Raw genomic sequence first — 124,953 nt, 5'->3', positions numbered from 1 at the left:
CCGCTCCGCGCCGCTCCGAGCCGAGCTGAGCCGAGCCGAGCCGAGCCGAGCCGGGCGGCACCGGCACCCGCAGCGGCCCCCGCCTCGCCGCCCCCTCGGAGCCGAACGGGCGCCCAATGGCGGCGGCTGCGGGGGCCGGGCGTGGGCGGCGCGGGGATGGGGAGTACCGGGGTGATGGGGATGGGGTGCAGCGGGGCTGGGCGCCCCCCCCGGAGTGATGTGGAGGGAGGGCTTTTAGGGGCTGCGGAGGACCAGGGTGATGGGGATGGGAGGTACCGGCGCTGGGCACCCCCGGGGCAATGGGGATGGGGGTGACACTGGGGCTGGGCAACCCCTGGAGAGATGGGGGTGGGGGTGACACCGGGGCTGGGCAACCCCCCGGGAGATGGGGATGTGGGATACCAGGGTGATGGTGGGAAGGTACTGGGGCTGGGCTCTCGGAGCGATAGTGTGGGGATATCAGGGTGATTGCACTGGGTTGGGAGTCCTAGGGCTGGGCAGCCCCCCGGGCAATGGGGCTGTGTGGGAAGTCCTGGGGCTGGGCATCCCAGGGTGTTGGGGCTGAGGCTGGGCCTGTGTAGGGGTCCCAATGCTGGCCCTGTGGGGTGGGTGGTTGAGCAGTGGATAGATGGAGGCAAGGGGTCAGGGACCTCTGCCAGGAGGCAGAGGCCATCTCTGAGAGCAGCTGGAGCTGTGCACAGTGGGAGACAGGAGGTGTGGGGAGAGCTTTGGGGCTGGGTCCCACCGGGAACCCTGTGTGAGAGCTGCAGGACACTGCAAGAGCCAGGCATGGGGCTGACGAGGTATCAGGTAGGAAAAGCAGGGGGCTGCCTTGTCTGCCAGCACCTCCAAGGTCCCCATTCCTGGCACTGAGTGTCCTGGGCAGTGCCATGACTGCACAAGGTTGAGCTGCATGCAGGGACCCCCACCAGGATAGGGCTGGACACTGGAATCAGCTACTGCCCTTGGACTCCTTCCCCTCACCATGTCCTTCTGATGGGGAAAAAAGCCCTTCCCAGGGTGGGGAAACCTGCCCAGCATACCCAGGCCTCCTGCACTCGCAGCCCTTCACCCCTGGGAGCCATGAGGGGTCGGGATGGCTCAGCCCAGCCACTGTGTCCTGGGACGGAGCATCCCTGACACACTGGATCTCGGCATCTGTGTAGCAACAGAAAGGACCAGAAAGTGCTGGGAGGTTGTTATGGAAACAGCCACAAATTGGATCAGTACTTGGCGCAAGGAGCGGTTTGTGTGACTGATGTGGGAGCAGGTGGGTGTGACAGCCGCAGCAGTGCGGGGGGCCCCGTGGTGGCACCCCAGTGCCCGTACCGTGCCCCCGTGCCAGGGCTGGGGTGCACGGCTCGGAGGGACCCGGGTGGTCATGGGGCTGTGGGCAGTGCAGGCTGGCTCCCACCCACCTCACCCAGCCTCCGCGCTCCCTGGGAAGGCGAAGGACCGGGGCGAGCCGGGGGTGGTTTGCAGAAATTCCATCAAGAAAATACTTTCTGCCGTTCCCCCAAGCTCCAGACGAGCCCAGACACATGATGCCCAGGCAGCAGCCCCTCTGCAAACAGCCCCACTTGCGGGTCATGGGGCCACGATTCAACAGTGGGACCTTTGTTCTGCACCCTGCCCTGGGGAGCTGGGCAAGTCCCCATCACTCTGAGACACTTGTCACCTCGTGTGGGGCAGCCCCAGACCTCAGGTCCTCCTTGAGCCCCGTGGGCACATGTGGCTGCCTGCACTGTCCTGGCCATGTGGTTCCTGGGAGCCCAGACAGCTCCAGGTGGCCCATCCAGGACACTGGGCTCACTGTGCTGGGGCTGAAGGGCAGGAGGGTGCAAGTAGCCGAGCGCACCCCGCATGCCCGGCCCCACTGCGGGCACTGAGCGGGGAAGTGCCAGTGCCATGGAACTGTCTGGCCTGAGCACAGGAGTGGCTTCACTCTCTGTTCCCAGAGCAGCCCCTCTCCTGGCAGAGAACCCAGCTATGAAGAAGCCATAAACAGTCACTAAGTGGCCGAGCTGGTTATTTTCTGTCCAAGAGACCATGTTAAAGCTCACAACCAGTGAGACAGATGAGCTCATTGGAGAAGAATGGCTCGGGGCTGGCCAGGCCAGGGCCAGGGAGCAGGGCCGAGGCTCTCAGCCCCACACTGTCACTCCCAGGGCTGTGTTTCATCCCAGCAGAACGAGTACAGTCACCAGAGGGGTCCCAGCTGAGCTGCGGAGCAGAGCTGGGACACCGAGCTCCACAACCCCTTGGCTTGCCCCTCTGAAGGTGACCCCCAAGCTGCCCCTCGAGACCTGGTGCTGGCAGGGGATCTGCGTGCAGGACTGAAAAACTGGGCTGGAGCTGCCGTGACACCTTTGTGCCACCTCGAGTCCCCTCCAGGCTCTGCATTCCTGGGATTCCTTCAGTGCACCAACATATTTCCTTGCTCTGTGTCCCCGGAGCTGCACTGGGGCCTGACTGTCCTGCCCATGCCCAGGATGGGCACTGCCAGTGGTGCCCTCCATGCTCCCAGTGTGCCCAGGGCTGGAGAATGCGGTCACTGGGCTCTGCTACATCCCCAGCGGTGTGAGGGCTCGGCATGAAGCCATTTGTGGGGTCAGGCCCAGGGGATACAGGGACCCTGCAGCTCTAATCACTCCTCAACCTGCCTCCACGCCCCCAGCCATGCAGAGCTTCCTCTGAACGCCCCCCAAAACAGCTGTGCCAGAGAACAGCAGGGAGCCAGGCTGCCACCCCCTGCCGTGGTGCCTTCGCTAGTTCCTGTCATTTATGAGCCACTCATGGGAGACCTGGGATCCCAGGGGTGACACTGGCATCTCCCCCCAAGATCACTGGATCCCTCAGCTCCTCTGCCCTCAGCAGTGCAGGGGCAGACCAGGCACTTTCCTCCCAGTGGGGTCCCTGGGGATATTCTCTGAGGATGATTCCTGCCCCAGCCTGTCGGGGCAGGGGGGGAAGAGGAGGGACACATCCAGTCCTTGGGCTGGGCACGGCACTGCCAGGGGGCAGAGGGCACTGCACTCCTACCCCCCCCTCCGGGACTCTGCCCGCTGCCACCATCAGTGTTTTCCACCTGTAAGCCCTCACACGAGGGGTGGTGGGCACCCAGCTGTCCCCATCCCACCATCCCCACAGCTTGCGGCAGGAGCCAGGAGCTGAGCAGGCAGCTCTGCCAGCCCTGGGGCTGCCTGCTGCCTGCACCCACCTCCAGCGGGTGCCCGTCGTATGTCATGCACCCTCCACTCCCTGCCAGGCCCTCCCGGAGCAGGGGAGCGAGTCCCACAGGCGGGAGAGGAAAAAAACTTCTACTTACCTAACTCTGCCTCCTCCTCTTCTTCTCCCCGCGGGGCCCGAGGCCATGGGGAATGGCAGCTGCCCTGCACCTCACCCGCTGCTCTGAGCCCCCATGGCTGCCCACGGGGCGGACCGGCGTCTGCCCCGGCCGGGAGCGGGGAACGGCCACAGCGCCAACTCCGGCAATCGCTCGCTTGCGCTAACTCGATCCAGGTTTCTGGAGAAAGGCTGGATGGAAACGCTTCTCCCACCCCAGCCCAGGCCCTTCTTAAAGATATAGCTACACGTCCCTGCTGCGGGTGCCGGAGCCATGGAGATGGAGCGGCGACGGAGTATCCTGCCAGCTGGCATCCTTCCAGCGGGTCCGGGAGCCGCGCAAGGGATGCGATCGGCGGGACCCCTGGGGAGGAGATGGCACCGCCACCTGTGCTGTGGGCTGTGCCAGCCCGTGTGGCTGCTGTGGGCAGTGTGAACTGCCCCTCCTGTAATTAACAGGGATCAGGCAGCCGGGTGAAGGGCTCCCGAGGCTGGCAGCACCCCATGGCCGCCAGGGAGGGCGGCTGTCCATCCCCCCCCGCCCTTGGCCGGGGTCCCAGCGCGGCAGGAAGGGAGCCGGTCCCACACAGGCAGCCCCTTGCAGGTGGCCTCGACAGCCCACACGCTGCCTGACAGCCGGGACCACCCGGGAGGCTGCCGGCTGCAGCTGCGGGGAGGAGAACACCCGGGGGCCAGCCGGAACCTCGTCGTGATCTGGAGAAGGGTGCACCCCCACGCTGGGTCTGCAAAGGGGGATCTGCTCCCCGTGCTTGTAGGACGGAGCCACGTGAAAACCCCCCAGATGGCAACGGTGGGATGGTGACGGACAAGCCCTGTCCAGTGGAGAGGTGCTGGCATCAGGCAGCCATGGCTGCAGCAGCCAGCTGAGAGGGATGGGAAAGCATTGGAGCAGAATCCTGCCACAGGGGCAGGTGGGTCTCAGGGCTGACCCCATAGCAGCAGAGACCCCCTGGTTCCACGGTGCCTGGAGAAGGCACAAGACAACCCAGGAGCATCCCTCCGGGAGCTCTGACAGCACAGACCCTGGCGGCACCCTCAGCATGCCCAGGAGTCCCCACCTCTGCAACAGGCACATGTATGCACACTCAGACACGTATGGATACACAAGCACAGGTGTGTGAGTGGGGTTTGCCCTGCACTGGGGATGTGGTGTGCCCCACTGTTCCCATCCTCCTGCCTGGCCATGGGGACACCGAGTCAGGACCCAAGCTCACAGCGGGGCCACGCTGCTCCATATGGATGCAGCCGGTGACTCGAGGTGCCAGGAAGGGAGGGAAATGGCTGCCCACAGCCACTGTCTGGGTAACGGGGGGAATTACCTTGTTCCTTGGCTGCTTTGATCTGCTGCCATTAATTAACTCAAGGAGTAACGACCCTCTCCCGCTCTCCATACTGCCCACCACGCTCGGTCTCCCCACACCATGCAGCTCCACGTTGGCTCCCGGAGCTGTGACCAGCTGCCAGACACTGCACCATGCCAGGCTGGCATCTGCATCGGGTCAGGCTCTGGTGGACAGGCAGGGGACGGTCACCCTGCGTGCTGGCAGGTACTCACCCAGAGCCACGCGTTCACCACTGCCCGAGGTGCCAGGCTGATCCCCTGCCAGAGGCATCCCGGTGCCCGAGGCGGGCGGCCGGCCTCGCTGCCAGGCACGAGTGCAGGAGGAGAGTGGCAGAGCCCGCTGGCACGGGTGAGGAGAAGAAGAGCCGATTCTCCTCGCCAGCATCCTCGGCCCGTTCGGCGCCATGCCAGCTCCTGCTCAATCCAGGCTTTGTGCTGGCAGCGGGCGGCTCCCGTGCACGCGCAGCGGTCAGCGTGCGGCCAGCCCTGTGCCAGCACCCACGGGGAAATGGGCATGGCCAGCGGGCATGGTGCTGGGCACCCGGCGAGAACAGACCATGCTGAGAGCCCGCTACCTGTCCCCAAGGGACTGGTGTTTTCCTCACCTGCTCTCCAACGCTCAGCCCCCCCAGTCACTGGTACCTCGCTGCACGGATGACTTGCGCAGGTGCCACGGGGAACCATCCTGCACTCCCACCTCTGCTTCTTCTGAGCACCACGGAGCTCCCCGCAGCTGGAGAACTGGCTGCCAAGGCACACTCCAGCTCTTGCTTCCACATGGAGGTGAACGCATCCCGCACGCTGCTATAGGATGACGCAAGCTCCAAGGAGACACATAGTTGAAGCCAATCCATGTTCCTGGTCTATAAGTGTTGCCATATTCCCAGCCAATGTGATGCTGTAAGTGCTTCCTAAGAGGAGCCAGGAACACTGGTACTTGTGGAGTTTCTTCTAAGCTCACTCTGCAGGGACTGGTCCAGGCAGGAGGAATCAGGAACACCAGGAGTCTGTGAGGGGACAGCAGTGGCCGTATTCCCTCGTGCTTCCATGCACTTCTTACTGGGTGACGGGGGTCCTGAGGACCTGCTGTCCCCAAGGGACCTGCTGCCCCTGAGGGCCACAGCCCAGCTCCTGAGCAAGGACACCAGCTCAGCTCTCACATGAATCCTTCCAAAACACCAGCTAAGGCTGAAAACGCTTTTTTTAAATCAAGATTTGGGTCCATTCAAGCAGGAATCCTGGCTCCAACAAAACCCCAGGAGGGAGGGAGAGAGGTTGCAGCAACGAACTGGAGATGCCATCCTCAATGTCAGCTCTCAGGATGTCCCGCGTGTCCCCCTGAGCACGGTCAGGCTCTGCAGGGACCCCACGCCCACGGGCGGGGGGGCTGCGGGAGAACTGCGACCACGGAGGGTGACAAAGCCCAGCCAGGGCTGCCCCTTTCTTGCAGGAACATCAGCAGCGAAGGGAGCTCCTGGCAGCAGGGTTGGGGTGTCCTGGCCCCCGCGCTGCCTGTAGCACACATTGCACACATTTTCGGGGACTGGCTGTCAGCCCGCTGCCGAGGACGGCTGTCGGCCAGAGCGGGGCCGGTGGGAGCCGTGCGTTATCCATCCATCCACCTCTCGCTGAGCCGCTCGGCAGACGGTTCCTGTTAAGGGGAGGGTGCGGTTCCGCTCCCCCTCCTCCGGCAGCCGAGCCAACCATCCAGCCTTGGTCAGCATCCCGCTTCCCGCCCACGCCAGCAGCCTGGGGAGCTGCGCTCGCCCCTCCGATGCTGAAATCACCGCTGGCTCGGAGAAATGCAGGCAGAGAAAACGTCTTGGAGGTCTGGGAGGGTTTTGGGAGCTGCTCTGCCCTGCAGAGGAGGCTGCAGCGGGTTGTGGCTGGGATGAGCAGGGCTGGGCTCCCGGGAGGGGGGTGGGGGGGAGACCTCCATAAACCACTTCGGCACCACTGAGGGGCTTCAGAACTGCTCTGGGGCGAGCAAGCCTCACCCAACACTGGCCACAGCCCCTCCTGGTGGCCAAGGAGGCTCCAAATGCCCCTTTCCTGGGATGGTCGTGGCCACAGTGAGTCAGGGCTGCAGGGGAGGAGGGCGTCAGGATGGACTGAGGCCACATCTCACTCCAAATTGACCCTTCTTGTCCCCTTGATTTGGGACATCTCCTTCCCGTGGCTCTGCAGTGAGAGCCCAGCACCACTCCTGGCACTTTGTTCTGACTTGAAGGGCACTGACCCCCTGGGCAGGTGCTGATGAGGGCAGCTGCAGAGTCAGAGGAGCAGGACTCAGCAGCCTGGCCCCCAAAACAGAGCAGTGAGGCTCGGGTAGGTTCACATGGGTAAGCCCTGGGACTGCAGTCACAGCTGCAACCCTTGTCCCCTGTGCTGGGGGACCAAAGGACAGAGCAACCACTCCAGCCCGGCAGGAAACTCCAGCAGGTCAGCAAGGGTTTTCTTCTTTCTTTCATTCCTTTTTTTTTTTTTAATCCAGTGGCAGGATCTGGGGCAAAACATCTGTGGCAGCCCAGCAATGGGAGAGCCGAGCAGAGGGCGCAGGGGGCAGCAGCCTTGGCTGGTTGATGGCTTTGTCTATCTCAATGGCTGATTTCAAGGAAGGCTGGGAGGTCAGAGGACGGGAACGCTGCACATTTCAGCAGGAGGAGTAAACAGCTGCTCCTGCCAGCACAGCCCGGGGTTCCTTCCAGAGAACCGTCCCGCAGCTCTTCAGGGACTGCTGCTTGAATAGCTCTCGGCGCCAGCCCCATCCTCTGCTTCGCTGAGATTTATTTCTGGAGCTGCAGGGTCCCGAGGGGGGAGGGCTGAGCCATGCCTGTGTGTGTCACCCTCTGGGACATGGCTGTGCCAAGGAGAGTGGGACAGGGAGCCTGGTCCCTGCTCTGTCCTGGCCGCGGTGGGACCTCACGCCTGGATGTGGGATCCTCGGGTCCCTGCACTAAGAGATGAGGGATTCTCCCAGCTCCCGGGGCTAGGCGTGCATCCTCCCCACTCCCACCACTGTTGGTGAATAAGAACAGAGGAATCCAACAGTCCTTGGCTGCTGTATCACACTGGAAACAGCCACTCTGCCTTGTCGGACAAGCGTTTTCCCAGCCTTTCGCTGTGCGAGTCCTTCCTCTGGCAGCAACACTGCTCCACTGGATCTCCCCTTCCTGATGAGGAGGATGAGGCAACTCCCACCAGCTCACAGCCTCTGGCAAGACCAATGGACACCTCCTGCTGCACAGTGGTGACCTGAGCTCCCCAGCAAGGGTGAGGGGACCTGCAGCTTTTGGATGTGTTTAAACCTGTCTGCGAGGATCCAAAGCCAGGCAAAGACTCCTGACTCAGCTGAGGATGCCCAAACCTGGGAGCTGGAGCGGCACAAGGACCATCCTTTGGAAGGTTAAACCACCATGGGCCAATAGGAGCTGGAGCCAGCTCACCTGTGGGGGGTGGGCAGCCCCTCCTTGTGCCTTGCCTGCCCCATGGCTGGACTTTGGTAACACCTGGAGCGTTCCCACTTCCCAAGAAGTCTCTGGTCCCCATCATGTGGCATCAGAGGAGCAAAAGGATGGGACTAACCCAGCCCAGGCAAGTGCTGGGTCTGCAGCAAGGAGGTGCTGCAGCTGGTGCTGGGCTGGTGGTGTCTCTAGCCCTGCCCAGGAGGGATGGCACTTGCCGGCTCTCTGGCCTCATCCATCCCTGTCCTTGCAAGCTGGCCAGGCTGTGACAAGTCACCCAGACCCCTCTGGCTGTGCAGAGGCTGCACCAGGGCACAACTGGTCCCAGGTGATCTTCCTCTGCATCTCCCAAGTACAAGACACTGGGGTTCTGTTCTGGTTTAAGAGGAAAATGTGATTTTTGCCTCTCTTGGATCCTCTTCAGGAAACGAAAACAAGGAGAAAATAACCCCAAACCCAGTGTGGGGTGTTGTTAAGCACTTGCTCCTCACTCCCGAGACCCTGCTGTGCTGCAGCTCAGTGGGAAGTGCTCTCCCACAGCCCTGGGCAGTGTCAGCTGTCCTGTGGTGCCAGGGGCTCACATGGAATTCCCGTCTCCCTGAGATGTGATCCGTTCCCCATCACGGGCTGATGCTGGAGCATTTAGAAAAAGAAACAGCCACTGAAATACCTGTCGGAATTCTGTTCTTTCCTTAAGTAAAGAGTTCAGTCACACTGAAGGCTCCAACATCCCACCAGCTGTGGAACAATAGTGGTGGATGGATGCAGAGAAGGCAGGCGGGGGGGTGGGCTGTGCTCCTCTTAGGGTTTGGGGTAAAATGAACCCCCGAAGCCTCTGTGCCCCCAAGCAGGGATGAAGGGGAGGCGTTGTGGGCTCAGCTCTTCTCGCTTCACACTGCCCCAACTCTTCCCACCAGACAAAGCACAGCATTTTTATCACGTGACACACCTCTGACCCTGGTTCTGAGCCTGCCCAGCATATCTGCATACATGCATATTCATGGATCTAATGAGGAGCTGCAGCACGGGAGGACGCTTTGCTACTGCCTTATGCACACACCTGCAGCTACCTGTGGTGTTGCTCCACAAGAAACTCCAGGTGAACGGAATTAGCTGAACACAAAACGTGGGGCTACACACCCCACCTGCCCACAGCAACAGCTACAGCCGTCCCCCCACTGTCCCCCACACCATCCCCACCACTGTCTCCCTCACTGTCCCTCCGTTGTCTCCCTCACTGTCCCTCCATTGTCTCCCTCACTGTCCCTCACACCATCTCTCCCATGCCAGCCCCCTGCTGTCCCCACACACTGTGCCCCTGCCACCACGGTGGCACACACACAACGCTCCTGTGGCCACCTGGAGCATTCCCAACGTGCTGGCCAGACACAGGCAGTGAGGGACCATCTGGTCACCGGCATGGTCGGCTCATCCTCCGGCAGACACCGCTCCAGCACGTGCAGTGATGATGCTGCCCCGTTTGGCACAGCACTGGTGCTGAACACGGGTCAGCTTGGGTGAAACCTTGCTGTCCCCTCATTTGTCCCGGCTGATTCACAGGACAACGGGACCCTCTTCTCACCCTAATGACGGATCCACAGCATTTGCAGGAGCAGCGTGGCTCCCAGGCTGAGGCTGAGTGCTCTGCTCGCTCCCGGCATCCGGGACACATGCTGCGAGGGTCTGGCAGTCATTTCCCATGGCTCCAGGCAGACGGAGCAGCAAGGGAGCCCTTGCGACGGGGTTTGCCGAAAGAGGAGGCGCACGGTCTGCCAAGGGCCTGGGAAACACGCGGCGCTTCGGGGGAACGTGCTGGAGCACCACTGCCCTTCCCGCCCCGCAAAGCCTTTAAAGTAAACTTCTATAAACAAATTCAAAACGAACTTATTTTAAACTCTTCTGAAACGGGCTGCCTGCTCCTGACCCAGCACAGCAGCCTGTGCCAGACCAAAACGCTTGGAATGGGAAGTGGAAGCAGTCCAAGGGAACCCAAATCCTGCTGGCTGCCAGGAGAGGGGATGAGCTGACAGGATGCCTGGGCAACAACCCAGCATGTACCCCGGACACACAACACCATGAGCAAAAACTGTCCTGTGCTGGACAGGACAGGGCCCTTGGTCCTCTGCCCCAGAATGGGGTGAAGCACCTAAGGCAGGGACAGTGTAGGGTTGGCAAGAACCAGCTCTGGTAGCCCGGTGTCCCTGCTTTCCCAAAACAGCCCCTGATAATTGGGGACACAGCATGAGATGCGCTTGGACAGCAGCCTGGAAAATGCCCACTGTGAGCAGGGAAATAAAGGCTGGGCAGAGGGAAAGGGTGTGGGGTTGTCCTGGCCTCACCCTAATGCCCCAGCCCAGCACAGTGTCCTGGCCACTGGCACCACAGGCCTTGGTGGGGGGAATCTCCACCCCTACACCGCTCCCCCAGAACCTCCCTGTTGACGGAGCAGGGATGACGGGCCCGGACAGAAGGAGCCGGCGTGGATCACCCGCCCGGGGCGGGGACGCGGAGGGACCACGTCGGAGGAGCACCAGCGCAGCCCTCCGGCACTGGGGCGGGGAGCGGGACCCCTCGGAGCTGGAAGCGGCCCTAAGGGTGGCACCCCCCGGGCTGGGGCACGCAGGACCCGCCGTCCCACGGTGGGGGACCCCTTACCTGTGGCGGCGGCGCGGAGCGGGCGGCCCCGCAGCAGCGCCTGCAGGCGGGCGGCGCGGCGGTGCAGGTGGGCGGCGCGGCGGGCCAGCGCCCGCAGGTGGCCCTCGATGTCCCCCAGGAGGGCGACCGAGTGGCCGCAGAGCTCGGCCAGCTGCCGCAGCAGGGCGAGGGCCGCCAGGCTGCAGGTGTCCCGCAGCTCGGTCAGCGGCCCCGTCGGCCGGACCCGCACCGCCACGCACCGGCGGTAGAACGGCATGGGGCGGCTCGGCTCGGGGCAGCTCGGCTCTGTTTTCCCCGGTCCGGTCGCCCCCCGGCCCTGCTCGGTTCAGCCCAGCCCGGCCCGGTTCCCCCCGTCCAGCCCCGCGGCTGCGAGGGCTCTGGTGCGGGTCCGGCCGGCGGGGCTCGGGGCCGGTCGGTGGGAGGAGGAGGAGGAGGAGGAAGGGGAGGGAGGGGGCGGCCCCGCTCGGAGATGCTCGGGCCGGCGGCGGGGCACGGCGGCGCGTCCCGGCAGCCGGGAGGGAGAGACCGGGCGCGGCGGGAGGAGCTGCGGGGCCACTACGGGCTGGCGGCATCCCCGGCGCTGGCGCTGCTCGGGCACCCTTCGGTGCCGGCTCGTCCATTCTGGAGGGCACGGGCATCCCTCCCGGTGCCGGATCTTCTCTCCTGGTGCCGTTCCTGAGGGCGCGGGTACCCCCCGGTACCAGCTGTTCCCCGCCCCGTTCCCATTCCCGAAGGCATGGGCCCCTCCGACGCTCTCTCCAGCTGCAGCCGTCCCTCTTGTGCTGGGAACGGGGGGTTGCGGGGCCTCCCCTGAGACCTGCCTGGGCCTCCCCGGACTTCGGGGCTCCGGTGCCCCCCGAGGCGGGCAGCTCCCAGCAGCCGCAGCAGGACAGGCCGTTAATCCCGCATTTTTCCCGCATTCCCCGTGGATGTTCCTGCCCCGGCGGCTGCTCCCCCCACCCACGCCCCAGCGCACACTAAAGTCAATATTTGGGTGCCCCCGGGGCAGCGCCAGGGTACAGCGGGGATGTCCTGGCTGCCCGACCCAGCTGCGTGTGGGGAGTCCCGGCAGCAGTGGGGGCAGCAGCAAAAGTTGAGAGAAGAGTGGCTGTGATGGATGTAACCCCCCAGTCTAGCTGGCTCAGCACCCCATCCCCAGCAGCCCCCGTTGCCTGGGACAGAGCAGGACTGGAATTCCTATTGGGAGTTTCCTGTGATACCATTTCTCCCTGCATGGTGAACCTTGCTGGACTCCCGAGCTATTCCTGCACTGCTTGGGCTCATGTCAATGTTTGTGCAACCAAGCCCAGCTCCATGGGGCTGCTACCACTGAGAACTTCCTTCTCCCTCTCCCTTTTCCCTTTCCTATTTCAGCTTCATGAGGTGCCCTGAGCTCTTCTCTGTGCAGAGAGCTGAACAATGTCTCCTCCAGGACAGTCTTGGAGCTCTCCTGTGTTGTCATTCCCATGGCTCATGGGACTGTGGCAGTCGGCACCTCCCTGAATGAAACCCAGGCAGCAGCAGGAGCTGAGGACCATTGGTGTCTTGGCTCTGTTCCCAGCACAGATGGGGAAACTGAGGCACAGGGTCACACCCCACTGGGAGGTGAAGAGGGTGAAGTCAGCACAATTCTCGTAGCTTGGCCAGCCCTGATCATGAATCATCATCTGGGTAAGGAGAGCATCTGGAGCCCATCAGGGCTCTGTTTGCTCCCCATTCCCAGCCCACCCACCTTTCCCAGCACTGACCTCTCCTACTGCCAGCCAAGAAGGAACACAAGGACAACGTGCCTGTTTCTGTGGCTTTTCCAACACAGACCTGAGTGTTTCAAAACACAAGCAGCAGGTTTAAACCGTCCTCCCCATCAGCTGCAACGCCCACCTGGGCACTGTTCTGCTGGTCAGGGCGAGGGCAGGCAACCCTGCCAAAATGAGAATTTATCCAGTTTTTGTCTGGTTTCAAGGTGGTTTCCTCTTGTTCTGCCTCACGACACAGGTTTGTCATGGCAGCAGTGCCCAGGGCTCGAGGCTGGCTTAGCAAGCAGGAGTATTTTAAGCCAGGTAAGTGCCAAGGGCTTTTCCTTTTACTTTCTTTGTGCCTTTAGCCTCATTTACAAGGTTCTCCGCAGCTGGAGAGGTGTGAACACATTGCCATCGAGTGCAAGCAGAGATCCTCAGATCATAACCTGACTTTGGGACCAAAGGGATTCATAAAGCCATCACATAGTTCAACAACCTCAATAAATCACAAAATCTGGTCGCTTAGCAACTTAAACTGGCTTTTTCTTTCTTAAATGGAGTGTGTTTTCCTGAAGTCTTCTGCGAAATATTTAGCATGAGAAAACGACAAGGACCCTTTCCATGTGAAGTAAGCTGCACCATGAAGTCACCACACTATTCTGATGATCAGGAGTGGGGCTGGCCAGGGTGTGAGGGCTGGAAATGAGGAGCCATAGCCCTGTGATGGCTCTGGAACTGTGGACAGGCCCCAGGGAGAGATCCTGGGGCAGCCAGTGCCAGAGCAGTGTAGCTCCATGAGGGTTTTGCTTCTCTTCAGGACCACAGCCCTTGATGTAGGCAGAGCCAGGATCCAGGGGCTGCCCCGGGATGCTGTAACGGATGTGCAAAACCTTGGCACAGGGAGCAATGGGCTTGGGATCCCGTGGGAAACAGCTCCATTGGCCACTGTCCGGGCAGGAGTGCAGCCAGTTCTGCAAACACTGATTGCAACCAGATGCTTCAGGCACTGCTTTCCCGGCTTCGACTCCACTCCGCCCCTCAGAGAGCATCCCCTCTGAGGGAGGGGACACCTCGGGTGGGTTTTATGGGTGGTGGGGCTTTGGGTGAGCCTTGCTGGGTGGAGAGGGGCAGGGGATGGTGGTGCCAGGACCCTGGAGGGGGTCCTTACCTTCTCCCAAACTTATCCTGAGGACTCTCACTGCCTCTGTCTTGTGTCTTCTCACTGAACATCTGGTAATTGAGTGAGGATCATCAGCTCTCCACACAACTGCCTGTCCCACATTGCATCCCTGGACACCAGTAAATCCAGAGCAGCATCACTGGCTGAACCAATGCCTGAGGGGTTCAGCATCCAACAGCCAAACTCTGCTTTTGCAGAACCTCTCCAGGACCTCCAGCTCCAGAGCAACACTCGTCTGTAGCCCACGGCCACAGACACCAGCCAAGCCTGGCTCCTCAAAGGCAGCATCCAATGGGAGCTGCACTGCTCCTGCTGCCCCAGGACCCCTCACTGGGGCTCTCTCATGCTGCCCGGATGCTGGATCCCTCTTTGCCTTGTGGCTCCCATTGGCCTCCCAGTGCCCACTGGAGGGTGCTCTCTGCCAAGCTTTGCACCGCGGATGCTTCCGAGCAGCCCTTGGTGAGAAAAAATAAGGGAGAGGTTGGAGCGGTTTTGGTGGGATGTGCGAGCCAAATCCCCAGCGAGGAGGCAGCACTGGACCCCACTGGGCACCGTGCGGGCCCCACTGCAGCCACATGCCCCGGGACCAGCTCCTACCCCCTTTGCCCCCCCATCCAACCTCACCCCCTTGAGTTGCCCTCTCAGGCTTTGCCGTCGGGCAGCGATTCCATGGTGCAGCAGCCGAAGCTGCTCCACGTGCCCGAGCTGCGGGTAAACACTTCCAGCTGCTTGGCTGTGCCACTCCACGTGGCCTCAGGGCACACTGCCTTGGAGCCGGTGTGGCTGCGCCTCCCAGGCCACCCCTTGTGTCTCTCTGGAGCCCCTTTCCCACTTCTGCTCCAAAGCCCAACAATTCCTGCAGCTTCCCTGCTCTCCCTTCCAGTCATCCTGTGCAAAGGTGCCAAGCAGATCCCGGCAGACACACGCAGACTGCCAGTGCTGTGGGTCCACTTGGACACGGTCCCGTGGGCCAGGACACTGAGTCAGGACAGGGAACAACAGCACCTGGGGTCAGGCTTTTCTTCCACACAATCCCCTTTATTTCGTGAGCTACACACAAGCTGTGCAGAACTTCATCCAAGGAGCGTGAAATATCCACACCCAGGCCGATGGATCCAGCTCCCATCACCTTCCCAGTCCCTGCCCTCCTGCTAAAAATTAATTGGCGCAGCCAATACCCCAAAGGCATCTCCTACAACCAAGTCTGATCACTGATACCAGTCACTACCAAAATGGGCTACAACATCCCCTGCTCTTGGCTCACACATGGTCCTAATTGTTACAGCAGCTCCTTTTCCCTCCAAATTCACTCCCTCCCACTCCAGCAGTCCCCTCTGTGCGTTCTTCCAAGACTGGGCTTTGCACTCCCGAAACGTGGGTGCTGAAGAAAGTGTTTGTCAAAGTGGATGTTCAGCTGCAAACTGGAAGAGCTCTCTGGCTCAGGTTGCTTGGAGGTGCAATGGGTTTTCTGGGTTCAATTAACTTTCCTCTGTGTCATCTGTGAACCGGGCTCTGCTCTCCAGCTCTTCCTCCTTTCCAGATTGCTGCGGAAAACATTAACATGCGCAGTGACGAGATCCGTGGTGGAACTGTTCATGAAAAATTGAATATCAAGTCCCTTAGTTTTCTGTCCAAGTAATTTTTTCCATATTGGCATTGTTCTCCTGGCTCTTACCTGTGTGTAGTGTTGCACCTTGCTCAGCCCTCTGGCTACCCCAACCATCCATAACTCCCACTGGGAGCAGGAGCAGTACCAGTACCAGGGATGTTTTGGAAAGACTGACACGTCTTCCGTCACAGAATACGTGTCATCCCATCTGTGCTCCATTAGTCTATTTTTAATCACAGTTTAAAGCTATTTTCCAGGAACAAACACAAACTTGCTGGCCTGTAACTCCTTCAACCCCTGGTGATGTTTTGGGTCCAGGTATGTGACTTGCTGCCAGGTAGAGCAGAGGCTGCAGTAATGGGTTGCGTGTTCATAGAACCATGGAATGGTTTGGGTTGGAAGGGACCTTAAAGCTCAACTAATTCCACCCCCCTGCCATGGACAGGGACATCTTCCATGACATCAGGTTGCTCCAAGTCCCGTCCAGCCTGGCCCTGAACGCTTCCATGGATGGGGCAGCCACAGCTTCTCTGGGAAACCTGTGCCAGGGCCTCACCACCCTCACAGGGAAGAATTTTTTAGAGCAGATCAGCAATTAGCATCTCCCTTTTTTTCACACCTGCTGAGTCACCGTTTTGCACCGAATTGGTTTTCATTCCCTACAAGCCTCGACTCGTGCAGCCCACACACCAAACTTGCTGATGTCCCGGGCGAGTGCACGTGCAGACCCCTGGCACTGTGTCCCTCCTGGGGAAGGAATTTTAGGATGAAGGGCTGCACTGTTGTGGATTTCATAGGTTTCATGGATTTTTGAGTTTACTCCCTCTAGGTTTCCTCGCAGACCGGGACAGCACTTGCTGTCCTTGCTTTGCCGTGACCCCCTGGGCCACCCCCAAACCCGTCGCTGCAGGATGCCACAAACGGGGGTGCAAGGGGGTCAGTGCTTGGTCTCTCGGGGGGTTTCCTCCCAGGGAGGAGGCCACTGCCTCAGTGCCTCAGTGCTGGGGACAAGCTCGTGCAGTGCTGCCCATGGTTGGTCCCCATGGGACCCCGGGGACTGAGGGTGGGAGGGGACTCTGTGGCATCCATATCACCAGCCTCTATGCAAGGGGACAGCAGAGCACTGGGCAGTACCCAGGATACAAGGCAAAGCTGATGTTATAAATTCCTCTCCTTGCTGTGGCCTGTCTTTCCAGGGAAAGAAAGCAATTTCCCTCTTTCCAAGGCTGTTAACAGCCCAGGCCCTGAGCTGTGGGGCTTGGTACAGCCCAATGGCATCCACCTCATCCTGCTCCCAGCAGAATGGGATGCTCATGGGGTTTCTACAGGGATACAAGGAGCTTCTCTCACCTCCCTTAACCGGGAGGACTCAGGTTGCCCTTAAGAATGAAAATCATCTCCTGTATGACCTCAAGCTGTGCCTCGGAAAAGTCCCACTATCCAGGTGATCCCTCAGAGTATGCAAACGTTAATTAAGAACTTCACAAAGCTCCACTCTGTTTCTCCCTCTCACTCTGTTTTTCCTTCTTTGGGGCCTCAGAGCTCGTTACTGGACCTGCTGGCCATGGGGAGCAAGTGTTTAAATAATCTGCCGCAAAATAATGATTATTGGACAAAACCCATGGGCAAATTTCCATCTGCAGGGCAGAGGACACAGTTCTTCTAATTGACACAACGCAGGTGTTTGTATTGGGAAGGAAACACCACTTTGATGCTGTTTGAATACCTGGGATTGTTGAAAGATCCTAATGAAGAGTCACCCAAGCAGAGGCTCTGTGGATGGATCCTGCTGTGTACTCAGAAGCACTCACCCTGTTCTGAAGCAGAGGCTCCAGGCGCATGGCAGGTCACAGTGACATTTTCATTTATTCTTGATTTAATCCTTAGGGTAATTTATTCTTACACATGAAATGAGATTTTTTTCCTGTGCCAATAGATTTTTTTTTTCAAGATTTCCACCCGTTTAAAATCCATGGGCCATGGCAGGCAGGGGATTGGCAGTGTCGTGGGAGGACATGCACGCCAGGAGAACCAGAGCTGATCTGTACCTGTGACAGGGCAGAGCACACCAGTGTCAGGTGGCCCTGAGACTGGCACGAGGGTAGGCACAGCTCTGCTCTTGTCCCTGGCAGTGTCGGTGCTCTGCTGGTGCAGGGTTGGAGATGACGTGTGTGGACACTCCTGCTCCAAAGGCTCTGAGATTTTGCCAATCTGCAAATCACACATGGCTGCAGAGCACAAGGGACCATTTTTCATGGGGCTGTGCTCCCTGGGAAGGAAACCCTCATGCAGGAGGGCCCATCCTTGCAGGAGGACACCAGGACGTGTCCTCTCCACGGGATCACCATAGTCCTGGCTCACAGGAGCCGATTGTGCTGATGCCTTCAGGCCATGCCAGGCAGAATTGGGGTACACGTGTTATATCTCCCCATCCCACCTGGGATTGTAGGGCCCCAGCCCACAGCTCATTCTTCCCCGTCAGGATGTGGAGGGAGAGGAGTCTCACTCACTGATCTATCACTGTCACTTCCAATTATGATAATAAATGCCTCCTGCTGCCTAATTTGCTCTCTTGGTTCTGCCAGCGTGGCCGCGCTGCTTGCACAGATTAAATGCGTGATGAACACCATCACTGCTGTCATTCACACCGTCCTGTCATTCACCAAGGGACTCTCAGTGGGTTAAATAAATGCTGGTGAGAACTTCTCCCTGCCAGGATGCCCTCTGCGTGCTCAGGAATCATATTCTCCTCCTGCTTTGCTGCCAGCTCTGCTCTGGAGGAGAGGGAATGCAGCGTCATGGGGCTCTTGAGTCTCATCCAGTGGCCAAGTCCTGTGCTGGACCTTACTTGGATCAACACCCCAGACCTCAGAACCACGGCAGAGGCCAAAGCTCATCTTCCTGCTCTCTCCCAGCCCCCTTTGCTGTCCATCTGGCTCCAAAATCTTCCTTTGTCATCCTCCTGAGCAGCACAGCCCAGAAGCGCTCGGACAGGCGGTGCTACCACTGACATCAGTGTCAACGAGGTCACACAAGGCCACTGTGCATCAGGAAGGACACAGCGAGTCCTACAACTCTGGGTGCTGTTCTTGGATGGCCAGTTCAAGGTCATGATTCATGATTCCATGATTTGTGGCAGCTGGGGCATGGTGTAGTGGTGAACTTGGCAGCGCCAGGGGAACGGTTGGACTTAAGGGTCTTTTCCAACCTGAAAGATTCTGTGGTTCTACCATGGTGACAGCACCACTTCTCTAGGCTGGATGGGCTCTGGGCATGGCACCAGTGTCCCAGCACCTTTCACCAGTGCCCAGACAGGTAGAGGAAGGGTAGGGACCATACTGAGCAACTCCCTTGTCCTGGTTCTGTCAAGGACAGGGTTAATTTTTTGCAGTAGTCAGGAGGGGGCATGGCCAGGACATGGAGGTTATTCCACACCACACATCATTGCCTGCTGTGGGGGAAGGGGACTCTCTTCCAGGGAGAAGGGGTTTTTTCTGGTTGAGAAAATATGGCGGAGAGGAGTGTTTGGTATTGTCCATTACTGGGTTTTTTTTTCCTTGTGAATAATTTCTTTTCTTGTACCCTCTCATTAGTACTGTTGCTGTGATTGTTCATCTTCCTGTCTTGTTGCTCTTTCCAGTAAATTGTTCTTATCTCAACCTCAAAAAACAAATCTTTGTCTTTTGTGCCTCCAATTCTCCTCTCCATCCCACTGCAGTGGGGAGTGAGGGTAGGGGCACTAAACTGAGGAGTGTCATTCCTAAACCACAACATGCTCCAAGTGGGAAAACATCCCACCAAGCCCTGTGGATCAAAGGCCACGTGGAGCAGGAGGAGCCCAGACAGATAAGGGGACCTGTGGCTCATCCCAGACAGGCAGGACGTGTGTCTGTCTGCCCCAGCTGGACTCACAGCAGTGCAGGGAGCAGTGACCTCATGGAGTTGGGGGGGGCCCCAGAGCAAAACCTCTCTCTGCCAAAATGTGACTTTACATTTTGGACTTTACATTGAGTCCTTTCCTAATCCAAACTTTTAATGTATGACGTGGCTGTGAAGGGCTGAGCTGCAGCCGTGTGCAGTGCAGCAATATATCCAACTAAATATGGGCTGCTTTACATGCAGCATATATTTTAAAGACACATTAAATCACCAACATATTTTTCCCTGGCTTTAAATAAATATTTATAGGGCCCGGGGGGTGAGTACCTGGAAATAAATAATGTTACTTTTTGATATCACGATGCATATTTCTAGAACAGAAATTAGTTATTTAGTTGTCATGTGTGTGTGTCCAGCACCAACACAGACCATGCAAGGGAGCATTCGATACTGAGCTCACTCTTGATTTGTTCTGCAGAGCTCCTTTGTATGGATGTCCCTGTCATCCCTATCCTGGTGTCCTTGTCACCGTCACCTCAGTCCTGGCAGGGCAGCTGGGTGCAACGGGTGCAGCTTTCAGGGTCTCTCCTGTGGGTGTCACTGTGCAATCGCTGTAGAATTGCTGAGCATCACTGCCTGGGAGGGGATTTGGCCCAAAAGAGGGAAGGAAAATATTCCTCATGGCCTGACACGCCGCCAGCGCTGCTGATGGCCAACAGCTCTGGATTTGGGCACTGGTCCCCCTTGGCCTGTTCTTCTCCAGCTGCTCACCCCCTCCAGCTAAAACCCTGGACTCCACTCCCCTTCTCCCTTCCTGCCTCTGGCTCAGGCTCCCACTCCTCCTGGGCAGCTGGTGGGGCTCTGAAGGGCTGTAGTAACTCCTGAAAGTCCCGGAGCTGGTGGGAAGGAGACTCAGAGAAGAGGACCCACTGTGGGGGCAAGGCAGGGGCAGGTTTATTTATGATCCCCTTTCATCCCTGCTCTGACACACTCGGCTGTTCTGAGCCTGCCACACTTTCAAAAGCCACTTGTTCCAGTTTCTTTTCAGGTAAAACTTCACTTTTGGATTAAAAAGCTTGTTTTGGAGGAAGAACTCATCCAGCAAATTCACCTTAAACCTCTCACTGCTCAGGGCCCTTCTTCCTACCTCAGACACAACTGCCAGACCCCCAGACGCTGGGGGCACATGCAGCCTCTGCCCACCCACTGCCCACATAAAGCCTCTCCCACAGTGGGGTGAGAAGGGGCAGAAAATGCTCCCACTGAGCCCTGGGATGTCACAGCAGCTCCAGAGGGAATGGAGCAGCTGGGGCTGGAGAGGGAGGAAAGCAATGGCAGGGAACGGATGGAGCTGTGATTTCTTTTGTTGAGAAATTGATAAATCAGCGGGTCTGGCACTCCTTTGGCATCTCATCCCATTCAGACATCCAGGTGGAAGGTGAGGAGTTCAGGGGACTGGGGGCTCTGCAGCGAGACTGAAGCCGGAATCCAGAAAACACCTAAAAATAGCAACTGGATGATCCCTGACCCCATTAGTCATCTCCCTCCCCAGAAGTACAGATCAGACCGGACTGGAGTCCAGCTGAAGGCCTACCATTTCCCAGAGGGACCTTTAGTGAGGAGTCAGATGCATCCACAGCAGCCCACCAGTGTCATTTCATGGTGGGGTGGGACGTGGGGTGGGATGGAAACGTCTCTATTTCCTTTAACAAGCAGATCCACCCGAGACAAAAGCTGATGGTTTTGATTTCTCCTTTTACCTCGCAGCAGTTATGTCGTTTATGTCCCAGAGTTTTTGGCCATTTGAAACTCAACATTCCTGGTGAAAACAAACCAGAAAAGGCACTTGATGGTTTAACTTGTGACGGTTTAATTCCTGGTCCCCTGTTAGCATCAGCTGGTCTCGGTTTCAGAATTAGCAATGGTAATTGATACCTGAGCACAGGATAACTGCTCCTGGGCTGTGCTCCTGTCAGCCCCAGTGACAGCTCCGTCAGTCACCAGGTGATTTATGCAGGCTCAGGGCCTCACAAGCATTGTGTCGGTGCTCCTGCCTGCAAACTGCTTTTATTTTCTCCTCACTGCCTCTCATGCTCACTCACAAGCTGATGCTTGTCATGATCATTTATTTGTATGGGTGTAGGACGGGATGAGCAGCAGGTTCGTTATGGAGATGGACACAGACACCAGGGTGTGTGCACACATCTGGAGCTGAGAGCCGGTTCACATCCCACGGCTCCTGCACACAGGAGCAGGTTTATTATCCCTTAATCCATCCTCCTGCCCCTTGACGGATTAGGTAGATGCCCTGGGTGGGTGGGAGTTCCCAGAAGTGGTTGGATTTGCAGTTCTGCCAAGGGGCTGCCAAGGTGCAGTGGGGCTGATGGGTGGGCTGGCCAACGAGCCGTGTCCCAGCACAGCACGTGAGAGAGGGGCAGGGAGAGCTGCCAGGACCAGGATAGTGCTGAGAAGGAGGATGGTGGAATGCAGGGACTGCTGGGCAGCTGTAGGAGGAGCAGGGAACCACCATCAGGGGATGGTTCTCTGCTTCTCCTGGGCTCTCAGCTGGATGAAGAAGGACAGAGGCAATGCCATGGCTGGGGAGGACAGGCCACATCAGAACTGTGGGTGCCCTTTAGGAGCCACCTTGGCAAGTGAGGGTTAGGGCTGCAGATCTGCCACACTGTGAGAGCTCCTGCATCCCTGCCCATGGGTGGCCACTGCAGAGGAGTGCTTTTGCCACTCAGGAGTGAGATTTCCACAGCCACCTCTGCTCAGTGCCCCGAAGTAGCCACAGGGCACATGACATGTTATGAAGAGGATAAAGAACCCAACAGCAAAAAGTCATGGCAGTCCCCATACCACACACCCCTGGGGGCCTGGGACATGGTCTTCCCCCCAGTGATGGGAAATCACCCAGCTGAGGGAGGGTTGGTGTGATGAGAGCAGAGCAGGAGTGTGGTGTGAGTGACATCCTGGGTGTTCTTGAAGCCCATCTCGTTCTACCCCTCTGCCATGGGCAGGGACACCTTCCACTAGACCAGGTTGCCCCAAGCCATGTCCAGCCTGGCCTTGGACACTTTCAGGGATGGGGCAGCCACAGTTTCTCTGTTCCCATGGTGTAGCTGGCAAACTTTCCCCTCCAGCTGCAAGTGTGCCAGCTGCAGGGCTGGAGCCCTGGGGCACATCCGAGGCAGGTTGGCAGCCTCTTGGAGAGCCTCAGGGTCTGTGGGCTCTCCACCTGGATGGTATCCACCTGCAGGGCTGGGCAGAGAGTGGTCATTGTCCTGTGCAGGTGTCCTTGGTTAGATGACATGTGGTTAGATGGGAGGCTGGTGAGCACCTCAGCCCAGGGACTCTGCCCTGTCTGCCCTCAAGGACTGGAGCTGTGCTGTGGAGCTTGGCTGGCACGACTGCAGGACCCCTCAGCAGCCAGCCTGGCGTGTCTGGCAATGCCTGTGGTGTGCCTGATGCTGCCAGAATTGCTTCTTCACCATCTTCTTGTGGGCTGGAATGAGGTGCTGTCTCCTTTGGAGGGTGGGGAGCTGTAAACCTTTGCCTGGACGTGCGCAGTGCTGCCCTGAGGGATGGGGTGCAGGAGCAGCTGTTCCCCACGGGGAAGGCTCACATCCCAACCCCAGCCCTGAGCTGGAATCACCTCGCTGCCCAAGGCTGGGCACCTGCAGCCACAGTGTGTCCCAGCTCCAGCCGGGACTCGCAGAGGCAGACACTGCCCTGAGGAGCCCAGAGTGGCTCAGCCAGCAGCAGGGAGACACAGGAAAGCACTCACCATCGTTAGCCCACAGCCAAAACCCAAATAAAAGGCCTTTTGTCCTCCTCCTCATTAGCGTGTGTGTCTCTCCATGCAGGGGAAGTAATTATCCATTTCTTCATGCTGTTGTGGAGTCTCCTCTTCCCCGTCAGTTCGTGCCCAAACACCTTGTCTGCAGAGTCAATTGACTAGCACAATAGATGCTTCTCTCTCCCTGTTCCCTGAAAGGGCTCTGTGTTCCTCGTGTTTCATGTGTTTGGTCTTTTTCTGCCTTTGTTTTTCTTTTTTTTTTTCCGTGGTGCCCACTTAATTAACCAAATAGGGGCAATTTTGCCTTTAGGGAGGGATTAATCCCCCAAATGGGAGCAGTAGCTCTGGCTCTCCAGGCCATGCCTGTGCTCCTGTGCAGGGCTACTCATCAGTGTTGAGCAGGATGGACTTGTGGGAACTCACGACCCCCGGCTCCAGAAAAAGAAGATCCAAGGTTATGAAAGTGAAATCTCTGTTCTCTCCCACCAACAACTAACCAGGGGAGTCTGAATTCCTGTGGCCCAAAGAGAGGGAGGTGATTTCCTGGGGCAGCATCTCATGGTGGCTGAGGAAGGAACAGCTCTGGCTGTGCCAAGTTTTAGTTCATGAGGTAAATTGTGTGCTCAGCTCCTGGGCAGTGTGTGAACAGCCATGCAGCCCTGGCCCATGGCATGGGATATCCCTGAGTGGCATGGGATGTCCTGTGTAAATTGGGATGTCACTGAGTGGGACAGGATGCCCTGAGTGGTACAGGATGTCCCTGAGTGGGATGGGATGCTGTTTTGACAGCCCCATGTTGGTATCCCATTTTGGCCTCGAGCTCTTAAAACCCACCTCCTTCCTCCTGGCAATGACTAATTGGGAAGATGTTGCTGAATTAAGACTACTGATGTCCCCTCCTGAATGTTGGGCTGGTAATAAAATCACTTGATAGCGTTTCTGCTCTTACTAAAATTAATTACCTGCCATTTTTATGTCTGCTAATGATTTGTTTGTGGTGCTTGGCGTCGCTGTAATGGGGGATCAGTGAGTGATGGACCTCCCTTCTTTATGAGTGTAATTAAAAAGGCAGCAATTAAGGCATTTATGCAGAAATAACACCCAGGATCCAAACCTCGGGTGAAGTGTGTGATCCACACCATTCATTAAATGCCACAGTCACAGTTACAGGCTCCTGCCTGATTTACATCAGGTGGCTGGAGTGGGGTGTGATCTCCAGACACGTTGCTGGGGAAGCAACAAGTGGGAGCTGACACAGCAGACACACAATGATTCAGCCAAGGACGAGGAACACTGTGGGCAGCAAGCATTGTCTCTTCCCCCCAGTTCCCAGCATCTTGGTCAGTGAGGGTTCCTAAAGCTCCCAGAAGTGATGGTCTTTGTCCAGGTGCTGCACATGGGTGTGCCAGGTCCTTTGAGCATCCGCCATGGAGGCTCGGTGCTCTTCCTATGGGAGAGGGATTGGGACTAGGACTGGGATTTTGGGGTGGCACAGGTGGCTGTGGGCAGAGTGATGCTCTTGGGCCTGTGTGCTGAGGCCCAGGTTCTGACACTGGCAAGTCTGCTTCTGATACCCCAGGGTAACCCCCTTCTGACACCAGACATGGAGCTTGTTTGTCTTTCGGATGCCATCAGAATATCACAGAATCACAAAACCATTTATGTTGGAAAACACCTCCAGGATCTTCGATTCCAACCATTAACCCAGTACTGCCAGGTCCACCACTGAACTATCTCAGCACATTAAGAGTGGCCCTGTTAGAGGAGACAAGGTCCTCAACCCCCAGCTGGTTCCTGTGTGTGCTGATATACACATCCTTTTAGATCCCATGGCTTCAAGATGTCTTGACCTCTTAGGTTTAGAAACTGCAGCCTCAGAGCAAGAAAACCCTGAGCTGGGTTTCTGCTGATGTGCTACCCCCCAACAGCCCCTCAGCTCCTCGATGTCCACCAGCCCATGTGGGTGTTTGAGACGTTTCACAGCCCCCATGTCCGTGGGGGACATTTAAATTCAGTGGGTTTTCTGGGAGAACATCCCCAGCTCCAAGCGGGAAGGTCATTTCCAGCTGACTGCCTGTCCCCAACCGTTTGGGGCTGAGCCCAGAGAGGCTGTGGCAGGAGATGTGTCACTCAGGGCTCTCATTGCTCCAGATGCTGCTGGATGCTCTGACCACACAGTGTCTGACAGGCAGAGCATTGGTACAGCCAAGCCTCCCCCTTCTGGCTTCTCCTCCAGCCCCCCAGCCTGCTGCTCCGTGGAACTCTCAAATGACACTGTTGATTTTACACTCCTTTTTTGTGGGTGGTTCATTTTGTGTTGAGGTTGGTTCCCTGTGCCCCCGGGTGTGTAGGCAGCACCACTCAGCTCTCACCCAGCTGGTCCTGGCCCTCAGGCAGCACATCCCATGTTGCTCTTTGCCATCCCAGCAGTTTTGGGGCCACAGTTTCGTCCTGGCTGCTTGGGATGCCTGTGGAGGCAGGCAGTGCTATGGATCTGTAGGGCCTGTCTCCATCCCCCCTCACATTTTTGCTCCCCTTGCACAGAGCCCACATTACCTTTGATAAATCTATGGGGGTTTTCCTTGTAATCTCTTGATTTCTTCTGTCCAAAGGGACTGTTTTTAAACTGGTATTTGCACAGCCAAGATGTGGAAGTGAGGTTTATTTGGGGCATTACTTTGGGAGGAGCTCCGGCACCAAGACCAGCAAGGAACTGTGACTTATTTTGGGCACGAGCTTAGATTTGTGAGTTAGAACCCGCTGGAAAGTCTCATCTATCTCTAATTCCAATAGAAGATGTAACCTGTTCCCTCAGAACCCCTCTGTGTTGGGAAAACCTGGAGGCAGCAGCACCTGTCACACAGCCTTCGTGGTGCTGGTTTGCCACTCCTGTCAGTTCACCTCACATTTTTGCTATTTGCAACTGCAACTGTCCCAGATTTATAACAAGTGGTGCCTGGGCATTGCAGGCAGGGCCAGGGCAGCGAGGGAGCTGGGTGCCCTTCACCCTGCCAGGGACAACATGCCATCGGAGCAGACGGACAGAGAGCAGGGGACGCACCGTGGGGGCCATGTACTACCCCGCGTTTGATCCAACACTTATGCAGAGAGGGAACATGATTCCCCGTGTCTGATTAGTATTAAATATTTCCCAACCCACGAGGTCCTGGTGTGCATCAGCATATGGCAGAGCTGCCTCGGCGTTGGCCACCGCGAGGAGGGGATTCATTAGTAAGACATTTTTATGTATGAAAAGAAAAGCATTACAGTCCCGAGGCTGGCAGCAGGCTGCTGTTTTACAGTTCTGCAAGGAATGGAAGGATCTGCTCGCTGGCACACTGCCCTGAAATGTTTACCAGCAAACATTTGTCCTTGTTTTCTTAAATAAAAATATCGCATATCGCGTGTTGGAGTAACAGCCTGCTGGAAACGGGCCCTTTGGATGGGAATGGGCAGCAGAATCTCTGGCTGCAGAGACTCACTTCTCTACCTTTAAATGCAAATATACACATTGTTTGGGGGAGAGTCGAGCTTGGAAGAGGAGAAGGAGCAGCATTAGGAAAGGGATGGGGAAGCAAGCGGTGTTACATCTAATGCCAAGCTTGGGCTGAATTCAGAGACACTGCAAATTGTACCAAGACCACATGTGTGGTCAGATACACTGTTGATCAGAAGGAGCCCTCACTCCAATAATGGGAAGGTGGTACTAGGGAACAATTCATCATACACAGGCATTTCTCTTCCAGAGGGCAAAAGGTGCACGAAGACGCACAAAACTAAAGGACAAAACACAATGGGCAGTGATGCCACCTGGGCACTGAGAGTTAGCAAAGAGAATATCCCCGCAATAAATGTTGACTCCTGAAATACATAAGAGGCTGCTGCCCTGGGCTGCAGGGGCTGTGGGAACAGCAGCATACACTCCCCCAGAATGGAGACCCTGAGGTCACCTACCCCAAGACCCTACTGCAGTTCCCAGGCATTCCCAGGGGCCAACTCCTTTGGTGACCCCACTCCCCAAGTCCTCACACTGGTGGCTGTGGGGAGAAAACTGTGTCAAACTGGAGGCAGGCTCAGCTCAACTCAACCTCCTCATGGGCTTGGGGTGCAACACAGAAAACCTTCTTTTGAACCCTTCCCAAATCACATGATCTGCTTTAAGATGCTGATGTGTCGTCGTGGGTCAGGAAAGGTGGTGATTCCCATCAGGTGGGTCAGCATGGGACCACACACAGTAACCCGTAGGTGGATGGAGCAGGTGAGCCCTCCATGCTCCCCACAGATACCTACACAGGAGAGGGCCCAAGGAAGATGCACGTTAGCCATGGCCCTGGTGGAAGGCTCCAGCACTGCAGCCCAGCTTTGGAAGGGGCCAGGAATCCCAGAGGGACCAGCTTTTTGTTCCCAGCTCATTGCCACTGAGCATCCTCTGCCTGTCCCAACACCACTGCAGGCACATCCCTTCCCTCCGCACCCCGGGAACGTGGAGGCTCTCAAGGTCCATGTGCAAGGATTTCTCTTCCCTTGCTTCGCCTTTGTTGAATAAGCAGTGGCAAATTAGGTCATGTGGAGCTAAATTGAGCATTAACTGTTCTCCCTCCAGAACTGAGGCTGCAGCCTCTCCGGGGAAATCAAAACCATTTCAAAATATGACCGGGATCAGATCACTTCCCCTCCAGTGCTGCAGAACTCTGAGCTTTCCGGAGAGGACTCTGGGAGAAAGCTCCTGGTGAAGAGCAGGGTTTTGGGGAGGCATGAGGGTGAAAATGGGCTGGGAAGGGGGTGGAGTGTCCAACCTGGCCTGGTAGCTTGCACTCTGCTCCCCCTCTACCCAGCCCTGCTCCCGCAACTCACGGTGTTGCCGTGCCTGTTGTTGGCTCCCTGTAGGCTCCTCATGTGGAGTCAGCAGCTCGGGGTGGCATCCCTTCAGCATCTCTCACAACCCAACTCTCTCACTGCTGCTGCAGGGATCTGGGAAAGCTGCTGGAGTGAGAATTCCAGAGAGTCTCCCCACCCTGTGGAACTTTGTATGGATTTGACCTGTCCACTGAACTGCTCAGCTTCCTCACACAGGAATCCCTCCTGCGCTGCCAACAGCAGGAGCAACATGGGGCTCCCTGAGTCCAGGGACATCTGACCCTCCTGTTGGGCACTCCTGCCCCAAGGGAAGAGGGGTGACCAGAGCTGCTTTCCCTCACTGCCTTTGGATCAGTTATTTCCTCCAGATTATAAAGCTTCAAAGGCAGCTGGATGGTGCACCAGGGCACATGGAGTAGTGAGGGACATTCCTCCTCGCTCTGAAGGCATCTGGACCATGCCTGGTGCAGCTCCTGCCCCTCCTGGGGGTACCCAGACTACCTGGCCAAACCTAAGGACTATGGGATCAGGATTTCCTAGGCACCACTCAGTCAGTGATGGGAAAAAGGTGCAGGATCCTTCCTGGGATCCCGTGGCTGCTGTGGGACAAGAAGTCCTGAATGGTGCCTGCAGGAATGTAGGGGTAAAACCTGGGAAAAGCGGAATGCTGGGGATGACTCCAGCAGTGAGGTTGGGCTGAGTATGTTGGAGCCTCTGGCTACACATACCAGAGTCACTCTGTGGGCTCTTTCCTCCTTCCCACTCTTTTCCCAAGCTGCCCTCTCCACAGGGCTTGTCCTCACATGCTGGTTCCGTGGATATATTCCAGGTAAGTTAATGAGACCTGAGAGGTGCTCGTGGCTGCTCCAGCATCAGTGGAACCCTGCTCTCCAGTGTGTGAGAAGGTGATAAAATCACCAGGACCAGCTCAGCCTGATCCTCAGACCACCCAGATGCCCACCATGGGGTCCATCCATCAAGACCACATCGGGGACAACAAGAGCAAATCTCAAGGCATTTACAGGGCTGGGTGACTTCTCTGAGGGGGTTTGATCCTTTTCCAGGTAGGACCCAGTGTCCCAGCAAAAACCTTATTTCTTTCAAATGCTGTGTGTCCCCTTTCCCACTGCACAACAGACCAAGCTAACCTGGCCCATCACATTGCATCTTCCCAGGGCAGAACCATCCAAGGACTCCTAGAAATCATGGAATCATGTGGCTTAGGCTGGAAGGGACCATCCAGTTCCATCTCCCCTGCCATGGGCAGGGACACCTTCCATAGACCAGGCTGCTCCAAGTCCCATCCAACCTGGCCTTGAACAGTTCCAGGGATGGGGAAATCCTGCAGAACTGCCTCCACCCCAGGTATCCACCTGTGCTGGTACCCAGGCGATGGTGGATGTTGGCTCCGACCAGTGCTGGCTCCTTCCTGACAGGTGATTTACTGCCCTGGCGTTTATTGCCTGGGGAAATTATCCAGATTAATCACAGCCACTACAACAAAGTTGTGTAATAAAAACCTAAATGAAATAAAAGTCGGTCAAGTGATTCATTGATGGAAATCCCTCCCCTGCTCCCAATGAAAGCGTGTGCTGTAATCTCTGACATGTTGTTACCTTCAGTTTCCTGCCTTTAACCCAAAAAACACTGTTATTGTTCAGAGATATCTTGCAGGTTGGGAGAGCTAGGAAAGGGTAATGCCTGCCAGAGAAACGGAGGGCTGGAGCACCTCTGTTCTGGAGACAGGCTGGGAGAGCTGGGTTTGTTTAGCCTGGAGAAGAGAAGGCTCTGGGGAGACCTGAGAGTCCCTTCCAGTGCCTAAGGGTACTGCAAGAGAGCTGGAGAGGGACTGCAGACAAGGGCCTGGAGTCACAGGACAAAGGGGAATGGTTTCCCACTGACAGAGGGCAAGGTTAGATGCAATACTGGGAAGAAATTCTTCCCTGTGGGGGTGTGTCCCCTCCCTCAGCCCCCAGACCCACGGTGCTGAAAGCAGGATCCCATCCTGCAGCTGGACCCAGGGCTGGCACAGGAAGGGGAGATGGCAGCACAGTGGACCCAGAAGCTTTGATATGCTGGGTGAGAGCTGCACTTGTGTCCTTCCGAGGGTGGCAGAGCAGAAGGCTGGATCCATGGAATGCAGCCTCTGGAAGCATCTGCCTGATGGAGGCTTTACTTGCTTCCTGAGGTGCTCCTGCAGCTTGTTTGATGGGAATTAGGAAGTAGTTGTAAGTGGCCTGGTAAAGTTTGGAAGGGACTTCAAAGATCATCTAGTTCCAATCCCCCTGCCATGGGCAGGGATGCTGAGATGCCTACTGGATTTTTCTGGGATATCCAGTAGCCTGTCCGAAGTACCCTGGAGATATTGCTGAACACACGCAGCCTTGGGAAAAACACCCACATTCCCTAAAACAGAGTTTCCAAGCCAAAGCTGAAATGTTCTTTAATTAGCCTCAAGTTTGGATAAGGCTGCTCTGAGCAGATCCTTGTTTTTGCTGAGTTATACAGGGCTCTGAATGAACAAGATTCCAAGTTTCTGCCAGGAATAAGTGTATGTTTGCACAGATGGGAAGGTTACCTGGCTCCCTCCATCTGCATGGGTTATTTACCATCACCATGTTTGCACTGGAGCTGTGAAATGAAGGCATGTTTATTGAAAACCTTGGAGCAGCTGTTGTCTCGACATCTCCCAGGAAACTGTCACTGCTGGCTTTTCTTCCTGTGGAAGTGACAGTGCAGATCAGTCTGGGGAATGAGTGTTGTGCCAAGGAGGGATTTGTGTTGTGCTGCCAGGGGAATAGCAAATTCCTGTTTGATGCATTAAGCAACGTGTAAAAATTTAATCAAAACTGTATTTATTATACATGACGGTGGGGAAAAAAAACAAGTAAGGGCTTCTGCTCCTCATTAACTGCCTTAAAAATGGCTCAAGAGGAGAGGGAAAGTGCCTTGGCTTAGCAGAAAGTCTTTAAAATAAGAGTGTTGCCATTAGCTTTGCTGAGGTGACCCAAAAACTACTTGGTGTGGGAGCACTTGAACTCCCCCTGGATAAAGTGCAGTGCCTGAGCCAGCAGCCAGGAACAACCCAAGGGGTTCTGTTGTACTGGGATCTTCATCTCCTGGGGTCCCTCTTTCCTGTGAGCAGTCACCTGGCTGTGGGACCCCTGTGTGGCATCAGCTGGAGCTGGTGCTGGAGCGCTGGAGGTTCCTTCTGTCTCTGTGATTGGCTTCTTCCCTTGTGGATACAGTGGATGTGACTTTGCAGGTGGTTTCTGCTCTGGGAAAGGCAGAGAGTGTCTGCACGGTGCATCAGGTGTGGGCTGATCTCTTGCCTGTGTTCCAGGACAGTGGGATTCAGGACGATGCTCCTTGGCTGGTGGCACAGAGGGCAGCACATGTCTCTGGTGTGGGTGACACTCCAGCCCTGCCACCAGCTCCCGTGGGTCCTCTGATGGTACCCTTGCTGCTGCCAGGCCTGTGGCGTGCCCTGAGGGGGTCAGCAATAAAGCCTGTGCTGCAGTGCAGAGATTCCACATGATCCTCTCATGGACTGGTTTGGATATGGAGATTCCACATGATTCCCAGTTTGGTTTGGTCGTACAGGGCTGCGTTGGCCCTGGCTCAGCAGCAGGTCTGAGGGTGCCACAGGGTGGGGAGACTCCAGGACCCCTGCAGCTCCTGGCCAGGGGGGCACCCAGCTGGCACCCCCTGCCATGGTCTCTCCTCTGTGTCTGGTGGGCACCACTTGTCTCACTGCGGGTCGGGAAGCTTCCACAGCCTTCCACTTTTTATTTCCATTTCTCCTATTTTCCATTTTCCACAGCCTGTCTCAGCCATGGCTCACTGCTCTGGGCACTCCTGGTCCCTGCAGGAGAGGTGGGTGGTGGGGGGGTGTATCTGGCTGATGGGTGATCTCAGATGGATGACTGGGGTCTGCTACTGCAGCAGATAGAAGCTCCTGGCCCCCCTGGCTGGCAATGGATGGACTTGGCTGCTCCTCTGTTCCATTTAAGCAGAGGTTTGGTAAAGGGTCTCTGAAACTGTGGTCAGTAACTGTGAAAACAACATAAACCCAGGAAGGTAAACAACTGTTATTTCCAAGGTTACACCTGCATGGGGACACAACAGCATCCATTATTGACGGAAGGGAAACCCAACAATGAAGAGGCTCCTGGACTGACTCAGAGCAGGAAGAGTTGAAGTAGGATGAAGGGAAACAATGAAGATTGGAGCCTGGTGGAGGATTAAAAACTGTGTTAAACTGCAGGGTGAATGGAAATCTTGGTGATCAGGTGCTCTGGGTTGGGTGCAAGATCCCAGTGTCCTGGTGCTGGTGGGAGCATGGCCCAGCCCTGGGCATGTCCGTGGGAGCCACAGATCTCAGAGGAGCAGGTGTTGATGTTCCAAGGAGCGCTGTGAGAATTCCAGACTGGAGATGCAACTGAAGAGCTCATGCTGTGATTTATTATTTGTTCACTTGAAGCACGATGGTGCTGCCTAAAGAGCCTCTTGGAGCCGTAGGAGGGGGCAGGAGAACAAGGAATCTCTGGCAGAGGTGCTCACAGGCAAAGCCACCAGAGATGTCAGGAGTGGCTGTAAATCCCTTTTTTTCTACTCTGCTTCCAGAGTTTGTGGGAGGAGATGGGGCAGCTGCAATGCTCCTGTCCTGTATCCCAATAACCAGGGGTGACAGAGCCCTTTCATGGTGTGGGAAAGTGTCCCCTCACCTTAAATAACCCCCTTTGCATTCCCTCCTCTGCCTCCTCTGCAGCTGCAGCCCTGGGGCGGGGAGAGAAAGGTTGGAGTTGTCAGTGCTGAGAAATCAGATGTTGTTTGGGAAAAGGCAAGGAAGGTAAATAGAATTTTTATTTATTTTTATTTTCCCAGCAGTTAAAATTACATGGTAAAAAAAAAAAAGAAAAAAGAAATGAAAGGAGAAAAAAGCTGGTGGGAGGAAAATGGATCTGGAAATCAAGTCTCTCGTAGTAAGGGGGAAATTGTTTTCAGAGAGAAAATTATTGCAAAATACCGCATGAATAGGATCTTACCCTGTCAGACAGAAAATGCAGCTGAGGGAAAGGCTGGGCTGGTGACTGTGGTAATTGGTTCTGACTGTAATTTCAACAAGGCAAGAGCTGCTGGAGCAGGGCCTGGCAGAGACAGGATTCTCCTGCTTGTAAGAGGAGCTGGGTGGCATACAGCAGGAAAACAACTTATCCCTTGAAAAATGGATTTTGAGTGAAGTGATTCACAGATCCAAGGTAAACTGAAAAGTGTAGTTGTTTAGGGGGAAGTTGAAATGTTTAATTTGAAGATTTTTTTAAAAAGAAAAAAAGCTTGTTTCTCTTTCCAAATTAATGATGTGAAATGCAATGTGGGTTTGGGGTATTTTTTTACCTTAAAATGAAACAACCCCCCTCAAAATGAAATAGTTCAACAAGAAAATGGTAACATTTTCATTTTGGAGTAATCCAGAGCAGTTTTATTCATTTCCTTGTTTTAATGTTGGGCTGAACAACAAATACTTTGCCCCTGCCCTGGTGTGTGTATGTGGGGATGGCAGAGTCAGTTTGGGCTGCTGCAGAGTCCAGGAGCCCTTTTTGTACTGAGGGGAGAAAATGTTGTTGAAATGTTGAAAACACACGTGTCGAGAGCATGATGAGGTTATTTGTCTCTGGCTGTTGCAGGCACTGGCTGGATCATTGGGTTTTCATTGGAAAATCAATAATAATTGTGTCTCCTGCAGATCCGTGGGGATGAACTGGTCATTCAAGTCATCTTGATCTAAACCCTTGGAAGCTTTGGGGAAAAGGGAAAACTCATGTAAGGCCAACAAAAATGCTAAAATGTGGTTATTTCTGCCAAGTTTTCCCCCAGAGAGCTACACTGGGACCACCATGCTTGGTCTGGGTGTCCGGTCAGAATTCGTCACTCCTGACTCTTTTGAGCCAAATCAACTCATGGACAGGGGTGCACAGGGAGATCATCTGTCCAGGGTGGAAAAAGCACCAAAGTGTCCCTCTGGGGTCCTATTTTGCTCCTTGTGCACCCAACCACACCTCACAGACGTCTTGGATGTGGCACTTCAATCATTGCTGGAGCACGTGGGGGTGACCCACACTGGGCTTTGTGTGCCTATGTGACAATACCTTATTTAAAGATTGGCAAAACACGCAGCTTGAATCATTATGGGGCAGTCAGAGAATGCTCAGACCTTCACAGGAAATGTCACATGGCTCTTGGGCATGGGCCAACGTGTTGGAGTTTGCCCTGGCCGTGCAATGGTGCCTGCAATGGGCATGTTAGTGAGGGTCTTAGAGGACCTTTCCAGAACCCATCACTGGTCACAGACATCCAGGGTGAGAGCTGGGCATCAGGATGTACAGATTTGATGTTGTTTGACATGATCTGGAGTGTCTTTGTTGGCATTCACTGTCTTTCCAGAAGCATTTGGGTCTCCCATAGAGCCCATGGAAATGGAGAGGTTACCCTAAGGCTTCCACAGTGGCATGGGACACCTGCACCCAATGTTTTCTTGGAGGTGAGGTGGCCTCTAGGGCCCCACAGGATTTATTTCGGGGTGCTGGCTCATTTAAGACTTACCACACAACCTGGTACTGGTGTCGAGCAGACGTGTTTTGGGAGTGGATTCAACATCTGCTGTTGAATGATATTTTGCAGTCGCTCTGGTTTTCATCTTCCAGATGCCAGACATGTTCAGGGTCAGCTTAGGCTTTGCTCTGTGAGGCAGGTTTAATACCTGCACTTGCTCCGTATTTCATAAAGGGAAGCAGTTCAAGCATGAACATTCTGCCCTTCAGGGGATATCCACCACCACAGCTTTTCCACTTGGCAACAATCCCAGCACCAGTCCTGGCTTAACAGCATCACTTCCTTTGCCCTGTCAGGGTCTCCATCATGGCACAAGCTGCTGAACACAGTGAGTGTTTCGGGTGATTTGATAAGCTGCTGTCTCGCTGAGCAGCACTGATGTGGAGTGCTGTTGGTCACGGTGCAATCCTCCGAGATCCGGTGGACTGAAAAAGATCAAAGAAGCACAGAATAGTTTGGGTTGGAAGGGACCTTTAAAGGTCACCTCATCCAAGCCCCAAAGATACCGTGTTTGTGCTGGGAAATGTGTGATAAGACATTGCTGCTGGCCTTGAAGATGAAGGTAATGCTATAAACTGCTGATAAATCCAGGACAAGACCTGGTCTGAAGCCCAGGGCATTACTGTGCTGAGTGAGGAGCTGCTGGCGCATGAGTGGGAAGGGCTCATGGATTTTGGGAAAGTGATGATCCTGTCTGCAATGAACAGGCATCACTACAAGGGCACTGACCTTGCTGAATCACGCAGCTATGCCCAGGTGTTTCAAAAAATAACCAAAACCCAGCTAAAATTTACTAGTCTGGGAGGGAACCGTCCATTTGCACACCGGAGGCACCTGCATATCCATGAAATGATCCCAGACACAGGGCTGGGATGGAGTTATCAGGGAGCTGAAGCCTTCCCATTGGCAGTCATAGTGTTGTTTGTGCCTGACAGACTGGCTGCCCCTGAGAAATTACCTCATCAACCTCGGTGCCAGGTAGTGACACGTCCCTCCCACTGCATAACCCTTCACTCTGTTTCACGGTGGATTTTGGCAAAGGAGAAGAGGGGGAACACCCTCCCATGAGACGTGGTGGTGACAGCTGGTGCTGCCATGATGTGGGGACACTCCTGACACGGCTCCCAGCCGCTCCCAGGACCCAGACAGACTCCATGCCAGGAGCCAGCCCGTCCCACTGCAGTGTTCTGCCAAGGGTCCTGTTGGTGACAGCAGGGTGGGAACACAGCTCACCACCATCCCGTCCCACTCAGCACTGCCACCACGCATTTTAGAGCTGGACAGGAGGAGAGTGTTCCATAATACTTGGGGATTTCTCATAGCAAGTATCTTTTTTTAACTTGTGTCAGATGTATCAAGTCCTGATCTCTTTCCCAGGCAGTGCAGGGGCTTGTAGGCTCTGCTCCAGACCTTCCTGATCATTCCTTTGGAAGGAAACAACCAACCCTTTCAGATGCTCCACAACAGAATGTTTCTGAAATTTATCTTCATTGTTTTTCCTCAGAGCCCCTTTTCATTGGGAGGTGTCCCCTCTGGGTCACACACAGCATTTTTTTTGAGCCTGACTTCTTGGTCAGGAAAAGGCTTTTGCTTTCTCAAGGATTCTGTTGGGTCTGAAGGGGTGAATTCCCCCTCCATCCAAAGGGATTAAGTGAGAGGTGTGTCGGAGCCACAGACCAGGTGTACTGGAGACCCCAGGACTGGTTCACCGGGACTGGGAAGGATGCAGGAGAAGGGAAGCCCGTCACCTCACCGAAGCTCATCACCCCAGCCTGGCCCTTCCCAGTGCCATGGCCACATCTCAGCTCTGTCACTGGCAGCCCCTCAGGGAGCCCTGGATTAAGCTTTTCCCTTTTTTTTTAAATTAATTTAAAAATCCATCTGCCTGCAGATACATGTGCAGCCTCGGTGACTCCTCGGTCTGAAAAGCTGCTGAGTGGATAAGTGGTTTGAAATGGTTGATGCAGAAACTGGGTCTTGGCATTTCCAGAAGGAGGAGTTCCCACGTCTTTTCATTTTACAAAGTGCTTGGAAATGAGTTAAAAGATCAGCTGAAATGGAAGCGAAATTGTTTGAAGTTCTCTAAATATGTGTATATGGATACACACACAAGGGAAAAAAAGGAAGAAAGGGGGAATTCTGGTTTCAACTGTTTTCTTTTCGCCTTAGGTATATTCATTTTATTTCAGCTTTTCATCTGGTTTTGTAATAAAGCTCTTACTTTTTATTTTTAACTTTCTTGAGGATGTTTCTGGCATCAGGATACAGGATTCTCTGCTCATCAGCAGCCAGGGGAGCAGGGAAGGAGACCAGCACAAAACCTTGAAGTGCCCTAAAGTTGGCGATGACAGAAAGTACCAGTGCTAGGTATTAGGGAGGAGAGGAAAACCTTTGTGCAACCTGAGTGAATCCACACTGAAGGGTTACACAGCATCCAAACTACAGGGTTACACAGCATCCAAACTACAGGGTTACACAGCATCCAAACTGCAGGGTTACACAGCATCCAAACTGCAGGGTTACACGGCAGAGGTGTGTGTATGTGGCTCATGCAGTTTCCACTGGCAGAGAGGTGTTTTCCAGCACCGACGCGATTTCCTTCCTCCCTAATTCCTCAAGCCATTAATCTGAACAGACTGTTATCGTCCCCTTGCTGCCCTCCTGTGCATGCAGGATGATAAATGATCCATGGGTGACTCTGGGTTGTTGTGTTGTTATTTACTGCACAGTGTTAGCTCCTGGGCTGAGTTGAGCTCTCCGTGCTGCCTGCGACCACCAGGCCTGGGTTGGGCTGTTTCAGGGGTTGTTCCCTGTCTCAGGGCAGGGAACCACCACCCTGTGTTTGGGGACTGGAGAGGAACTTTATTATATGGGCAGATAGCAGTTTCTGCTAAATTTTCATGACTTTATTCTATATGAGCATCTTTGGAAGTACCATAACAGTGTCCTGCAGCACTGGCAGATCTGGAACTAAGATCCCACTAAGCTTGGGATGTTATGTAGGGAAAAAAGCCGCTGCTCCTGCTCATCCTTTCCATGGCTTCTCCATGTTCCCAACACTCTGGTTTCTTTCCCTGTGCTGTGGGGAATGTACCATGTGGCTCATGCCTCCCTGTGCTGGGGGATGCTGTGGGAATGCCCCAAGGATGTCGTGGGGATGCCTCCCCACCCTGTCAGCATCGCTTTCACGTCACACTGTTGCTTGCTTAGGTCGAGCACCTTTGGTGATGGAGGCGATTTAAGTCTTACATTTTATGGTGAGCTAAAGGTGGGAATGTGCCCTTTTGTTTCTTCCCCCAGAAAAAAACACTGTGGTGGTTTGTGTCTGTTTAAATCTCATTTCTTCCCCAGCAGCCAGCATGGCATGCTGCTGAAACCTCATATTGGGTTTGGAAATGGAAAGGATAAAAATGTAATGGGGACATTTCCCTGGCTCCTCCATTTGCAGTCCTGCTCTATTTACTAGCCCAATGCTGTGCTGAGCTATTATACCACTCTCTGTTTACTTCTGCAGAATTTCATTTGAATTCCCTGCCCCTGGGTGCTGTGGGTGTACTGGACATCCCTTCAACTCTCACTGCCTCTGAGAGCCCTCCTCTCCCTCACTCTGTGGGACAGGGCCAGCCTGTGCTCCTCCTCCCTGCTGCGAGGGAGACAATGGCTGATCACATATTCCAAGCGCCTCATTCCTCTTCAGGACTCATTTTCCAGCACGGGAATGCTCCCTCTCCGGAATGGATGCTGCATACCAAACGTGCTGCGGTGCTTCCGATGCGTTCAGTTCAAGGTCATTTCTCTCACAGCCTCGGGTTTACCTGCTCAAAATCATTCCAAAGATCCCGCTGATGACTTGGGAGGAACGAGGGGCGGCGTTATCGTGGATGTGAATCTTAATTGCAACCTGTGAGGTGGGTCTGAGCGAGGAGGAGGTGATGGGGCTCCTGAACACACCCCTCGGTGCCTGTCACCGTGCGCCATTAGTCCCGCGCGTACGCGGAGATTAAAAAGAGAACAGTCTAATTAAAACCAGTATAAATCTGGGCTTCCCAAAGTTGGACTGATTAATAATGTATCAGGCTGCAGCAACATGGAGCTGTGAATTAGCCTGGCTGTGCCTGGCCCCGGCGTGCCGCGTGCCACGGCCAGGGCTGCCAGAGCGCCGGGCTGTGAATCACGTCTGCTCGAGGTCGTCTCCAACAGACTAGAAAGGCTTAATTCCATGAGTTCAATAAATAATGTGTCTGTCTTAAACACAGCCAGTAATTCATGGCCTCTGTGTAACAGTAGCTCAAAGATCTTCATTGAAAGCTCTTCAGGAGGACGACGCTCTCATGTGCTGGGGACGGTTATGGAGTCTCTCATTTTCAAATTACTGGGTAGAACCGAGCCCCGTTTTAATCTGGCCATTAATTAGAGGGAGTAATTGTCACTCTGTGCCTCTCCAGTCGCTCTAATGTGAACAGGAGCAGTCATTTAGTGTGGCGCTGGTGGACAGACGCCCGCGGCACTCGCCTCTAATTGGGTCCCAGCCCTGGAGAGGACGGGACTGAGCGGAGCCGGAGCCTTCGGGCTCATCCCTCCGGTTGTGATGAATTGATGAATTCAACGTCTGACCCAGGGCCGGGGTGATGCAATTCACACTAATGAGAGCTGGGGTTTGCCTGGCGTCAATTAGCGCTGCTGGGAAGGAAGAGGAGTGGGTTGGGGGGTGATGTCCTGCCTCTGCCACCCTGGGAATTGGCCCTGGAGAGCCCCTTGTGCCTACAGTGAGGTGGGAAATGAGCACATTGATGCCAGGGAAGTGTCTGACATGTACCACATCTCTGCACTTCATCCTGTGCTTGGACCATGACAAGGGGCTGCTCGGCTCCATGCAGGAGCTGTGAGGGAAGGGAGATGTAAAGGGAGATGGAGCAGAGGGAGCACATAGCAACTCCCAGGCAAAGGGTGCCTGAGCCATGGGCATCAGGGAGAGGGCATGGGAGCAGGGAGAAGAAAAGGGAGCAGGGAGGGGGACAGGGAGCAGGAAGGAGAGAGAGGAATTTCAAGCAGGGAGTGGGTGAGGGTACAAGAAGCAATGGAGAAGAGTCCTCCCCATGAAGCAACAGGATCAAGATGCTCTGAACACCAGAGGCACCATTTTCCTTTTCTTGCCCTATGTCCTGCTGGTGATTTGTCAGAGCAAGGGCTCCCTGGGTCCAGAGCCTGGGGTCCAATCCCAGTTATCCTTCTCCAAAAGGAGACATTCAAGATGAGGCAGCCAAACCCACCCCATACATTCCCATCTCCATCCCTGCTGGTGTTTTTGTCCGTGATTCCCGTGCCTCTTTCCCCATGCTGCAGTGAGCTCTGTTGAGCTGGCAGGATTTACTTGGGATGGGGGGGAAAGGGGTATGGAGCTCTAACAGACAACCTCAAAAGGTAACTTCAGGTGTTTTTCTTCCTCAGCCAAGGTTTCAGAGCTGTGGATCTCTGCACCCACATCCTCCCTGCACGGGGAGGGGACAGTGGGAGGGGGAGGGGGGCTTTTGTTTTGGGAAATGGCTTTGGCAGCTGTGGTGGGGCAGATACTTATTGAATCCATTTTCACCAGTGGATATAAAAATGCCTTTCATCCTGATTAGGTTGCTGCCACTCATCCAGTGAGGCACCTGCTGCTTGGAGAAGCGTTTCCTTGGAGAACCCAAGTTTCCGTGGGTGCCTTTGGTAGAGACAAGTGGGGGCTGATGGGGGCAGTTTTCTGGGATTTGGGGCTGCAGCTGCTGAAGGGAACAGTTTGGGCAGGGACCAGCATCACTGTCAGCACCCCAGAAGGTGGCTGAGAGTGGAACAGGGTCATTTGCTAGTGGAGGGGAGAGGACACTGCCTGGGCATGGGTTCTGTGGATGTGGCACTTGGGGACATGGGTTAGTGTTGGGCTTGCCACTGTGGGGGGAATGGTTGTGCTCAATGGTCCCAGGGGGCTTTTCCAGCCTGAACGATTCCGTGTTTCTATGTGCTGCAGGCTGGCAGGGGGAGAAGCAGGCTCAGAATTCAGGATAATCTCCACGTGCTGAAGAAATAGCCCAAAATCAATGATAGAAAATTCAATAATAACAAGTGCAAAGCACTGCACTTCAGCAGGGGGAAAAAAAAAACCTGTGCAAGGAGATGAAAGGAGGAATAATTGGCTCTGCAGTGGATTCCCTATTTAATTATTTATTTATTTATTTATTTACTGACAGTTTTTTATTAAAGCAGCTTCTCAGGGAAGCAGGTAGCAGGGCCAGAGGCAGGTTTGGATACATGGGGAGCCCAGGGGGGAAGCAGAGGGGCTGAAACATCCCCTGGGTGGCCCCTCTTCCTTCTGCCAGAACCCCCTGACCCAGAACCTGAGAAATGAACAATTCCACAGCCTGACTGTGACTACAGGCAGCCCCTCACCCTGCAGCACCAGCTCGAATGTTTGGGATAAAACCATCTCCAGGCTGAGAGGGATCCTGGCATCATCTCAAATGGATCCCTGTCAAGGCAGAGCCAGCCTGGAGCTGCAGCACCTCATCATCCCTGAGCAGTGCAGTGACTGCAGGGCTGGGAGCTCTGGGCTGCAGGGACATGAGCACTGGAGTTAATGGATGGGGAGCGGGATTTGATGTGCTTTAGTGTCTGTTTGAAGAGTCAGGAAACACTTGCGGTTATTTAATTGAAAGTAACTGTGCAAAACTCAGAATTAATTCTTATTAAACATCCACAGTGACATTTTCTTAAGTGGAAATTAAACAGGCATCGAGGTGAAGCCTTCTAAGACTATTCCTGTTGTGACCAGGAATATTTTAAGGCACCAGAGCATGTTAAATTTGAAGAAATGAGCTGATCTGGATGCAATCCAGTTCTCTGTGTGGCTGCTCAGGCAAGAAGGGGGAGCTGGAAGTAGAACCACAGAATCATGGAATCGTTGAATGGTTTGGTTTGGAAGGGACCTTAAAAATCATCCTGTTCCAAGCCCCTGCCATGGGCAGGGACACCTTCCACTAGCCCAGGTTGCTCAGAGCCCCATCCAACCTGGCCTTGGACACTCCCAGGGATGGGGCAGCCACAGCTTCTCTGGGCAACCTGTTCCACTGGGAAACCCCATCTGAGCTATCGGTGTGTTTGAGGAAGGAGAAGGAAGGACTGGTGGAGGGAAGGCTGGAAAGAAGAGAGGACTGGCACGTAGGGATGGAATGTCAGGGAAAGGAGCTGAATGGGACACCTTGAAGCCCTCATCCCTGTTAGGGGATGAGCCCTGGTCACTGGAGGCAGCAAGGGCCACCTGGGAAGCAGCAGCAAGACAGAGGGAACTGTCAGGAGACTCACCTGCTAGAAGGTAAAAACTTGGCTGGACATTAGCAGTTGGTTCTTGCCCATCAGGGCAGGAGAGTTCCTGTGGCAGTAATGTGGACAGAAACCTGTGTTTTATGATTATCAGGTTCCTGACAGAGGCTGTGTGACACCAGGGCAGAGCTGTAAGGAGATCACTGCTGCCCACCAGCTCCATTCAGCACAGGACTCCCAGATTCCAGGTCTGGCCATCTCCTCATCCAGTGTGCTATTCAATTAATTAAATATTCTCTCCTCCAGATTGCTGGCTGTGGGTGACACTCGCTTAATGAACAGCTGCAGGTCCCTAATCACATTGGCAATTAGGAATGTAATTAGAGCACTTGCAAATGGTTTTCATGCTGATAAAACATGACAGAATGGAGCGTTTTCACTCACTGTCAGCTGCCAGACAATCTGCTACCCATCTAATGGCAATTTAATTACAAATTCCTCCACTACCCTTGTTTCTGGTTGCTCGGCCGTGGCTTGACGGGCAGCTCCTGTGTTCCACTGTGGAGCCACCCGGCAGCACTGGGCTGGAGCTGGGCATGGAGAAGATGGATTTCAGGAAAGGAGGTCCAGGAATTTGTTTCCTCCCACATGGCTGCTGCTGAGCCAGGTAAGAGCCTGCCCAGAGGGGCAGGAACTTGTCACACTGATGCTTCTCCAGGGGCTGAACTCAAAAAATCCCTCGGGAGCTGCCTTTGGAGGAGGTCACAGCTGGTGGGGGTGTGAGCAAAGTGAGGGCAGGGCTGGAGCACGGGGTGACCCCCTGACACCTGAGATGATGCAGGTGAAAACGTGATGCTGAGGAACATCCCACTGGGACCTTTCAGAGATACCATTTAGTGAACTTGCTTGTAGGCACATCACGAGATCTGGCTCAAAAACCTTCCTAGTGGTGAAGGCTCCTAATTTCTGCTTCATTTCAAAGAGTTTTCTGATGTCTTTGTGCCATATTGGGACTTGACCCTGAAGCTCTCATGCTGTGCCATGGCCCTGACTGAGAGCTGGCCAGAGCCCCCCTCCTCCCTTCCCCCAGCGACTCAATTTTTCCTGTGACCCCATTTTTAGATCCCAAACACCCTTTACTCTCCTGGGTTTTGCTCTGAAGCACCAACCTGCTTGCTGTGAGCTGGCACACCCACAGAACAGCCCTTCTCTTCCCAGACCAACCCTGGCTGAGCTGAGCTGGTGTTGGGAGGTCACAGAGCTCCCAGCCCAGCACATACACAGTTCCCAGAGCTCTCCATCCCATTGGATGTGACAACCCTGAGCTGTGCTCAGCCCTGGGACCACAGTGATAAACTGTCCCCAGCTGACCCAGACCCATTAGTACCTTGGCACCTTCTTCAGAAAAACCAGCACCTTTTTTCCCCTCAAAGCCTTTCTGGAAGCAGCAGCTCCTGTTTGACTGGCAGCCAGTGAAAGAGAACACCAGGCCAGTGAGGACAGGAGGGGCTCATTTTAAGGTCCCTCCTTCTGTATCTCCATCTGAGGGAATGGCTGGAGCTGTGTCAGGGGAGGTTTAGATTGAATATTAGGAAAAGGTTCTTCCCCCAGAGGGTTGTTGGGCACTGAACAGGGTGCCCAGGGCAGTGGTCAAACCTCAAACCTGACAGAGCTCAAGAAGTGTTTGGACAACGTTCTCAGGCCCATGGTGGGATTCTTGGGATGTCCTATGCAGGGCCAGGAGTTGGAGTGGATGATCCTTATGGGCTACTTCCAACTCAAGTTATTCATGATTCTATGATTCTAAGGGGATTAAGGCTAAACACAGCAGTGGGACAGTCACAGATATGTGGGGAGGGCTGTGCCGAGGGCATGGAGGGGGCAGATCCCAGAGCCCATGGAACCATATGTGGTAAGATTCATTTAGATTACCTTCACCAACCAGGGGGCAAATCCCACCTGGCTCAGGAGCCTTGAGGATGTGGGTGTCCCCTACAACGACGTAAGCAGCACCTGATGTGCCCCTGTTGTCAGGGATAAAGGTTCCCATCCCATTAACCAGCCTCAAATTGCTCCAACGCTGCCTTCCCCTGGGCAGATGAGGAATGCAGTGTCACAGAGCAGTGTCACAACTCGACCTGTCCACCTTCCCCCTCGTCCACCTTCCCAGGCTGTGCAGGGCCGTGGCCATCTCCACACTGGCCAACTTGGATCTTTGTGGTAATGGCTGGATTGGGAAGAGCTGTGGCTGTGAGGTGGGTCAGGGTGTGTGGGTGTGCAAGGGAAGGGCTCAGGCTCCATTACAGCATGAGGATGAAGGTGCTCAGAGGATGCTGCTATTTGTGCAGTCTGTGTAATAATATAACACTGTAATTTTGTCATCAACGGCACTTCCCTCTGTCTTCCAGGTGCTGTGTGAATGTTAAGAGCGTGTTTAATTCATTATCAGGTGGAGCAGGATTAAAAAGCCCATTTTATAAATGAAGGCACCACTCCAGAGAAGTTATTCACATCAGGGTGACACACTGGGAACAAAACAGAGGGATTTTAATGACAGATGAAAGCCAAAGGTCTGCCAAATGGCAGCCCCATTCTGGTACATGAAAGCTCAGAGCCCAGGTATCAATTAAAACATCAAATCAGCTGAAGGTGGTGACGGTTCCTCGTGACCATCAGTAACCACGGTGGCAGAATTCATGGCTCTGACTGGCCTTGGGGAAAATCTGCAGGTCATTTCCTCATTGTTCTCAAAACCTGCAGCTGCTGTTCAACTTCACAGAATCACAGAATCGTGGAATGGTTTCGCTTGGAAGGGCCCTTAAGGATGATCCAGTCCCAACCCCCAGTTCCACCCAGTTCCTCCCGCCGCGCTCTGCAGCCCCCTCAAACCACCTCACCCATCGCTGCTGCCCCCACAGCTCAGCACCGTTCCTGTCACTCAGGTAATTACTGAAGGGCTGCCATGGCAGAGGCACCTCTGTGTTGGCAGCAGGATAATGATGGAGCCTCCACCACGAGGCTTCTGAGCGCAGAGCAAAGGCAGTGGCTGCAAGCATCCAGCTGATCAAAGGCAGCGTGGCAAGCACAGCTCCTGCCAGCAGGGAGCTGTAATGAGGGTTTTCACGTGGATGGCCTCTGCACAGAGAATTCTGGTGACGGATGTCAGCCTGCTCACCTGTGTAAATAAACAGGGGTAAATTAGAGCCAGGGAGGCAGGAGAGCAAGAGCCGTGTGGGGGGAAGACTCTTGGCTCGGAGCAGTGGGAAATAGAGGGGAGGGCACATTTCTAGGCACACTTGCTGACTGGAGGCACTGAGGGCTGTGTGTGCCTTGGGGACCACGCAGGCCCTTGCCCTGTGCAGCCCTGGGGCTGCTGTCACACACAGAATTACCCACAGGAACCTTCTCGTGCCCCCTCTCCCTGCGCAGGGCTGGGACCCCACTGCGCCCTGTGGCAAGTGGTGATGGGAGCCCTCATGCAGCTCTGGGGGCTCCAGGGTCCCCTCAACAACCCCCCCCATCCTTTCTTTCTGGCTGGTGTTTACTTTTAAAACTCCTGGGAGTGCTCGGCTGCTCGCATCCTGCACTGACCCAGTTCTTGCTCGTTGCCATGGAGAACTGGACCCGATTCCATTAACAGTTCCTGTGTTGCTCCTGACCGGCTCTGGGGCAGGGAGGATGCTGTGGTGAGGCTGGATAGGTGTTCCCAGGAGAGGGGCCAGATGGGATTTACAAGTCCCAGTGAAGGGCTAGAGTTCCTCGCTGTCTGCTGCGGGTGTGTCAGGATGGTTCCTGCTCAGGAACCATTCCTGTCACTCAGGATGGGCTCCTGAAGCTCAGGCTGGGTTCCTACAGCTCAGGGAAGTTCCTGCAGCTCAGGATGGGTTCATGAGGTTCCCCCAGCAGCCATTTTCAGTCTGAGACACAAGCACTGATGTCCTCACTACCTTACTGCCTGCATGCCTTAAATCCACAAATTCTTCAATGAAGGCTTCTGGTCTCATTCCAGGTGTTGTCCATCACAGCCAGACCAAGAATATTCCTACAAGATATTTAACGATGCTTTGATGTGTCTAATGATCAGGAACAGTCAGTTTTAAGGGCTGGTGCTTCAGATGAGTATTTAAAACCTCAATTAAAGTTCTATTAAGGATTAATTTGGGCCAGCTCACTCTATAACTCGTTTGCCCTGTGCGGTCTGTGAGCAGCTCAGAGTGTAATTTTCTGTTCTGTCATTTTATTAAACTACTGGAGTTTTTTTAACCTGGAGTGAAATCACCAGTTAAAGGAATTTCCACTCCTGGATGGAGGGGCTGCAGTGCGTGTTCCCAGCAAGGATTATCCCATCCCAGTGCAAGCCATTGCTGCTGCAGACAGGGACAGATGAGGCATTTTTTGATGTCACTTGCTATATAAACCCAGTAATTTCTCCTGTCTCTTCACCTTGCAGCTCCCCAGAGCAGGGGCAAAGCCCCAGGGCTTCCAGGCAGTGGGTTTTAAAACTCTGACAGTTTCATTTCCTATTTCATGAACTCTTGAGGAAATGAAAAATAAAAAGCCAAAACCAAACCCTCAGCCCCACAAAACCTGCCATTAGCCCTCCCAAGCCATGCCACATGCTGTTTTCCCCCCCTCCTGGCTGACTTGAAGAATCCCTTTCTGGTTTGATTTGTGGCATTTGTGACACTGAAGCCTCTCATGTTTAAAGCACATTCCTGGAAAGCAGCGGCAAAGCTCATTCCATCATCTCAGTACAGCTTTCCCTTTCCATGAAGCAACCTGCCACATCAGTGATGATTTAAAATTGGCTTTCACAACCACAGATGCTGTTTCCTAGAAACCTGAGGTTGATAGTGAAAGGCACCAGATAAAGCAGTAAGAGAGAGGGAAAAGCACCAGCTGCTTCAGGAAAATAGGTGATGAGGGATTACATCCTTTTCACAGGGTGAAGCCTCCCCTGGTTTCCAGAGACTGTGACAGAGACCTGGGCCACTCCCAGCATTCGTGAGGGCTGGAGTAGCTGGTTGTGCCTGGCACTGGCTGGAGGGGAAAGTGGGAGAAGGGGGAGTCCGATGGTGGTGATGGCTCCCGGGGGTTTGGGCATGGCCAGAGGGCACGGAGGTGACACTGCCACGTTTCTGCCCCAGCACCAACCCACTATGGGCTGAGCCTTTGCCATCTGCTCCCCACTTGCCCAATATCCCCCGGTCAGCCCTGTACCCTCAGCTGGCACTGAGTGCTGTCCCAGTGCATCCCAATGGATGCCTTGGGCTGTGGTTTTTCTGGAGATGGGTTTCAGGGTCGGGATAATGAAGCACTGCTATGGAAAGACTCGAGGAAAACGCACCCCTCCCTCCCACGACTCATTTCCCCATTTAACACGGACAATGAAGCAATCTCCGGAGTGACAGCGTGGAGCTTCCCCTCATTCCACTGAGGTGGAGGGATGAGGGATGGGAGGATGTGATTCCCAGCACCCTGGGACCCTGCTTTCCCAGGGTGTGCCTTTTCCAGTAACTCCCAGCTCTGCCAGGTCTCCAGGCACTGGGCTAACATCCATCCTGGTGATTCACAGCAACACCCACTCGCAGCCTGAGCCACCGAGGCCGGAATCCTGCCAGCAGCATGACAGGAGCAGCATCAGAGGATCCATGCACAGAGGATCCCTGTCCTTCTGCCACCACAGGGTCCTGTTGTGAGAGCCAGAGTGAGCAAAAGGGGCTGGGGGATTTGGGAGCCCAAGGCTGGGGCTGAGAGAGGGCAATCCCTGTGTTCCTCCTTGCTGGCTGCCAGTCTCTGTGCATGGCAGGGGCTCTGCAGAGGGCAGGGATGTCATGGCTGGCGCTCAGCCCCACCACCAGCTCGGCCCCACACTGCTGGGAAGGACAGGTCAGGCTCCATTCCTGCCCTCCCACAGCTCTGGGGCACTGGGGGGGACCTGAGCTTGAGGGCAGCAGGGTCAGGCTCCATCCCTGCCCTCCCACAGCTCTGAGTCACTGGGGGGGCGAGTGGGACCTGGGGTCCAGAAGGACCTGACTGGCACTCGAAGATGTCCAGCATCCCTGGCACTCAAAGATGTCCAGGCCATCCAAGGCTGGGGAAAGGCAGGCTGAGGCACTGATAAACTGGACAATGTGACATTGTCCAAGGGCTGGCAGCAGGGTGAACAATATTTATGCACATGGATGTTTTCGGATGGAGCTTTAGCAGCCTGTGTGCCCAGCCACCCCGCAGGCTCTCCAGGCTGGGCTGAGCCCAGCACAAAGAAAGCTGCTGTTGGATGGTACCACATATCCCCTCTGCTCCTGTGGATGCACGGCTACATGTGTGTCTTGGCAAGTCTGGAGAACACCGTGATGGCCAAAGAGAAGATCCCAGGGCTGTCCCCATCTCGTGACCTCCCCACACACAGACATATCCAGTAACATATATATATTATATTATATTTTATATATATATATATATATATACACATTAACAAAGAAGTTGCCAAAAAAACCCAAAACAACCAACCCAACAAAAAGGGGAAAAAAAACAACAGAAAGAACAACCCTCCCCCCAGTTAAAACCGAAGCAGGAATGTTACATGTGGAAGGGGAGGCTGAGGGGAGCCAGGAGCTCACACATCCCAAATCTGTACAACTGTGCCACCAGGAGCAGAGGAGCTGGCAGCAGCACCCCGGACCACCCCCATGTCCTGCCCCTGAATCACATCCCGAGCAGGGCCCAGGGGTGGGGCTGCTGCTCCCCAACTCCTGGTGACACTCGGATAGGCTCTGCTTCCAGCACGGGAGAGGACAATGTGTGTGACTGGGAAAGGCCCCCAGCCCTGGAGCTGCCTGCTCAGGGTGCGGGGCTCCTCCAGCTCCCCCCGCCGCCCTCCCACCTGGCCGGGTCTGAGACGCCTGTGGGGGGTCCCTGTAATTAGTGCAATTTCATCAGGTGCAAACGTCACATTAAGGGCTCGTGGTCTCCAAGTCGAAGATGTGCTGAGTCCTCCACGAGCCCGTCCCAGTGGTGCCAGTAGGGAGCTCGACACCCAGATTGCCAATGCCAACATCCATCTCCAGGGCTTGGCATCCCTCTGGGAGTGACACAGTATGAGCAGCCCCAGATGGGACCTGAACATGGGGAAGGGACTTCCATGAGAGTTTCCCATGAAAAACATCCAACTGAAAAGGGTGACAACCTCCCAGAATGAACCAGGGTTGTGTGCCAGGCTGTGTGGACAGCAGATGCACCCCCGCTGCAACCCCACCTGTGCCCCGGAGCTGGGAGAAGCAAATGGAGCTGCTCCGTCTGCTCAGGAGGGAGGGATGTATCCCCTGTGCTGGCCCTGCCAGGCACCATTGGAAAGCAGCCTGGATCAGAGAGAAACCCCTCTTGGATCAGCAGGGCAGGCAGCAGATCCTTCCCTGAGGTGCTGCCTGCTTCCCTTTCCCAAAAACTGCAGCCTGGAGACACAGAGGGGTGCCACGCTGCTCTCCAGCCTCTCACTCCCCAGTTTATACACACAACCAGGGTTGCCCTGCCCCAGGTGCAGAATCCAGCACTTGCCCTTGTTAAACTTCACAGGGTTGGTGACTGCCCATCTCTCTGATTTGCTGAGGTCTCTCTGCCCTCGAGGGAGTCGACGGCTCCTCCCAGTTTAGTGTCATCAGCAAACTTACTTAGTATTCCTTTGAGTCCTGCATCCAAGTTGTTAATTAATATGTTGAAGAGAACAGGGCTGAGGATGGAGCCCTGCAGAGCCCCACCAGTGACTGATGGCAGCCTGATGATGTCACCTCAGTCACTGTCTTTGTGCCCTCTGTGCCTGACCCCTGAGCAGGTTGCTCACCCATTGTTTAACACGGTTATCCAGCTGTGGGCTGGGCAGTTTGTCCAGAAGGGTCCTAGGAGAGACAGTATCAAAAGATTTTCTTTTAGATTCCATCTACTGGCTTTCCTAGATCAACTAGGGGGCAGTCACCCTGTCATAGAAGGAAATCAGGTTTGGCAAGCAGGAGCAAACTTCCCTATCAGCAAGTTTCAAAGGAAGGGAACAGCTGTCAGACCTGGGAGGTCTCGGCTCAGTGGTCCCCAATCCCACTGAGGCACCACATCCAGAGGAGGAAAAGGGGTTTCAAATGCCATGGAGCAAAGCTCAAGCACCAGCCACCTTGGGCCACACCACAATGCCTGACCTCCTTGTCCCCCTCCAACGTTCTGGCCACTCTCCCACTCACTGGCCCCAAAGTGTGCCACAGACCCCTGCTGTGACACAGGGACTGTGTGCTGGCCCAGCTCCTCTTGGCCTCTTAAGTAAATCTAGAAAATGGAGCTTGGCCAGGGGACTTGATGTTTGGGGTTACTGGGTGCACTGGCAGCAACCAAAGAGCTCCCAGTAACCAGAGTCTGGAGCCCCCAGGACTCCAGTCCTTTGTCACAGGGTAAATAGGATGGCTTTGTACTCCCACTGCCACAGAATCATGGAATAGTTTGGGCTGAAAGGGATCTTTAAAATTCACCCAGTCCAATCCTCCAATCCCCTGGCATGGCGGAGAACAAACCAGGAGCCAAGATCTGGGGTCATAAATTGAGATTTGGGTCATAAAGCACAGAGATGATCTTCGGGCAGGAGTCTACAGTGGACTCAGAGCAGGAAGATGAGTTTTTTCTGCTGGGACACCAGACAGGGCACTAATGGAGCAGGGCACCATCGTCTGGACCCCGCGTTGGGAAGGAGCAGCTGCCAAACCTCCGTGCCAGGGGCTGAAGCTCCTCAAGGATGCAGGCCTCCCTGGCTACTGGGGAGCTCTCAAAGGAGGAGACGTGGTGGGGTGGGGATCTGTGGCTCTCCACTGTGGGACTGCAGATCCAGAAAATGCTTCAGGAACATGCCAGCTGCAGCACAGACAGGCAGTGGGACTGTCCTCAGTGCTGCCTCTGCTCTGAGATACCATTAGCCACATAACCACCATCCCCCACCACATAACCACCATCCATCCACCACACCAGCGCTCACCAAGCCCAAGGGCTCCATGCATTATTCACTGCACCAGGGAAGCTACTGAGCCTCAGCCACATGGAAAGATCTCCCTGAAAAGCGCTGCTCAGTGGCTCCAGTTCCCCAGACCAGCTGCCAGCAGGCTCCAGAACCCATCCCTCCTGTCCCAACCGGTGCCTCGCAGGACACACGAGCTGTCCCCTGACCACCACGTCACCTCAGGTCACCCCGAAACCCACCCCAACCTTTCCAGCCCCCGAAGGAAGACGGGTGACAATCCACTGGGGGAGGGATGGGAGCCACCATCAAGGTACTGCTCCAGCTGCCCTCACGCACGCTGGAGCTCACCACCAGCAGTTTATTTCCAGCTGCGGTTCGAGGTTCTTCCACTTTTCCCTTAAAACAAGGCGGAGCTGGTTGTGGATGGCGCTGGGTTGCTGGGGCGGCACGGCGGCTCTCCGGCACGGCTGCCAGCAGGATCCCAGCCGGCGGCTCCGACCACCGGCACCCACCGGCACAGCCAGTGCCGCCGCGGGGCACGGGCAGGCCTGGGCAGCCTAGTGACAGGCTTTCATTCCTGACACGTACGGGGACTCCTGGGGCCGGCAGTTACACTCCTGCTGCTCGGGGTAATCAATGAAATCTGGGGCGGGCAGCCCCGAGAGGATCATCAGGGATTTGTTCCAGATGGTGAAGGTGGGACACACCGGCAGGATGAAGGAGACTTCGAAGGTGTGGAGGTGGAGGGAGTTGGCCGGGTCGTAGAAGGAGAGCGCGTTGTTGTCATAGTCCAGGAGGACGCCGAGGCGCTTCATCTGTGGGTGCACCTCCACCAGCATCTCCTTGTTGTTGTGCCGCACCACAAAGTTGTTGTTGCAGCGGGAGAAAACCCAGGAAGAGGAGTTCTTCCCGATCCACTCATTTTTGGGGGCCGACTTGTAAGCCACGCCGATGGCGTACCTGCAGGAGAGGAGAAGCTTCGCTCAGCACCCTCCAGCCCCCAGCGCAGGACTGAGCCCAGCTCTGATGGCTGCAGCACCCCGTGCTTTCAGAGCCCATCTGTCTGTGGAAGCAGCACCCCGTGCTTTCAGAGCCCACCTGCCTGTGGAAGCAGCACTCTGTGCTTCCAGAGCCCACCCATCTGTGGAAGTGGCACAGCAACAGCTTCACATGCCCCAAAAACATCTGGCAGAGGCTGGACTGGGAAAGCACCCCCCCCACACACACAGGTGGTGCCTACCAGGTGGAGGATCCCACCACGACCTCCCAGTAGTGGCAGCCGCTGTCGATGAAGACGTTGCCAGCTGCCCCATAGCAGCCCGTCCCACTGAACCTCTCCGGCGTGTGGCTCTTCTTCAAGGAGCTCTCATCCTTCTCCATCTGCAGCCCATCGTTGGAGATCTTCAGCTTCTTGTGAGCCATCTTGGGGTCCAGCTTGAACGGCTGACCTGTGGGGAGGGGACACATGGATTAGGATTTGTGTTGTTAGCATCACTGTGCAGGGAGAACATGGCAGGAAAGGTCTGTTGTGGGCTCTTTGGCCATTCTCCGTGAGCCACAGGTTCCCCCACCAGCTGAGAACTCTGGATTACAGATATCCAGTAGGGACAAAAGCAGCACCTTCACTCACCTTCCCAGGTCAAACAGAGGGAAAGGAGGTGAAACTTGAAAATGCAAAGATATATGAGCTCCAGAGAGTGAGCTTTCTGCTCCTGGGGGAGGATGGGCAGCATTGTTGGGAAAGGCTGCATTGTCCTGTCACAGAGACCCCCAAATGAGGGCCTGGGGATGTTCAAGGTCTCCTTATTGGGCATTACCCCCTTCCAGCGTTTATTTGCCCTTCAAGCAGTTTCCTTCTGTCCTCTGCTAACGATGCAAAATGTGGCAGAAACAAGGGTGTCCCCTGGTAATGGGAATGGCACTGAAGATGCCATCAGGATGGATGCACTGCGAGCCAAACCTGGGCAGGGCGTGCAGCCTGAATTCCCGAATGGATCTGTACACTATTAGCAGTCATAAGAGTGACATAAGCACAGGAAAGGGACAGACAAGTAAGTGCTGCCAAACACAATCCCATGGCTCGGAGAGCACAGTCCAGGGTGTGGAAGGATGTCTAAGGCATTGGGTCCAGCCCGTGCCCAGCGGAGCCGGATGGGAGGTGAGAGCACCAGGCTGGCAATGAGAGCACGGCTCGGGCTTCCTCCACAATTAACAGAACGGAGGTTGATGGATTCTGCAGATCCCTGATGCTGGCTTGAAACCCAACTGCATCTCCTCCAGCACACAAAGCCAAACTGCTTGCCAAAGGACACGTGCTGGCTGTGCTGCCTGCATGGATAACCCCACACAGCCCCGGGAGCACCTGCCCTCCCTCATGCCAATAAGCGCCAGCGCTCTGGGCACCAGCTCCCCCACACATTCCTCCATCAGGGTTTCTCCACAGGCTCCAGGTTTTGGTGCCATGCAGCCTTGCCGGGGCACGGGTGGGGGTCAGGAAAACACCTGTGCACACAGAAATCCTCAGCATGGAGGGTCGGGGGGTTGGTGCATCGCTGCCCATGGGCAGCCCTGCCTGCACTGCCCAGCCCCTGGCACCCCCCCTTCCCTGTCAGAGCAGCTCTGCTCAGCCAGGCTGAGTTTTTTTTCAGGGGAACTTCACAATCCCTTTTGCTTCAATGTTTTTTTTTTTTCCCTCTCCTTTCATAACTTAGGGTCATTTTATGACCAGATGTGGAAAGGAGAAGCCAGAAGGTTGCGTTTTGAGAAGCCCAAACCAAAGCCCTCCATTCTGGGGTGGTGAGGGGAGGGTTACCTGGGGAGCCTCACTGCTCCCTACTCCAGCATTCTCCCATCTCTCCCTTTGTTCTTGGATCAGGACAGACTTTGGCTTCCCTGTACAGCACCATGATTTTGGCGTGGCTAAAGGAGTGTGCCCAGCCCTGAGGATCTTCTGGTCCACCCCTGCATGGCTGCAGGCAGAGCTTGTGCCTCAGTTTACCCCTTTGTAAAACACAGGAGCACCTTTGGGTGCTGAGGGCTGCTGGCTGACCCTTCCTGGCTGCTGCTGTAAAAGAAAAGCTACTCTGGGAAACAGCTGCTCCATGCATGGCACACACCCCCAGGGAGCACTGGCTGGAGCCCACAGACCCACAGGGCTGGGCGGGAACGGGGCTGAGTGTGGGGTCCCACAAGAGATGTGGGATTGCCTCAGCAGGGCTGGAAATACCCCACACTAGCCTTTCTGTGGCAGTCTGTGTTAGTGACACTGGTGACAATGTGTGGCTGTGGGTGGCTGTGGTAGGAGCCACCGTGCCCAGGGGGGACAGTGGGGAGAGGTTGCCACCGCAGCCCCTTGCTGCTGGCACCTTCAGGGAGCTGGGGGGTGACCCAGGCTGCTGCAAAGTGCAGGAGCAGCAGGCACGACATTAAATTCCACATGAGACCCAATTCCGGTGCTTTTAACATCCCGTGCTCTCGGCTTTACACATTCAATGGTGGTTTGCTGGGGTTTTTTCCCCAAAGCCAGACCAAATCTGTGTGATGTCCCAGCGCTCTTGCTTCCAGAGCTTCATGCAACCACCTCGTTTTTCAACGATTTCCCTCTGGAAGCCCTCAGACTATCCCCGGATTTGCAAACAAAACCCCAAGACGTTGCAAAGAAGCAAATTGAGTTCTGGTGAGTTTTTCTGCTGTGTTTTCACGTGAGATGCAGTAAAGAGTACACAGGCAGCAGGGACCATTTCCATAGGGATTCACCTTCCTCAGGACAGAGCAAATGGCAGTTGCAAAAAACACCCCAAATCCTGCAAACACCTTCACCCTCACGTTTTGGTATCTGAGGGGTCCCTGACCTGGCTCTGGGAATGAAGAGCTGTTTCCTCCTGCATGCTCCCATTTTTGGCAATGGACATCGAGTTCCAGTGAGGAGAAACACCCACACCACTCATGACAGGGGTCCTGAGCCCGGTCTGGGAACCCCTGCAAACAGCTGGGCAAGGCTGGGGACCCCCAGAACAGCCAGGAACCCCTGCAAACAGCTGCAGTATCAATAACACGAGGCTGGAGAGCTCTCAAGTGCAACTGCAGAACGAAGCTCCTCCGTGCCATGCTCCGATACCTGATGGTAGCTCGTGTTGGTTTTCCTCGGAGCCCAATTTGCTGGATAATTGAGTTGAGAGGCCTGAAAGTAAAGCTGCAAATTGGGATTGACCTGCCCCCTCCTTCCTCTGGCTGCTCTGATCTTTCTGCCGTATCTTTTCCTGGCAGTAATGCAAAGAGACAAGCTCTGAGGAAGTGAGGTATAAAAATACTTGGCTCTGTCAGCAGAGAGACACTCACAGCCCTGTTTCTGAAGGCGACCCCTCGTTAAGGTCAGTGTGAAGAACTGGAGCCCAGCCCTTGCCACTGGTTTGTGCTGGCATGTCCTGGACCGGGCGCTCGAGCCGCATCCGCAGGCAGTGTCTGCGATGGGTGGGGTGGGAGGCAGCAGCACGTGGGCTGGGATAGGTCAGAGGGTGTTTCAGAGGACACAGCCAGGCGCCTGCTCCCATCAGCCCCCTTCCCAAAATATCTCCCTGGCACTGGGAAACCACAGGCTTCACAGAGTTGTGATGATCCCAACCTCAAATCCCCAGCATGGGAGCTGCCAAAGGGAGGGGAACTCCCACTACACGAGAGGGCAGAGCAGCCCTCACTACCTGCTCCCTGCCCAAAGCCACCCTCGCCGTCCCCTGTGCCCCCAGGGCACTGCACCCCTCCAGCCCCCCAACCCTGCCTGGCAGAGAGCTGGGGGCTGCAAAGATTGCTCTCGTCATTACCGTGTATGTCCTGGGCTGGTCACTCAGAGAACCTTTATCCCATAAATTCAGCTTGCTGGGATATTCCTGATAGCCTTATGCTGGTCATCCCTGCATGGGGCTTGGGAGCTGTGGGGAAACAGCCAGCTTCAGGGCTGGACACAGCTGGCTGCACCCCTGGGGCATTTATCAGCTGGATTATCCCTCCCTTCCCTGCAGTCGGAGCGTGGCAGTGTCCAAGTGGAGCAGAGGAAATCCTGTCTGGCACCAGGCATGTGGGAGCAAAGAGGGGGCAACCAGGAACACGGTCAAGGTCACCAGTGGTGTGTGGGGATGGAGCCAGGCAGAGGGAGGTGTGTGCTGGCCCTGCACTCCCTGACCCTGCAGGACCCTCAACACCCACCCACTGCCCTGGACCCCGCAGGGCTCCCACAGCCATCACTGTGAGCAGGGGCTCACTGGCTCAGGATGCTCCTGTCACCCACCTACAGGGACAGCCAGGACAGGCTGCCTGCTGCTTTATGTAACAGCTGCAGAAATAACTGGAATGAGATCCCCAGGAGCAGGACACAACCTCCCACACCCAGCCAAAGCCAGGGAACAGGAGCCCACCCTGTTGGGGGGTCAGTCAGGGGTGACACCAGTGCCACACCAGCCCGTGCCCCACAGAACAGCAGTTCCTGTGCACCCCACTCCTCCAGCTGTGAGGGGACAGGGATGGGGCAGAGCGGGGAGGGTGGACAGCTAGTGACTGCATTTGGTTGAGGACATGTGTAGGCAGAAGGGAGGGATGGATATGCATTTCACTCCCAAGGAACCATCCCTGTCCTGGCTGCAGGTGTCCACCACATTCTGCCCAGGATGCAAACCAAGCTGCAGGAACACAGGGACACACATCCTGCTCCTTAAAAACATCTGCACTAGCACAATCCAGTCTCTAACATGGACTTCAGAGCCTGCTGCTCAGGCATCAGACCCACACCTGACATCTTGGATGGGATGTGGTTGGAGCATCCTGTACCACACTGAGGTTTTGCCAAGAGATGCAGAAATCATGAAGAGAAAGAATTGCAAGGGAGAGTAAGATCAGGCTGCACCGGTCAAGGCAAAGACTGTAAAACCCACCTTCCCTGCACTTTATTTATTGCCAGAGCTGGGCCTGTCCCTGCATTCTGACACTTTTATCCACTTTTGGACACTTGCTTCTAAATATGTCCTGCTCAGGTCCAGCCTCAGCAGAGGAAGGTCCCCCTGCCATTAAACCAAACCTGTTCTCCCAAGCTCTTCTGCTCGGGAACACAGATTTAGTGCCAGCACTGACAGCGCCGACGCTGCGGAAATCAATGTGTCCTGACACTGACCTTCTGGCAATGGAGGGATCTCTCCAGACATTGCTTTTGGAACAGAACAGGCTGTGAAATATGCTAATGGGCCGTCTCCGTGTTGAGCTGCTGACATTTGCACCAAGGTTACAGCAGTGGGAAAGCGTGGGTGTGATGTCGTCTGGATGTTGTACACAGGAACAGGAGAAACCCTGGTCCCAAATACAGGCAGGGTGAACGGCCAGTGGGGGCACGCTGGGGATGCAGCACGGGGTGGTGGCACCATCGGACACCCCAAAGGAGCCCTTGTCCCCCAAAGCTGGCCACAGGAGAAAGTATATCAATTTATATTATATCCATATATGTGGCTAAATCAAACCTTCAGGAATTCAGAAGTTTCCACAAACACAGATGGCAAAGGAATGCCAAACCAGCAGCGAGGAGGGATGTGTGCCCATCAGTGCCACACGCCTCTCCTGCCCAGAGTGGGAAGAGAAGGATCAGTCCTTGTGGAAGGGGCTTTGGCACACGCAAAAACACACTCACACATAACCTGTGCAGCGCCTCAGGTGAGGCTGCTCGAGGTTTCGAACACGCAGGAAGCTGCTACAGACACATCCCTGCAGCAAGGGGAGCTCAAAACTAGATGAGGCTCTTATCAAACTGAGTTTGTCTCTGAGCAGAAGCCCTCAATGCCGTGCTGGCAGCTCTGGTGACTGACACTCAGCTAAAATCCCAGAGAGCAACCCCTGTCCACTGGGATCTGCTGCCATGGCCAACCGCCCTCTCTCCTGGCTTCCCAAGCCGCCTATTCCTCATTCCCAGAAGGAGTGCTTTTCAAAGCTGGGCAAGCGCTGAAAAACAGCAGCCACAAGAGGGATAAATTTTTAATAAACAGGTGGATTGGACCGGAGTTTATTCCCCAGCAGCTCCCTCAGCCCCACCGCCTCAATGTCATTTTATTCAGTTTAACGTCGCACAAAGAAAAGGAGGAGGTGTAGGTGACAAATCATCACAAAAGCCTCATCCAGGTAGAAGCCATTGTTGGGAAAAGGGACAGATGGGAAAAGGGACCAGGGCTGCACAGAGACATGGGAGCACCGCAGAGATGTGGGCACAGATCAGACAGTGAGCAGGAGCCTGGAGATCCAACTTATTCCCTCCTCCAACACCATACATTGTCCCTCCTGCGGCATCCCCCCAGGCTATGGGTCAGTGGGAAAAGGTTTTCCACCGCAAACCCAGGAGCTCTGTCTGTGCCAGAACCACTGGCCTCCGAGTTCGGCTTTCCCTAAACACATTTAACCCTCCCTGGCATCCCTGGGGCATTGGAAAGCACAACTTCTGCTTTGTGTGTGGCTGCAAAGTCCCATCCACCACCATGGAGACACTTTTCAACATCCTTATGGCTCCCTAAAATCACAACCCTCTGCGAGCAAAGGCACACACAAGAACACAGTTGCTCTGGGACTCTGTGCGTTAGCCCCAAAAAGCCCAGGGATGTAAAGCCACCAGAATGATGGACCTTTATGCCCTTCTAAGACCCCAGGGACAGGTGCTGACAGGAGCACAGGGCACCACACGGCGTAGCAGGAGACCAACCCAAGGCAGGGAAGGAGCAGAGGCACCGAGAGGGGCACTTCAATAATTTAAACACCCCGCGGTCTCCATCCGTGCCAGCCGCTGCGGGCTCACCGGGAGCGCTCAGCCACACCCCTGGAGCCCCAACACCCAAGAAACTCTCCCCCTCCACCTGCCACGGCCAGGTGAGTGCCCGGGCACCTACTGTTGGTCTTGAGGCGGGCGGGTTCGCTGTTCCGGCTGCCCGCCTGGTTGATGGCCTTCACCAGGAAGATGTAGCGGGTGCCGCTCTGGAGCCCGTGCACCGTGTAGTGGTTCTGCTTGATGTTCGGGACGATCATCCAGCTGTCCATGGAGTTGTAGAGACCTGCAGTGCGGGAGAGGCGGGGAGAGATTTATTGCCAGGGAAGGACAGAATACAAAGCCCCCACCGCTGCTCAGGCAGAGCTCACGACCGCGTGCCCGGGAGTTCAGAGTGCCCGCAGGGAAATTTCCAGAGATGATGAATCCCAGCAACTCAGAATCTCTTTCATTATCCCATAAAGGCAATGTTGGTGAGGCAGAGCCAGGGCTGGTGTGCTGGTGTCTTGGGATGCTGCCGTGGGAAGTGATGGGGAGAAAGTGCAGAGAAAGGAGAATTTAACCAGTGGCACCTTCCAGCCAGGGCAGATGGCAGAGGTCACTGCTGGTGCCAAGGAGGGGGTGATGCTCACCATGATCTCACCATCATCCTATCCTCACCCCACTATCATCCTCTCTCATGTCTCTGCTCCCACAGGACAGCCTCTCTCCTGCTCCTGGTCCACAATAAGCAATTCCAGAAGCAGAAAGGGACGTGTTTGCAATCAAATCAACATGTTTGCACCTGAATCCTGCTCCTGCCTGGTGCTCAGTGCTCCAGGATGGGAAGTAATAAGGCCAAGGGATGCTGATGCTTCAGCTCCCTGGGCAGACTAGTCTGCAGAGCAGTTCAAAGAAAATGAGCTCTCAGTGAAGGGATCCAGATGCCTGGAAATCATTCAGGAGCCTGAACTCTTTCTGGAAATGGGAGGGAATGAAAAATCCAAGACTCCGGAGGTGCCAAGCCTGACTACTGCAGTGGTTTGCAGTGTTGGAGCTGCGGGGCCTGGCATGTATGGAAATGTAATGTTGTACCTTAGATGGGGTGACACGGCGCTCCAGGAAAGGGGAAAAGCCCTACATGGTGCCACTGAGGCTGTTCCTGCCACCAGCACAGCTGGCATAAGGATCCCCTGCAGCCAGCATGAGCACCTGAGCAGCCAGTGCTGGGGGACAGGGATCCTGCAGGGAATGGGGGGAAATGGGGGGCTGAGGCAGTGAGAGCCCAGGACCCACCATGGCAGCAGTGCTTGAGCTTCATGAACACAGCTCTGGGGCAGCTCCTGCAGCACAGGGCCAGGGCTTTGAGCCAAAAGAGGAATAAGGAGGAGGCTTGGAAGCAGTAGCTGAAGGCTTACTGGAACTGGTGAGAGGTGAGGAGTGGGTTGTGAATTCAGGGTGACTGGAGGGGGGTTTTCAGCACGTGCAGGGCTGGGGGCAGGAGCTGGGAACACTCCACACCTCCTCTGCAATGACTTCCATGGGGTGCTCATTTATCTCCAGTGGCTGGCTCAGCCGGAGGACAAGGGCAGGTTGCAGTCCCTGTCAGCCTGGATTTGGTTTAGAACACACATGGGAATGGCCCAGGGGTGCAGAGCAATGTGATGTGAAGTAGAAAATAAAACAGATGTGATCCTGATTGCAGCCTACACAGAGAGCTGCTCTCGTCATAGTACACAGCTTCCAGCCTGGCACTGGTGGCTGTCACCTCCCTGCAGGAAGGAGCAGCTGGGGATCCTCCATGAGGAAGAACAAAGTGGCTGAGAGACGACAGCAGGAAGGATTCGGCCTCCCAAGCAGGCTTATTTCCCAAAACAACCACAAAGAGCTTGGCCTTGAAGACTGAGGGCTCCTACCCTCGCCAGAGCATAAAAAAGTCCTTTTTATTGCAGCATTCGTCATCCATAAAAACGTCCGGCTCTTGCTGAGCTCTTGGCTTTGATGGGAGCGTGAAGGGGATGGGTTCCACAGGCCAACTGTGTGCTCCTTGGAAAGGTATTTCCTCTCCTCGTCAGCCTCCCTGACTCCTGCTCAGTGTTCCAGTGTCTCTTCAAGCATGAGTTCAGCCAGGGCTCACCCGGACCCGGCTCTGCTATTCCAAGGGACAATACGTTATTCATTTTCTCCTCGGAGATTTAACTCATGTTTTCTTCACTTTTCCTAGCAAGAGCAACCCAAGTCAGCTAAGAAGGACACTCCTGACATGTGCCCTCAGGGCTCTCCTCCAGCCCTGCCCTTGCTGCTCCTCATCCCCGCAGTCGCCACAGCTCCCCCTTCCCACGCCTGCACCAGACCCCCAGAGGTGGGCAGGTGACCCATTCCCAAGTCCCTCAATGGATAGGAGTCCAAGCCACGTGTCCAAAGTAGTGTTTGGGGAGAGGTGGGAGCCAGATCCTCCCCCAGCATGGCCCCAGGGCAAGGGCACAAGCTGCAGTGTGGGAAGTCCTGGTTGGAAAAGGGCAAAATCCTTCTAGCTGGGGGTGGGGAAGCACTGGGTGTTCCATCCCTAGACAGCCCTTACTCCTCAAGGAGCAAGCCCTGAGCACCCTGTCAGCCCAGCTTGTGCAGAGCTGACTCAGGGACCTTCAGATGTCCCTCCCCACTGAAATCATTCAATGACATCAGCACTGTCCCTGTCTTGCCCTCGGCTGGAAGTGCAGTGGACATGGGGCTGGTGGTCATCCAAAAGCAGAGCCAGAGAGATGGCTGAGCTCTCCAAGCTTCCAGAGAAGGACAAAGTGCTGGAGATAACGCTGTAGCTGGGAAGGAGAGGAGAGCCAAGCAGCACCGATACTGTACAGCCTCTGACTGAAAGGAAACACATCATCTTGTTTCCCAAAACAAGGGCAAAGGCTGGGCGGGGGCTGGGGAGGTGACATCCAGCTTGGAAAGCCACAAGGAACTTTCTCTGGCAGCTTCCTGCACATTCCAGAGTGCACTGAGCAGCCTTCCGGAGCCGTGACACCGTGCTCCCAGCACCAGCGTCCTCCCAGCCAGTGGGACAGACAGACTGACGGTGGCCCAAAACGCCTGTTCTGAGGCACCGTGTCAGCACTTCCCCCAGCAGCAAGTGCTGCTAGGGAAAACCAGGAATAACACTTTCTCACAAGCCACGGAACATCAGCGAGATCCCTCCTTGGTCCTCAAATCCCATTCCTGTCAGGCAAATTTGTGGCAGTGTGGAAAAACAATTAGGTACGGCAGCGATTTGCACGAAAAATGACCTGGAGACGTGACTCAGTGTTGTCACAGAGGGTTTATAAACCATGTTAATTATCAGCCAGCGCTGCCTTGCCCATACGATCCCAGATGTACGGGAGCTGTGAGATGGATGCGACCCTCCAATGCTCCCTGTGCTTCAACAAGCCAGGGCTGATGGCACCAAATGCAAGGCAGAGCAGCTCAGGGATGGACCCCCAGCATGGGGAGATCTCCATAACTCTGATCGCAGCCCTTGGTGGATTCTTTGCTGCTGTTTCCTCCATGAATTCCCTGTCTTTAAACCACTGAGAACCTTTCCCTTACAGAATCACAGAATGGTTTGGGCTGGGAGAGACCTTAAAGATCATCTCGTTCCAACCCCCTGCCATGGGCAGGGACACCTTCCACCAGCCCAGGTTGCTCCAATCCCCATCCAACCTGGCCTTGGACACTTGCAGGGATGGGGCAGCCACAGCTTCTCTGGGCAACCTGGGACTCCTTCCCGAAGGGAACCGCAGCCCCCGCAGCACGTGGTGACTTACTGATGAAGTTGGCCTGGCCGGTGAAGATGGTGTACTGGAGCTCGTAGGAGCTGACGCTGAACTCGTCCTCGGAGATCCAGTGCACGGTGATGGTGTCGTGCGAGGCCGTGCAGAGCTCCTCGCGGATCGACGGCGGGTTCGGCGCTGCGGGAAGGCACAGACCACAGACCTCAGTCAGTTTGGGCTTTCCTTCCTTAAAAACCCAGGGCTTTTCTGCTCCCATGAGGACAGAGGTGGGCTCGCGGTGGGAGCAGAGTCTCTGGACACCAAGAAATCCCTCATTTTATCTGTCACTGTGTTTCAAACTAAATTAAATTTTTCAGTTTACGAAGCATCCAGGGGTCAGAGCACAGGGGTTTTGCTGCTGCTCCATCAGGTCTGACACCCCCACTTTGAAACAGGCTGAGAACCCGCTTCCAAATCCACCTATTTCCCAGCACTGGCTGTGGAATAAGTATTTTATCCCATAACTGATCCAGACACATGTTTGTGTTAGTCTTTCAGTGAAAGCTGATCTGCTTTGTGATAATAAAATCGGATTTGGGTGAGTGAGGATGTCCTTGCCTCCCTGGAGCTTTCATCCCCTCAGTGCTCCAGCACAGTCCAGTCCAGCAGCTGTTGGTGCTCTCAGACCCCTGAGGAAAGTGTTCAGTCTGTGCTGCAGCACCGTGGGGCCCAGAAAGGTCCTGCCCAACAGGGTTCATAATTTAGGACCAAGAGACCCTCAAAAAGGGTAGGAAAAGGGAAATGTTAAAGCGCAGAGTGCATTAGAAGCATAATAATTGGTTAATTCACTGTTCCCTCCCTGTAATCCTTATGGATCCTTATGTAATCCTTATCCCTCTCGCATCCTTATGGGCATCAGACTCCTCCCCAGGTCAGGGGGAGCATAATTTTTGAGCTTTCTGGACTTTTCTATGGATCCTGCAGGAGCAGCAGAGTGAAATGGGAAGATGGGGACACATCACTGCCTTGGGGACAGCACGGCCCCTGCTCTGCCACAGCTGACCTGGCACTTGTTACAGGTTAAGTCTTAAAAGTCCGCCAGCCCCTGGTGGGGCATAGGGGAAAGCACTAAAAGGGGAAGATGTGGGGCACAGGGGCAGGGGCTGAGGGGAAGACATGGGGTTGTGGGGAGGACACGGGGTGCAGCGGAGGGGAATGTGCCCGTGCACTCACCCGTTAGATAATCCAGCCCCTCCAGCAGCTTCTTCTCTCTGGAAAAATCTAAAGCAAAGTTTTCAAAGGCATCATTAAAATTGATATCTGGTATCAGAACTTGCGAGGATGCAGTTGCCATGGCGACCCTGGAAGGAAAGAAGGGACCATCAGTGAGCGCCAGGGTGCACGTGTTTCCCAAAGCCTGGCTGTGGCGGGGGGGGCAGAGGGGTGCAGGCAGCCTCGCTGTGATGTTCCTGCTGTCAGGAATCCAGCTTGCACCTACAAACCACTGCCCAGGGGAGCAGCCTAGCCTGGGGACACATCCCCTGAGAGTAGGGGGGCTTCATCCTTGGGGGTCCCAGCTTTGACTGGCCCCCGGGCGTCCTGTGGATTGGCATTCCCACCACTTTCCACCCCCGTATTCCACAGTGTTGTTAGGACCAGCCAGGCAACACCTGTCCTGTGAGGGATGGGAACCTGACCTCGGGATTTATTTGAGGGCAGTGTGGTGGGAGGCTGCAGGGGGGACTGGGAATCTCCAGGGAAGGAACCTGGGGGGACAAAGTCACCTCTGGGCAGGAACCTGCGACCAGGGGACAACTGCAGCATCAGTGTCCTGAGCCCAGCCCACCTCTCAGCCACGTTCCTGGCGGTCTGCAGGAACCGTGCGTGGTCGTTCTCCTTCAGGATGTGCTCGGCCTGGTTGATGAGGACCGTGGAGCGCTCAAGGCACTGCCGGCAGTTGGCAACCTGCTGAGCCAGCTTCCGCAGCTTCATCACCTGCCAGAGGAGCAGAGGGAGCTCAGCAGCTTGAAAAGCACAGAGGGAGCCCCATCCTGAGCCAGGGCCTGCTCACGGGGAGCAAGAAGCGTTGAAATGGCACGGGAATGTCCCAGTGGCTCTGGGGAGCTGTCTTTCAAGCTTTTTAAACTCTCCTGTGTTTTCGGCTGGGACTCCTGGAAAAGCTGCGTCTCCTTCCGACCTGGAAATTGCTGATCAGGTGTTGGAAGCAAGGGGGGACCCTGCCCAGCCCCGCCACAGACAGCACAGGGAGGGTATAGAGGTATCTGCAATGCTGCACACCTGCACCTTTCCATCCCTGGCCTCTCTTCACTGGCACAGATGCTTATTCCAGTTCCCAGGTAACTTTGGAAGCCAAACCCAGTATGGCCTGTACCAGTGTCCCCACACCCATCTCCCACTGGTGCAGTGCTGAGTTGGCAGCTTCTGTGGAGGGTTTGGGCACTAATTTGTGCCACTCACCTCTGCCCAGGTGCCAATTGTAGGAAAACAACAGTTTGGAGCTTCCAGCTCCTCCCAAGCACGGCTTGAACTGGACAGCACAGCCTGGAGCCATCAGGGAAGAGAGTGGGAAGTGCAAGCAGACAGACAGATGGACCGGCAGACGGCACCGTTACATAAAATATGTTCCCTGGAGTGATTGGGGTAGGAGCAGGATTTCAAAGCTCCCACTGATGCCAGGGTGTCCCAGAGTCGTGCCGGTGGCTCTCCTGTGCATGCCCGCAGCACAACCTGCTCCCAATCTACACCTGGGAAACATCTGTATTTGGGGCTGGGCTGTGGGCACTGCAGTGGGGCCCCAACGCACACCCAAACTCAGTGAGAACAACAAAGGGCTCATGGAGGCTCCCATGGGCACCACCCAGAGCTACAGCCCAGCCCTCCAGCCTCTCCCTGTCTCCATGTGTGGAGCCCAAGGGTTGCTGTGGCTGGAGAAGGGGCCCTACAGAGGTAGGGCAGCACTTTTCTGGGACAAATATCTTTGTTCTGGCTCTTAGAGATAAGCACAACACAGCAGAGCAGGAGTGAGGTGGAGAAGTAGGCATGGCCTGTAGGGGAGATCAAGACCACCAAAGACCCCGGAAGCCTCTGACTTGTTTCCAGAAAGGTCTGGAAAAATGGACTGCACATGGGAAGTGACTTGCACAGAAAGGGAGAAACTTCTCCCCAGGGCGGGGAAAACTCATCTATAAAAAGGCCCCTGCACGAAGCCCAGGCAGTGCCCCCTGACCCTGGACACCCTGTTGCTGGAACCAGGGCTGGTGATCTCTCTTTCTTCCTCTCTCTCCGTCTTTAATCCATCTCCCTCTCTCTCTTCCTGTTCACCCTACCCCTTTATCCAAAACCCAGCACTATGTCCTTATACTGGGAGTTGATGGACTAATCTATATAAATTTCCATGCCAAGTAAATTACTTGTAATTTACTAACAAAACTCTGTAAGCTTTTGCTGACCCTCTGACTTCTGCCAGTCCTTTCGACCACGAGCATCTAAGAATCTTGAGTGCTGCCTTCCCCTTTGGGGTGGGACATCACACAAAGAAACCACTGCAAAACACCTGGAACCGCTGGATGAAGGCTCTGAACACCCCTACAAAGAAAAGGGTGAGGAGCAGCTCCCCCCTCAGCTGTGCTGCAATGCAGACAGTGCAGCCTCTGCTCTCTTTGCAGCGCTGGGCTCCGGTCCTTCAGTATTAATTCCACATTATTCTATTTGGACCACGGTAGTTAAAAGCCCCGAGGAAGCTGTCTAGAGTGATCCAAGCCTCTGCACCAACTTGTCACGCTAACCCACACACCGTTCCTCCTCCAGCCACATCCAGCACACGCCTCGTCCTTGGTGGAGGAGCCCTGGGGCAGCAGCAGTGAGGGACACGCAGATTTTGGACAGCAAGGAGATGAACGTGTGTGCACTGATGGCTGCCCAAAGGAAATCCTTCATGGCCGTGGTTGGGACATCCCAGCATTGCTGCCTGCTGCAGTGCTGTGCCCAGAGAAGAAGGGCAGACCCCACAGGGCAGGTGGGGACCTCTGGACCAGGGACACATGAGCCAGCCCCCCTCACCTTTGTCTCCTTGATCTTGACAGCGATGACCTGCTTGCGCTGGCGGATGATCTCCATCAGCTCATCACACTCCTCCATCAGCTTGGCCTCGTGCATGGCTGTGTTCACCTGGCCAGGAACAGCAACATACAGGTGTTAGGAGGAACACACAACATACAGGTGTTAGGAGGGACACAAAACATACAGGTGTTGGGGGGGACATACAACATACAGATGTTGGGGGACACACACAACATACAGTTGTTAGGGGGAGGACACACAACATACAGGTGTTGGGGGGACACATAATACACTCTCATGGCTGTGTGCACTCTCATGGTGCACACACACAGTGTGTGGGGGTGCAGGCAAAGCTTCCAGTCCTCTGCCTCCAGGGAATACCAGTATCCCTGGGGTGGTGGACAGGACAAGACAGGGGGGATGCACTTTATGGAAGGGGGAATTGAGCCCTATCAATTAAAGCACACTAGAGGATGGAAATCAGTTTTCCTCATTTCTTACTCCCAAATCCCTGCGAAACACAGAGCAGTCCAAAGGCAGCCCTGAGTGCACCACATTTTTGCTACAGGATCTTTTTTTAAACCTGGCCAGCAGATTATGCAACACTGGAGTGGGAGACAGCTGATGGTCTGCAAAGAGAGCTCCATGGAGGAAAAACAGCGTAAAATCTTTCCAATCTGCTGCACGTAGCAGGACGGGGGGGGAATCAGCTCCAGGGTTTGGAGCCTGCAGTGAGCTGCTGTGGCAGTGCTGCTGTGCAGCCTGGCTGTGGAGAGCTGGCAGCACCCAGGTCCCTCGAGGCCATGTGCCCACGGGGATGGCTGTCACCCCAACTTCCCAGGAGCACAGACTCTTGACTCCCACTCTCATTCAGCTTCTGGTTCACATGAAGGTACGGGAAGATGAAGCAAGGCCTGTGCACGGCAAAAGGAGGGAAGGAGATGTTGAGCCAAAGGATAGGAGGGGAGGTTGGAGCACCTCAGGTCAGCCCTAGGTGCATCCCCCTAACCAGCTGCTGACCAACGGTGGTCCCAGGGCTCAGGCCTGGAGCACTTCCCTTCCAGGACAGCTACAGGACAACATAAATCTGTACCCATCCATAGCAAAAATGTGAAAACCTGCCCAGGGCAAGAAATCTGCCCTCAGCCATGCTCATGCTCTGGGAGGCTGAAGGCAGGTGAAATCACAGAGGCCACATAGTCCCTTTCCCAGTTGCCTTCTGCCCAAAAAGGAGCATTTTTAAGGCTGGAGTCCTCCCAAAGGGCCAGCAGAGCATGGTGAGGGTACTGCAGACCAGCACTGCTCTGCTGGCAAATCCCTGGCTCAAGCACATCTGGACACTGGTCAAACCACTCTGTAGGGATGAATCAGTTCCCAGGTAAATGCTGGACTTGGGATGAAGACTTGGCAAGTGCTATGGGTATAGGAGCACTGGGCATGGGGGTGATTTTTAGGTGTAAGAAAGGAGAGAAAAAATACTTCATTCTTCTCAGTCCTGAGGGGGAATGTGCTAGGGACAACACAGCCCTAGAATAAACTCAGCCCTGGGAAGAGCTCATCCTGCAGCTCATGGGGATGAGGAATAGCATCTCAGCCCACAGTATGATTCAGGCACAGGCAAACCTCCTCCTTCGTGCCTTGGCAGCTCAGGGATGGAGCAGAGAACCCCATCCCACCTCCAAAACCCTCGAGAGTTTTTTGGCCGTGTAGCAGCCGTGCTCTGGAGACACCACGAGCTCACACTGAGGTCAGCCCTGCAGCTGCCGTGGCACAGAGGCCGCTGCCCCATGGTGCATGTGCAGCATCTCCTGCTGCCCCCCACAGTGGGGACATCACAGTGGTACCATCTCTATTTCACAAACTCAGCTTCTCCACGGGATTGTTACCTGCTCTCCTTGGTCCACGTTTCCATCACTGCCAAGGGACTTGGCCCTTTCACCCTCTCTCAGTGCAGCCCCCCAGGCACCAGAGTCACTTCGACGGGCAGCACGGGCTCAGTGGCCTGGGGACACTTGCAGTGCCCTCGTGAACCCCTGTCCATCGGGGTGTTGGTGGCACCATTCCCTGGCCGTACCACGGGACTTGCACTGAACGTGGCTGATGGGCAGAGTATGTCGGGATTGCGTGTGCCACGTCTGCAAATAGCTCGAAAGCAAAATTCCCTGGAATCAGACTGACAGGGAAAACAGGGAGGCAGAGATATTTTCTGCTTCACACTTTACTGTGCTCTCTGTGAAGGTGCCTCCAAGGGCCCGGCTGTGCATTCAGCACGGCTGAGAAATGTTGTTTGAACTGTTATTTTAAGCAGAGCGTCTGACAAAGCTGAAAACTCCCAAACTCTGCCGAAAATGACAGCTTAGAGGTCTGAGACTCCCTGGATCAGACAGAAACACCAAATGGATTTCAATTCATCCTAAGTCAGGTCATTAAGATATTGGAGTTGGATTCAAAGGAGGAGGTTTGGAACGACATCCAGCCACATCCCTGCTCCATCCCTAGTGGGTTCTCAGAGCTAAAGTGTGGCCCATTAGAGCAGCAAGGGCTGGTGACTGTCACCAGAGCTCTGCAAGGACGTCCTGGCTCCTTCTCTCCCTGCCAGCCAGCCATTTGCTGTCTGTTTTCCCAGACTCACTCCAAGCCCTCTGAGCCCTGGGGAAGAGGGAGCCCAGGAGAGACAGCTCCGACAAAGCCATTCCTACTGCAGAGTGATGCATGGGCAGAGAGAAACAGGACAAAGTGAGTGACACGGAGCATCAGTGTGGAAGGCCAGCAGTGCTGCAGAGCCAAGTGGGATTTTTCTGCTCCTTATTTTGGCTGGAAGTTCAGAGTATCTCAGCCCCCTCCTCCTCCTCCTCCTCCTCGCACACTGTGACAGTGGCTGCCAGCTGCTGGCGGCACACTCAGCCTTGCTGGCACTCACAGAAAGGGCTTCTACTCTCATTTCCTCTTGCCAGATCATCAGGACATTATTGAGGGAGCAAAGAACAAAGTGCTGACGCTGCCTGTAGGAACCACGGGGGTTTGGAAGCACCTTCCTGGCCCCAGAGCTCCAGCTGCTCCGAGATGCAGGTGGTGAAGGACAAGCTGCAGCTCCATGGACAAATCCATTCCAGGTGCTTTGCTGTGGGCAAGCAGTTCCAGCCAGCACATGCAGCATCCCTCATCCTGCTGCATCATGCCCACATCCATCCGCATCCTTGCATCCTGCCGCAGCATCCCCACATCCCACCAAAGCATCCTTGCATCCTGTCACAGCATCCCACTGCAGCATCCCTGCATACTGCCACAGCATCCCTGCACATCACTGCAGCATCCCTGCATCCTGCTGCAGCATCCCTGCATCCCACCACAGCATTCCAACATGCTGCTGCAGCATCCCCACATCCTGCCAGAGCATCCCGCTGGCTGCTGGGCTCACGAGGTGGCTAAGGGAAGGTGTGGGGAAGGCTGGGGTGCCCAAGGGTGAAGCAAACAGCTGTTGTGTTCACTCAGGCACTGGTAAATTCCCCCTGAATCCACAGCAGCAATCCCAGCAGCAGCCTAGGATTTTATCCTATGGGAAGGTGGTGGTTCAAGGAATAGCTGCATGCTCGGTGCCACCCAGTTGATGAACCCTGTTGGCAGGATTAGTGTCACCCAGGCTGTTGATGAGCCCTGTTTCTGTGCTCAGTGTCACCCAGTTCATGAGCCCTGTTACAGGCTCGGTGTCACCCAGCTGAGCCCAGTTTGCAGGCCCAGTGTCACCTGGATGAGCCTTGTTTCCATGCTCGGTTTCACCCAGGCTTCCACCAAAAACACCTGCTGCCCCCACTACAAAGAAGCTGGAGCCAGCCCAGCAGCCCATATCTCTTCCCAGTGGCTTCCAGTCATGCCATACTCCTTCAGACCCTACAGACCCTGGGAACGATCCTTGCATCTTCAATTGCTTGGGACTAAACTCCCCCAAGCAATTCAGCTCCCCTGACACCTCAGCAATGCTTTCCCCCACACTCATCTCTGTTCCCAGGGTAGTCCCTAGGAATGGACTCTGGGGTGATCCATGCATCCCATCCCTAGAGCAGGGAGGTGCCCCGGGCACTCCCCTGAGCCCCCTGTTGTCCCTCACCCACCTCCACTTGCTGGCAGATCTGTATCAGCTTGGCCATCTGGTTTTCCAGTTCGCTGTTGCGTTTAACCAGGTTGGTGAGATTCGTCTCCAGGGTTTGCTGCAGGTCCAGAAATGGGAGAAAGAGGAAAAACAAGAGATTAGCAAAGTGTGTTCCCGGTCCCCTGCCAGCAACCAAGACCCTCCACCACCCAGCACTGCCTGAGGGAGCAACACTGGAATAACTTTGGGAAAAGGCTCTGGGGTTCCTCAGCAGCTCCTGCCCTCTCTGGTGAGTTGAGCCATGGGGGAGCCACCGAACTCAGCTCTGTGGTGTCACCAGCTTGTGGGGACAGTGTGGGGTGTCTGCTCTTTGGAGAGAAAATTTTGGCTGTTTTCATCATCAGTTTTGTCATGCACAGGGTGAGGGAGACGAACCAGAGCCTGATGAGCCACAGGAGAGGGACACCTCATCTGCCAACCACCTCAGCCAGAGCAGTGTGCGCACAGGCCAGGAGAGTCGAGCTGCCCTGCACTGTCCTCCAGTCCCCAGCCATGCTGCCCTTTGCTTGCTGGAGCAGATCTCAGCCAGCAGATCTCAGCCAGTGGACCACAGTAAGCAGATCTTGGGCCAGTAGATCTTGATCAGCTGATCCTCACCAGTGGATCTCATCCAGTGGATCTGGGCCAGCAGGTTATGGGCAGTGGATCACGGCCAGCAGATCTCTGCCAGCAGATCACAACCCCAGCAGCACAGGGATCCCCGGGGCCTGCTCTGGGGCCCGCAGGCTGCAATACTCCGGGAGCAGAAGGGGATCCAGTGGAGCGTGGAGAAAGAGTCCATTTGAGGGGACATTGATATCCATGGCCATGTGGGGGATGCACGGTTTGTGGGTGCCAATTCCAGGGACACGGCATTGCCGGTTCCACGTGCTCCGCTAACAGGAATGTTTTATAACAGAGCACTTGCTACCTGTTGCAGTGCTTGTTGGGAAATGATATCCTATTAATATTTTAAACTCCGGGGCTGGAAGAAGATCCCTGAGGTGGTTCATTCATCCTCGGGTAGGAACTACAGTCCAAGGCTTTGATCCAACTCCAGCAGACCCATAAACACGGCCCCCCTCCGCACACATGGGTAATTGGGGGCTACTGAGCCAGGAGAACTTGAATCACAGGCACAGAGCACAGGCAGAGCACTCATTCCTGAAAAACCACTGGCTCCTAAAATACTCCAAGCTCGTTTGCAACCCTGCAAATTGCCAGCCAAGGGCGGGTGAGGCAGAACACAGGAACAGGCTGGAGAAACGGAATAAAACCCAGGGAGCCTTCGTTATGCAGGAAGGATTCGCAGAGCAGGGCTGTATGGATAATGGAAAAACCAGCTGTTCCCACCCTCCCCTCCTCACAGCCCAATATCATAACATCATTTCACTACAGCACTGAACATTTCACTTGCTAATTACTTCCCTTGTCACCACCTTGGCTGCGCTGAGGTCCCAGCTTTGAACTCGCACCAACCTGCTTTTATGTTCCAGGGTGTGATGGAAGGAGGGGGGGGCTGGGAGTACAGCTTTGAAGCACACAAGCCCAAACCCCATTTGCAGTTTCCCGAGTTTTCTAGGGGATGGCATCACTCCTCCCATCCATAAACACACACAAATCCTGCGCCTAAGCACCGATCCCTTCATCACACGTCCGCTGTGGTGATGCTGAGGCAGTCAGTGGGGCTTTACTGGTGGTCAGCAATGGTTGCACAGCCCCTTGCTGCTCCTCCAGCTCCTCACTGCTCCCCCAGCCCTCCCTTGCTGCTCCCCCAGCCCCTCACTGCTCCCCCACAGCCCCTCGCTGCTCCCCAGCCCTTCTGCGCACCCACAGACCCTCACTGCCAACCCCTCTCTATTCTAGGAAAACACAGATGGAATGTTTCCATCTGTTCGATGTGCCGAAACAAATAAAATGGGCTTGAAGCCTGGATCACACCAGCTGGTTATTTTGTAGGTGTATATAAATTACAGCAATTACAGGGGTTGGGCTTTAATTGCTTTATAAAACACTCGTCATTTCCCCAAACCTCCACCTTCTGGCCTGAAATAGGTGATTTCTCTACGACTGGGGAAAGAAGTGAGAAAAACTGACAAAAAGGGGAGCACCACCATGCCCTTGAGCAGGAGTCACTGGTGTTCCATGGGGCCAAGGGGTCAAGTCACCCAGGGACGATGGGACGAGAAAGGGGATTGCCCGGACGCAGGAACCGTGGGACAGTGGCTGAACCTCCCCCATCCTGAGTGTCAAGGATCTGCAGGATCAAACCCTCCTGGAGCTCCAGCAGAGCAGCTCAGCAGCTGCACTCCTTTACCTGCCGGTGACCAGATGCACAGTAAATCCATTCACATCCAGCCAGAGGATTGGAATCACACAGCACGGACCTGCGAGTACCGACGCTCGTATTTGTTCAGCAATGGGCATGATGGGCAACAACTTCGTTTTCCTTTTTCTCCAAATACCCAACAAGCAGTGTGCTAAACATGGATTTCTCTGTTTGAAGAAGGCATTAAGGTTGGGAGCTCAAGACAGCTTCAGGAACTATAAACACATAGTGTTCTCCTGGTCTCTGTGCTTCGTCAAACATGATCTTGCCTGCACCTGGCCAGAGCTGCATTCCATGGCTGGTCACCAGCCCATCCACCAGTCTGGAAGCCCATCCACCAGCACGGGGAAACACTATCAGCCTTGTGGCTTTAACCATCTGGGAGACAGAGCAGAGCAGGCTGTGAGCCCCAGGCAGGGGGGCAGGGGACAGGGTCCCTACATGTCACACAGACCCATTGTATGAGGGTGGCTGAGTGCCCAGGGGTTCAGGCCATGTGAGTCTCAGGTCTCCTCCACCAGCAGGAATCCCTGGGTGCAGGACAGGGGGACCTGGAGCTCCCTGGAGCTAGGGAAGCCCTAGGGATGGGAGTGGAGGGGCTGTGGGTGGCTGATGGTCAGTGCTGCTGTCCCTCAGCACTGCTCTGAGGGGTGAGGGGCTCAGCCTGACATGGCAGCATGGAGGGTTTCCTTTGGCTCCACCTCATCACAGACAGATTTCTACATGTATCTTCACAGAAAGACAGCCAAAACTGGAGAGTGTTACTTCCAAGGCTTTTCTCATTGCCCCTGTTCATCTATAATCACTTCCAATAATGGAGACAGATCCTTGCCCTGATTCCCCTGCACACCATAAACGCAAATCACGTGTGCATCCACAAACCCACGTGCAGGCACCAAGTCAAACCCCCTCCAGAATGCCCTCCACGTGCCAAAGTGGCAGGAAAACTGGTCCCCAGATGCCACCACCATTCACCAGCCTCACCAGGATGGGGCAGGGGACGGGCACCTGCAGCGGCTGGCTGGGATTGCTGCCAGGCTGAGGGCGCACAGTTAAGCCCTTCAGGCTGAGGATGTGCTGCCAGGTCCTGGCACAGGGCAGGATTACTGCTGGGTGTCCTCTGACCCATTTGGAGCAGCACAAGGAAGCCAAATGTCACCAGGACATTGCCCAGGGCATCTGGAGTCTGCCACAGAGCTCCTAAGGGAGCTGCTTATATTTCAAAACCACAAAGTTGTTGGTTGCATCCTGTAGCTGCAATGACACTGGAGCCCTGGGAACCTCCACCCATGTCACAGTTCCTGGCCAAAACGCTGCTTTGCACTAAACTCCTGCCCCAGGCACTTGCTGGTTCTGTGGGGATGAGGGCACCAATGTGGTTCCTTTCAGGAATGTTGGGGTGGCTTTCCTGGGAAGCAGCAGCTGGACAGGGTGAGATGCAGGTAGCTCCCACCAGGGTCAGTCCAGCCCCATCTGCTCCGAAGGGATTTTGGAGCAGGACAGTGATGGTGGGGTTGGTACAGCATCATCCCCCTCCACTGACAGCCGCCTCCATGCTAACAAATCACAGAATCCTAGAATGGTTTGGGTTTGGAGGGACCTTAAAGCTCATCTCATCCAACCCCTGCCATGGGCAGGGACACCTTCCACTAGACCACGTTGCTCCAAGCCCCATCCAACCTGGCCTGGAACACTTCCAGGGAAATCCTGGGCGCTGGTGGCAATGCACAGCCCCAACCAGGCTCCTTTCCATGGTGGCACCGCACAGATGAGGCTCCTTTCAGAGGCCCCAGCAGGACCAGAGCCTGGCAATACTCCTGTGCCAGCAGATGCTCCCACATCCTCTTCCCACAGGCTGGACAGAGGGCTGAACGTGGCACTACCCACCACCAACCCTGGCAGCGGCACATCCCTCTAAAGTGATTCAAACTGAAAGGGGGGAAATTTAGGTTAGATATATGGAAGAAATTCTGGGCTGTGAGGGTGGGGAGGCCCTGGCACAGGTTGCCCAGAGAAGTTGTGGCTGCCCCATCCCTGAAAGCGTTCAAGGTCAGGCTGGACGGGGCTTGGAGCAACCTGGGATAGTGGAAGGTGTCCCTGCCCATGGCAGGGGGTTGGAACAACATGAGCTTTAAGGTCCCTTCCAACACAAACCATTCTGTGATTCCACAATTCTATGTTTAGAATCAATTCCCAGCACCAAGAGAAAAAAATCTTCGGGGAAAAATAAGCAAAGCCAGTCAGCTGCCGGGCTTTGCTAAGGAAAATGTCCCCAGACAATGGGACAAGTGACAGAGAGACAGGACTGAGCTGCCATGTGTGACAGTAATGCATTTTAAGTCGCTTTGGAGCCAAACAGGCTGAGTAAGAGCTGAAATCTCTGCCAGTGTTCGGGGCTGCTATCGCCCCACCGGCAGAGCTGACCTAGAAACCGAGCAGCTCACAGTGGCACGGGACTGGTGGTGACTCTGATGGTGCTGAAGAGTCCAGAGCCAGAGCCTGAGCCAGGCAAAGGGGTGCTGCAGTGGCCCCTCGGCATGGAGGGGATGGGCAGCGAGGGGATGCACTCGATCGACACACAAGGATGTACCTGAGGGTGCAGTGACATCCCCCCGTGTCTCCCACTCAGTCAGAGCAATTGAGAGCTGCTCCAAATCCGTTCATTAGGTTTAATCCCTGATGATGTGTCAGGTTTAAATCCCGACCAGCTCGCTCTATGCTCACCTTTGCTTGGGAAACAGGTCGGGAGGGAAGTTCCCCAGGGGGAGTGGGGCTGGGGATGCAGGTGACATGGGGGCGGGTGTGCCACAGCCAGCATGAGCCCTGTGCTGGGAGTCACCTGTGCTACCCTGGCACACGGTGCCATAGCAATGTCCCCAGTGCTCAGCCTGGGGTCCTGGGCATCCCCAGCCTGTCCCCTTCACCCCACACAGCAAGCACAGGGTTATCTCAGCCTGCCAAGACCTGGGGCTGGATCCTGCCCTCAGTGCGGCAAATCCACTGTTTCAGCGGCCATGCTTCAATTTGTAACGAGACTAAAGAAAAGAAGGAAGCATCAGGAACCCGGAGGAGCAGCTGTGCTGGGCTGAGCAGGGACTGGGGGCAGAGGCAGGTGGGTGGGATCCGTGCTCCTCCACGCAGCATTCCAGTGCGGGCTGCATCAGCACTTGCTGTGTCTAGTGTCTCCTTGGGAATTTAAATTGAGGAGAGAAAAATAAAATCAGAAAACCCCGAGTAAACAGAGCGAGCTGACTGTGTGATTTGCAGCCCTTGCATGTGCCGCTGCCTAATCAGCACATCCTGGATTTGTGTCCTGTCGGCTCTTCTGGAGCATCTTCTCTTGGGCTGAGCTGACCAGCATTGCCTGAACCCTCCCGGTTTTGGGGAGCAAACCCCTTGTCTATCCCACCACATGGGCTAAGAGCACACCCCGGGTCTGTCATGCAGCCCCCTTGTGCCAGCTGGGTGTCACTCATACCCCCACCCCCGTGGGACACCACGTTCCCAGCAGCTCCAGCACTTAATTACTGGATGATCCCAAAACCAGCCTAATGAGCAGAGGAAACTGGGCAGAAATCTGCTGAGCCTGTACCAGAGCAGGTGTGTCCCTGTGGTGGGCACGGGGCTGCAGGGACCTGGGGATAGTGACCCCAACGTGTCACTGCTGCAGACGCTGCTCCTGCTCCCCAGCCTGCTGCCCCCATCCCCTGCCCTGCAGTGGAGGGGGAGTCAGGGGCAGACCCCAGTGTGGTCCACATGTCCCAGGTCCCACCTCATACCTTCACCATGAGCCATCACACGCTCTGGGTGCCTCATTGACACAAGCCATTGACTGGATGTGACGTGAGGGGACCCCAGTGCATGTACACACAGTCACCCAAGCCACGGGGCAACTGCAGAGCACCAGCAGCAAATTGCTTTGTTAGGGCAGCAGATCTGATGCCAAAGAGTCACAGAGTTAATGACCAAGATGTGATGGCAGGAGCCAGTCCTTCCCTTGGATACACCAAGGGACCAGAGGAAGCAAGAGAAGTGGCCAGGGCCTCTTCCTGAGCTCTGCCCAGGTGTTCTGCTGCCCTGCCCCTAGTCCTTGGCACTAACAGCACCTCAGTGGTGAGGGACTGCTGGGTCAGGGAGAGGGAAAGCTACCCTCACAGCAACGAGAATGGTTTGTTTATCCTCCTCAGGAAATTCCTCTCCTCCCACCGCTTGGACAGGCTCTGGATTTTGGCAGGATGGGAGGGAGTATGGGAACAGTACTGGCACTGCTCGTAAGGAGAGTTACACAGAGGTGGTTCATCACCACTGAGGCACCACCATGCAGCAGCTCTGCCAGGGTCCTGCTCCTCCCCTTGCTGGTGACAGTTCTTGTCCACCAAGGAGGACAGCACGAGGGTCCCACTGCACAGACACGTCTGTTTGAAGCTCAGCACATTCCTGGAGCTCAGCCCTCTGGACAGGGCACACGGCCAGAGCTCTGCACTGTCACACTGCTGCCAGGTCCAGGACCATCCCCAGCATCACTCATCCCTCTGGAAAGGGCACATGGCCAGAGCTGCTACCAAGTCTGGGATCATCCCCAGCACCCCCCCATCCCTGTGGCACAACCTCACACACCACAGAGACACAACCAAAGCACATCCTCAACCACAGGGGAGACCTCAGCTTCTCCTGACACAAACACACTCCCTCAGGTACATCTCAACTAAAGAAAGGACAGGGACAGAAATGGTTGCAGGTAAAACTCTCTGCCTGTCAACAGGAGCAACCCAGGGTCCCACTCACCTCCTCCTGATGCCTCACTTTTCAGCCTCCGGTCCGCAGGAATGTCACCAAATACTCCTGCTCCTACAGACAACCTGAGGATTGGGGTGGGGAGCGCTGCTAATTCTCCTGTAAATCAAAGCTGTCCTGCACAGTTCCAAGGGGGAAAAGAATCACATGAACTAGTTTAATGCTGTCATTTCTCCAAAGCTGCTGATTAGTTGCAGACCCAGTCTGAGCATTGCTTTGGCAAGGTTTGTGTCTGGCTGCCTGATCCAGCTCCAGGGTGCACGTTCCCTGTTTGCTCCTGTCCCTGCACTACTTAACAGCAACAAGGGCTTTGCTTCCGAAAACATCCCCTCAGGCAAAACCCTGTAAGAGCCCAAACACCTGCACATCCTTGGCATGGGCCGTCCTCCTGACCGCAGGGAGAAGAGGAATGGCTGCCAGTGGTGGAGAAACTCTGCTGCTGGAGCTCGGCCCCGCAAGTGTGTCTCCCACGGAACGAGCTGTTCCCTGGCAAGCCACGCTGGGCTGTTTTCCTGGATAAGATGAGAAAAAGGACAGGAACAAGGGAGTTGACACCCTCCCTGTTACAGGGTGACCAGACCTTCTCCTACATCACCAGAAGAGTGCGGGTCTGTCAGTAAGTCAGCACGAGGGAGAAGCCCGTCAAAGTACAGAACATTCCTGCAGCTCCTGGGCTTGTCCTGGGAGCTGGAGGGGAAAACCAGGAGCTGCCCAAGGGCAAGCTCAGCTTCCACACTTCCACCAAATACACATCCAGCAGAGGCTGGTTCCCTTCATTCCTGTGAAAGGGCACACCACAGCTGCATTTGGATGGTCTCTCTCCTGCATCCTTCATTGCCAACCAAGGTATCTTGGCATAGATCCTGACACCCACCTCCAGGCCATGGAGGGACACGACACGTGGCAGCTCACCCTCTGGACCCCAACTCCTCTGGCTGTCAGAAGGCACCCGTGAGGCACATGGCTGTGGGAGTACCACAGCATCCCTTCCCAGCCCCACGGGTGGGATAACTCCTGCGAGCCAGCCACGTGGCAGTGGGTCTCACAGGACATCCAACAGCCTGAGGAAAGACATTTTTATGCCACCTGCTTCCACAGCCAGCTCTGCACCACCTGCTGCCTCAGTGGGTACAATGGGCAGAGGGTGCCAGCAGCATTCACCCACCCAAGGCAGCTGTCTGCATCTGGGTTGGTCCCTCCGTTCCCCCAACACTCACCAGAATCAGCGAATCCCAGAATGGTTTGGGTTGGGAGGGACCTTAAAGCTCATCCAGCTCCACCCCTTGCCATGGGAGGGTTCACTATCCCAGGTTGCTCCAAGCCCCACCCACCCAGGCCTCGAACACTTCCCGGGATGGGGCAGCCACAGCATCTCTGGGCATCGAAGTGGTTCACCCTGGCAGAAATGTGTATGGCTGATTTAGGCCATTCAGTCATTACATCCTTTAATCTTTCCAAAGCAATTCTTCCCCTCTTGGATATTATCCTGGTTTTCTGTAACATCACAGCAGTGTTGAAAATTGTTTAAATATTTTATTAAATTCGTCCTGACTGTGACAAGCCAGTTTTCATTCCTGAAGTCATCTAAGCATGATCCGCTTGTCTGAGCTGTCCTAGTTAAACACTCTGAGATTTTACTCCCCAGTTCAGGCCATGTGTTTTTCAGCTTAAAAGAATGTGATTTTCAGACATCTTATTAAATGTGCTACATTTGGTATTAAAATTTCCCAAACTACGGTGAGCCCTGAGGTTATTTGCGGATTTTCTACTATTTTTATTTATTCCTTTAGAAAGACAGAGCGGAAGGAAAAGATTTCCACTGCTCCAAGCAATGCCTTTTCCAGGAATTTTCCTCTGGTGAGTAATTCCCAGTTCCTTCCAAACCAGGAGGTCTAGAGGGGTAATTTCCTGATGGGGTGGAAGGGTTGGGGAAAAACCTCCCCACCTTCCCACCTCTGAGCCCTCCATGGGATGGGTGATGGTGAGTGAAAGGAGTCGGTGCTGGAAGCAGCCCCAGAGCCTCCTGGCCACCCTGGTCCCCCCATGCTGGCCCCAAAAATCCCCAGGGCTCATCTTGAGAGAAACCCTGGAAGCAGCTCTGTTGTCCTCACGGGAGCCGAGCATCGCTGGCATCCCTGCTTCCCTGAGAAACCCCTTCTGTTGGAAAAGTAAGCGATCATAATGATCCTGTTTTATTCTGCCACAGCAATGAAACCATAAAAATTGAGGACAGAGAACAAAAAAAAGAAAGAAGACACTGCAGATGTCCACCTGCTTCTTCAGTCTCAGCCTTCCAGCCTTCTGTCCTCTCGGGTTTCCATCTCTCCTGTACTGCAAAAGGGACTCGGTTATCGCCCTTTTGGGTCATTGTGGCCTCTCTGATGATGCCCAAAGCCCTCCCTGCACGGGAGGATTGCTCTGTGGAGGCTGCAAGGGAACAAGCTCCTTCCACCTCTTGGGAATCCTGCTGCAGGTCCTGTATCAGAGCTGGAGGATCTGAGTGCTGGCAGCAGTGCAGATTCTCCCCGAAATCCTCAGTGTCCTAAAGACACCAGGTGAACGAATCCCCACAGCAAACCCTGCCAGATCTGGGGTCTGCAAGACCCTTGTGGGCAGATGGCTCACACGGTCCCACGCCCAGAGAGCTCCCCCAGCAACCCCGAGGGGAAAGAGGCCCAGCTGAGCCCTGGGGCAGGAATCACCCACAGCCCTGGGAAGGCAGAGATCCCAAAGGATGAGCACAACCCACAGCCTCAAATGCGGAGCAACGCTCTCGGACAGGGGGAAGGATCAGAAACAGAACACACTAAGCACCTGGAGGAGCTGTGGGAAGGCAGAGGGATAACCAGAGGACGAAACAACAACAACACAGCTCGAGGAGAGATCAGACCATGAGGAAACATCCTGAGAGCCCCCCTGTTTCACAGCTGAGGATGGACCATCAGGCACGAGGCAGCACCACGGCTTTGAAGCCTAAGTGAACAAAATCCTTTCAAAGTATAAAAGATAGATAATGCTTCATTCCATAAATATGTATACCCTTGTGAAAGAGCTGACTAGTGGAAGGAAGATGCATCTTTTGAAGGAGTCCTATGAATACACAGTAGGCAAAGAACACCATAAAAGTTATCCTCCAAAGAGGGAAAGGGAAAAGGAAGGGGAAGGGAAGGAGATGACACCTACTCCAGTAAGCACAAGTCTCCACGGGCTCACTAATGACACTGCAATCATGTTAACTGCTCTTGCTGCAGGTGACTGTCTGGCTGTGAAGAGCCCTTTGGAATACTCCTATAGGTGTGTGAGAATCTCAGGTAGAGATGGGATTTCTAGGGAAAAAAGCCTGACACGTACTGATCTGAGGCAAATGGGTATGTCAGAATAGCAGAAGAATCAGTGTCACCAACAATTCCTAAAGGCAGAAGAGGACAAACTGAAAGAGCATCAACAAACACTTCTTCCATTAGAGTTTCCCAGCCCTTTGCTCCTCACCCTCTCAGGCTGTCCGTGTGATTCAAAACCAGGAAAGCTTCATTAGCCAAAACCTCGTGATGTGTGACACGTCCCCAGGAGCCACAGGATCACCCTGTGAGCACCAGGGACACCTGGCTCAGGGCATGGCTTGGGTTCCACAGGCTCCAACAGCCTTTCCAAGCAGCAATACCATCTCAGGAGCACAAATACCCATCTGAGGCTGCTAAAGGAAATCTAGGATGTGTCACGTCATTTACGCAAATTCCTGTTTGCACTTATTAAACAACCAAGTGCCTGTGGCAGAAATGAAGAGATGGAATTCAAAGGGAACACACTGAGCAAGGAGTTTAATGCTAGAGAGAAACTCATGGAAGATTCATACATTCCCAAGGAACATCTGGTTCCATTCAACATCGAAAAAGCCGCTTTGTGATTTTCACCAGATAACAGGTTTATCAAAGATTCACTAATCACTTCATTCAATTCCTATCTCACCTCCCAAACCAAATTAGCAAAATTCAAGCAAAAAGTAAGGAAGAATCCCTGGAAGGTACCTGTTCCCCCCCTCCTTGCTGCCTGGGCTGTACGTCAAGATTGAGATCCGGTTGCTCCCAAACTGAATGGGAAACACAAAAAGTGGCTGCAAAGCAGAATTCACACCTGAACACCAGGGAGAAATGGTTTGAATTACAAACACAAAATTAGCTAGAGAGTAAAGCTAAAGCTCCTGCATTTCAAATTATGGCAGGAAATGCATGGAATTCTGTAGAGATCAGTCAGACCTGGCACCGGAGGTCGGGAACAAGTGATGGGGTGATACCAAGCCAAGGGGAGCCTGACTCATGCTGTGAGCAGGACACAACATTCAGTTTTACTGAGCCAAAACACTGCAGATATATATAATATATAATATATATAACATATATAATATCTAAAATATAAATGCCATAAATGCATAAATTGTATCTGCAAATGGCTCGGCCTCCAGCCCACTTGTTTGTCCCAGCCCAGGGGTTTATTTGGTGTCTCATCCTCCTCAGTGCTTCTACTGCCTCTATCACTACCTCACTGCTACCTGCCACAGCACTGGCACCCACCACCTGTCTCCATGGATTATTTCTGCCACTTTCTCCATCTGGGAGCTGCAAACAGGCAGAGCTTGAAATCAGACAATCTGTGCTGGAAGGGCTCAGAGCTGGAGGGAGACGAGGAGTGAGGACTGAGGAGGAGGAGGAAGAGATTGCACTGGGTGACAATGACCAAGGATGGGGAGAGATTGGCCTATGGGAAGAGCTCAGTGAAAAACCCAAAGGGAAGGAAACCTCCCTGCCTGCACAAATCTCCAGGACTGTGACACCCATCTTGGGCTGTGACTCCCATGTCCAGGGCTTTGACACCCATCTCTGGGGCTGCAACACCCATCTCCAGGTCTGTGATACCCATCCCACCTCTGTGGTGCACCAGAACCACCTGCCCAAGGGAGCCCCCTCTGAGCTCCCTCCCGGCAGGGCACAGGGCAGGTGAGTCATTGCCAACACTCCTGAAATATTCACTCCCACTGCCCCCCCTTTTTCATACCCTTCCACCCTCACACCCCCCATCAGGGGCTCGTGCTGCAGAGGGGGCACCAAGCTGCCTGCCAACGACTGATAAGGGAATACAGAGCCTGCACTCCGGTGCCTTCCCTCTCCCGGCGTACCCTGAAAACTCAGCTTCCAGCTCCGAGGATCAAACAAGCAGATCAAACACTCCAGCAGCTGGGTTTTAATTCCCTGTTGATCCAACTCCTGTGCACGCTCAGGAGCCTTTTTTATTCCTTCCCCCATCTCTGCAGAAGCAGCTGGAGGAGCTGGAGCCGCGGGACAGTGCACTGAGGCAGGAACAGCAGGTGGGAGAATGGCAGGATTCACACTCATCTCTTTACCTGTTCCATATTGAAGGATTTCTCTCAGTTTAAAACTTTTTCCAGGAGGTGGATGGGAGGGCAGCATGGATGGGCTTGCCCCAGGGTACACAGTACATGGGAGTAAGCAAGGACCCTCACCAGAATCAGTCACTTGTATCCATCTTCCCTGTCCCCCCAAGGACACAGCGGGCAGCAGGAGGTGGGTGGATGGTCTTTTCCCACAGCCTGGCTGTCACAGCCATCAGCTCCTGGGCCAGCTGCTCACGGGAGAGCAGGAAAACCTTGTTAGTGGGCAATGCTGCAGGATAAAAGATGGAAAAGCTCCCTTAAAGCCAACTTCCCTACACTTCAGCCACTTTTTTCCTCAAATTTTAAGTATTTAAGCTCTTGGCAGAGGAAGAAGAAGAGGCAGAAGACCAGAGAAGCTTCTCCAGATGCCAGAGCAAAGATCTACTTGCCTTATTTTTGGGGGGCACGATCTTCCAAGGGTTCCCTTCCTTCCGAGGGAGAGCCTGACAGACAGGAGGCTCCCAAAATGGGGAAGATTTCCCCGAGAAACATCCCTAGGAAAGCTGCACCACTTGGTGGCATCACTCTCAAAAGCCTGGGCACGTGGGGACATCTTGCTAATGAGGATCACAGCGATTAGGAACATCAAATTATCTTCCGAAGCACACAACAAACAATGCTAATGGTGGGATAATGTCAGGCCGAATCACACTGGATTGGAACAGCACTGATAGCACATGTTAAGCAGACATGTAATTAGCACTGTGTCATCTCAATAATATTAATAAAAGGCTGCTAATTAGGCTGATATAAATAGCGAGATTAATTGTCACAAAACGTCAGGGTCTGAAAGGCAGCCCCAAACCTCCCACTTTTTGTCAGCACTTGGGCACCAGGGGCATAAGAGACAGCACCCAGCATCGATGGCACCCAGCAGCTCCTGGTGGCACCCAGCAGCACCCGACCCTGATGCAGGGAGCTGTTGTGGGGCAGGCAGCAGTGGTAGGAAGGTACAGCCCAGCACTGAGTGATACGAAGTCCTCCCGATCCAGAAGATGCCTGAACACCCCAAGGACAGCTGGGATGATCCCGGAGCGTGTCCCTATACAGCCCTGGCAGCCTTGTTTGCTCTGGATTGACAACAGAACAGCCTGTCTGCAGGAAATAACAGCTACTTTCCCTTAATGTCCAGAAGACAGATGAGAGCAGCGTTGGAAACCATTGAGGAAAACGTTCTTCCATTGGGGCTTTGCTATGTTCCTGCTCATGGGAGCAAGAAGTGCCTCCAAGGCTGGTTTAGAAACAAACATCCCAGTGCTGGCAAAGGCAAGACAGGGATGAATGGGGACAATTAAGCCCAATGTGCCCCCTGGGAGACCTCCTCTCTCCTGCCACAGGGCTGCTGCACTTGGCAAGGGGCTGGCAGGGAGCAGCACCAGGGACGGGCTGGAGGGTGACACCACAACCAGGGCCTCCCCTCCTCACCTCTCCTGGCAGAAGAACAAATTCGGATGGAAAAACTAGGAGGAGCTGGGCAGAAGGGGTGGCTCCTTTCCAACTTGGATATTCTGTGATCCTATGAAGTGTAAAGCCCACGGAGGCTGCTGCTGCCTGAATAACCTCCTCCCAAACTCCTACTTCCTGCGGGATGTGCCTGCGCTGAACCAACTTTTCCACCTTCCCGGCAGCAGCGTGTGAGAGCCGCCGGGGGCACGTTCACCTCCGCACCCAGCCGGGCCATCCCACACTTCTCGGGGAACTTGCCCTGAGTTTCTCTCCCTGGTCTGGCTCCGAGCCACACCGAGGCGAGAGGGAGATGCTTGGCTGGGCGAGCTCTGAGGGTGCTCCGGGCTCCCCGCTCCAGCACCTGGCTGCGGGGGCAGCAGGCAGGATCCTGGGAACGCCGAAAGCCAAGCGCAGGGCGCGCTCCCCGCTCCCGCCCAGCCATGCCCGTGCTGGCAGGTCACGGCGCGAGGGAGGACGCAAACCCTCGGGTTTCTCTTGGAAGCACAATCAATGCGCCAACAACTGCCTGGGATGGGGCTTATTTTGGCTGATTTGTTGCTTATGTAAAGCCACGGTGAGACTGTTCAAACCAGCGCTGGAGATGTTGAGATAGACGCACACACGGTACAAACTCAGCCTCAGGGTGAATGCGCTGACGCTGGAGAAGGCTTTAACTCCTTGTGCAGACACAAGCAGAGTCCCAATCCTTCTGCCTTTTTTTCCCCTTTGCTGTTTTGCTGCTAGAAAAGCAAACAAAATGCCTAAACAGTCCAAAAAGTCACCAAAATCATCACCGAGCAACGGCACAAACGGCATTTTTGGGGTTTCTACCGCAGCCAGAGCCTTGCCTCTGCAACACGTGGGGTGCTACAGGGGACTTTCCAGAGATGTGGAAGGGACAATGCACTTCCAAAGCCTTTGTATCCCAGAGTCCCACCAACTGGCGCTGTGGCTGCTGCAGAAATCCTGGGCAAGCAAAGCCCACACACTTCCCTTGGCACAGCCAGGGCACCACTGGTGACTCCGACGGGTCAAGCCCCACAGCAGCACAGGGGTCTGAGCCCACAGCCTCCTCCAGCACATCCCAGCATGCTCCCAGGCTGCCCCAGCACAGCGCCAACTTATCCAGCAGATCTCAGGCACCGGCCCCATGGATTACACAAGCTCCAGCGTCTTACGGGAACAGGCACGAGAGAAAATGCCTGAACAGGTTTTCCCTCCTGGAGCAAACATCCCTGCCCGCTGCGGCTGCCCCGGGGCCGGAGACACAGTGTGGAGCTGGCAGGTGCCCCAAAAGTGCCTGAAGGCAGCGGGTTTGGGCAGTGAAGAGGGAGCCCATGTGCCCAGCCAGGCCTCCAGCCAGCCCTGCTGCCCTCCTCATCCCCTCAAACCCACGACCCTGTGCCAGCTGGAGTTGTGGAGCATCCCGGGAGCTCCCTACCCCGTGCTGTGCCGCTGGACGGGCACTGCCCAAGCCTCCCTGCAGACCACCTTGAGGAGCAAGGCCAGGAATCAACCCAAGGTAGACTTTTCCAAAAGTTACAACATCTGGGAAGCGCAGAGGGGAGGAGGGACTGTTGGAGCCTTCACGCCGAGCGCAGGGTAAGTGCTCATGCCAAAACCTGCTCCAGCTGCTTCAAACTTGGCTAAAGCTGCACCCAGTGAAGTGCAAAGCTCCCATCAGCCCTTTTTCGCTCCTCAAGAAAAAACCCATCCATTCCTGGTATAAGGAAAAATTCTCTCCACTGCACTAGGAAGGAAAGCCTTAAATTTCTAGTTATTTCCCCAGAAAACTCAGAGGCTTGTTGGGCTCAGTCAGGGTTGAAGTTTGGGGGAAGGGTGAGCTGTTCTGGAAAAAACCCAAATGTACCAAAGTGACAAGCTGCTGCGAGGCCTTGGAGCATTCCCAGGGACTTCTTGCGAGCTGCCCCAGAGCCCTCACCCCAAATACAGCAGCCCCACCCTGTGCCACTCCAGTACTACCCCAGTGCCACCGCTGTCCTCCCCAGCCACTCTCAGCTTGCCCTCTTCTCCTTTCCAAAAAAACCCCAAACAACCCCAGGAATCCAAAAGCCCACATAGAGTCACACAGAAGTGTTCAGGTTGGAAAAGCCCTCTAAGACCATCGAGCCCAGCCATTCCCCCAAGCACTGCCAAGGCCACTAAGCCATGTCCCCAAGTGCCACATCCACACATCTGTTCAATCCCCACAGGGATGGGTACTCCACCCTGGGCAAAGCCCTTTTACACTGGAAAATGTCACCCTGAAGAGCTGGGATTTGGTGATGTTACTGGCGACACCATGGACTAAAGGGACGTGGCACAACTGGCCTGACAGCGCTCACTGCTGCAGCCCCGGGGCAAGTGGAGAGGGCAAATGCCTCTGTACTGGTGGCAAATGCCTCCTGCCCAACGTGCAGCCAGAGCAGAGCTGCAGGGCTACAATCCAGAGCTTTCCATAACGCTGCCGAAGCTCCACGACACAGAGAAGTGTTAACTGAGGGGCAGGAGAGAGTCCAGAATAACCACAGAGCAAATCCTGGCCTTGGACCCGCGGCTGGGCTGACAGAACCTGGTAATGCAACAAACAGACCTTAAACTCCTCAGTAAAAGCACATGGAAGCATCCCATGGCTATGTGCAGCTTTGGGAAGCACAACCCCTGTCGGGTTCAGCCCCCTCTCTGCCTGCCAGCCCCTCACAGCCTGTGTCTGAGGGCCGAAATTGGATTAAGCCTCGTGCTCTCTCACCCATCCCACCCCGTACCCCAGCCCCTGCACTCGATCACCCGCAGCCCAATGTCCCCTGGACCACGAGGTTTACAGAAAACCACGAGATTTACAGAAAACCAGTGTTGGTGTTCTCTGCTTCTGGCCTTCTGAGTCACTAAAGGGCACAAAGCTGGTATTTAAGACCAAACTGAGCTCCTACAGTCCCAGGATTCCTGTGCCTGCTGAATTAAGGATAACAGATGCCCTGAAATGCGGGGAGCAGAGCGTGATCCAGCTGGTGGTGAGCCCCCACCAACTGCAGATTACGCCCAGTGCTGGTTTGGGTACCACAGGTACATTTCATGATGCCTGGCACCCCCGTTCTAGCACTATGGGCACAGTGCCCACCAAAAACACCCAGCTGAGCCTGGGCACTGCCGAGACCTGATCTGCTCCATGCTGAAAACCCTGCACTGATCACAACCAGAGCAGCGTTTCAGGTACAGTTTCCCCCCTGAGCACCTGGGGAGCCCCAAGGGCACACGATGGGTCACACTCTGAATCTGCTGGGGCCAGCTGCCAGCAGCCACAGTAACGGGGAGAGTCCCTGCAGGGAGCAGATCTCTGCCTTGTCACCAGTGGGAAAGGCCCCGGGATAAGGCAGTGTGGCCAACAGCTCTGCTCTTCCACTCACCTCCATCCCTGATCCAACACCAGTCACCCCACACCACACACCTTCCCTGCCTTATCTCCCAGCCAGGTATGATGCTCTCCAGCACCTGCTCCAGAGGGTTTCCCTTCAGTCCAGGCTCACCTTGACAAAGTATGATTTTAAAAGTGGCCTCTGAGTGCTCAGCAAAGCTCTGCCATCAGCACAGCCCTCACCTGCACACCTGCCAAAGCCCCTTGCAGGCAGCAGGCTCTTCGCTGCCTGTCGCAGTCTGCAGGGCTGGGCTGGGTGAGCTCATTGCTTCCTTTGGAGCTCACCCCCCAAACCCAGCTGGTTACCTCCAAGGCACAGGGAAGCAGAAAGGAAACGGATTTGCTCTATGGCCCAACTGGTAAAGGGGAGCCTGAAGCATCGTGGGCCACCCACAGACCCTCGGGGTGGCTGTCGAGGAGCAGTGTGGTACCACTGCCCCCTTACACATGCAGACCTTCTCCCCACGCACGAGGCTTCCCAGTGTGGACCGAGAGCATCCAGCTGCTTCCCTGAACGGCACCAGGGCCAAGCTGGAGTGGGCATTGCTGGGGTGCAGCAGCAAGATGAGGGCTCTTGAGGGACGAGCAGCAGCCCCCAGGCAGACCCTGCCCCACAGCCCCCTGCCCGGTATCTCGCCTGCCCAGTGCAGGCATCAGTTCTGTCCTGGTGAGTCAGAGCCTGAGGGAGTCATGAGGCTGGCTGGAAAATCCCAAGAGTTCCAGAAAATAAACAAACACCTCGTGGGTTCGCTTTGTTTGCCTCCTGCTTTTTTTTTTCCATGCCTTTGGAGTGGATTTGAGTCAGCGTTTGAGCTTCTCTCCAAAGTCTCAGCATAACACACATACCAGCTCCGGGATGTTTGATTTGATGTGACAGCTGAGGGTCTCACATCCCCTCTCCTCCCAAAGCAGGGGCTTCCCAACCCTCCCTGGTAACTGGGATGGCACTTAAACCAGCGGCACCCTTCACCCCAACTGCAGTCCCACTGGGACTGGCTTGGTGGGCAGCTGACTGACATCACCAGCACAGGGTGCATGCTCATGCTTCCATGGAGCATCCCGGATCCTGGGGTTCTGGGATGACTCCCAAAGCCAATGGGCAGGGAGAGACCATCTGGAAGCCTGAAGGCTCCTGCAGCACCTCCCAGAGAAGTTCAGCAACACCTCAGGAGGACTATGCACATGGAAGGTACAATAGGAGTTCCCATATCCAGGAAAATCACAGCCATGCCTCTTCACACCCTTTGCCACTGCAGCAGGAGCTTGGCTGCATCAGCCAAGGCACCCAGGAGGCTTTCTGCAGCAGATCCTGAGTTCTTATAATGTAAGGCTGGCACAGGAGTCCTGCTCCCTGCCCCTTCCTCTGCCCGCTCCTGATCACTCCCAGCCCTTTCCCTGCCTATTCCCTCTGCCCACTCTCAGCCCCTTCCCTCTGCTTGCTCCTGGCCCCTTTCTTGCCTGCTTCCTGCCCTCTCCCAGCCCAATCCCCCTATACACTTCTGGCCCCTTCCCTGCCCACTCCCCCTGCCCGCTTCCAGCCCCATCCCACTCCAGCAGCTCCTTTCCTGCACATCCACCCATGGGTCAAAAGACTCTTTCAACACTGAGCAGTGTCAAGGCACAAGAATTACCTTCCCACACTGATCCTCCTGGCAGACCCCCACCCCGAGGGTCACTCACTGAACCTTGATCTAATTTGCTTTTCTTCCCTTTATTCCCCCCCTCAGTCCCCTCATCTTTCTTTACAGCCAATCTTTGCCAACAGGAACTTTTTGTTCCCTCTGACGCCATGGATTTATGTGCTGGCAGGGCTGCTGTGAGCACACAGCTTCCGTGAGAGGCCTCAGCCCGGGCTCTGGAACAGCCCCATTAGCATTTCATTTCTACTTTTCGATCACAGTGTTTTACAACAGTTAAAAGGCAGATTTTGAGCACCAAATAACTTGCCGCCAATATTACCAGAGGTGTAAGGGATGCCTTCACTTACCCAAGGTTACATAAAGCTCAGCCGTGGGCAACTTGAAAGATAAACTCCCTGGCTGGGCATGACTCGGATTTAAATTATTCCAAAGCCGTCACGTTTATTACTCTCTATTCTCCTTAATTTTCCCCGCTCTCCCTGTGCCTCAACCCAGCAGTGAATGGAGCTCGGTGCCGAGGCCGCCTCTCTGGAAGGACCCCCCAGGCACCCACAGTGCTCACAGTGTTCCACTCTGCTTGCACCAATTTTTGATGAAAGGGTGTGAAACCCCCCAGCCCGGCCTCTGCCACCCAACCTGGGGGCAGGTGAGGCTGGAGAATGCCCCCTCCTACCTTCCTGATGCCATGGAATGGGGGGAAAACAAGGGGAAGGGTTTGGTTCCCACATCAGCTTCCTAACTCTCTTTCCCAAGGCTCTGGTCTTGTATAAAAGGGGCTTTGACTGTGCTGCTGTATGAGCATCATGGAATGGTTTGGGTTGGAGGGGACCTTAAAGGCCATCCAGTTCCAACCCTCTCCCATGGGCAGGGACATCTTCCACTAGACCAGGTTGCTCCAAGGCACATCCAACCTGGCCTTGGACACTTCCAGGGAACCGTTCAGTTCCTTTGTGAGCGTGGCCACAGTAGCAGAGCTGGTTCCAATGATAATGTACAAGTCAATTTTTTCCAACAATGTGCTTGAGGGCAGCACCTCACCAGGGCTGCCACTGCCCACAGGCTGGGGGAGCTCCAGGACTCATTCCAGGGATGAAACATGGAAAGCAGCAAGAGAGAGGAGGAAGGCGGCAGGAGCAGGCTCCAACGTGCCAAGGTGGGACATTTCATAGAATCATGGAATTGTTAAGGTTGGAAAAGACCTTTAAGATAATCAAGTCCAACCATCAGTCCAGTACCACCACCATGTTCACCACCAAACCGTGTCTCCAAGTGCCATGTCCACACGTTTTTGGAACACCTCCAGTGATGGTGACTACACCATTGCCCTGGGCAGCCTGTGCCAGTGCCTAATATTATTCCCTAATATCAAACCTAAACCTCCCCGGTGCAACTTGAGGCCATTTCCTCTCATCCTGTTACTTGTTAACTGGGAGAAGAGGTCCCATCTGAGCCTCCTTTTCTGAACAACCCCAGTTACTTGTGCCTCTTGCTAAGAAGGGTTTCAGTTGGAGCATCTCTGTCATCCCAGGAGGGATTTGGTGGAGGACATGAACGTTTGGCATCAGTGGGTCCTCGCATGGAATGTGAACCTTCCCCTGATGTCAGTGTGAGCCAGTGATGGTGCTGGGTTGACAGCTGGACTTGGTTATCTTAAAGGTCTCCTCCAATCTTAACAAGTCTATGATTCCATGATTCTAGGACTAATTCAGGGTATCAAACCCTGTGCTCAGTTTTGAGCCACCTCGTGCCCCCTCAGAGCAGAGCCACCACCCAGGAGTCCCTCATGTATCACATTAATTAATCCTGAGTGGAATACAAAATAATTCAGCATCAGTCTGAGGCACAACCCCCATCTGGCACGGCCTCCGACCAGAACTCAGAAACAGAACAGGACAGAATGAAAGAAAAAAAAAAAAAGAAAAAAAAAAAAGGAAGAGAAAAAAGGAGAAAATGGATTAAACTCCAGAGTTCAGCCAGTGACACGTTTAATTGCTAATGTGGCTTTGGGATTATTCTTTTTTAAGACATTTCTACCAGCCCAGCTGTGTCATCCTCTAATACCCAGCAAGCAGTAAACAGATTGCAGGAGACACGTTGCGCTCTCATTGCGCTTTTTGCTAGTAAATAAATAAATAAATAAATAAATAAAGACAAATCAAAGAAGTGAAAAAAACCCCCTTCTGGTAGCTTTTTCCCCCCCTCTGTTTCCCAGCTGGTCTCAAACATATTTCCTGCTGGGACTGACAAGGAACACTGTGAAATTCAAAATCGCAGCTTTAAGAATCAAGCGGCATCAGAGGAAATGGAAGGGCTGGGTTTGACACAAGGGATGATGCAGAAGGGATTGAGGGGATGCTGTCCTGGGCAGAGTCATGGGCTTCCCAAGGCAGGGGCATTGGATGGGGTGAAGGGGGTTCCTGCTGAGGATGAAGTCCCTGAACCCCTGGGACCTGTCCAAGGGCTGTGCCACCCTTCTCCCAGTCCTAAACTCTAATATGGATTTTTTTCCCAGTGGCCACACCACCACCTCTGTGGGCTGGCAGGAAGGGAAACAAAGGCATTTCCCTTCCATTTCACCGGGAAAACCACAAAAACAAACCCATGGCAATAATTTCTCTTCTTCCAGGGGGTAACAATCACGCTACCCCCGAGGTAGGTTGAGGGGCTCAGAGATGGTGATGAGGTGAAGGAGGAATAAGGATGCCCAAACAGCAGGTCCTGGCAGTGCTTGTCACTCCCAAAACCGCCGGCACAGCCCAGCAGGGCCGTGGGGACATGTGCTGCTGGGAATGCTGTGGGGTGGGCTTCCCCTTAGGGGGGCAGACCCCCCATGAGCAGCGTGGGAGATGTGCCCAAGGAAAGCCAAAACGAGGTGAAGACCAAGCAATAAATAACCAGCACTTTGTCTGCAGCGGAAGCGTCGGCCAACGGACCGACAGCAGATTCCTCTCGGCACGGCGCTCCAATCCCAAGCAACTGGCACTCCTTTGCATCAGCTGGCCCAGCACTGCCCAGGAGCATGCTCTTATGGGAAGGGAGAGGGTATTCCTATGGGAAAAGCTCCGACCCCTTGGGTGGACAAACCGGCACAAGGCAGCTCACAGCTGGGGCCGGGCAAAATGCTGGGCAGGGCGAGCCTTCAGCCTCGGGTTCAACACCTGCAGCCCAGCTTTGCTGTCAAAATCCTCAAAATTCACCCTTTCTTCTCATGACTTATAAGATTAAAGCAAAATCCCAGCACTCTCCCAGCACTGATGGAATAGCACCAGCTCCCTCAGGCCCCGTGGCACTGCAAAGGGACCCGCAGCAGCTGTGGATCTCCCCTGCCTCTGACACAGTGCTCAGAGCTGGCATTCCAACAGCACAGAAAGCCTGAGAGCATCCCAGGAGCAGTTTGTCACTGGGATGGCACCAAAGTGGGGACTCACCGAGTGCCACAGCAGCGTGATGCCATGTGGGAGCCGTGATGTGGATACACAGATGCTGTGGGAGCAGGCAGAGCCTGACCTTGCCAGGCGAGCAGACGTGGCATCCCATCTTGGAGGAAGCAGATGTGCTGCTACATGGCCCCTGGAGACAGACTAAGTTCCCAGGATTCACACTTCACAGTGTCCTGCCACTTCCAGAGCCTCCTGAGGTGGAGGGGGTGGCTGAAGACAGCAGGTGTTCCAAGCTCTTGGCTTTTGTTGGCAGATCGATGCTTCCCAAGGGACTGGGGAAGAGCCCAGCCATGCAGGAGGGGGAATCTGGCACAAGCAGACTCCAGCTGATGCCAGCAGCATCCTCACCTGCATGGGAGGGGACAGGGCACTCACCCCTCCTTCTCCCAGCAGGAGCATCAGCCCTTCCGGGGACAGCACAGGAAAAGTCATCCCTTCTCCAGGCATGTAAAACCCCACAGAAGGACCAAAGGGCCCATGAAACACCTGCCAAGTGTTGGCTGACTTTGTGAGAGCTGCTAAGGGGTGGCTGAGTGCCCACCCCATCCAACCCACACTGCCCTCTCACTGGCTTCAGACACACGCGATTCAACTCAATTTATAGGTTGGACTTGAGACACAGGATATGGAGTGAAAGATGCACCAAGAGAAGAAGGCAAGACTCTCCCTCTACTTAATGAATGATAAATTACCTGAACCAATTAACATCTGCCCTGGAAGAGCCGATGGAGCATGGCCAAGGGTGGGGACACATCCAGCTCCACCTGTGTGTTCTGGGGCAGGTGGAACACCTCCAGCATGGACACTGCTCTCCAGAGACAGAGAGGCAGAACATGACCCCAAAGGTCTCTGCACCCAATGAGCAAATGAAGCCCCTCTTCTCCTTCCTGCACAATACTGTGCTCTCTTTGATCTGACAACAAATGACCCTAAGAGGTGGAAAGGATCTTGCCCTCAATCTTGCCTCCAGGGTGCCAACTCCTACATGCTTCACCTCTTGAAAGCTGAACGGCAAGACCTTAAAACAAGAGGTTGACAGTAAATCATTAACAGCACATAAACTTTGGTTGAAAAACTGACAACTCCACTTGAAAACAAGGCAGAGAAAAATCAATAGCTCCTTCCTCCACCAATTGAGCTCTGAAACCTGGAGCTGGCCATGCTCTCCTCTCAACCATCCTCTACCTCTCCGAGGCCAAGCACACAGAGCGCGGGTTTAATGATGGGAAACTGAGGCAGAGCAACCAAGAATCTGCCACAGGTGAGCTGGGAGCAGGAGGTGAATTCTCATGAGCTGTTTGGGGAGCTGCAGCCCAAAGCAGAGCTCCAGGAGGACAGCCTGTCCAGCCAGCATGAGAGGGACCACGTGTCCCGGGAGCCAGCTCATGGCAGTGACGAGGACAGCATCCACACCTGCTGTCTTAAGAAATCAATTTAATTGATCATGGCAAAGATTAAAGTCTTTCTCAGACAGAACCAACAGAGACAGAACTGCCAGGAAAGACAGAATCTCTTGCAACTTTCTCAGCAGGTCTTGGTCTCACTGAGGGATGTCCCAGCAGCAGCAGCAAAGCCTGGGAAGAGGCCATGGCCCAAGGTGCAAGTTCCAGCTGCCAAGCCAGCGGTGCTAAGGAGGCGGGAGAGATAAATCTCTTCCCTGGAAGCAGAGAGGATGCAGATCTCAGCAATTCCCTGCTGCTGCACCCCTCTCTCCAACCCTGCCACTGGAGGACAACACCCCGCAGTCCCCATGTCGGTGTCCGACGGCGTCTGGGAGGAGAACGCAATTAAAGCCCCAACGTGGGTCCCACCTCCACCCCTCCAATGCATAAATAACCTGCTCTGTCCCCACCTGGCACATTCCAAACAAAACTGGTAAGTTCACGTTGCAAACAGCATTCCTAAAACACATTCCCCCTCACTCCCAGCTCCTTTCTCCGCAACAGCCTCTCTGAGCATCCTTCCATTTTCCAGCCTGCTTGGCTTCCTGCTGGATCTGAGTGTCAGGAGTCTCTGCTAACAAAGGCATTGCTGTTGGAAGCCAGGTGTGGCTGAAGGGAAATTTGGATTCTCCTGGCTTTAACCCAGTGATTAGTCTCCTAAAACATCAATGTTCCTGACCCTGCCACAGGCTCACAGCTTCCCAAGACCTTCACGTGGCTTTACGCCTGCAGATGCTGTCAGGGAATATCCAGCTTTCAACTTCTGCACCCAATAAACACACAAACCTCCATCCAGTTAATAAAAAATGGTTCCACGCACAACTTATCCAGGAAAAACACCATTTTAAGCAGTATGGAAGTACTCAGGGTGAGTTTCTTTGAGATGAACCTTTAAAAACACACTTCAGAAAGAGATTTGGGTTTCATCAGCCGTCACCCTGCAGCCCCATTCCCCCTGAACCACTTGGAAACCTCTCCTCCTCCACAGTACTGGGAGAGCTTCAGGCAGGACACAGCTCCTTCCTTGGGAGGTCAAAGAGGGGACTTGTTTTTTTGATGGTTTCCATTATAGGATTGATTTTTATGGGTCGCTCTGCCACAGGCACCAGACTCCAGCCAGAACATGGAGCTGCAGCAAGCACATCCACCAGGCTCTCTCATCTCCCAACCTTTAGTTTCCAATCATCCTCATCATAAAAATAAACAAACGAAGCCAAAGAGCTCATGCTGAAAGACAACCCATGCGTATTTTCTTTTGGATGCCGGATGTCTGGTTCCCAAAAGCCCTTTGGAGAAACAAGGGAGGAATCTGGATTTATTGTTTTGGCACATCCCGCGTGGCACACACCTTTTTGCACGCTATTTGCTGAGCTTATCCCATAAATCAGGGATGCCCATAAGAGCGCAAAGGGGTTCAGCTGGCTCACGAGGATTTGGCTGCAGGTCGTGATGATTTTGAACACTAAAATACCCAAATCCCAGCTCCTGGTAAGAAAAATGTGCTTGGAAAAGCTGGAGCACTCAGATGGGGTCACACTCAGAGGAGATAGCAGGGTGCAGGGGAAGGCAGGGGATGCAGATTTATCCAATAGCTTTCTCAGGAGGAAAAGGTGTTTCCTGCTGGGAGCATCTCACCATGTTCCCTGGTCACTGTGGCCACTTGCACTTTTTCTGGCCATGGGGGAGGAGCCCGTCCTGCCCTCAGCTGCCCAGGTCTCTCCATCCTCAAGCACATTTGGTGAATCACCACGTGCACAGGGCTGGCGGGGTCAGAGCCATGGGGAGCTCATGCTGCTGGTGGTGCTTGATGTTCCTCCTAAGAACGCTGCTGGGCATGTTCCCATCAAAGCAAAACATGCTCCCAAACTAACCAAATAAAGGCAAGAGGCAGGACCATGAAATGCCTAATCCACACCATACAGAGGGAGATGATTGGAAATATCCCTGCTCCTCACAGCTGAGACTCTGTTTGCTCCAGGCAGCAGAGCCAAGGATGTTGATCTATGCCCCAAAATGCTCACCCAGCTCCCACTTTTAACACCTAATCCTGCTGTGCATGGCCAGAGCCCATTGCAGGGGACTGGCAGGTCAGGGGGACCGACTGCCTTGTTAGTGCAAACAGTCAGCAGGAATTCACGCTCTGTGCCATTCCCATGCTGCCACCCAGCCCAGCTGCACAGCCCACGGGGGCCCTTCCACCTCCTGGCCTGATGCTCTACGTCACACATCAGAATTGCAGATGCTGCATGCACACACTGCACGTTGTACAGCAGCACAGTGCCATGACATCCTGCAAGGACAGCGCTCTCCAGCTGCTCCAGATGTGCCCTCCTACGGACCACCCAGCTCAGAGCTCAGAAACAACATCAGAGGTGCAAGAACTTGTTCATCGGGAAGCCAGCTCAGGAGATTTTGGGGACACACCTCTGCTTTCCTCACCACAGACCTACCTGCTTGTCGATAAAGATCAAACCCAGGTGGGCTGATCTGCCACAGCTCACAGAATGCTTTGGGATGGAAAAGACCTTTGAGGTCAAATGAAAGGTCACAGCTCTGATGGGGAGTGGACTCTGCCAGCTCCATGGGACATGCCCAGCTCCACAGAGGCCCACGAGCACCTTTCAGCAAGGGAATGGTTTCCCTGGAGACCCTGAAAGCCCAAAGCAGGAGGCAGGACACTCCAGGGACCAGCCAGGAGACAGGACACTCCCCGGGTAAGGTAACCCCCCACTCCTCAAGGTCCTGAGATCCATCTCCACACCCAGCACAGGAGGATTTATCAGCAGAACTGCTGCTATTGCACACTGATGCCTATAAAAGGGCACATCAAACTACACCGATTGGATATACAAAGTTGGGGTTTTTTTTAAAAAAGCACATCAGCTGTCAAGGTAAAATCACTTAATTACACTTGTCAGGTGTTTCAGTGGCTAATGTGATAATAATAGCAATATTCAGCATAGCAGAGCAGGGCTTCGAGCCTGCTGAGAAATTCATCTGACGCTCAATTGCACGTAGCCGACTCTCCAAATTACCAAAGCTACTGAACGTTGCTGGGACCCATTTTCCACGGACACACGCGCCGGGAATGGCTGAAGGGAGCCTGAGGAGAGCCAGCGCCATCCCCAGCGCTCAGCCAGAGGCATCAGCTGAGCTCTGCTCATTCCCTCTCCTGAATATTCATCGTGCCCAAACGCAATATATCCTGAATATTAAACAACAGCTACTCAGGGCAGGAATATCAATCCTTCGGCAAAGCCCTCAGTTGTTTCAGGAGCGGAGGGCTGTGGGTGCCAGGCAGGGGGAGAGGGAAAGCACTGCTCCTTCTCCATCTCCTAGGGAGGCGAGTGCTGGGTGAGTGGGGCTGGTGGCCTCACAGCAGCCACCCTGCAATCCAGGAGCTGCAAGGGCACACAGCCCCATGCCGAGGGCACACAGCCCCCGTGCCACGCAGGCAGGAGCACAGTGGGCAGCACAACCCCTCCACTCAACCCCACATCCCAGTGATGCTCCTGGGGCAGCAGTGCTGCCCAGCCTCCAAGCCCTCCGAAACTGCTGGCTAAGCACTTTTCTCAAAGAGAAAGTGGTCTTTGTTTCCCTCAAATGAGGGTGCTCACAGGGCAGCACCTTCCAGCACAAGCATCCTGAGATCCCTCACCCCAACCCATCCAGCTCTGCCCACCACGGTCTGGCTTCAGGCAGGGCTTGTCACTGACATGGCCGAAATGCCAGGAGCAGAAAGAGGGAAAAAATCCAAACAAAGTAGAAAATGCAGTGGCCGTGAGCTCTCCAGAAACACAGCCGTTGGACAGAGGAGGATGGAGACTCGAACCCCTCTCAGCCCCTCAGGGCAAGAGGGTCACCTGCAAGGGAGGCGTTTCTGCTCAATAACCTGCAGCTGTGGGAGGGAGGAGCAGGCAGGTAACCAGACCCTTCTGCAGAAACACAAGGTCACATTTTGGGATACAAGTGTTGCAAGGGAAACGCACCTACATGTTCGGAAATGGAAAATTCAGAGTAAAAGCTCTGAAAAACAAGAAAAAAAAAAGGATAAAAGGGCACAGGTAGCATGAGCTTTCTGGAAGCAGGAGCACTGCAGAGGAGCTGAGGATAAACAGTCTTAAACAGTGTCCTGCCCTTGGGCAAAGGGTGGATCTGCAAGGAGCAAACCAAGCTTGCAGGAACATCAGGAGCAGAAAATGTACCTGAGGACCCCAAAAAGCAGCTCCCCAGGGATGGACCACCGGGCACAGCTGAGGTGGTAGAGCATCACCTCCCACACAGGGAACACACCACTGCTGGGGCTTCCCGTGGGACCTGGAGTCCCACTAATCCTCTTCATTATTATTTTTTAAATTTACTTTAAAATGCGGAAGTGAAAGAACTGAAGCTCAGCTCACACCCTTCAAACAACCACAAACCAGAAGGCTTGAAAAGAACACGGCTCGCAGTGGTTTCAGGAAACACAAGTTCCCATTCTGGGAAGGAAACAGCACACACTGGGGTACCTTCTCCCTCACAGAGTTTGTATTGCAAAAAAACCACGGAGAGAAGAATCAGGATTGAATGGAAACTTAGAAACTGCAAAAGATAACACAGAATTGAGGCATCCAGAGAGATGTCACAAAGAAAACTAACATAAAAGTGTCTATATTGTTAACAAGCCTGTTAACAGAGGGGAAAAAACATAATCTGTGAAATCATGTGCCAAGGGATGAGTGGAGCAAAGATTAAGGTTGATGGGAACACAAATTGGCTTGAAAAACTCCGGGGCGATGGCAGAAGGACCAGCATGGACATGTCACAGCCTATGGACAAATTCCTCTCCAGAGGGTTAATGGCACCTTCCTTGGTGCCTTCATCTTCCCAGAACAAGTCAACCCTTCAAGCCCCACAGCCCCATCAGCCTCATCTGCCCTTCAGATCTTGCACCCCACTATCTCCACACTCACAGAGCTGATAAGAACCACAAATTTTGGTTTATCAAGCCCAAAAATGGTGGAATTCATTCACATGCTTAACCATCACCTCCATCACTTCCTACTGATTGAGGCTGATGCAACGGGTGAACAGACTGATACCAGCCACTTTCTGAAATTAGGGCATTTGGAGGAGAGACTTTGATCAAAGAAGATGACACCTGTTATTTAAAATAATCTCATCCGCCAACGATCTTTCTCCCTCCACAGACCTCGGGCTCCAGTCCTGGCTTGCCCAGGACACAAAGGCTGAAGATTCATCTTCCAGCCTCATCCCAAACACAGCATCACTGAGTGATTTTCACACAGCTTTATGCTTTCATTTTCCATCTCAAGCTGCTCTTGAGATAGCAATATTGAAATCATCTTGGATGTGAGTGTAGGTTAGGAAAAAAGTGAGAGATTAATCTAACCAACGCTGTTTTGCAGCTCTGCTATCTCAATCCCCATAACAGCTTAGCTTAATAAGAAAAAAAATCCAAACCCTCCCCAAAAAGCAGACTTCTGAGAAGAAAAAAAATTATCAAAGATCCTAGCCCTCAGTGCTGATTCCTGGCCCCCGTGACCTCCAAATGATCAATATTTAAACCGGATGCATCAGGGATGAGGCAGGAGGATCTTCTGGGTCTTCTGGGTGCTCTGGCACTGAGAGGGAATCAACAGGGATGAGAACCCTTTGTTGGGGACTCTGGTGTGTGGCACAAGTCCCCCTGCTCAGGGAGGTCACTAGATGACAAACTTGCCCCGAGATAACACTAAAAACACCCGGTGTTGTGGGGGGAGCTTGAACCATGACTGAGCTGGGGAGGACAAAGCCCCGCTGCCCACACAGCTGGGGCTGCAGCACCCATGGAGACCACATATCCTCTTCCAGCATCCCCACAGCAGTGGGGGGTTCCAGCCCCCACCACCACCCACCTGGAGCAAGCCTCAGCTGGGCCTGCATCCCTTCCCCCAAGGGGTCTGGAAGTGAAGCAGCAAAAGCCCGTCTGTCTGGTTCAGCGCTCAGGGGCCGACAGCTCCGGCACCACCAAAGTTCTGCTCCTGCTGGGAACAGCCCCCATCTGCTGCGTGGGAGTCTCAGCAGTCACAACTGCAGCCCTCGTCCTCGGCTGACTCTTCTTGGTGTGGAGGAATACAGACACAGGCACTGAAATTCCTCTGAGCCCCATGGCAGTGCAGTAAATTATAAATCAAGCAGCAATCCGTGACTCACCCAGCGCTAGTGGGAACATGCTCGCAGCTCCCAGGTGAACAAGTCCCACGTGGCAGCACGACGGAGAGTTTTTCTCAATTTTCTACCCCACCACTCTCCTAAAAGCCTCGGAATCACTACCGGCTCTCTGCACAATTTGTCAGCTCGGGGAGGTTTTGTTAATCCTGGTCCCATTCTCACAGCCCCACGGGAGGCAGCGCTGCTCTGGCAGGTAACAGAGGATGGGATTTCTGCCTGGCTCATGGCTCTTTTTCCAGAAGAAGGGGGATGTAAGTGTTACAAGACACAGCTTTTCTCTTTCTTTTGCATGTTTCCAGCCTGTCAATCTACAGAAGCCTCAGCAACAGCACAGGAAAAGCCTCCTCAGAGCTGGCCCTTTCTCTGGCTCCTCAAAGGGAGCAGAGCTCACGGAGAAGCCACAGACAGCAGACAATAATTAAGGCAAAATCCTTTCTTCCAACACTCCTCCCAGCACAAGTCATGGATGGAAGAGCCAGCTGGAGCTCTGCAGGAACCCCTTCTTGCTGTATCCCTCCGTGTAACCCCGCGCTGGCCCCGGCATGGCAGCGGCACTGCGGTGCAGGCAGGACTCAGGCAGGCACTGAAGAGAGGGTGGCAATTACAAGTTTCAAGCAATCTGAATTTATAATTGGCTGAGATTCCACTCAGCAGATAATGTGCTGCCGTCCTGGGCACTTGCTGTATCTAGGTCAGGCCATTAGTTTTGCTCTTAACCTACACACAGTTTTAATTTCATCTTTAATGTCGAGTTCCAGCCAGCAAGCTGAGCCAGCGCATGACTTTGTCACTGATTGCATTCAACATCTCGACCCCTCCTGAACCCACAGAGAGGGAAAACAAGCACCAACATCCTGATGTACTTGGACCACTCCCAGCCAAGCTCACGCAGCCGGAGCACTGGTGCTGCCTGTTGGACTGGGAAATCAGAGAATTATGGAATGGTTTGGGTTGGAAGGGACCTCAAAGACCATCTATCCCCCCCCCTGCCATGGGCAGGGACACCTTCCACTAGACCAGGCTGCTCCAAGCCCTGCTCAACCTGGCCTTGAACACTTCCAGGGATGGGACAGCCACAGCTTCTCTGGGCAACCTGTGTCAGTGTTTTAGCACCCTCATCACAGAAAACTTTTGGGAAGCAGAGGCCATCGCCACCAAGGAGCCAGCCTGGTCCATGCTGCCAGTGGATGCTTCACCCACCACACAAGGTGCTGCATGGGACAGCAGGACAGGCAGTGCACGGCTGAGCAAGGACACACAGAGCAGAGCACAGCCCAAGTGACACACCCAGGTGGCACCCCAGACCTCCAAGAGCTCACAATGGGGGGTTCAGGGCAGGAAGTGACCTCGAGGGCGGGCTGCAGAAGGATAAGAGATACAAGGATGCCTTCAAACATGCCATGTTAACTCAGGTCCACTTTCTGAGGACACCTTCATGCCCCTCACCTCATCCTCACATCCCTCATGGGGTGCCACACCTGCCCTCACCTGCAGGACACCACCATCAGTATTTCATCCCCCATTATCTCCACAGCTCTCCAAGCACCTCAGCACAGCACCGGGAAGGAGTCACTCCATTACAGATACTTTCCTACCCCAGGAGCTGTTGTTCCCTTCCCTCACTGTCTCTGCAGCTGATAACCCCTGACACGAACCTTCCCAGCAGAACAGAATGCCATTGCATCTATCCCAGGCATCCCAGCTTCAGAAAGCTCCCGGACACGCTCCAGCGCTCCGACCTCTGCCCCATCCTGCCCAGCATCCACATGGTCCCGGCTTAAATCCGGAAAACTGCTCACACTGGCCAGAATCTTTACAGCATAAACAAGTGGGGTTCAGGATGCACAAAATAAACCCATCACACGTGTTAAAGGGATTAAAGATGGTTCCTACAACATGTGGAGGTGTAAAATACAGTATAGATGGATCATTGCAGAGCATCCACAGGGAAGTCAGGCTGCTGGCACACTCTAGAGACTTTGCATGACAAACCAGCTTGGAGGGAAGGGGAGCACTAGGAGGAGGTTTCTGGTCTATACACAACAGTCCAGTTTCAGGCACTCAGCTCTTCTAAAGAAAGAGAAAAAATTCCCCACCAAAGATTTCTGTGGAAAGCACAGCCCTTCTGACAACAGGAAGTTACTCACTTCAAAAACCCAATTTTCCATCAAAAAAAAATCCAACTTGAAAGGCGTTTCCAGCTCGCTCGAGCTGCAGGATCAAAGCCAGGGATTAAGTGCCTCTGCTCACTGCTGGCTGCCCGAGTGTGTCATGGAGCTCTGGGAGCAGACACGGAACTCACCGACAACATCCTGTGGAGGGGCAGAGCCCTGCCCTGGGCACGGGACACAGGGCAGGGCTGCGGGAGCAGCAGCATCCTACCAGCATGTTTTTAAGGGTTTCAACTATTTCAGATACTTGAAAGGATTTTGAGCACTGCTAAGGGAGCGTGTGGTGGCCAGAGCTGCGGACTGAGGCCGCGCAAGGAGATGGCACAAGATGATAAAGCAAACACTGGCTCTGCTGGGGAAGCCCAGCATTGATGCCAAGCAATTCCTGCAGCGGAGGTAGAGCATTAGGAAAGGAGACACACAAAACCAGCCCAACCAGTGCACAGCTAGAGGCAGGGATGTGCTAGAGGATGAGCCAGAGGAAGGACACACGGGGGTCCCCCCAAGGTAGTTGTGGCCACCCTCACCCCTGCTCCCCATCCAGCTCCAGCCCCGCAGCGAGGGGGGAGCTGGGCAGGATGAACAGCACAGGAAGAATGTTTGCAGCAGAGGAGAGCTTCCCTCCACGGCCAAAATCACTTCAGACTGTTATTTAAAAGGAAAAAAAATGGTGTTCTGGCAACCTGCAAAGCTTCCTCAGATGGATTTGCGTGGCTGGCTCGGATCAGATCAGGGAGGAATATTCCAAGGTTTTAATTTCCCTGCCCAGGTTTTATTGTGTGCAAACACACGTGGTCATTGCTTTCGAAGGTTTCCAATTTGCAAACATCTCCTCATGGAAAAAGAATGTCCTGCACTGTGGATGGGGCTGCTGGCATGGCTCCAGGCACCGAGGAAGCTTAGGTGAGGCATGATGGGATGGGAGATGGGCACATCAGGGGCTGGAGGCAAATCCCAGCCTCCCCCCAGACCCCATTTGGCAGCACTGACCCAAAGCCAAACCTCATGGCTGGAACACAGGGAAGAAAAAACTACATCCAGGACATCCCAAGGCCCATTCCTCATGCTGTCATGGGCGTTTAGTCACAGCACTGGGCACCTTGCAGCGGGTTTGGGAGAGTTCAGAGAGAGGCAGGTGGGAAACCAGCCCAGGATACTGGACATCTAGGAAGATTTCTTTCCAGTCATCAGTGTGTTTAAAAACAAGGAAGAAAAAAAAAATTATCTGGTCTGCACAAAAAAACCTCCAGTCTTCTGCATTTTTGCTGGAGCAACAGAAGTATTCCTTCTGCCCTCAAAATCCACGAGAGCAGAGAGAGGGGTTTTGTTCTGAACACGAACAGGACAAAGAGTCAAGAAAAGCACTTTTGGGTCAGAACAAGCATGGTACATGAAGGGAGAAAAGACTAAGGAAGCAGCAGCTGGGAAAGGCATGAGCAGGGTTCTAATGGGAAGATGACTGCTGCCACAGCCTCACCAGTGTGACCTCAGATGGGACCTGTTGTAGTTTTTTTCATATTAAAAAAAAAAGGTTTAAAAGGGGTTGTGTTTTTTTTGCAGGCTCATCCAGATTGCACAGGGGACAGAGAGGGATTTCAAACTTTATATAGGGCAAACATGATCCATGCAGGTTCACATCACATTCACTGCAGCCACAGCCCCGCATAAAGATTGAGCTTCAAAGTGCTCTGGAGGGATCCTGGGAAGTTTGTTAGGTCCCTCCTGAAGACCAGCAGAACAGTAACTCAGTTCAGATCAATATGTGCCATGAGTGAAAGGGCTGGAGAGGCATCATCCACTTCTGCCACTGCAGCCTGGGGGTATTAGGATAGAAAAGGTGGGCTGTCCTACAGAAAAAGCTCCCGCTGCTGGAAACGCTCCAGTGGAAGTGAGACCCCAGACAATGGGACCATGGGGAGATCTTCAGAAGCCTTCAAATCCTTGTCAGCCTTCAGCCACCTTATCCTCCCTAGGCAAGGTCCTTCTGGGAGACACAGAAGTGTTCAGGCCAATCCCCTCAGGGATGGCATCTGCAAGGAGCCAAAGTGCTGAGATCCCATAAGAGGGTGGAGGACAGAAGGGGAGTTTGAAGCACTTGGGAAGCTCCGACACTGCCTCGTTGGATCACAGAAGGATCTGGGTTGGGACTGACATTCAGAGACCATCCAATCCACCCCCTGACATGGGCAGGGTCACCTTCCACTATTCCAGGATGCTCCAAGCCCCATCTAACCTGGCCTTGGACACTTCCAGGGATGGAGCAGCCACAGCTTTTCTGGGCAACCTGTGCCAGGGCCTCCCCACCCTCCCACGGAAGAGTTTCTCCCTAATCTCTGATCCAACCCTGCCCCCTGGCAGTGTGAAGTCATTCCCCTGTCACTCCATGCCCTTGTGTAAAGTCCCTCTCCAGCTCTCTTGAAGCCCCTTTAGGCACTGCAAGAGGCTCTAAGATCTCTCCGGAGCCTTCTCATCTCCAGACTGAACAATCCCACCTGTCTCACCCTTTCTTCCTAGCAGAGAGGTTCCAGCCTTTGGACCATTTCTGTGGCCTCCTACAGACCTGCTCCAACAGGTCCATGTGCTCCTTGTGCTGGGTGCACCAAAACTGGACCCAGTGCTCCAGGGGGTCTCACCAGAGCAAAAGGGGAGAACCTCCTCCCTCTACACCACTGGGGATGCACCCAGGACACAGCTGGATTTCCAGGCTGTGAGCACACATTGCCAGCTCATTTCCAGTTCTTCACCTACCAGCATCCCCAAATCCTTCTCCACAGGGCTGCTCCCAACCCATCCATCCCCAAGGCTCAGAGCCTGAGCCTTTCCTCTCACAGTGGAAAAGCTCTGAACAAGCTGGCTCAAGGAGGACACAAAAACATTCCCGGAGCACTTCCTAGGGCTCAGTGGTCCTTAGGCATAAGGTGAGCCCGCAGGGGAGGATTTATGGACAGTGGGAGGTTTCCACGTGCTGCAGCCCGCAGACTGGGAGACTGCAGAACAGCTTTCCCAAAGGAAATGGTCACAGTTCAACCTGTCCTGCTCCCATCCTCCAAGAGGGCTGAGGAGGCACGGCCCAAGGGCTACGGCCTTAGGGGATGGTGCTGCAGGTCTCCCAGGACGCTCTGCCATCCCAGCTCTCCCACAGGACAAGGCAAAGCAACACTGACACCTAGAAGCCCAAACGGCGTTTGGGTCCAACACCCAGACTCGGCACACACACGCCAGCAGGAGAAAATAAAACAGCAAACACTTTGCCCTAACGGCAAGACCAAGACCCAGCTCAGCCTCCCGGCACCACGGTACCAGAGGAGCCCAGCAGTTGCATCCCACAGATCCTTCAGGAGCTGTTTGGCTTAAATCTGAGGTGCTGCTCGGGGCACCTGGAACCAGCCCCTGCTCTGAGCGCTGGGCAGGCACAGCTCCCACGGACGACTGCACTGCCCCAGCCACGCCAGCTCCTTACCTTCAGCTTCTCGAAGCGATCGCTGAGCGATGCCACTTGGTGGTCCCGGTGGCGGCCCACCAGTTTACATAAGGCACAGATGAGCTGGTCATCAGCGACACAGTACATGTTCACCTTCTCGTTCTCGTGCTCCAGGCACGTGAGTCCGCGGAAGTGCGCGTCGGGCACCGGCTCCACCAGCCGGTGGCTGGTGAAGGGCTTCTTGTTGGGGTGGGTGGCCCGGAGGCAGCGGTCACAGTAGGACACCTCGCAGGTGATGCAGGTCTTGACAGCGTCCCGGGGCGGATCCTGCTCGCAGAACTGGCAGGCGATCCTCTCGCTGGGCACGGACATGGTAGGGCTGTTGCGGTAGGTCCTCTCGCGGCGGCTCTCGCTGGGGGAGTTGGGGCCGCTCAGGGAGGCCTTCTGGAAGCGGTCGATGATGTTCTGCAGGGTCACATTTCTCTTGAGGCCCTCCAGGCCCCGGTGGTTGAGGGAGATGACATAGCGGCAGGTGGGGCACTGGAAGGCGGTGATGGGCTCAATGGACTCGCTGGAGGAGCAGCTGGACACCAGGATGCGGTGGGCACAGCTGAAGCAGAGGCTGTGGGCACAGGGCAGCAGGAGGGGGTCCTCAAATAACTCCAGGCAGATTGGGCAGGTCAATTCTGACTCCAGTGTTTCCATCTTTAGTTAACACGATCCTGATTCAGCATGAAAAACCAGGGAAGGTGGTCGGGAACCTGAGAGGGAGGAGAGCAGAGACATGAGACAGCAGCGACAGCGACTCTCCTGGGCAGCTCCTCTCCTCCAGCAACAGGCACTCAGGCAGGTCAGACATGTCACCCCTGCAACACCCCAACACTCTTTACACCCCAACACTGCCACTACAGCCCAGCCAGGCCTCTGCAAGTGCACCAGTGTGGCTGAAGCCTCTCACTGAGGTGTCTCGCCCCACCATCCCCCTGAGCCAAACCACTGCCATGGAGCAGTGGGACAAGAGCCGTATGGAGGGATGGGAGACGTGCAGCAGCAGCTGCCCTGACACCTTCAAGCCCAGCCACGGAAGGACCTGGACCACAAGGCTGGAGACAAAACAAGGAGAAACCACACAATTTCATGTTTGCGTTGCTGAGCGCTGCTGAGGACTGGGGTGGGGCGGTGCTGGCATTCCACACAGAAGGGCTGCACTGTACAGCAGAGGTAAGCCTCTGAACATCCCCTCCAGCAGCCCCAGGCCTGCCTGCTTCTGGTGAGGGGGAAAAGGTGAATCATGTCCTGGAAACTCTGAGCAGAGCATGTCGGGAGCTCTTAACACCCCATCCCGCTCCCTGCTTTTCCCGGCCATTGCTTTTTGGAGCAGGGCGGGTAGGGCAGAGCAGCGAAATTATAGTCGGCAAACTTCCACCACTGGCTGTCCTCCACTGCACTCCACAACAGCCAGGGATGCCCAAATCAACTCCAGCTGGAGGCAAACAAGCTGTATTTTTAGCTCCCTTCCCTTGCATGAGCTGGAAAAGAGCTCCCAGCAGGCGACAACCTGCTGCTCCCAGCTCCGGTTTGCAGAGCACCAGGAGCTGCACTGTGACCACTGCCCAGCCTCTGCTGCTGTCCCAGCACGCTCCCAAATGCCTGTCACACAGTGACATGGAACTGGATCCAGTCTGTCCTTTCTTACCCGCCACCCAGTGCACACGTGGTGCCTTCTGGTCTTCTCGACCCAGGCAAGGCAGGTTCTGAGCGATGCCCACTGCAATGTCCCTTGTCACAGACATGGGGAAAGTCTCATTCTGTTAAAGCCATAGGGACCCCTCACCCTGGCACTGCTGCAGGGACCAATCCTGTGAGAAGGAACAGAGCCCTGTTTCCACCCCAGGAACACTTTGGTGGAGTACATGGGCTCTGCTTGGGGAGAAGAGGAAAAGCTCTTCCCTGGGCAGGTAGCGAGGCCCTGGCACAAGTTGTCCAGAGAAGCTGTGCCTGCCCCATCCCTAGAAGTGTTCAAGGCCAGGTTGGATGGGGCTTGGAGCAACTCAGTCCAGTGGAAGGTGTCCCTGCTCATTGCAGGGGGTGGAACTGCATGAGCTTTAAGGTCTTTCCAACACAAACCAATCTGGGATTCTATGAAAAAGGGCTGCGTGGGGGGATGAACCAGCAGCAGGAGATGGTTTGGCTGCTGGAAGCCCCAGGCTGCTGGAAGCCCCAGGCTGCTGCCAGGACCTGCAAATGGCAAATTGCACAGGTGCCTCATTGAAACCTGCCCACCCCCATCCCTTCCATCACTCCCGCCCCATCACACTATCTCTTCCCAATTGCCTGAAATGGGATTTGCAAGTGCCTGGAGGAGACCTTGAGCTCCTCCCTGAACCAGCTCAAGGGGCTTATAAAATTAAATCCACTGGGTATTTCGGTATGTTCATGCTGCAGCAGCTTCTGCTGCCCAGACACAGCCTCGCACACACATGTATCCACACTTTCCTTAAAATTGTTTTTCTTTTCCTCAAGAGAGACAGTGGAAAAGTAGCTGTGTCCAAACAAGGAGAGGAGCACAAGGGCTCCCCGACAGCTTCCTCTCCGCAGCCCCCGGAGTGTTTCTCAAGCCTCAGAGCCTGCCACAGCCATGGGAAAGCGGCGGGGAGGAAACGTTCCTGGACCTCTGCCCGGCTCCTCGCACTGTGCTGCGGTTATCCCCGGATCTGCTGGGCTCCCCCGTGCCCCAGGCCTGGCAGGACAAGGGAGGGCCTCAGTGTCCCAGCCATGACACTCCCATCGCCAGCACTGCAGCACCTCCTGGCACTGCCCTTGGGCACTGGAGCTGTAACACCTCCCACACTGGTCCCTCGCTGTGCCCGATGCTCTGGACACAGCAGCTGCCTCGCCCTAAGAGCCCAACACCCCGCTCCACACATGACCCCAGCTCGGGGGGCACAGCCCCTCTCACCTCCCCACGTGATCCATGGATTCTCTCCAGACAGCAAACACAAAGGGAAAAAAGAAAGAAGGACAAGAGCCTGACCAAGACTGGGAAAAGAGTTTAAAAATCGGAATTGGTGTGGCCCGTTGCTGGGCCAGTCCCACGGAGCAACATCTCACGCTCCCTCAAGCTCCCACATCCAACATCCAGCTTCGCATCCAGCTCCGCTGCCATCCAAGGGAAAACAACACAAAAAGTTTAAACAGCCTTTGGCTTTGTTACCAAGTTTTTACATTAATCTTGTTTCCCTTGCTGCGACAACAGCTTTTACCTGCGACACATCCAAGAGGAGCCTCAGACCCCAGGCTGGGACAGCAGCAGGTGCAGGAGCCCACTCGGAAGTGCAGGAGCAGGCACAGGAGCCTGCCTGGAGGTGCGGGAGCCCCACTGGAGGTGCGGGAGCCCCACTGGAGGTGCGGGAGCCCCACTGGAGGTGCGGGAGCCCCACTGGAGGAGGCACCTGCTCCGAGGTGCTGCACCTGGCGAAGCAGCCGCGCTGCCGTCAGAGCCTTTCATGCCTCTCACTTTGATGTTCTCTTTGATGTCCAGGATTGACGCAGCACAAGGAATAGCTGATTAGATTAAAATCTGTTTTCTTTAGAGTCATTAGCTCCCTAAATATAAAAGTCATAAAATATTAACACTGCTTACAGACGGCCCCGTGTCACTTGTGCCCCGAGGGTCAGCGGCCCTGGCCAAGCCGGGCTGTGACAACGACGAGCAGCAGCAGCAGGTTAACAACACAGCAACATAAAAGCAAACATGCTTTGTGTTGATTTGAGCTTTGCCTAAAACTCAAGGGAAAGAGAGAAAATAACACATAAAAATTATAATAAAAAAAAATCAATGACTAACAAGACAGAAGAGACGGGGCAAGGCAGCGAACCCCAGAGTGAGCAAAGCTGTGGGTGCTGCAGAGCCAGTGCAGATCCAGTGTCAGGTCCTCTGGGGTACAGTGGCTGGTGCTTTTACTTCCAGCCCAGGTGCATTCCAAAACCCACATGCCAACACAGAGCAGCAGGAGCATGGTGAGCCTCAGGGGTTCCCAGGATACCCTTAGCAAGTTACACCAAAAGATGTTGGATACAAAGGTTCCCCCACCGCTTCTCCCAAATTATTTTCACAAGATCAAAGCCAAACGTGCTTCATCACTGCCTGAAGCTCAGAGGCTCATCAGGAGCGAGGCAGAGGTTTGGCACCAAGGGAAGAAGGGAGGAGAGACATGGAAGGAGGAGATGCCACTCACATCACCTGATCCATACCTGGCGGGGACATCCCAGTGTACATCACCTGAGGGCATGGGCAGCCAGTCCAAAATTCATACTTTCTCCTCCAGCACCATCCAGCCCCCATTTTTACCCATGTTTTTCTACACGTCCACCCAAAATTCCCCGTGGTTTCCCCCAGCACCAACCCTGGGCAGAGCCTGGCCAGCCTTCAGAGCCCCATGCCGGGATAACCGGACCTGCTCGGACAAACGCTAATTCTGCAGGTCAGGATTTTCCACACCACATGTGATTATTTATTTTCTCTCTTCTCCCCCTTTTTTCCCCTCCCTCTTTTTTTTTCTTCCCCTCCCCCCCAAAAGCTCCAGCCCAGATTGCTCAGCCCCTTCCAAGAATGAGGCTTTAGAAGAGCTATGCTGCTCCACCCGTGCATTAAGGAAAAAAATAATAAAATATGGCAACCCTTTCCTTAATTGGCTCAGCGACAGCAGGATACAAAATCTGGGCAGCAGTTGTCTCTGTGCTTTTTGTTGTCCTCGGGAAAATTAGCTCAAAATTGGATCACTGTTGAAGGGAGGATAGAACACCCCGTCCAGCAGCCACATCCCGTTCCCAAAGAGCCCAGGCTGCCCAGCACAGCTCTCGCAGCAGCAGGGATCCACTCCCTCATCTGAGGCACCCCCCCAGCTCCCCTGTCCCTGCCAGCATCAGCCTTCCCAACCAACTGCCCTGAATCTCCCCTTGGGACGGGCCTGTCTCAGGAGAACCAGGGTCCTGCGAGGGAACACAGCCCCCAACCGTGTAATTAGCAACAGCTTCCGACCCAGCAAAGGCACCCCCGGGAGAGGGGAGGCTGTCAGGCTCCTCCAGCCAATTCAGATCGAGTGTTACCTAATTCTTCTGTGCTTGATTTGCAACAGCTGTGCATATTTAACACCAAATTTTAAGCTCAGAGCCGCAGCCAGCACAGAGCATCCCTTGGCCCCTGCTCCTCCCTCCCAGCACACCTGAACAGAACTTGGCCTTTCCTCCCATCGCTCCTGCCTTCACACATTCCTTAATAACTCCACGAATTTGTCTAAGGCTTTCTGAAAATCCCAATGATCCATCTCCCAGCTGCTGTCCCCAATTATCTTATTGCCATACTAGGAAAAGAACCCCCCGTCCCCATTAAACTGGATTTCCCTTATAAAAGCCAGTGTTGCTGTCCCTAATCCATCATACTGGAGCAGCATTTCCACACCAGCTTTAATTATTTTCTCAGCCAATTTGCTTGTTGCTAAAGCAAAGCTGCTCCATAATTCCCACTGCTCTCCCTGCACCTCTTAAATGAAGGACAGAGGCAAGAGGCTGCATTCCCATGCAGCAGTTCCCTTTAATGAGAGATTTGCTGGTAGTTTGGCTGCTTCATCCTTAAACCCCTCCCGAAGAGCCCCCAGAGTCCACCAGGCACTGGCCATTTGTGCTCTTTAATTCCCCCGTTGGCACAGCACCTTATTCCCTCTGGGAATTTCACCTTCATCGCTGCCTTCATGGATGGGATGAGACCATTTTGTTCCATCACAACATCTCCCTTCTCCTGAATGTCTCCTGTCACACTCCAGGGTTGGGAAGGGCCCCCAACGTACTACTGGATGCCCTGATCACCTCTGCCCTCGCTGCTTGCACGACTAGTTTTGGATGGGGTTTTCCTCCCCCTCATTCCCCAGGGTATTACTCCCAGTGTGTGAACTCCACACAAGCCTCAGTTACCCACGTGCCTGCGTGGACCCAAGCTGGGATGCTCCAGTCCAGCACAAGCCCCCAGTCAGCACTCCCCTCCCTGTGGCAGCAGCTCCCTACATCCCTGCTCCCATCCATCTTGGGGTGCCCCTCCAGCCTCTCTGGTTTGGGGTGCTGCATTTCCCACCCCTGCTTCTCTCCCTCTCCTTCCTGACAACATCTCTCTGTTCGTGGAGCAGCTCCAGAGCCTCCGCCACCCATCCCCCCAGGTGGCTTCCACACACACCAGCAGCCCTCGCCCCAGCATGTTCTCCCCAGCACCCCCAAATATTTTGCCCCCGCCCAGCCCGTGCTACTGTCCGTCCCCTTCTGCCAGCACTGCAGCCCAACACTTCCCATTGGTTCAAACAGCTGATAATCCACTCACAGCTGGCAGAAATCCATCATCCACTGCTTCTGACAATGCCACAAAACCTTCCCCCCTGCATCTGCTTCCGATGCGGAATGAAGAGCCCTGTTCCCGTGGGCTGGGAGGTGGGATGTGGGGAGGCTCTGGGCAACTGGAGTGTTTTTTTGGCCCAGTGTTAAACATCAGCTGCTGACATTGCACTCGTCCATCCCAGTGGGACTCCAGCACAGGATGAGGCACAAACGAGTTGTTGTTTGAGTGGGTTGTGACTGCACAAGGACACAAGCCATGCTCCCCATTCTCCTGTGCTGGTGCCAGCCCTCCAGCATGTTATCAGGATTTCACGGAGATCTTGACCAGGGAGCAGCAGGAGCTCCAGGAGCTTGTCTTGGGTTACCTGCACAGGACAAGGATGCTCTGGCCAAAGCCCACGAGGTCTCCACCTCATCCACCTCCGTGATGTCAGAGAGACAAGTACCAAATGAAGCTCCTCTGTTTGACCTCCAGTGACATCCTGGTACATGTAATGGAAGACTTTACCTCTTTCCTACAAGTGAGGTGCCAGCTCCTGGAATGCTCCCACAGCACCTCAGCACAGCAGGTGTCCACTAAAGGCTCCCCAGGGATTAGGAGCCCATGAGCTGCAAGGTAGATCAGGGAGGGATTCCCTGCAGTTTGCTCCCCAGCTCCCACAGCCATGCGGCAGGAATCACACCATGCAGATTCCTCAGAAACTGCAGTGGTTTGGAGATAGGCAGCAATGGTGCCTGTCGCCCTCTGGGATGTTATGGGGCAATTCCCACTGACACGGTGTGGAAACCTTCCCCAGCAACCTCCACTGGTGGCCTGGGGGTCAAAAGGACACAAAAGGGACAGGGCATCTCTCCAGCCCCTCTGACTCAGCAGGTCCCTGGAGCACAGTGCAGTTGCTTCCAGTTCCTGGGGAACGCCGCAGCTCCCCCGGGTCCCCTGCACTCCATAATCCATGAAAACTGGTGCTGCAGCAGCCAGGCTCAGCCTCTGGCAGGTCAAAGCCCATCAGAGCTCTCCTCCCCAAGCACTGCATGTGTCCATCCATCCATCCCATTCCTCCTGCAATGCCAAAACACAGAGCCCTTGCCTCTCCACCAGCAGCTGCCACCACAGTTCAGGGGCTGAAACCCCAGCTGAAGCTGGGGGGTCACAGCGATGCCAAGGGTGGGGGGGTCACAGCAGTGCCTGAGCCTGGGACATTCGCAGGCACGTGGCTTCGAGGGCTGCTGAAATGGCGAGGGGAGCAGCCCCACCTTCCCAAGACCATCCCAGATGTGAGTGAGCCCCTTCCAGCCTGGCCCTTGAGAAGGGCAGCTGGGGACTGGGCACACCACCAAACTGGCACGTCCAGTGCTCCCGTGGCCCTGGCAGCCCTGCCATCCCCCTGCCACCCCCCTGAAAATGCTCCTTCCCTTCCTGCCACAGTACTCCACTGCTCCAGCTCTTGCCACCCCCCACCCTCCCTCCCTCCCTTCCCTCCCTTACCTCTCCTGCAGCTCTGTGCTCTCCTGCCACCCTGCTGTCCTGGCCTCTCCAGCCGATGCTGCACAGCAAGAGAGCGGACCCAGCACTCGTGTCAGCACCAGCAGCTCCCAAAAACAGTCCTGCTTCCAGCTGGTTCCTGCCAGACCACACATGGCAGCAGCCTTTTGATCCGAGCCCTTCTCCGGGCGCACCCTGTGGCTCCACGTCCTTCCCCTCTTCCTCAGCCACTGCCTGCAATGCAGCTCCAGCCTGGCCTCGTCCCCACCACAGCCAGCAGCCCCTGGCCTGGCAAGAATGAGGGAGGGCATGGTTGAGCAGCAGCTGGTGCTCTGGGACAATAACCTTTGGGCTCCAGAGCAAGGCAAGGCTGTTATCCCCCAGATGGATGCTGCAGAGATCATCCAGCCCCGCACTGAGAACCCCCAGCCCCGCGCTGAGGATCGTTTTGTTAAGGAGGAGCATATTCCAAGGGCAAACCCCTCTGTCTCTCCAGAGGCTGGAGCAGCAGCAGCCTGCTCCAGCACTCACAGCCCCAGTGCTGTATTAGGTACCGGAATCCTTTGGGGTCTGCACCCCACAAGCCACTGGGGTGGTTCCCCACTCCTGCGCTTTCTGCAGGACACCAAGTCCCAACACGGGACGCTGGTGCTACTCATCCATGGGGGAGAGGGGTTCAAAGAGGTGCAGAGACATGACCATAACGAAGGCAAGGCTGGGCTCACGGCAAAGCCCACCATGGGAAAGAGCCAGGAGACACAGATACACATCTGGGAAGGTCCTGGTGCTGCTGCCATGCAAGCGAGACACAGTGAGGGGCCAGTGCATCCCAGCAAGGAGCCAGCCCCTCACCAGTGCTCCCCAGGCACCCTCGTGCTGTGTAAAATTCGAAGATCTACTGTGAGGGAAGTTTTCCGGGGGACAGAATAATAACAGATCCTCAACCAAAGAAAGGGGGTTCCCCCTGCATGGCATGGTCCCATCCTGGCGAAGACACAGAGCCTGAGAGGGGCAGCCCATGGCACCACTGTGCCCCCCAACCTGTGCTTTGCCCCTTTGCGCCTCCTGACCTGTGCTGGGCAGTCCCACAGGGAAGGAAAAAAACCGAACAGGGCCGTGGGAGCAAGAACGGCTCCAGAAGGGCTGGGAGCTGCTGTCTGAACCACGGGCTCTGTCACGTCCCCACTGGCTCGGGGCTGCCGTGTGTCCTGACAGAGCCCCGAGGAGCGTGTGTGCCCCAGCCCTGCAGCCCACGGCAACACAGGCTGCCAGCGACACCGCTTCAGTCCCGTTTTGCTGCTCAGCGCTGCAGCAGGAGAAGAGGCAATTCCAACCCCCTGGCAGACCTCGGCCTCTGCTGCGGATGGAGGCTGTGACAGTCAGCCCAGAGCCTTGTTGCTGCCCCGACCCAGCGGCCGCTCCAATCTCCCCACCCCGAAACGACAGATCGGCTCCGCTTCCGACAGATACCACAGAGCCGGGAAACCCTAAGGCCATTGTGCTGCTCTGTGCAAGGTTAAATATATCTGCACGGCTCCTTGGGCTGCATTCCTGGGAGGTGGAAAGGATAAACAAGGCTTCCTGCAGGAAGTGGAGACAATGGGGGGATAATTAGCGCTAATCCCCAGCGCAGAAACAATGCAGGTAGCAGATATTTTGGACTTTCACACCCACCCCCTCGCCATGCTCAGAAAGAGGTGCCCTGACTGGTGCAACTTGACTCCCAGACTGGCGTAACTGGGCTCCCTGGCCAGATAAAAGAGACTAATGGTATAAAATGAGGGAAGCTGCCGCAGCCGAGGAATCAGCCTGGGGCTTCACCACTCCAGGCTTACCCTGGCAAGAGGCTGGCATACAAGGACACATTTTGGAGTCACGTTTTTCCCAGAGCCAGAAGCTCCTGGCTCAAACTGGGGGCTGTGGGCACCCACACACCGAGGGTCCCAAAGCAGGTTTGGGGACAGAGCTTGCACAGTGCCCCAGCCACGCTTCCCTTCCAGCATGGCACAGCCAGGAATGCCAACGGCATTCCAGAGCAACCACGAGCAAACTGCAAGGAGAGCTCCCACATCACCGCAGCGAAGGGACCCCCACACCACCCTCCACAGCCGGCCAGAGGATGCCAGGGATCCGCTGTTCCTACATTTACCTCCTCTTCATTCCAGAGAGGGCCCGACCAGGGCTTGTTTTCAATTCACAGCAATTTTTAATCCTTTTTCCTGCCCTGGCCCCTTGGGAGTGCTCCGTACGCCAGCCAGATTTCCCAGTCCTCCTCCCGGCGCTGCGGAATGACAGAGGAAGCCCGTGCTCCCCGGACATTTTTCCAGCACATTACCCAGGTCATTTAAAGCCTTTCAAGACAAAAAGCTCCCTGGCTCTGAAGTGACTCACAACCATTAGCATCCCTTTGGAGAAGGCTCTCTGCCCTCACCACCGCAGCACAGGAGCACTTTTGCCCTTTATCTCTAAACAAAATACATTTATAAACAAAAAAGCACCAATTCCCCTGGCTCAGAGCCACTGCCTGTCCCCAAGTCCCACCCCCTGCTCGGAATGTCACAGACACCCACAGCAGTGTCCCTGACACTCTGAGGCACAACAAACTCCAACAGCAATGCCACACTCCCCATCCTCTGGGATCAGCCCTAGGCTCGCTCCCTAACCACCCAGGAGATGCTGCCTGAGCCAAGGACACCAGCACGGCCCTGTCACTTCTCCACACAGCTTTCCACAGCTCATGCCAGGCTGGGGATTAACCACCGAGCTCAAGGCAGGTCTGGAGCACACACAGTCGGGAGAAACACTCAGCTCACCCTGTCACCCCCTGAATCAGCCTGTGGAGAAGGATCAGGGGAGAATCCTGAACCCAGCACAGGCTGCATCCCAGAGCATGCCAAACCACTCCAGCATCCCCAGCCCGGTTCCTGGAGGATTCAGACCACGGCAGTTGCCTCCATCACCCCGTTCCCTGGCCAGCATGGCTCCACCACGCTGCATCACTCCAGAGTCCCGCTCCCTTCTCCAAGGGGCAGCCGAGATAATGTTGGGGGAACGCAGGGGCTGCAGATCTGCCCACCATCCCTCTCGGCTCTGCTCAGATGCAATTCAGGAGATGAGGCAGGTAACTACAAAGGTAATTTCCTCCTGTCATCCCTGCTCCCTCCCCATGGGCTGCCGGAGGGAGGCAGAGGCTTCTGGTGACAAGAGGCATAGCATAAACAATACCTGCTCTTGTACTCCAACGAGTTCTTTAATGATCTGAAAGGAACCCAAAACACTCCCAGTTTTGCATTTGTCACAATCACAGACAACACCAGAGCCTCGCAGGGGCTGGGGTTTGACACACAGAGGTGCCTTCACCCCCGAGAGCATCCGACACTCCTGATTCCCCATGGGAAGCTGCTGTGGCTCCACAGGCAGCCAGCAAAGCTCACAGCTGCTGAGGAATGACAAATGGACACAAATTCCCAGGATGCTGGAGGGAGCACAGCACTCTGCAGGGTCACTCTGGGACTGACCACGATGCTGGCCAGAGACTTGGGAAAGTATTGGCAGGAGCAAAAGAGTTTAAAAAATAATATCATGTGTAATATATAGATCAGCCTGCCATGCTGATGGTCTCCCTCATCCAAAGGCTGAGACACTGAGCAGCTTTCCAAGCCCCCTCTCCTGCCCCCTGCCACCCCCACACGCAGCAAGGACACCAGGGCAGCACCAGAGCTGGATCCTGTCCATGGCCAAGGGGCTGTGAGGAGTCCTCAGCCCTGTGGCACCTCCCTCAGTGACACACATCACCCTGCAACTGATGGGTGACCCCGCAGAGCATCCCAGTCACTTCCCAACCCACAGGGCCATAACACAGTGATGACTATTCATGAGTTGGAGCTGCTAAAGGACTCAGATAAAAGGGATGGAAAAAGGCTGAAGATTTAACGCCAGAAAACCACAAATGTGTCACACATGGAGACAGAGGACATGGAGGTGACAGCACAAGCACCCACACAACCTCAGAAGTTGGGCTCCTCCTTTTGCAGCATAGCAGAGCCACGGACCAGCCCGATGTCAATCCCAGAAATTCAGTTTTGCACTATCCACCAGTTCTCACAGATGGCAAAAGGCAGCCCAAATGCTGGGAGAACAGGCAGACCAAGAAGGATCAGGTCTGGATTCAGGGGCCAAGAAAAATCACAGAGGATAAAAACAAGGAGCCTGTTGCTCGGAGAGGCCAGCCCTCATTATGGAGAAATGTGAGAATTCCCAGGAGGAAAGCAAACCTGACAGGCAAAGCACAGAGAAGCAGGGATCCCAGAGAACTTCAGGCACGTCCTCTGGGTGCCCACTGGCCTCTGGGCCATCTCCCACCACCGGTCATGAAGGAGAAGGAAGGCAACAAGGAAGAGGATTCTGGCAGGATTGCTCCTCACAGAGTTGTACAGCTCAGCACTCACCACCCTCCTGCCAGACAAACCCTGTCCCGTTCTCCTTCCTGCAGGCACACAAACACTTCCAGCACAAGGGAGCAGAGCTGGAGCCACTGCAGCCAGGGAAAACATCCAAGCAAAAAAAAACCCAGAGAACACGTCTCTGGGAGGGGAAAACAGCAAAGCAGGCAGAGAGGCACCAGTGGAGAGCGCAAGGCAGGGCCCCAGTGGAGTTTCTGAGCCGGTCGGGATCCTCGCTGGGTGCTCCAGCCCCTGCACACACCGTTTGGCTCCAGGAATTGCCAGCAGCGCTACAAGCACAGAGATGGGGGAGAATCCCTGGCAACAGGGAGTAGGAGCCTGCGTGTTCCAGCCGGGGCTGGGGAGACGCCGACGTGCACACAGGATGCTCCCGGGACGTGCATCCAGAGCAGCTCCCACGGCGCCCCAGCGCCGGCTTCAAGCATCAGCTGCTTGAGATAAACAAAATGCCATTATGTGGCCTGAGCCAATGTATTTCTGCAGCAATCCAGAGCTCTGGGATTCCTGCTGCACCTGGGGAGTGTGGGCACTGCGCTGGCCCACCAAGCTCCCAGGTGAGAATCCAGCAAGTCACAGAAACGCTGTGGTCTGCAGGGAGCTCTGGGAATGGAGACTGACTCACCTGGGGTCACCTGGAATCAGCTGCCCAGGACTGTGACCCACTGGGTTCTGAATACCTCCACAGATGGAGACTCCACAGCCTCTCTGGGCAGCGTTTTATCAGTCTCAGAGTTAAAACCACCACATTTTCTCCCATGAGATTTCAGCCAGATGCAAGGAGTTAAGAACAGGAGGTGCAGACACCTCATCCAAAGCCGCAATAACAGGGCTGTGACCACCAGCAGCCCTGGCTGCCCTTGAGCACTGGCTCAAGGTCAGGTTCCATCAGGATAAATCATCTTGTGTAGGACTTCCAAAGCCTGGATCCACGTCTGCTCCCTTGCATGGGAAACAGGTCCAGCGCCAGGGCTCTGGAGCACTTACAGGAGGAATGTGAAGCTCCTGTGCCTGTCTTTTCCCCCCCTGTCTGTGTTCTTTCCCCCTTGCATAGGAACCTGCAGACCCCTGCCACCCTCACGTGCCTCATTCCCCCTCTCCCAAACCATCTGCTAACAGCCAGCGCTGCAGAGAAACTGCTGATCAAAGGCCAGAGAGCAGCTCCCACACACCCTGGAGCCTTGGACACCCTGGTGGGCAAAGCAATCCTGGGGCAGGGGCACAGTACCCCAGGCAGCATGAGCACTGCAGCCACCGGTGCCACTGTCACGGTGTCACAGTGGGGCTCAGCATCAGCTCGACAGCACGGGGGGCAGTTTGAGCCAGCGCAGCATCCAGCCAAAACCCCAGCCTGCTCCCTAATGATGTGTTGAACCAGGTCAGCCTGGCTCAAAGCCCCGAATTCCTCCCTCCCAGGAGGCCCAGTGGGCAGCAAACCAGAGCAGCTGCCCAGAGTTGGAGCTCAAACACCGGCGCTGCCACTCCAGCCCACCCGTGTTCCAGGTTCCCTTTAGAACACCCTTTCGATGGCCTTTCCCTGTCTCACTGCATTCAGCCCTGTAACACAGCCAGATTTGTGGGGTTCTTTGAGGATCATCCATGAAATGCATTTAAGCCGCTCTGTGTCTCTTTGAAACTGCGAAAAGCTAATTTATTCCTCAATATCCCTGCTGTGCTGTCAGAGGATGCTGCAGGCTGCACCTCAGAGGGCTGTCCCCACCTCCCCTGTACCCCCACAGATCTTCCCCAGCTCACACGGATTGCACTGGGCCTGAACCCTGCTCCAGCCAGGCCTCTGCCTCCTGCCTGAAGGTAATTTTTTCCTCTTCGGTCAACCAACTCAAAATTGGGTTTGTGCATTAAAGTGAAATTTAATTTCTAGGCCATTACCCCAACGTAGTCTAGTTCCTGTGTCTGCAAAATGAGGAATAAACAAACAGACTGAGCAATTCATTTCCCTCTTAGACACAAATTTCAGTTATAAACAAGAGTAATGACATTCTGCAGAGGCATGGAGCCCATTTCATTTCAGGATCCTACGGAAAACGGGCAAAGCTGTGGGACCCCCAACACAGCTGGCACACAGTCCTGCCACACGTGCTCCTGCACGGCTGCAACACACATCCCTGGGATCTGCCCTCAGAGTCTCATTGATGCAGCAAGTTTCCATTTATTTCTCACACTGGCTTTTTACAAGCCTCTGGGTTTTGCTCTTCCCCCTCAAGATGATAGTCCAGACATTGAGATCTACAAAATACACAGTTTTGAGACCTGAGAGTTTACAGCATCCAACTGCAACACCCATAAAAAAATCCCAGAAAAATCAAAAACTCCAACTCCCCAAAAAGACGAACAAAACCCCCACACAACTTCCCTCCCCCCATTTCCCTTCAGTCTCTCTACTGAGTGTAAAAAAACTCAGCAGCACTTTAACCCACATGGTGACAGCAGCGTCCCCATCCATTCACAGGCTGCTCTGGCACATTCCAACCAGACCCCATCCACACCCTCTTCCTGTCCAAGGGCGGAAATCCCACGGGAAATGCCCCAAAGGAAGTGAACCAGCTGCCACCACCCAGTCAGGAAGACCTGGCAGCCACATCGGGCTCCTGCAGCAGCTCCCCACTGGGACCTCCCAGCCAGAACGGCTTCAATAATAAACAGTTTCCATCGGGAATCACCCTCCCCAAGCCCTTTCTACTTCAATTTAACAGACAGGGACAAGAGGTTTACCTCAGGAAAAGGTTTTTTACCCGGAGGATGGCAGAGCACTGGAACAGGCTCCCCAGGGAAGTAGTCACAGCACCAAGCCTGTCTCAGTTCAAGAAGTGTTTGGACAATGCTCTCAGGCAGAGGGTGGGATTTTCGGGGTGTCCTGTGCAGGGTTGGACTTGATGATCCTGATGAGCCCCTTCCAACTCAGCCCATTCTATGATTCTGTGAGAGGGATGACAGCTTGAGCGAGGACTCCAAAGGCAAGAGGGAAGCAGGGGACAGAGTGACAGAGGGATGCCCTCTGCCCTCCTGGCACCCAGGGAACGTCAGGTTTGTTTGCTCAGGGAGGAAGCCAAGCCCGTGGTGACATGGGGACCAGTGAGCTGCACGGAGGCCAACCAGCACCAGGGCTGAGACTGCACGGAGAAGAGGTGAAAAGTGGTTCAGTCTGACCTCCCACCAGCTTTTTGTCACCAAGCTCCATCCTCACGCTGCACTGGTCCTGAGGGCCAGCAACTTCCTCCTCTCCCTGCTGCTGGTGGGCCTTGCTGGGGGCTGCCTTCCCCCCAGCAGTGAGCCAGGAGCCCCAGCTAAGCTAGGGCAAGGCTGTTGCCATCCTGGCCACTGCCTGACCACAGGGCCTGGACACAAGGCAGGGCCAGAGTGGAGGCGGTGACGGAGCCCAGCGCTGCCAGAGAGCACAATTGGCTGTTTCCTGAGAAAGGGCAACATGTCCAGAGGCACAAAAGGGGCCATTCTGCTGCCGGCCACGCTCCCGGGACCAGGGGCTGGGACCAGATGCCAAAGCTGCCACGCAGGGCCCTACCCTGGCACCCCAAAAGCCAGGGCTGCAGCATGCCTAGCTCTGCCCCATGTCCTCCCAAGCCACACGCTCAGGGCTCAGTCTCCCTCCCTACACCCATGGATGAGGCAGGTCCAGGGCTGCTGGCACAAAGATCCAACCCAATGTTTCCGGCACTGTGTAGGAGCACAGGCAGGCGCCCAGGATCCGAGGGGTGAGATGCTCCCCCCACGCTGACAGAGCCCCCCGCCCTCACACAGCACAAGGCGCCTTTCAGCGCCACACAGACACCCCATTCTCCCACTGCTGACCTTCTTGCCCTGACATTTTTGGGATCCAGGCTCCACAGCAGCAAGCGAGGGCGCTGGAAGCAGCAGCCTGAGGCCAGTCATCGGCGTCCCCACGTGTCCACTCCCTAATCGGAGGGGCCGACAGAGCTGCTCGTTTGCACAAGATGACAGTACAGCTAGACACTCATTAGGCTCCAACACACACTTGTTTTCCAGGGGAAAAACATCAAACACAAGGAAAAGCAGCCACATAGGCTCCAGCCTCCCCAAGGCTTTCACTCCACAGGAGGGAGCTCAGGGAAGCAGCCACAGACCCTCTCGCCCCCACCAGGGGAGCACCAGCCTCGGAGGGATTCCGAGCAGGCAAAGGTGGGTTTGTTACGGAAGGGGGGGTTTGTTATCGGCAGCAGCAACTCCCTCCAGAGGTACAAAATAATCACAGTGCTCATCAGCCTCGCTTAACGAACCGGCTGTGCAGCCTGCAGAGATAGTTCTGGTTCCAGCATCTCTGATGGGACAGCTGAGAGCCACAGTCTCACCAAGGACCAGCCTCTGGGATGCGCTGACTCCCCAAAGCCAGGGTCTGACCCAAGCGATAACAGGCTCAAACCCCCCTCCCCACTACAGCAGCCCCGACCAACAGCTCAGAAACCCACGGAGAGCCCAGGGGAAAACCTCAGTGAGGGTTTCAAAACATCTTTCCATCCCTAGAGGGGATGAGCAGGAGACAACATAATCCCAGTTTTAAAAATAAGTCATTTATCAATCTTGTGCAGTCCCAGGGTCGATCCCACCCTGCTCACAAACATGGACATGCACACACACCAACACACGCTGCTGGCACACCCCGGAGCCCTGCCTGTGCCACGGAGGCCAGCATGGCTTGCCCGGAGCACGCTCTGCAAGGCAGGGATTTATCACCCACTGCAGCTCCATTTCTTTTCCAAAGCACCATTTCCAAAGCAGGATGGATGCGGGCTGTGCACAGGCACGGCCTCCCTGCCGCCGTGGAAGGCTCTGCAGGGCACGGACCCGGCTCCGATCGCAGCAGCCGACACACCCAGGGCTCTGTAACCACCTGCCTGAACTGAAGCGGCTGCTGCTGCCACTGGCGTGAATTCTTCCTTCCTCCCTCCTCGTACTCCTATCCCACTCGCTGTCTATTTCCAGGAGCATCCTCAAGGAATACTCCCTCGGCGCACTTTCCAGCACCACTGCCGGGGCCAGCCCCTCGCCCTCCGTGCCGCGGCCGGTGTTGTTACCACTCGGTCAGGGGCACGAGCCAAGCGAGGAGCCTCCAGTCTGCTCCTCGCCGGCAAAATGCAGCAGTGACAACCTCAGCACAGAGCCCACGGCACCCGCGGGAGCCGGAGTCAGCTCCGACACGGAGCGAGGGTTGCTGCTGCCGGAGCGGGGGGTACGGGCGGAAGGGGCACTGCTGACCACATCAGGAGGGTCAGGGAGCAGCTCGAACCCGCGCTCAACGACCCCCCCCCGAAGGCAGGCTGACGGGTCGGTGGCACCTCCCGGCTCTGCCAGCCCCTGCCCAGCGGTGCCCCCCTGCCACCCGGGAGCCGGCAGTGCCCCGTGCTCCGGCGGGCAGCGCTGTGCCAGCTCCCGCCCGGCTGCGGCGGCTCCTCCGGCAGAGCCGGTCTCCTTGAAGCCGCCTTCCGACAACAAAGGCTCAGCCGAGGTTTCGGGCTGGCTGAGGAGGCCTGGGAGAGAGCCAGGAAGGGCAGGAACCATTAACGCCGGCGTGTCCGGACTTGAGGGAATGACGGAGCAATCAGAGCCGTTTGCCCTCTCCAGAAACTCCGCAGCCCGCTGGGCAGAGCGGCCCTTCGCCGCGCTCCAGCCCTTGCCAGCTGTGCTCTAGCCCTCGCCAGCTGTGCACATCGGGGCAACAAACCTGCGGTCGGGATGTTTTTTTGAGGCAAAACACAAAAATAAAGCGCGAGGACGAGGAAATTCCGTTCTCGCGTGTCACTCAGGCACGTTCTCCAGCAGCTCCACAGATCCTCGGCGCCAGCAAACAGGCTCCGCTGCCAGCCGAGCAGCGACACCCCAAAGCGCGGGCAGTACCCCGGGAATGTCCCCCGGTGCATCGGGGGGGTGCGCTATCAGACCCGCACTTGTGCCGTGTCCCCCCCGCCGCGGCTCTCGAAGCGCCGGTCCCGGAGCCCGGCACCATTTAACTTCCACAGCCCCGGAGTTTATCAGATTCCAGCCGCGCTGGGGCGAGGATCGGGGCAGCACCGGCCCCGCACCGGCTCTGCGGCAGCGGCGGGAGCCCGGCACCGCAAACCGCCGGGATCGAAGTGCGGGCTGGGAGGCGAGAATGATGCGACACGCTCCACCGGGAAAAACGAGGGGAGACGGGGAGGGCGCAGGATCCCCTAAACCCGCGGGCAGGAGCCGGTATCCGGGGGGCGGCGAGTTAGCGCCCGCTCCGCCCGGTAACACATCGCCGCTTCCCAGCAGGAGGGCTCCCGGCGAACCGAGGGACCGGGAAGGCCGCGGGCAGCCCTGCTGCCCCCGCCGAGCGGGGACAGGCCCCCCGGGTCTCC

The 124,953-nt window shown here is 55.0% G+C and overlaps 1 protein-coding gene across 3 annotated transcripts; it reads right to left on the bottom strand.

Annotated features, from left to right (window-relative positions):
* Positions 1-48,274: 48,274 nt before the first annotated feature.
* Positions 48,275-123,329, bottom strand: LOC113973718 (probable E3 ubiquitin-protein ligase MID2). Of its 3 annotated transcripts, none has more exons than XM_027696183.1 (10): positions 123,312-123,329; positions 106,295-107,016; positions 70,485-70,580; positions 66,376-66,483; positions 64,142-64,290; positions 63,529-63,656; positions 62,350-62,493; positions 58,692-58,853; positions 52,028-52,235; positions 48,275-51,747 (listed from the first exon to the last, which is right to left on the bottom strand). In XM_027696183.1, exons 2-10 carry the CDS (start codon positions 106,958-106,960, stop codon positions 51,345-51,347), a joined length of 2,064 nt encoding a protein of 687 aa, XP_027551984.1. In that variant the 5' UTR covers positions 106,961-107,016; positions 123,312-123,329; the 3' UTR covers positions 48,275-51,344. The 3 variants fall into 3 exon arrangements, with proteins under 3 accessions (XP_027551984.1, XP_027551983.1, XP_027551985.1); XM_027696182.1 differs by lacking the exon at positions 123,312-123,329 and adding an exon at positions 114,123-114,140; XM_027696184.1 differs by lacking the exons at positions 48,275-51,747; positions 123,312-123,329 and adding an exon at positions 114,123-114,141 and having other exon boundaries at positions 52,044-52,235; positions 58,688-58,853.
* Between the last annotated feature and the right edge of the window lie 1,624 nt (positions 123,330-124,953).

The sequence above is a fragment of the Neopelma chrysocephalum genome, unplaced genomic scaffold, assembly GCF_003984885.1.
Source record: "Neopelma chrysocephalum unplaced genomic scaffold, ASM398488v2 Primary Assembly neopelma1_105, whole genome shotgun sequence".
NCBI classification, from domain to species: domain Eukaryota; kingdom Metazoa; phylum Chordata; class Aves; order Passeriformes; family Pipridae; genus Neopelma; species Neopelma chrysocephalum.
The sequence above is the reverse complement of the archived record's forward strand: the minus strand, read 5'-3'. Positions and strand labels throughout refer to the sequence as shown.

What these genes read in the sequence shown, in the direction of transcription:
- LOC113973718 (XM_027696183.1), bottom strand. Translation starts at nt 106,960, where the DNA reads ATGGAAACACTGGAGTCAGAATTGACCTGCCCAATCTGCCTGGAGTTA. An exon ending in GCCAGGAACGTGGCTGAGAG is followed by an intron (nt 63,657 to 64,141) that starts GTGGGCTGGGCT and finishes CTTTCCTTCCAG; the next exon opens with GGTCGCCATGGCAACTGCAT. An exon ending in CGCCCGCCTCAAGACCAACA is followed by an intron (nt 52,236 to 58,691) that starts GTAGGTGCCCGG and finishes CCCTCCCCACAG; the next exon opens with GTCAGCCGTTCAAGCTGGAC.